Source organism: Phlebotomus papatasi, chromosome 3, assembly GCF_024763615.1.
Source record: "Phlebotomus papatasi isolate M1 chromosome 3, Ppap_2.1, whole genome shotgun sequence".
Taxonomy (NCBI): Eukaryota; Metazoa; Arthropoda; class Insecta; order Diptera; family Psychodidae; genus Phlebotomus; species Phlebotomus papatasi.
The window spans coordinates 68,517,256-68,661,434 of NC_077224.1; the positions used below are offsets into that span (position 1 = coordinate 68,517,256).

General features: G+C 33.8%; 3 protein-coding genes across 5 annotated transcripts; 1 reads left to right on the forward strand and 2 right to left on the reverse strand.

Moving 5' to 3' along the window:
• Positions 1-1,346: 1,346 nt before the first annotated feature.
• On the reverse strand, positions 1,347-83,917 carry LOC129805251 (uncharacterized). Of its 3 annotated transcripts, none has more exons than XM_055853031.1 (5): positions 83,814-83,917; positions 83,499-83,725; positions 1,827-2,230; positions 1,631-1,749; positions 1,347-1,563 (listed from the first exon to the last, which is right to left on the reverse strand). In XM_055853031.1, the coding sequence occupies exons 3-5, from the start codon at positions 2,178-2,180 to the stop codon at positions 1,434-1,436; spliced, it is 603 nt and encodes a 200-aa protein (XP_055709006.1). In that variant the 5' UTR covers positions 2,181-2,230; positions 83,499-83,725; positions 83,814-83,917; the 3' UTR covers positions 1,347-1,433. The 3 variants fall into 3 exon arrangements, with proteins under 3 accessions (XP_055709006.1, XP_055709007.1, XP_055709008.1); XM_055853032.1 differs by adding an exon at positions 82,782-82,817 and having other exon boundaries at positions 83,499-83,917; XM_055853033.1 differs by lacking the exon at positions 83,499-83,725.
• LOC129805250 (uncharacterized) lies at positions 68,399-75,241 on the forward strand. The gene is made up of 5 exons (XM_055853030.1): positions 68,399-68,422; positions 70,363-73,273; positions 73,623-73,823; positions 73,882-74,761; positions 74,828-75,241. Exon 2 carries the CDS (start codon positions 70,368-70,370, stop codon positions 72,918-72,920), a length of 2,553 nt encoding a protein of 850 aa, XP_055709005.1. The 5' UTR covers positions 68,399-68,422; positions 70,363-70,367; the 3' UTR covers positions 72,921-73,273; positions 73,623-73,823; positions 73,882-74,761; positions 74,828-75,241.
• A 3,596-nt stretch (positions 83,918-87,513) lies between the features above and the next one.
• LOC129806752 (uncharacterized) lies at positions 87,514-93,965 on the reverse strand. Its single transcript, XM_055855524.1, has 3 exons — positions 93,528-93,965; positions 89,160-92,651; positions 87,514-87,621 (listed from the first exon to the last, which is right to left on the reverse strand). Exons 1-3 carry the CDS (start codon positions 93,963-93,965, stop codon positions 87,514-87,516), a joined length of 4,038 nt encoding a protein of 1,345 aa, XP_055711499.1.
• Positions 93,966-144,179: the final 50,214 nt, after the last annotated feature.

Below are 144,179 nucleotides of genomic sequence, written 5' to 3' on the forward strand. Positions count from 1 at the left end.
GTCCGTGATCCCAATAGGGATATGCGGTTGAAAATGATGATGATGAGACTTTAGCTTATCGGAATTTTTTCCCTTACGGGATATAAGCTTTTCGAGATTTTGACTTTTGGGATTTTGGCGTTCCTGGATTTTGGATCCTTAGGGATTTTCGCTTTTCGAGATTTTGGCATTCGAAATTTAAATCTGTTCGAAACTTCGATTTTCGGTATTTTGACTTTTCGGGATTTCGGTTTTCGGGATATTGGGTTTTTTGGCTTTTCTAGATTTTGGCTGGCACAAGTTTTGAAAGTTTTGAACATGAAGTTTTGTAAAGCATAAAGATCGTTTAATAATAATATCCTAAAACTGTAATGAACACTATGCTACAAATTTTTCGTTTCTGACGAAATTGATTCACTAACTAAAAAATGGATTAATTTAATCCATTTTTGAAAAGTAATATTTCGGATTTTGCTTCAAACTATTTGAGCAAATGTGATTTTGGCTTTATAAAATAATTTTGTATATTCATGTTTTACAGGCAATTTCATAAATACTATATAAATTTAGTTGGTAAAAACTTTATTAAATAATAATAATTTAATAAATAATTAAAATTACTTACCTTGAATCATCTTAGCATAGACTCCAAAAGCTTCCTGAATTGGCAGAAGATCCAGGCATGGGCTGGTATCTTGAGCATCCTAAGCACGTGTCCTCGATAGGAATAAGGATATGGAACACCTATTGACCCTATTGACACTTAAAAAGAATCATTAGGGGAAAGTGGCCTGCCTTTGAATGCGGCAGCCTTTCTATGCTTCCATTTTTCTCTTATTTCATAAAGCTAAAATTCCATTTTATTAATCGAAGTTATTAGAAAATAGTTAATAGTATTACCTATAGTTCGCAAAATAGAATTTTTGCTTTGAGAAATAAGAGAAAAATTGAAACATTCAAAGACTGCCGCATTCAAAGGCAGACCACTTTCTCCTATGCCATAGGGGGAGGTGGCGCTAATTTGAGCTATGGGGCTAGACTGTTATATGACTTTTTCGCATATTTCGAAATGAGGTTGGTCTTAATAATTATTTTATTTTGATTCTCAATTGTTTTGTCTATCCAAATTATCCTGTTAAAACCCAGTTTCCTTTAGAAATACGCGAAAAAAATCGTATAACAATGTAGCCCCACAGCTAAAAGTACCCCACCTCCCCATACCTATTGATGGTCCCAGTACGATTTTAGGATATAAAATTTAAACACCTCTCTTCAAGGAAAAGAATTACAAAATTAACAGTATAAATTACAAAATTTTTGACAAGAGTGTCGAAGTGGTGTTCCTTAGACCCTAATTAAAATTATTCTTTTATCAATAAATTAACCATTTATTCAATTCGGAATGAGATTGTGCTAAATTGTGTTGATTATGCGATGAAAATTAAAAAAAACAACTACTGTAATTTTTCGGCCAACTTTTTCATCTTTTTCTCCAGTTTCTTTTGCTTCTTCTCCTGCTTCTTCTGTCGTATCTTCTCAATCTCTGTGTGCTTCATGTAAGCCATAAAGCTGCTCCAAATCATACTGAGGAAGAGAAAATGTTTAAGGGTGAGAATTTGGGGGTACTTTGGTGGAAAATATATATGTATACCTGAATATACTGACGAAAACAACTTGGTTTCTTTGTGGGATGAGGGTAAAGTTGACAGTTTGCACACATGGCCAGAAAACAGCACCAACTTTGTAAGTATCGAAGAACTTATCCTTCACCTGCAATTTTATTCCAAAGAAAAACGGACTTTACTGCTCTCTATGTTCACTCCAAATCTTAGGACATTGGAATTCACCTCGCGACGTGCTTCACGGGCAGATTTTCCCTCGAGGAGGCTCATCCCGAAGAGGAATATTGTTATTAGGAGGGGATCATAAGAGACCTGTTCGGTGAGAGCTTTGCTCAGCGATGATTTGAGATCACGTCTTGGCCACATGGTGTTGGCAAAACGCATCCAGATGTACAATGATGGACCAATGATAAATGTGCCAAAGATGCCCATCCGGATACATTTTACCCAGTCATAGTTACTGAAATTCTTGCCCTCAATGGTTTGCTGGATGAGACTCCCTGCTGGCCAGAGGAAGGAATACGATACCATACCACGGACAATTTTGTACTTGGAAATCACGCGATACATTGTGGACATGATGTCTGTAGTCTAGATTCTGTACCAATTGCACACTCAGTCTTTGAAACCTAAAAAGAAAAACACAAAACACTAAAGTTTCACAGGCAAGCTTTTCTAAAACTTTTGCAATACAAATGTTTAAAAGTTTCTGAATTGTTTGACATGTAGTTTTAGATTATACTCTTTGAATTCAGCTACACATGAGTAATTTAGAAGAATTTATAGTCTAAATTAATTTTAGTACTCAAAATAATACGTTTTTGAACTTAAAGCCCATTCGTTTTGTAGTCCTGAGAGAATAGTGTTCATGCACAAGTAGTTTAACATTCGAAAAATTCAACATCCGAGGCGGTAATATATTTATATCGACGGTTCCATATCCATACTCATTCTATCTTCGAATGATAACTGTTTAGGAGAACCATTTTAATGGAAATATCTATTTCAAACCCTCAAAAATTATGTTTTGTGCGGACAAATAAAAGCTAAGCCGCGCTTTTAGTGTACCAGGAACTGACTTTACTATGTACGAGCTTAGTCGTATCTGGACTTTAATTTCAAAATCTCTAAAGGCCAAAACCCTAAATGGACCGAAATGCCGCCAAAATCCTGAAAAGAAAAATCTAGAATGGTCAGAATCCTGAATGGGTCAAAATTCTGAAACCAAAAATCCCGAACGCTAAAATCCTGAACGCCAATATCCCGAATCCAAGATGCCGAGCCCTAAAATCCAGAAAGGAAAGATCTCGAATAGGCGAAATTCCGAAACCAAAATCCAAAATGGTCAAAATCCTGAATGGGTCAAAACTCCGAAAAGCTAATATGTCAAACGATAAAATCCCGAACACCGCCAATATCCTGAAAACCAAAATACCGAACACTAAACTCCCAAGAGCCAAAATTTCGATCATTTAAATGCCGAATGGGTCAAAATCTTGAATGAGTCGAACTTCCGAATAGTCAAAATCACGAATGGGTCAAAATCCTGAATGGGTCAAAATTCTGAAAGCTAAAATCCCGAACGCTAAAGACGCGCTTTCTCAAAGCGAGGGGAAATATTCTGTCTTTTGGAAAATTATTCACCCATTATCTTCTGTATATCGTCTCTTTCAGGATTTTGACTTTCCGGATATTGGCTTTGGTGACCCATTCGGAATTTCAACGCATTTGGAATTTGGGCTTTTGTGATTGCCACGCATTCGAGATTTTTCTCTTTAAGATATTGGTTTTTCGGCATTTTGGCGTTCAGGATTTTAGTCAGCACCAAAATTATACATTGTACGAAAATTAATCGGTTTTGGATAATTTATTTCTACACAATTGATATCCTAATCGCTGCTGGGAAAAGCTTTTCAGTTACTTTAGTGTAAGTTTTTCAGAGATATTACGAGATTCGAGTAGATTAATTGCCTTTTCCCTTTTAAAATGTTTCTTCTGAGTTGGTTTCCGTAATTCTAAATAATTGCCAAATTCTTCTAAAATAAGAATGATAAGGCATCAAATTATTTGACTCAGTCTCCTGTCTAAGCTTCAGAGACTTAGCCATATGGCTTAACTACTCTAATCCCTTATCAATCACGATTTTTTGGAAAAATTTAGCTTAGGAGTGGATTATTAAAGATAAGAGCCCTATAAATTTTCAAAAAACAATAAAATTTGCTTGCTATTTAGGATTTTGAGACCTTTGGGAATTGGACAAAACTTCTAGTCTTAAGACCGCTTTAACTGTGTTATCACACTTGTACATTAAAATTTTAATATGATTCACATTATAATTGTCGCTAATGAGAGTCCAAATGTGTAATTTGTGTGCTTGAATCATTTTATATTCAAAATTTTATCTATTTGTTGAGAAAAAGGTAGACTTGACCCGCAAAATTTGATATAAATTGATTTATAGCATTAATGCGAAAAATTAATGCGATTTTCTCTTTAATTTTTTAATGTGAAAAATATAATATTTATGATATAGGTAAATTTAAACTTATTTTTGCAGGTCAAGTCCACTTCTTTATCAATAAATAGAAAAACCCCAAATATTAAGTGACTCAAAGACACAAATAACATATTTGGACGCTCACAAGTGACAATTAATGTGAATCACATTAAAATTTTAATGTGTAAGTGTGATAACGCCGTAAGACTACCAATTGATTTATATTGCTTATAGATATAATAGAACGTATTCATTAAGAGAATATGGGAAAATGTGAAATGTTCGAAGACATAGTGTGTGCGAAGTCTGAAAACCTACCCCTAAATTTAACATTTTTGTCATTACCGGTTAAATTTTCTAGATGGGAAAATAAATCAACATTTTTTCTTGTTAATTTGACAAATTTTTTAAATGGTGTTCTATACGTAAGGGTAACTGTAATTCCCAGTACACCTAGAAAGATAATTTTTAGACAGATTTCCCATCCTTCCCATCATTGCGATAGGGATGAAATTAATATTATCGGAATGTTATTTTAAGATTTTCGTATTTCCTTATGTGTAAGTATTCTACAAGAAAATTCTCAGTTATTGTATAGCGTGTTCTTTGTATGATACTTCCATAATTCACTACTTGTACTTTTCTCACATCAATGAATTGGATTAAATGTGAATGAACGTGAAGATGTCCTCGAAGCTCCGTCAAGAGGCGCCAGAGGGTTCGATGGAATCAGCTCGTTGAGCCAAGTTATGGTATTTCAATGAAGATGACGATAGAATTCCATTTCTCTGAATTTCATTGTTTGCTCCATCTACTTTCATTTCTTTAAGTATTACACATAGAGTCAATTCTAACATTCGAATTGAATTCTATTCAGTGAAAAATTAGACATTTCTTTCGTTTCAGTCTCTCTTCACATTCATATTGAGTGTTATCAGTGAAATTTCAGCTACTTCTCTTCGTTCCCAAATGCATTCAATGTCTTTATGATTTCTTGCATATATCGATGATATACAAAATTCTCTCTCAAATGGCATTTCAGATGAAAAGAATATATTTCACTGTAAATTTATGGATTTCTCGCTCTTCCAATAGTTCAATGTGGCATCATAAAAACACCCATCCAAATGGAATTGCAATTCAATGTGATATTGATAGCAATCTCCGATATGTGACAAATGTTGGTCGTTCCCACATGAAATTTCATTTGCAGAACGACATACCCGCCAGGGAATTAACTGCAGAAGACATTTAGAAAGTAAATCGTGATATTTATGAAATGATATTGGCCAAAATCCTCAAAGGCACTTTCCGACAATAGTTCGTTGCTATCAAATTTCAAATGGAAAAACAATAGGACACTCGACAGTGAGACAATTGAATAAAGTTATTAATCATACAAGTTGCAAATGAAAGCAAGGTTTTTTAAATTCTATAAAAGGCACCATGCTTGGAAATAAGCATCTAGCAAAATTTGATAGCTCGATTAAATTTTATACAACACAATCTTTTTAACAATCTCACCTACTATTTTGTTATCAGAAGATTGTAGATATTTTAATGAACGTTTGATGCACCCAATCTATAATATTTATATAATTTTATATAACTTTAAATATAATTCTAATAATTAATCTTTTGAAATTTTCACGAAAATATAACATTAAAAAAATTTCAGATCTTTTATCTGTCGTATAAAAAAAAGTAGATAAAAATTAAGCCATATTTTTCAAAAGACTTTAGCGAAATGGTCAACATTTTGCTATAATTGTCAGTAATACATCCGTTACACCTTTTAGATCATTAAAATCATCATGAAATCAAAATTTAGCGTCCTTTCCTCTTTAAAAAGATTTGCATTATTTTATCACACTCATTCGGACTCAAACTTGTACTTAATTAAATTTAATTTAGTGTAATGTTCAAAAGAAGAAGAGTGCGACAGAGTCGGATAGTCATATACAACCCTTTTAAGAAACAAAAGGATGTAAATGTTGATATTATGAAATTTTCCTTACTTAAAAAGTGTCCTGGAGCCAAAAAAAATTATTTCAAATTCTATCGACAAGAAAATCAAATTGAGTAAGTAATGGCTCGAGCTCACCTTTTACCCTTTAAGGACGAGTGGGACACTGGTGTCCCAAAAACGAAAACAATTTTTTGACTAGGGGGAACTGGGGTAGTAGTAAACAGAGGTAGTTGTGAACACTGTGATTTTTTTTTATTAATTTTAAGACTGCAGAGGATAAAAACCATAAGCATTCATAGATACCATGGGGATGTATGTCCACAGATGAATTGGTCAATAAAATCCTAATACTTTAAAAATAAAAATAATTTTTCCCGAAAATGTTGATATTTCGATTATTTTTGTCATTTGGATTTCCACCTGGAAATTAAAAATTATGTAGAATAATCGAAATGTAGCAATATCAGTTCTTTCCTACATCTTTTAGGATTATATTAATGCATTTACTAGAGAAATTGAGATTCTCATTATTTCAAAAGAATTAGTAATTGGTCAGAAAACAGCACTTGGGGTAGATGTAAACAGGCAATTTCAATTTCTCAAAATGAGTAGGTAAAAGAGCGGGAAATTGACCTTCATGCGAAATGTCTAATTCATTGACTACGAAAAAATTGGTGGCGCTGTGTTCAATAAGAAGTCACATGATGTCAAAATATGGGGAAATCCATTGAAAAATGTCTTTGATTTGCACGCTTTTAGTTTTCTTGCTATTTTAATTATTCTTTGTAAAAAGTGTCGTGATTTTTTTGAAAAATATACAGTCTTTATATATCTCTTAAGTAATTAAAATAATCGAAAGTGGTGCAAAGTTAATTTCAAGTGTGGAAAAAAGGGTGTTTACATCCTCCCCAGAAAGTGTTTACTTCTACCCCAGGTATTTTGTGAAAAGAGAAAAAATGCACGGTCACACTTATTTTATTTTTATGGAAAACTCAATTGTTTTCCAGCATCCGCATTCCCCTGGATGTATTGCCTATATCTAAGAGTACAACATGAGCTAAGAGAGATTTTCCAAAAAATCACGGTGTCCTTGGAAAATCACCTCAAATTCGCAACTATCGAAAATGTTTACATGTGCCCCAGTCTCCCCTATAGAAATTTATTTTGTCTTCTAAATAGTCCGAAAAATTAGTTTTTGATTTTGGAACACCGATATCCCATTCGTCCTTAAAGGGTTAGATTAGAAAAAATTATGAAGTCGAAATTCAGATCCCATTCCTTTACAAATATTTTCCATAAATTCTTTTGCACTCTTTCGCACTTTTCTTCATTTTTTGAACATCACACCACATTAAATATAGTTCAATTCAATTTGAGTGCGAACTAACAATTACTAATTAGTTAATCTCACAAAGTTTTCCTGATCTAAAAGTACAGCTGGAGTCATAAAAAAATAAATTTAATCATTAAAATTGAAAGTACAGACAATTTTGTTATAAAATAGAATTTGTCATTAATTTTAAAAACAAGGAAAACAAAATAAAATAAATTTTATTTTCTGTAGTACCACATCAAATGCTAATTGTTCAAATATCACTCATACTTTTTATACTTTTTTGTTTTTGACCAAATTGATCCTTTTTCTGATCAAAATCGATTTTTTCTGCCTAAAATTTGATTTTCCCATTTATCAAAAATTGTCATTATTATTACTTGTCAAAATTAATTTTTGTTTCCGGCCAAAACTGTTCTTTTACTGATCGAAAATCAATTTTCCTACTGATCGAAATGTCCTTGCTATATTTGTTGCAAATTTTTAGTAAAATCGTCAATTATATTTGTTAATTCCTTCGGTCCCGATAAAATTATACGTTCGTGAAAACTTTAAGAAGTAATAGCTCCTGCACACCTTTTAGATCAGGAAAATTTCGTGAACTCAAGTTTTACACCTTTTTTCCTGGAATGTCTTGAATATACTTATCCCATTCTTGCGCACTAAAAATTCGATTGAATGTGGGGCACTTACAGAACAATAAATGTTAAATGTTCAATGTTTAAATAAATCATAATTCTTAATGACTTTACACAAAAAAAAATTTTTTTTTCCCAAAGCTTAGGACTTTTTCGGAACGTGGAGGCAATATTATTATTGTATTAATTAACTACCGACCAAAATCTATTTTTTGAATGCCCAAATTATTTTTTTTTTCTTTTATTGTTATATAACAAGTAATTGTATAAGTATACTTCACCGAGGTGTTTTTTAGAATTTTTTCTGAGTACAAGAAAATCACTGTGGCAAAATTACCTCATAAGTCTATTCTTTAACAACTTTCGCCCCTCTTTAACGACCGACAGGGATTTTGCTTTTCCTCTTGGTGGAAAGGGCAAAAAATCTAGAAGAAGATGACACAATCCATTGGAAATTTTAATATAAATTTGTAGGGTTCACCAATGGTGGCACATACTTCTAATCTGTTACTGTCAAGTGGCACAATGGAAGAGCTTAAAGCTCATTAATTTAATTATCCCATTGCGTGATGTGTCATTAATAACTCGGTATATACGCCTCAATGTCTTATGTATAGCCCAACGGCGCCATTGTCAAGCCATCGCGGTGTCTCTTCTGGCATCCGCGGATTTTTCTCACTTGCCACGGGCAGTAATTGATGGCTGAGGGGGTGTGAGAACATATGCGAGAGGGCTTGAAAACAATATAATAAATAACATGGCGAAATTGATTAATGCCACATTATGCTAATGCTTAACATTTAATTAAATGAAAAATGACAATGAAAGGATTAGTATTTTCCGCACTCATGCACACCACAAATTTCCATCTCCTCTTTTCCTTGAATTCATTATCAGTGTGTAATCGAGAGGTTGTTTTTAATGTTTTACAGAATTTACCCTTTACTCTTTTCTCCTGTTATTTCTCAAGCTGACGTCCAAACCAGCTACAATTCATTACCGTGTTTTACTGTCCCTGATTTTTAATCTACTGATCAAAAGTTACCTAGGAGGTCAAAAAGAATTGCGAAAATTTTCAATATTTTGTAAATTTAGGGTAAGTGTGCCAAATTTTGGAATATTTGCATGCAAGCGTCAAAGTCTCAAGTTTGAAATGTAATGTTTTAAATACAAATTGGTTTTTTTATTCTTTCTTCTGAAAGAGTTTTGCTTGTAACCTTTACCGTCTTTATTTACTCTAAAATCATTCTTACATTTTAAAATGAATAAAAATATAGACATAGCTTTAGTGCCCTATTTCGGCCACCTTCATTCTCATAGTTCCTTGCCCTTCCGGAATTCTTTTAATATCTTTTTCACGTTATCTCGTTTGTCGAAGCTACATTTTTTTTGTTATTTTTTTCTTTGTATAATCTCTAGAGTATGTAAAAACTGAAAATTCATGGAAATTCGAGGAACATAAAAGGTGGCCGAAATTGCAAGCTGGTCGGAATTTGGCACACTTATCCTATATAATATTTAAACCAAAAATTTACAGTGAAATCTGATAATCGATATAATTATTAATCGTATTAATTTTATTATTTTATTTTCTAATTTTTCAAATTTTGAATAAGTTTTCAAAGCAACCCAAACACATTAATAGGGGAATGTAGGCATGGTTCGCACAGAGTGAATCTCCAAACGATGCGAATTTTCTCTCTGTTTGCAAAGAGTTGACCTACCATTGCTCATCTCGTTTCATGAGCTTAATAATTATCTATCTTTTGGCTAAGAAATGACGAACTAGCTCTTTGCAAATAAAGAGAAAATTTGCGTTGTTTGAAGGTTCACTCTGTGCGAATTATGCCAACATTCCCATATTGTTTTATATCAGGATGTACATGTACAACTAGCGTTTACTTCTGACTTCCAATGACTAAATGTTATGAAATAAAATTAGTGTAATAATCGGTATTTATTTTACAAAATTTATTCTTTACAGTCTCAAGCTTTTTTTTAATTTTTAATATGACTTCAACTGCAATAAAATTAGTTCTAAACATTTAAGGATGATGTAACACATACTATGACATCCATAAATTTTGAACATGCGAAATTTTATAACAATAAATTTAATGTAACAGAATATGTGCTGTGTATTATTAAAATAGCCCCCAGCATGTACAAGAGAAACTCATGGTAGAGGAAGACTTTCAGGTTTTGCACATACTATGGTTTCAAATGCTTCCGAATTTTTCCTCTAATCCTTTTATGAATCTGACTTATTTATGCCAATATATTTTAATAGCTAGTCTGAAGTCAAAAACTCCATGAAAAAAATAGGTATGATTCATTAAAAGAAATTGTGAAAAATGTGAAGTGTTCGAAGCTAGAGTGTGTGAGAAGCCTGAAAGCCTTCCCCTACTAAGGGTCTTTCCTTTTAGAGGAAATACGCTACCTTCGGACGACTGAAGCTTCGGACAACTCATTTTTTTTCTATGTTCTAAACTGATTTGACCCGTGAGTCTTTCAAGAAATTTGAGGCATTGAACTAACTATTAAATTATAATATTATAATAGATGAAATTAACAAAAAAAAAATTGTAAAAAAAAAAACAATTTGTTCAAAGGTTAAGTCGTCCGAAGGTAGAGCACTTTCCCTTACGCTTTGACAAAAAGTTGTCTAAAACGGCACCATCTCCTCTCACATATTGGACACATTGGCTACGCTTGAAGAAAATAATGAAACTGATAAATAAAATTATGAGAAATATTCATAAAATATTTATATCTTACAAAAATAATATTGGGAACGACGCTTATGTTTTGTAATTAAGCATATATAAAAATTGTCTTTATATTATATTAATTTAAAATAAGTGCAGAGACTTTCCTTAATAATGTGTCAGATTTGTCCTTAGGAAATATTATCGAATTAGATAAAACAATTCATTAAATTAATAAGTGTTATTTTTTTTATTAGGGGTCCACCCGGAAGATGATAGCTCCAATAAATGTTATTGTAAAAGATTTTACCTCGATCAATCTGACAGACGTTTATTACGTAAAATATGTATGTACTCAATATTTTATTAGTTTAATTATTACTTTAAATATCAAAAATAATGTTTAAAAGCTTGGTATCTTTATATTGTTTTTTGATTTGTTTTATCATATTCCAGGCTTGATTTTATCACATTATAGAGTTATTTTTGTCACATGTTGTGTAATTTGAGTGATTGGATTTTATCTGATTTTGGTTTTGATTCTACTTTATTTTCTGTTTGCTTTTGCCATTTTTTTTTTGATTTATTTTACCACACTGAGATTAATTGTACCCCATTTTGCTATTAAATCTATCACAATAAAGGTGTTGATTCTGTGACATTCTATAGGTAGGGGAAACTGGGGCACTACCAAACATGGGGTACCACCAAACAGTAATTTTTATTCCTAAACTACTTGGACTATCTCGACCATTTCTTCAGTGGACAAGCATCCCTATAGCGCCTATAAATTCCTATCGGTCTTATCCTCTGATATCAAATATCCGATTAAAAAATCGCAGTGTTTGGTGGTACCCCGTGTTTGGTGGTGCCCCAGTTTCCCCTATTTGAAACTAAAATTTTACATTTTTGGAAACGAAATTTCGCAACTTAGATTTATTTTCCTAAAAAAAAGTTGCAAAACAAAACGAAACCAAAAGAACTCAAGAAAGTAGAGTAGAAAAATTATCTATTTAAATGACTGAAACAGAAAAATGTAATAGTACAACATAGTACAATATAAAAAAAATAATCACAAATAATGGTGCTATTCCAATGAAAAACGAATGTGTTTAGCACTTTACTGTTCTCAAGTCCTTCTACGTATTTGATTTTTCTTTGTGTTGGTTCGTATCACGACTGTGGATGGTTTTTAGAACACGGTGAGTGCTGGGAAAAATAGTCGAAATAGAATCAACACAAAGAAAAGTCGATAAATGCAGATGTACTTGAGAACAGTAAAGTGCTTAAAAAAAGTTCAAAAGAAATATCTTCCCTTTTCATTATTCATTGGAATAGCACCACAAGGCTGATAACAATCACGTATCATGATAATATCAATCGCAATATAATTAAAGAAATTTTGGGAAAGGTTTGGGTAAGGGAAAGTACTCTGCCTTCGAACGTTCATGCCTTCGTATAACGTAAAGAGACTTACACAATTCTATTAGCTTATCATCAATTATTGATAACTACGAGATACTTTATGTGTAAGTCTCTTAGGAAAAATATAAGAAAACTCACATTATTTGAGGCATGAATGTTCGAAAGGAGAGTACTCTCCCCTATAAAATTCTGACATTAACTTAATCGAATTCCTAAAAATATTTCTATTGTGTGCAAAAAAAAAAAATAAAGAAAGAAAATTGGTAGGGGAAAGTACTCTCCCTTCGAACGTTCATGCCTTCGAATAATGTGAATTTCTTTTGTTTTTCGTAAGAAATTTACACTAAACTATTACTGAATTATCAACAATAATTATCAATTATTGATGATAAGCCAAATAATATTTAATAGAATTGTGTAAGTCTCTTAGGAAAACCTAAAGAAAATTCATATTATTCGAAGGCATGAACGTTCGAAGGGAGAGTACTTTCCCCTATGACGTTTTGTTAAATTGTTTCAATCACCCTATCACCCTTTTCACTCATCTTTGTGTTTTATAGATAACGAAGTGAGAAGAATCATGCAGTAGACCAAATAGAAAAACAGTTTCTAATGACTTTTATACATATTATTATTCCATTTCTACTTTTCAAATGTATAACAAATTAGTATTTTCTACATGGAGCCTTGAGGAGTATGTTTTAGATTTTGATAAATTTTTTTCTGAAATACTCAAGCATAAAAGTTAAACAATATTCTATCTGTTTGTAATTAAAATTGCAGAGAACGCTCCAGAACGGTTGGAATTTGCGAATTTCTCGCTAAAATTATTCCCTGTTACTTCATAATCATATTTATGCTGTGAAAAATTCCACCCAGCCGCGGGACTCTTCATCACTGTCTGTTATCACTAGTCACCACAATGGAGCATAAAATTGCACCCAGGACCATCCCCTGTAGCTCATTTTATGCTACAATCCATGGAATGGACTGCGTGTTGGGGGATGAGATTGTGATAAAAAAAGAGACTTTCCCGCATCCACCGTATTTGTACAGCTTTCCATGAAACTAGCTCCAAGAGTACATCACTTTTCCGGTGCCAGAAAATTTTATGGCTACACACATCCACAGCCCATGCGACACGAAGGGGATTTAATCATGAATGGAATATTAAATCTGGCATATAATTCTCTCTCCTGCTTTTTTTTTCTGACGGGCTGAACCCTCGCCATATCGCCATCATCATCAGCAACAGCACTTTGTCGTCATTAAATTCGTCGACGGTATCATTGTGTATTTTGTACATCACATCCTAATGTGCTTCACTGAAGATAAAAGAAATATCTCATATTATTATTGCCAGCAGTTTTTTTTTCAAGCATTCCCTCGTTGCGCTGAATCACTGCCTATTCATTCGTTGCCCTTTTGAATTTTAACCCAGAAATTTTTGATTATTCTTTTTAATGGAAAATGGAAGATAAACTATTTGGGGACTGTCCTATATATACATTATTTCATGACAAGGTGAATAATGCATTGGACTTTTAAGAGACTATAATAAAGAATATTAATTTTTATATATCTTTCAGTTCTCAAACTTACAATTTAAGAACTTTTAGTTTTGTATATGTTGTAAACGGGTGTGTATGTATACAGGCGGACATTTCACCCATATTCAAGAATACAATTGAATTATTCGTAATAGCGGTTTTTCAATATCAAAAATTGAAAAGGCTCTAGAGGGCGAATTTCTCTACCGATCTGAATAAATTTGCAATCGTTGGAAAGGTCTTGGAAACCTCCGCCAACCCTGAATTAATTTCAAGGGAATACTTCAGATAATTAATATTATACTCAAGGGCATGATATTATTGGAAAATGTGTACATCGCTTTCTAAAAATTTTCAACTATAATCTGTCCATGTCAGTCTTAGTTGTACTTAAAAACTCTAAAAAAAAACATTTTAAATCTACCACACAATTTTTTTTCCGATCAATGATTTAATTTATTAAAAATTTTTAGGTATTAAAGGAGTTTTAGACTTTCTAAAATACTAGACTATTAGTTCGACTGATTCTGAGTCAATTATTTGGATGTAGAACAAAGTACAAAATTATTTAAAAAAAAATGAAAAGAATAAGTGAAGTGCAGTAGGATATTTCCCCACCTTTACGTGATATTTCCTCCAACAAAACCTGATGGAGAGCATATCCTGATCGTATAGAATGAAGAAAAATTAATAAAAGAGGTTTACTTTTCTGTCCACTACCTGCATTAACTTTAATGTTTTCAATTCTAAGAGCAGAATCACATTGACAATAAAATGCTGGTGGTAGCCTCACCGTATTTCGTTAATTTACGCATTTTCATTGCAATTCTTACGCAAATTTTCCATTACCGTATTACCTTATCTCATTACTCGGTGGCACTAGGTGAAAATAATATAAGAAAATTGAAGAAATATAACGAAAATGAGATAAACTTGATAAAACTGTAAGAGAAATTAATCCTACAGGTTTTTTGCTCATCGTTTATCGCATTTTCGTTTTATTTTTTCAATTTCTTATATTATTTTTACCTAGTGCCACCGAGTATGAGATGATGTAATACAGTAATCGAGAATTTGCGTAAGAATTGCAATGAAAATGCGTAAATTAACGAAATACGGTGAGCATTTTACTGTCAATGTGATTCTGCCCTAAATTTCTCAAACCTTCCTGGAATATCATTCAGAGAGTAATATTGTCATTTGCTATACCTCTATGAAGCTTGCGTAAAACATGCTTGATTGATACATCAATATTATCTAAAAAAAACAATAAATAGTTCTTTTAATAAAAATAGTCATTTAGCCCATAAGCAATCATTTCGTGTTGAATAAAAAAGCTCAAATGGGCACTGCAAATATTGCAATTATTTTCAACTTTAATCGTGAAATTATCGTTTCTAATTTCACGTAATTGGAGAGAATGGTGTGAGATAAGCAAAAATATTTCATGATGGCCTGCGGCAAATACTGAAGAGGATGAGCTAAAGATGGGTTCCAGACTTTGCAGAAAAGAGGGTTCATTGCGAGAAAAAGAGACTCACTGGAAATTGAATGAACCCCATCTTAATTATAGAATGAAAGTATGGTGGAGTGTTGCGGGGCGAAGACTGAAAGGAATTCATTGAAGATGGAGAAGGTAAGTAGAGAAATTCTGATGAGAGTTGAAAGAGGCTCCCAAGAAGATTTCCCATCCACAAAAACCATTCGCTTCATTTGTGCGAGGGTGGAAGTTGTTGTGGATGCCTGGTTCTTCTATTATTTATGAATGAGCATTAAAACTCTGCACCATCTCACGAGATTCCACCACAATCATAATCCTGGGCATATCCGGTTCGAGGAAAATGCGGCAAAATTTCCACGGAACTCACGTATACTGCCTAAATGGGATAAATGGTGAGATTTTTCTTGGTCGACAAGAGAAATAATTCTTCTCATTGCTATCCAACCTTCAAAATAGAACAGAATTATTATTCAAGGATGACGGGAGATATTTTTTTGGACCATTTAATTATTTAGCATTTTGTACTTTCTCATCCGTTTCATCCCCCAAAATGGTAATTCAATGCTCAGGGAAGATTCACAGAAACGTCTTTCCTGTTATTCCCCGAAAAAGTGTCTCAACGGGATGTTATTAAGAGGTCCTTTTAAATGTCCTCCAACCTACTCGTTAATTATTTTCTATTTCCTCGTACCAAGGGGATGGAATATTCCAACAGCATTTTCTAAAGTGCCTCTGAGATGCCCCCTTCTTGATAAGGTTTTTAAAAAGTCGCTTAAATTTTGACCGACTTGTTTTTTTAGATAAAATCTTAACTGAGTATTTAAATGATTTCCAGTGAAATATTCTAGAGGAAACCCAAAAATTCTTATGCAAATTATAAGAGTGATTCTCTTGGGATATAATAATTTGTAACATTTATAAAATATCGAAAAAGTTTCACTCATTCAACTCTCGAAATTGAGTGAAGCGTATTCATAACTACACTTTCTTTAGCGTATGCTGTGTATGCATATCTATTCAAATTTTAAAGAAGTCCGTTCCAATAAGTTTCAGAAATTGAAATTTGTAGCGTAGGCCTATACCTTTAATATGAAAATTGGCGTTAGGTGACGGTCGAAATCCTGAAAGCCAAAATCCCGAAAGCCAGATTCCCAGAATCTAAAATCCCTAAAGGACCACAATCCCAAAGTCAAAATCCAGAACGATCAGGATTATTAAGTGGTCGAAATCACACGGGGTATAAGTTGTAGAATAACTAGGGTAAGTGTCCCTAATTCAAAACCAGTTCCAGACGCTTTAACTTTGACACAAGATTCAAGACATTAAATTATTTTTTTTCTGAAGAAAATTACATAAATTTGCTCTTTGACTCTTCTAGAATATTACTATTTAGTACAAATTCTTTAAATTGAGTTTGAAAACTACTTTAATACAAGAAAAATACACATGTGCAAAATGCTACTATTGTAAACAATTTAATCCAAATGGAGACAAGGGAAATTTTTCAATTGGAGACAAACACTAAGTGATTAAGAAAATAGTTTATTTAATCATATTTTTTTTAGATGACATTTTTAGTATCCTCATTCTCGCCTTTTCACGGGTTTTCTCAAACCAGTCAGTGATGTTCTCAGAGGTAACACCAGCTCTTTGGGTGGTATATGATTCTGGTTTACGTCGGCTTAATTCAGGATGTCTCTTCAAAAACTTCGTGAACCAAGCATATCCTGGCCTTCCATCTACAAACTCATTGGTGATCTCGAACTTCTTACACATGAGTTGCACGGTGTCGAGGACTTGGTCCTTAGTTATAGGATGCCATTTGTCAGCGCATTCCAAAATCCATTCAACAAGCTCGTCTTCCATGACCTTTGGTAAAGTGGGGCGCCTTCCCACACTGCATTCCTCCGGATATCTTCTAGTAAGCTTATTATAAAGTGTTGATTTCGGAACGTGAAACAAAACTGACGCCTCTGTTAGTGATTTTCCACGACGAAAAGCTTCCAAAGCTTTGTTGAGTTGCTCTTGAGTGTAGGTTTTGTTCTTCTTCCTGGTCTTATTTTCCTTTCCCATCTGAAACAATAAGGAGATCGCTCCAATAAACCCATATTTTCGGTGTTTCCCATTGAAGCACTTGCGCACATTTCACAAATGCACTTTTTCTTCAGAAAATATGTAATTATTTTAATTGAGCACTTCACTTACGGTTAACAATAAAATTTAAGACTTAATTTCACTAAAATTTGCCAGATATAGTGCATAAACGTCAAAAAATTAATAAACAATCAGCTTACTTGCCTTTTTTATTAGAAAAAATGGTCGATCGATGTATTTTTTCGACTGTGAAAAGTTACACTGTCAATTGAGATGAGACTTTTAAATGTTAAAACTTATTAATATGAATGGATTTTCGCTTTATTTGAACCATAAGGAACTAAATATTAAAAATGTACCACAGAAAATGTATGAATAAAACTATAAGTTGAGTATTTATTGTGGAAAAAATATGTTTCCATTTGGAGTAGCGAAAAATTTCCAATTGGAGCAGGTTTTGAATTAGCTTAATTTACCCTAATGATGATGAACTGGCGCAATGTACTTTGAGAGGGACTTTCCGGTGTTCGCCAGTGAAAAAGGGTCACCCTAAGATGAAAACACTTTTTTCGTCTTGCCCAGAGCAGACTGAAGAAGGTCCACATCGGGACCGAAAGCTCTGAGCAAGACGAAAAAAGTGTTTTCATCTTAGGGTGACCCTTTTTCACTGGCGAACACCGGAAAGTCCCTCTCAAAGTTGTAGAATAATTTCCCAAAGGAAAGAAAAAAATATGTTTGCTCCTATAGCAAGCACGGGTGCAGTCGCAGACGTAGCTATGATAGTCTTTCCAATTCGGGATTTTGGCTTTCGGGATTTTGGTTTTTGGAATTTTAACCGAAAACCGAAAAGTATGGGTGTGTATTCTGAATAGTATCCATATCATAGCATTGTAGTAATCATGGAGTTGAAAACTAGAAAATTGTCACCTCCCAAAATCGATCTCATCAGAGATAAACCGGAGAAACCCTAGATCGGTAGGCCTTTTATGCAAATCGATTCAATTATGTTTGAAAAATAAAAGACCTTACCCTAATAAATATATATTATAATAATAATAATATTTTTATTACACTTAAGCATACACAATTGATACAAAATCCACAAAGCAATAAGGCATTAATCTTATTGCGTCCGTCGTCGTCTTAGCGTTGATGACCAGCCTCCAAAGCCAAACGGCGGAAATGCTTCTTCACAGGCTGTATAGTCTTTTGCCGCGAGAACGATCTTTTAATTTTTTGCTAATCAATAAGTAGATGCAAAAAAGCCCTCTACCAGAAACAATCAGGGTATAATTATTATTATTATTAATATTATTATTATTATATATGTTATATAATGTTATATTATATATATTATATATGTGTTAATATATATTATTATTATTTTATTATAATCGTATCGGGATATATTTTGTACAATGTAATCATCCTGCAAAGTCGTTTATCCTGTTTTAGAGTTTTTGGGCAGATGCGATACTCTTTGTTACGTTTTATCACAGCGAATTATGTCTTTTCCTGACATTAAGTTGTTTGCATTAAGCGGGACTCTCACTCACGAAAGTCAAGTCAGAGATCTCATCCGCCCAAGACCCAACGGTCTTGCCTATTGCGCCGCTGAGATCCCCGTTAATACGATACTATATATAACTTTTTAAAATATTGATCTCTTTTACCGTATTGTTATCGTATTATATAAACGATCCTATCAGAATGGTCGTATGTACAATGAAGTATCTATAATAAGTCATTAGCAGCGTACAAAAGTATCCACATGAATAATGAATGGTCCCATTAACGATCCTTGGCGTTAATTAAGACGGACGGGGTTCCCTGTAGACTTGAAGTCACTGTCTCTAATCGTTTGAGCTCTAACTAAACGTACTGCCAGCTGGACGGAGCGGATGGGCGAATTAGAAAAAAAAATTTTCTTGACAGATTCATAAGTCATAAAAGAGTTAAGTTATATAATGCTATCTTAGTAGAGTTCGATCGGAAATAATACAGGTTCACCTCTCGTAAATTTGAACATAAATTTTATTTCTTTTATACCCAAACAAAATAAGGTTGGGATATTTAAAATCATTTAAAATTCGGAATTTTCTTTCTGTTCATCAGAAATAGTAAAGGAATTTCAAAAAATCCGAATGAAAATTGTTTCAGAAAAATTTAATTTTTTATTTGTAAAACCAATCATAATGTTTTGTAATTAGTTTTCGTAATTTTCTAAAATTTTTATTTAATATTTTAACATTGTGAAACAGTATAATTCCCCACAATCGTATAAAAAGTTGTAATGAAAATTCTCACTAATTTTCCGTATAGGTCTGTCTGCGATGTTCAGTGAAAAGTATGACTAATTGCAGCTAAATGGAAATTATCCCGTGTGCAATTTTGTGTAACATTTGTGGAATGTTTGAGAAAATAATGGAGAGTGAGGGGAAAGTGGAAAATATTTACAATCAAATCCATTTTGGAGCATATGTGCGTATTTGATTATTGCACATCAAAGCCATTTGATACGAAGTGCCAATAAATTGTTCAATAAACAGTCGGCAATGGTACAGAATAATCATTCCGAACGTCAGAGGATGTGACAAAAAAAAGCTATTTTCGAACTCTGAAAGTGCATTAAACCATTTGAAACATGAAGAATCGACCTATAAATTGGGTGGAAAGCACGAGAAAAAAAATTGAGGAGAATTGAAAGGAAATTGAATGTATATCTACGCTATTCCCTCAAATTCACAATGACAATAATCCACAACGAATCAATAAATCATTCATTGAAGCGGGAAAAGATTTCTGGTGATTTTCTTCTTAACGAATTTTCAAGTACCATGTTTTATGTTTCTTCTGGGGCGATGATGAAGAATGGTTTTGGTGATCCCCTCAAAAACACTTTTAAATCCTCTCATGCAGAGGCATCAAACTCGAAATTGTGCATGCTCTATCGACCATGTAAACCCTCAGCTGTTGGTCCTACTGTTCGAGACGGTTTCTTTTAGTCTAACAATTCTATATTCTGATTTCCATGCAGGAACTCTGTAGGAGTTCTTCCTTCACCTTAGCAATGCAATTATGCTTTCGCTGAACATGTCATCAGGAAAGATCGAAAGCGCGATTGAACATGAGGATTTCAAGCCATTATTCATTGTTTCTTTCCGTTCACGCTGTCCTTTATCTCTTTTTTTTTTACTCCACCAAGCTCTTACGTGTCACTGAACATTCAGCTTCAGCATAAATGAATGCACATATGAAATTGTATGGCGTGATAAGAATGCTTAAATAAATGATATTATGATTGAGATTGCAAATCTTCCGTAGCTCATGAAATTTTCAAAAACCCTGTGTTTCCATTTAAACCCATTTAAATAAATCTTTTTTCTACAAAAAATTTAAATAATCCCTGCCATTCAATCTTATGTTTTATTGAAAGTTGAGAATTCTGTGTGTTCACATCCGGAGTTTGAAAAATTCGATAATTGATTTCACGAGCCTTAGAAAAGACATGTTTAACTTCTTGATAATTTCGATAAGTCTCTTGTGCAAGGTAAGTGTGTCAAATTCCGGCCAGCTTGCAATTTCGGCCACCTTTTTTGTTCCTCGAATTTTCATGATTTTTTTTTAGTTTTTACATACTCTAGAGATTATACAATGCAAAAGAATAACAAAAAATGTAGCTTTGACAAACGAGATGATGTGAAAAAGACATTGGAAGAATTCCCGAAGGGCAAGGAACTATGAGAATGAAAGTGGCCGAAATAGGGAACCAAAGCTATGTCTACATTTTTATTCATTTTAAAATGTATTAAGAACGATTTTAAAGTAAATAAAGACGATAAACTGTTTACAAGGTTCTAAGCAACACTCCTAAAGTAGAAGGAATAAAAAAATCAATTTCTATTAAGGATATTACATTTCAAACTTGAGACTTTGGCGCTTGCATGCAACAATGCCGAAATTTGGCACACTTACCCTAATTTCATGTTCGAATTCGAATTTCGAAATGTCACAAGCATCAACATGTGTCAATCTTGCACTCACTCTGGTGACTCTTGTTTTTATCACATTTCAACCCAAAATTCCATAAGTATTAGGGCCAATCCATCTCAAGACGACCATAGGGGTACCCTTCATGGTCTTAGATGTTTCTGAATTTTACATATGTTAAAGTACACGATAAAATAATATACCCCTATTTTTTTTTCGTCTGAAAAAAATTCCTGGCCGGAGATACATGGCGTCAAAGATGGCGCCTCGCGCTTCATTCCTCAATTGCGATTTTTAGCAAATATTTTAAAATGCTCTATTTCGGGAACGGGTTGAGATTTCTCCTTACTCTTTTTTTTATTTGAAAGATAATTTTATACTCTTTAAAACGATATACTTGATTTTGCATTATCTGCTTAAGTTTTTTTGTAACGGTATTTTAAAAAATTTTTGAAAAAAATTAAAAATTAATTTTTCTCAAAAACCCCATTCTCAAAAATTTTGATTTTTTTTACTGTTGATCAGTAACATTGAGTACTACATTCCCTGAAAAGGCGAGCTTCCACTTTTGCACTTACTTTTTTTTAAAAATATTTGAAAAATTACCATATTTTCAAAATTAAAAATAACCAGTTAAACTCAAAATTTTGAGTTCAACTTTTCAGGGAATATAGTACTCCACAATCCTTATAAACAGCCAAAAAATCAAAATTTTTCGAAATCAAGTTTTTGAAAAAAATTTTTTTTTTGAGTTTTAAATAAAAATGTCTTTTATTGACAAAAATAAGCCTTTAAATCATATTAAACACATGTACTAATTATGTTTTTTTGTTTTCTTTTAGTTTTTCAAAAAAACAAATTTGGAAATTTTTTTTTGGATTATTTTTGAAAAAATTAAAAAAATTTTTTTTGAAATTCCGTTTAAAAAAAATCTACATATTGACACATGTGTCAAATGTATCTTAAAGTTTGATTTTTGTCAATAAAAGACATTTTTATTTAAAACTAAAAAAAAAATTTTTTTCAAAAACTTGATTTCGAAAAATTTTGATTTTTTGGCTGTTTATAAGTATTGTGGAGTACTATATTCCCTGAAAAGTTGAACTCAAAATTTTGAGTTTAGCTGGTTATTTTTTATATTGAAAATATGGTAATTTTTCAAATATTTTTAAAAAAAAGTAAGTGCAAAAGTGGAAGCTCGCCTTTTCAGGGAATATAGTACTCAATGTTACTGATCAACAGTAAAAAAAATCAAATTTTTTAGAATGGGGTTTTTGAGAAAAATTAATTTTTAAATTTTTTTAATTTTTTTTTAAAAGACCGTTACAAAAAAACTTAAGCAGATAATGCAAAATCAAGTATATCGTTTTAAAGAGTATAAAATTATCTTTCAAATAAAAAAAAGAGTAAGGAGAAATCTCAACCCGTTCCCGAAATAGAGCGTTTTAAAATATTTGCTAAAAATCGCAATTGAGGAATGAAGCGCGAGGCGCCATCTTTGACGCCATGTATCTCCGGCCAGGAATTTTTTTCAGACGAAAAAAAAAATAGGGGTATATTATTTTATCGTGTACTTTAACATATGTAAAATTCAAAAACATCTAAGACCATGACCCCTCGATTTGCGACTTTTTCGGTCGTTTTGAGATGGATTGGCCCATTAACTATTTTTCTGATAATTCGAAATTCAAATTAATGTTTTCGAAATCAATGAAGCTTCGTGATAATCCTAATACTTTGACTTTCCTACAATCAAACTCCGGCTGGGAGAACATGGTCTAACTTCATTCATAGCTGGAGTTTAAAAATACTAAGGTCGGTTTCGAAAGCCAAAAAATACATTTTACTTCTAGTTTCATCCGCCTTGTGGCTGAAATACTTCCTGTTCGAATTTCATAGTATTTCGAGAAAAATCAAAGCAAAGACGCTCATAATATTCATATGCCATTATAATTCCTGTAAATCACCGAGTAATTCATTTAACAGCTTCTTACTGTGATATTTTATAAAATTATACCTAATCTTTTGTGCGAGAATTTAATTTGAAAATTCGAAATTGAGTTTGAATTCTTAGAGCATTTACAATATTTATCATTTATCCACAGAATCATACCATTACGAGTTTTATTGACCTTTTATCCAAGACACTAATAAGGGATTAAAACTCCAGGTGTAAATGAGCAGATAGATTCTAATTTAGAAATAAACAGAATATTAATAAAATAAAAAAAAATATTTTGATATTATGCCCAGCGCACAATAACTTTTGCTTGTAAACATGTTTTTGAAATTGCCTATGAGAGTGAATGAGAAGACTAGATGTAGATTTCACTCCCTCTCACAGGAAGCTCCGAAAACATGTTTACAAACAAAAGTTATTGTGCGCTGGGCATAGAGACCAATACTCTAAATTAATGCTTGAGATCTTAAGTTGTAATCTTTAAGCAAAAGTAATTTTTCGACTTTAAAAATTTATGTTGTCCTTTAAATTGGTCAGATTTTTTTGAGATATTGGATTAAAAAAACTCAGAGTAGCCCTACTGAGCTTCAGAATGCGAAATTGGAAAACAATTCTACTTAATATGATCCAATTCCATACCTATTCAATTAGGATTCCTAAAGCCCTAATTTGATACCTGCATCAATTAATGAATTGTCATTATGGATAAGTCATTCAAGACAAACCTATTGAGTCCGCTCATCACTCAGCTTATATTTACCTCTATTGAGCCATAAGGTATGTTATTGCTAGCAGTGTTATGCTCAGCGCACAATAATTTCTGTTTTGTAAACATGTTTTTGACATTTCAATGAGAGTAAATGAAACCCAGATCTAGTCATCTCGTTCACTCTCATAGGGAATTTTGAAAACATATTTACAAACAAAAGTTATTGTGCGTTGGGCATTACTTGCATGAATTGTAATGACTAGCGCACAATGACTTTTGTTTGTAAACATGTTTTCAAAATTTCCCATGAGAATGAGCGAGATGACTAGATTTAGATCTCATTCACTCTCATTGAAATGTTAAAAACATGTTTACTAAACAAAAGTTATTGTGCGTTAGGCATAATCCCGAGTGAAATAAAAAATTATTTGGAGCATGTATTTTAATAATTATATTCTTTGTGTCACGGAAACATTTTTAGAAGTTGTATGCACAGACATTTCCTCCATATACGACAATAGCCTTGAATTGTAGCTAAATTGTTATTCAAGTTTAAGTGCGTTGGAAAGGCCTTGGAATCCCCCAACAAATCAAAACTCCATTATTATAAACCGATAAGTATATTTGTTTTATATGAAATACAGTCGGATTCCTACTAAGCTATTTTGAGAAACTTTTCAAGTAAAATCTAAATCAATTTTAATCGGTTATGAACTGCATTAGGACTTTATTATTTTAGACGAATTACGCAAAATTATTTCTGCTAGCAATTAAGACACAAGTTCGAGCATTTTGCAAAGTTAATACGCATAGTATTTTTATTTTGACCTATATTTTGCATATTTTGATATGATTTATAACTAAAAACACATTTTTCTAAATTTTCGTTCAGATATTTTGTGAAGAGGTTTTTTGTGTGGAATTCTTGTAAAGCGAAAACCTTTGCCCTGATGTGCTATTCTGCAACAATCACCCTTTTGGGTTATCAATAATGCGTGAAAGATGCTCTCAACGGTGTTGTTGAAATGAATATTCTGTGAATGCCAGGGGACAATTTCTGAAAGAACCTCATCGAAGAGATTCTCAATGGATAATCTCAAGTAGAGCAGATATTTATAACATTCGAATGGAAATTGGAGAGACATCACGACGTTGCCATTCATCTATTTGCATGTCGTCGTCAATGTTCAAAGGTACATTTCAACTGTCGGTGTTCAAAAGGATAAAAGAAGACTCCTTCTCCCGTATTGTACACCTTAAAATGCTGATATCGACTCATGAGATATGTCTTCCAGCAATATTAATAACACCTGCCTCTACAGAATCAACTTTTTTATCACCGTGATAAATAATTTCAATGTAATCAACCAACCGTGCATTCAGACGAGGGAATCAGGGACAAACCAAAATTGCCATTTGAAAAGGAATGCTTGTCACCAAGTGTTTAAAAACATTTTACCAATTGTGAATTGATTCACTTTCATCTGCAATTCTCAGTTGAGAGCAAAAGTGAATGGCCGTATTCATCATTTTTCTCAATGATTTGCTCCCATGAGATCTCTTTCGTCTCAGAATTTGTGACACTGATGGTTCTCGATGGGGGCAAAAGAAAAAGAAATAGTTTTTGTCGCTCTGAAAAAGTGTCCCCATTTAAATTACAACACCCAAGAACACTCTCACGCGGAGCCTCTCAATTTCAATGAAGTCATTTCGTTTCATTGAGTGACATTATTATGCATGAAATCTACTCATATGGGTCCGTTGATAAATAAATTAACCAATTTTCGTCTCACAAAGTAAAATTGATGACTGTATTTACGCACTTGCTGGGAATTTAGTTCCCATTTCATTCTCTTCACTTTTTTTCCTACTCAATTTAATTTACGTTTTGCCTTTTTTAACCAATCAGTAACAAAAAAAAAGTATTTCAATGCTAGGGGAAAGTGGGGTACCTTTGAAAGTGGGGCACCTTTGAAATTCGGAGTTTTCTCCTATGTTTAAGTGGAAATCAGCCATATCAAAATGTAATATAGCTTCTCAATCTGTTTGTACAGCTAAGTTATACCACCATAAGGCTCAATTTTATTTAAAAATAGGTGAAAAATACCAATTTCAAAGGTTCCTTCTATGTCCTTTAAGGATAGATTTCTGAAGACGGACACCGACAAAAGATGGATCAACCACTTCATAATGGCGGACAACTCCCTTAAAATTCTATAAAATATCAATGAAATATTTTAATTTTCCATTAGTCGTAATTTTAAGATTTCAGGAAGTTATAAAGAAAAGTTACTATTCTGTAATAAAAGATTTGTTGTAGAATCATGACAAAAAGAAGTAAATGATCCTTTATTATCGAAAAGACCCGTTGCATCAGCAGTAGTAACTGTTAGGAAGGGGATACCCCAGAGAAAGACTTCCAAATCGTTTTAGATTTCTAAAACCACTTTGTTTAACAGTGTGATTGGTAAAATGTCATTAATTGGTTTTCTACGTATTTCATATATACACGTTCCCATTATTCATTATGTCCGACTCCCTAACTGATTTTATTCAACTTTTGTATAATTTTTTTTTAATCAGTTAAAAACTCTTTAAAAAAACTGTTAAAATATTTCTTCAGTTAATCAGGCTACAGAAAAAAAACAAAATAAAATCTAATTTAAATTAAAAATAAATTTGAAGTTGAACTTTTACTTCAATGTCCGACTTTCCATATTTTACCGTATTTCTCACATGATCATTCTAAAACATTATTGCATAAACGAATATGGGTTTTTCGACTTTTTCCTCTCACCAGACATATTTACCAGACATATATCTCATCAAAAATAATAAAGATCGTTCATGTTTCTTCGATCTTACATAAGTTTGAATTTTAAATTAAATTTTATTTTCATCTCTGATTTCTCCTGCGACAATCGCCGTCTTAGTGTCGATTCCAACCTCCGCCATGAAAACGACGAATAATCCCGTCATTGGTTGCATTGCTGTCAATAGGATTTTTTATGACCTTCAGAGAGGGAGAAGGAGACTAGAGAATAGGTCAGTACGGTCAGTACTATTTTTAAAGTTTCAAACTTTGCCATTTATTAACTCAAATTTTTAATAGGGGCTCGTGCAGGGGATGGGAGTCCTTATCTGCAAAATACCAGATGTTGCAACATCCATAAAGGTCATGATGAAGGAGTTATGTCCAACGCAAAAGAAGGGCGCTTTTAGTGCCAACAGGGCTTCAGAACTAGGATAGGACGTCTAATAGCCGTCTTCGTTGAGTAAGGCCGGCTTCAGACTAGAGGTTTAGCCCAGTTCCAAAAAGTCTCAAAATCCTAAGATAAGATAAGATTTTGCCAGGGGTCAGTTCTCCATTTCGGATATTTCGATGCATCCAGGCCACCAATTGGGCAACTTATGCTGCCCCATTCCTATTCTATCTCATCCCCGATACGGGTAGCCGCTCCATATCACAGCTCTGTGGACAATCAGTGCCGTTACTATATCACAGCATCCCTTCTCGGTGTGTGTTTGGGATCAGTGACAGCGAATATTTGTATCGACTGAAGTACCACCTTCAAGCCGAAACTCGTTCTCGTACCAGCCTCTATTGTTTAGGCGGTTCACTTTTTTGTCAATATGCATCATTGACATTACTATTCATTCATTCACTGGACGAATTCAAAGCCGATATGGCATGAGAAATATTTTTCTGCTGCTGCTCAGCTTTGAATCCAAGACCTCGCAGTCATAGAGCTACTACTCTATCCACTGACCCACTCGAAGCTCCACTTTCTCAAAATCCAAAATAGCGAACAATTTTAATGCTTTTTGATAACCCTATAGGTCACTTATCTGTAATAATCCACTCCTAAGTTAAATTTTTCCGAAAAATCGTGATTGATAAGAAATTAGAGCAGTTAAGCCATATGGCTAAGTCTTAGGTCTGAAACCCGTATAAGTCCGCTGACCGTTCTCGACTAACAACTCGGAGAACCTCCTGTAGAGCATTGGCAAGAGAAGAGGACCCAACGAAGAGTGGATCAAAACGAGTAAAAGATATAGCGTACACAAGAGGCTTGTTAAAACGTTACTTGTTCATATCGGAATGGACCTTGCTTCTAAATTCTGATAATGGTTCTAAATTGTAGGATAATAGGGATAATAGGATCAGACTTATAAATATTTCAGGGAATATAGGGATGTGCAATGTGTACCCACTTTCATTAAAAATACTATGGTTAATGCGAATTTTAATTAAAGGAAACAAAAAAATCCACCACTGACTAATTCTATCCCTGGCTAATTGTATCCCGGTCTCTCCTACTGGTATTTTCTTGCCATTTTGCTTGCTTTCCACCATACCATTAGGTGGCGTCTTTTTGGGAATGTTGTGCAATATTTTCGGGTCACAACTGTATATTTTCGGGACCGTACGTAGATACGCACGTAGATCACTTACATAGGAAGATGGGCATGAGTAGCTCACAGACAGAAAGAAATAAGCTAAAAAACGCATTTGAAATCATAGTTTTTCTCGTTTTTTTTAAGTGTCTGCTATTCCAAAATTCCCTTATTTACCCTAACATATTTTTGATTTTTGATGATTTTTTTAATGAAAAAAATTAAGTAATTAATCTTATAAATTTCTTCTAAAAAAATTGTGAACTGTGTCATAAGATAAAACAAAACAAAAAATAGAAAAATGTGTAATTATCTTAATTCCTCGAAATGACTATTTTTTTTACTTCTACACTATTGTGGGAACGTTTTGAAGTAATTCACAAAATGAATATATGTAAATTGTTCATAAATTAATTTACAATATGCAATAATTTCTAACCTGCTGACTAGTTCTACAAAAATTTATTTTGCCAAATAAGCTCCCATTGTTTATCGTCCCCTAATTTTCAATATCAAAAATCATCTATGCACATATTTAGACTCTCTTGCCTCGACACAAAAGAACCCTTATCTTTTACAATTTCAACCCTTTCACTGGTGAATAAAGCAGTTACTTGGTAGGGTATGTTGATGGCAAAAAATGATAATTTAAAATCATTGAGAATCATAGTGGAATAACTATGAAATTATTGCTTGGGAATAGCTGCAGTTGTGTAGTAAATTAATTAAAAAACAACAAGTTTTCCAGTGCACAGCATTAACAATTTCTGGCTGCTGCTTCAGTTGGTGCATTCGACGGGATGAATGGGATGGAGGTTGTGCAATAGGAAATGAATAGTTGCCCAAAATTCCATTTTCAGCGTGAAACGTGTACATGACTAGCCGTCTGAAACAGATTTATAGCCCTGGGGGCCAAAGTGGTCAAGATGAACGTGGCGGCGGAAGCTCGAGGGAAGTCAGGGTCGTTTCTATTGTGCCAGCAAATGAGTTGATTTGAGAGTCATCAAGGGACCAAGAGGGAAGAGCGTTCTTTCTGCAAAATGAATTTATATATCTTCGTTTGGGAACAAAAAGACCCAGAAGTTGGTGAATCTGCCGAGAAGATAATTTAAGAGGCGGCTGCTTTTTCTTACCATCCACTTGTCGTGCTCAAGAAGAAGCCCAAGAGATGCTCCAACATCACGATGTCGCTTCCCAATGTCTACAAAATTGTATTGCAAAAGTTGGTAGGGGGAAATGAGGGTAAATTATCTGATATTTCATGGATGATTGAAAGATAGAAGTGCTTTCTAGAGATTTAGGGAATTCTGTATTTGGAAACTGGAACGTGCTATTTGAAAAATCATTTAGAAAATGTTGATTGTCCACCAGATTAGTTTATTAATTTAGGAAACTCAGTCAACGACATTTTTACAAGTTTAGATTCTATATTTGTACACGTTTTTTAAGAAGTCTATCACTCTACATCTACAAGAAGTGGGAAATTGTAGTTAGATTAAAATTGTTTAACTTTGTACAATTGAATTTAAATTAATGTGGTATAATATGCAACAAGCAAACAAAAAAAGAACAGAAAAAAGAAATGAGCAGTAAGATTTGATCAGTAAGTAAACTCCTCTTCCCAAAAAAGGCATGATTTTGATAATACCTCTTTTCAAAACTTAAATAATAATTTCACTCATTTGAAAGTTGAAATACTGCTCAAATTTGAGCTTTTGTTGCCAAAATAAATTTTCTATATACCATTTGTAAAAGGGGCCTATAATATATATAAACAGAGGGAATTAGGGCCCATTTAATTAGGGAAGCTTTGAAATTGGGCTTTTTTTCTCCTATTTGTAAATGGTATTGGGCCTTATCATAAAGTAATTTAGCTTCGCAATTGGTTTGTGAAACTAAATTACATCATAACAAGGGGCCCATCAAGCCTAATAAAAAGTGAAGATATTTTTCACTTTTCCTTGTAAAAATTTTGCAGATATTGTACCGCCACTTAAACAAATTTGCTCATAGTTCTTGTATTATTTCGGCAAACATTATGAAATGTATTTCTAGATAGCTTTTAATGCACAATTTCGAAATATATCAGACTGATAAGTCAATTTTCTCTAGGAAAAGACTTGCCATTAGTTTTCAGTGCCTCTATCCAAAAACGTATGGAAAAATGAAATGTCGAGAGGCCCCTGATCATAATAAGATCCAGGTTCATTTACAAGTAGGAGAAAAAAGAAATAGGACAAAAAAGCGCTATTTCCACTAGTAAGAAACTCATGAACAATGAAATAAAATAATTGCCACAATAAATAGGTATGTATGATTAATTACACTCAAATTCTGAGTAGGGTGAAAGGAACACCTATTGATACTTTAATAACTCGTGTCAGGATTTATTGATACCCTAACTCTGTACCATTTGGATTATTGAATTCGAATATTTATCTTTATCGAAAAACGCAGATTAATGAAAAAGTTATATTACTAGATTTTACTGGATGCATTAAATAAGTTTCAACATTTTGGCAAAAGTGTCAATAGTGGTTACCTGTCGAAGAAGTGTTCCTTCGATCCTACTGAATTTTCAAACAGTAAGATTAAAATGCGGAAGGCAAGAAGTAAAAAAAATAATAGTTAAATTACCAGAATCCTTAAATTTTGATTTGAAACTAATTCGAAAATAAATAAGGTATAGTACCCTCGCCCGACCGGGTTCCTCGATTCGACCGGTGATCGTCAATTTTTATAAATTTGTGACTGGTTCGTGTTATTTATGGAATGATAGACCTATTAATGTTAGATCATACGCAAAATATTATAGCAAATGTAAATAAATTGAATAAATAAATCTACCGGTCGAGACGAGGAACCGATCGAGTGAGGGCACTTTACCTTAAGATAGTGGGATTGAGTTGGCCCTTGTTATTTTCTTTCATTTTGGAATGATTCTGATGGTTCTGACTTTTTTTAATAACCTAATAATATACCTCAATTCTGAGGCAGTGAAAGTTTAACCCTTTAAGGACGAGAAGGTCCAAAATTTGGGGTCAGAAAATATAATTTTTTTTTCTAACTTTTAGAGCAAAATTCAGCTTTAGAAAGCCGTAGGAAAAATTTCATTTTAGAGTCACTGGTGACCCAATCGTCCTTAAAGGGTTAAAATACATGTTTAATAATTTATTGTTAAAATACTTAATGTATAAATGAAAGATTTTCTTTTATTTATTGAAGTGTACGAACATTTTGCATATTACGAGATCACGTAATAATTGTTCTTTATTTAAATGTTCGAATTCTAAATGTTCTGAGAACATTTCGACTTCCCTCAGTTAGTTTCCAATCTTTTGAGTCCTATGTGAATAAAGATATAGGATTCAAAATTCAGATTTTAATAGTAGATTTTAAAATTTCAAATAATCTTGAAAATTTTAGATTAAAATCTTTAAACTTTATCAAACAGTTAAATTAAAATATTAATATTGTTAAAGACTTTATAGGAAAAGCAAAATCAATTTTAATTCTGCTAGAAAAAGCGAGCTGATTTTTTTCAGATATTTCAGTTAGTATGTATGGATGGAAGTACTTAAAAGCCCACAATTCACTTCATGGTAATTTTGTGAATAGCAGAGATTTGAGAAAAATGCCCAAGTATCATCAACGAGTAGCAGTAAAAGTGAATGTTAATTGACATTTGGCTATTGCTTTGCCTGCTATTTCAACTGTTAGGTCGTCTCACCAATTTTAATGAGCAATTTCCAGACTTCCGCACCCTTATTGCATTACCATAAATTCTGTTTTCTTTCTCTCCTGGGCTAAAAGTGTGCGGGGGTGGATTCTCCCGTCAGAGTCGTTACTTTTTTTTTGCCCAATAAAGACTTAGCACACCTCCCCATCCGTTCCCGCATCAATCGGAGCCAATACGGAGAATTTTACGAGTACCAGTGGTACCCAGCGTAGAATGTTGGTATGCAATGTAAGACGGAATGGGAGTCAGTAGGTTGCTGTATGATAGCATGTTGAACGAAGGAGGAAGTTTTTATGGACATTTTATTGCATCTGTGTTATCTCATACCCATGTATATTATGTTCCCATTCTACCTCATACTTTTCCATACAACAGTGTGTTATGTAAAAGATGCCCCGAATGGTGAAAAAGTAGGGGAGAGACTCTCGTTCTTGGATTCTCTCAAGTGCTTCACTCTGTTCGCCTCTCCAGAGCACCCTGCCCCATACCCTATCAATCTACAATTCCAAAACCCAAAAGAACTCCAAGAGAGATGCTGTACCATGTGATAACGTGTATATCGAATCATGTACACGAAATACAATTTTCTTCCATGCTCAAGTTTCTTTTTCCTCATCCTTCCTCAAGGATGGATGTGAACTGGAGAGTTGTGTTTCAATTTCTTGCTATTTTATGTTTTTAATATTTCTTTTTATCCTCTTTTGCCCTTTTTGCCATCTCGCTATTCGATACACACACATTCTTCGCATTACATCGCTCCACTTTATGTAAGAATTTTATCGATTTACCCCATCCAACATCCGGAAAATCCAACACCCGAAGGCGGTCCATGACATCAAATGCAGCATTATCCTAGGCAATCAAAATGTCAGTTCTTTGATTTTCCATCTAAATTATTGATTGCAGCCATGGTTAACGCCTTAGGTTGTGGGTAGAGTACTTAAATTTATGAGTTTTATGTAATTTTATTATTTACTATTTACTGCAAGTATACAAAAGCGATTCCCTGGAGCTCAATATGTAATATGTACTACATGTCATCTACACAATAAAGGCAATTTTTATAAAAAAAATGTTTTTTTAAACAAAAATTTTCTGTATCATTGCATGTGGAAAAGTCAAAATTTAAAAAAAAGACAATTTTTGACTAGAATTACTTCCAATGTGTAGAGGCCAAAAAGCTAAATACTATTTCTGTACTGTCTTTGGCTTTAAGGGGATGTTGAGCAGGCCTGATACATTAACGCTTTCTATTTACAGTGCTCGCTCTCTAATCCGGATCGGCGTAATTTGCACGAGTTCTCGTTGGTTACATTTAAAATAATTTTGAGGTTATGTGTGCATGTGTGTTCAACAATGAAAATGAATTATCCTGTGATGTTTTTGTTTAATAAATGAAGTATAATAGCATAGAATTCTCTAATTATGTCTTTTGAAGCTTCTTTAAAACTTTTATTCTAATTCTGCAAAAAAAACTTGTATTATTATTTTCAAGACGTTGAACAAATGCAAAAAAATCCATCCGGATTACAAAGCGGACATCTGTCATATTGTCTTCTAATCATCCGGATAACGAAGCGAGCACTGTATAACTGATTCGATGTATTGATATTTATACGTGATGGTCAATATCGATAGGAAACTGTTTTAGAAAAATGAAGAACAAAACCAGATATACTTTCCTCTCAACTGTCTGATGGATCAGAGGACCAGAATAAGCATCCTCATCTTTACGGTTAGTGGGTCGAAAGCAGCCTACAACAATGTAGTATGTAGTCAGGATAAATGAATTCGGCATTCCAAATTAATTGATCAGACAATCGTGATCGTGAATGATAACGATGAGTATAGTCAAGGTTAAGACGCATTCTTATCACGTAAATCCTAAGTTTAAAACAGGACAAAAGAGAGGGGTGTGAATCTTTATTATGTCATGTCTAACCTGGGCCTGGTGGAAGCATTCTTTGAATCTAGCATATGCTTGATAGAGATCGTTTTTATTCTGAAAAAGGGACAGATAATCCTAACCGGCTTATGTAGGTGAGATTCTTAACGTGAGCTAACTCGGAGTGCATGCAAATTCGATTTAGAGCTGAAGTTGGGAGACGCCATTCAGTTATCTTGAATCAAATTCGTAAAATTATACGAATTTTGTTTTTAAACCAAAATATCAAGGATTTGGATGAACTGACAGAAAAGTGTTATATGGGTGAAATGTAGACCAGAATGTTCTCTATAATTTTCCCATAGAACATGATCTCATCGATTACTCAGAAGCCAAGATAAGCGAGGTTTTTTGTTTCTTAACTCGTTTTTTCATCCAGAGTGCCCCAAGTAGTCATTTGTTGAGCTTCAACTATTTCAAAGAATTGTTGTATTTTGTGGGACTTTCCATTTAAAACCCTATTTTAAGTGTCTTGGTGGAGTAGAGGCAGTCAAATTGGCATCTGAGTGATTTCAAAGCGTTTTTATGGGAAAAATCATTTTTTTCACACTTAAACGGCAAAATCGGAGTGATAGCGTAGTCTGAGCGGAAAATGATGTATGGACGAAATGTAGAGACAAATGTGTTCTACAATTGTGTCGAAGTAATCATCAAAATCGGTTTAGCGACAGTCGAGATAATTGAGGTTATGTGATATTGAAATTGGTTTTTCGACTGTGGCGCCCCTGGTGTTGGTCCCACGAAGTTCAAATATTCTAGAAAGTTGTAGCATTTGGTGAGATCTTTCGTTTAAGCCCTCACTCATCAAAATCGGTCACATAGAACCGGAGATATGATTTTTTGAATTTCGTGAACTTTGACCCCTCATATCTCCGGTTCTGTTTTAACCACAGCGCGCATACGCACCATTTTGGAAACGTCCTAGACTGGACTACAACATACTAAAATTTCATTAACTTGCACAATGCCGTTTTTGAGAAAAGTTACTTTGAATTTCGATGAATTTTGACGCTATCACAGCGCCACCTGTGGTGACTTTTTGAACTTCCATCTGAAAGTGCTCATCGAGACGAAACCAAAAAGGTAAAATTTAGGTCGCTATGTTAATTAGAACCGGAGATAGAGGCCGGTCAATGTTCGAACTTTGACCCCTTATAGCTCGGGTCAGGGGTTATGGATCGACTTAAGGTTTTTTTTGTTTGATAGGTATAATCAACGGCTACAACATACTAAATTTTCAGCCCGATGCACAATGGAATTTTTGAGTTATTTAACTTTTAAGATTTAAAAATTTTCTTTTTAAAAAAAGCGCCCCTAGCGGTGGTTTTATGAACTTGCGATGTTAGAAGGGGAAGTGGCATTTCACGAGAGCTTTCCAAAAAGCCCTTACTTTTTAAATTCTGACAATTAGAACCGGAGTAATGGCCATTTTAAGAAATTTTTTTTGGACCCTTATAGCTCGGGTCAGGGGGGTCGGGGGACCTTAAGTTTGGTATTGATGGAAAGCTCTAAGGCCCAGCTATAACATACTAAAATTTGAGTCCGCTGAATACCATAGGGGCGGAGCTATTGAGAAAACAAAAAAAGGGGGGTCTTCAAAATGGCGGAAGGAGGGGTGGGGGGTGGGGGGTCTATGCACCAAGTTGCAATTTTCACCCGATATATAACCTTTGCCGAAAACCGCAAGTCGATATCTTTTTTAGTTTAGGAGCTATTAAGCTCCAAAGAGCGGCCGGCCGGCCGGCCGCTCTTTGGAGCTTAATAGCTCCTAAACTAAAAAAGATATCGACTTGCGGTTTTCGGCAAAGGTTATATATCGGGTGAAAATTGCAACTTGGTGCATAGACCCCCCACCCCCCACCCCTCCTTCCGCCATTTTGAAGACCCCCCTTTTTTTGTTTTCTCAATAGCTCCGCCCCTATGGCATTCAGCGGACTCAAATTTTAGTATGTTATAGCTGGGCCTTAGAGCTTTCCATCAATACCAAACTTAAGGTCCCCCGACCCCCCTGACCCGAGCTATAAGGGTCCAAAAAAAATTTCTTAAAATGGCCATAACTCCGGTTCTAATTGTCAGAATTTAAAAAGTGAGGGCTTTTTGGAAAGCTCTCGTCAAATGCCACTTCCCCTTCTAACATCGCAAGTTCATAAAACCACCGCTAGGGGCGCTTTTTTTAAAAAGAAAATTTTTAAATCTTAAAAGTTAAATAACTCAAAAATTCCATTGTGCATCGGGCTGAAAATTTAGTATGTTGTAGCCGTTGATTATACCTATCAAACAAAAAAAACCTTAAGTCGATCCATAACCCCTGACCCGAGCTATAAGGGGTCAAAGTTCGAACATTGACCGGCCTCTATCTCCGGTTCTAATTAACATAGCGACCTAAATTTTACCTTTTTGGTTTCGTCTCGATGAGCACTTTCAGATGGAAGTTCAAAAAGTCACCATAGGTGGCGCTGTGATAGCGTCAAAATTCATCGAAATTCAAAGTCACTTTTCTCAAAAACGGCATTGTGCAAGTTAATGAAATTTTAGTATGTTGTAGTCCAGTCTAGGACGTTTCCAAAATGGTGCGTATGCGCGCTGTGGTTTCAATAGAACCGGAGATATGAGGGGTCAAAGTTCACGAAATTCAAAAAATCATATCTCCGGTTCTATGTGACCGATTTTGATGAGTGAGGGCTTAAACGAAAGCTCTCACCAAATGCTAGAACTTTCTAGAATATTTGAACTTCGTGGGACCAACACCAGGGGCGCCACAGTCGAAAAACCAATTTCAATATCACATAACCTCAATTATCTCGACTGTCGCTGAACCGATTTTGATGATTACTTCGACATAATTGTAGAGCACATTTGTCTCTACATTTCGTCCATACATCATTTTCCACTCAGACTACGCTATCACTCCGATTTTGCCATTTAAGTGTGAAAAAATTGATTTTTCCCATAATAACGCTTTGAAATCCCTCAGATGCCAATTTGACTGCCTCTACTCCACCAAGACACTTAAAATAGGGGTTTAAATGGAAAGTCCCGCAAAATACAACAATTCTTTGATATAGTTGAAGTTCAACAAATGACTACTTGGGGAACTCTGGATGAAAAAACGAGTTAAGAAACAAAAAACCTCGCTTATCTTGGCTTCTGAGTAATCGATGAGATCATGTTCTATGGGAAAATTATAGAGAACATTCTGGTCTACATTTCACCCATATAACACTTTTCTGTCAGTTCATCCAAATCCTTGATATTTTGGTTTAAATACAAAATTTGTATAATTTTACGAATTTGATTCAAGATAACTGAATGGCGTCTCCCAACTTCAGCTCCAAATCGAATTTGCATGCACTCCGAGTTAGCTCACGTTAAGAATCTCACCTACATAAGCCGGTTAGGATTATCTGTCCCTTTTTGTATCCTGTTCGTCAAAAGGAGATTCGAAACCGAGACACTAGCAAGAGCAAGTACTCTATCACTTGACTGAAAGATACTCGGTGCACATTATTAACTAATTCTAGAAATTTTTGAAATATTAAAAAATTTGAAAAATATTAAGTGTTTATTTTGAGCCAATTCTAAAAGGGAGTACAACATAGTGAATGCAAGAGAGAGTTGGTAGAACAAATAGAATCATATTTGTGTAATCGTGAAATTCTGTGTGAAAACAAACCATTTATTGCATTAACAATGCTGCCACAGACATTTCAGTTGGTAATAAAATTTACAGATTGCACTAAATTGTGTTAGTCTTCTATGAGGTAATATCTGCATTTTGACTCTCAAAATTGCCCCTAATTTTCACACCATCTCTCTTTAGTTTTTTTTTTAATGTGAAAAATTTATTCTGCAAAAATGTTCACTATTGAAAAATTTGATATTCATTGTAAATTGATAAAACGTGCCAAATGTTATGAATGAATAGGATCTGTGGTGGACAATGATGGAAAGAGTGAGTAATTTTTGCATTATTAAAGCCAGGGTATTATATATAATGCGCTTGTAGACGCAAAAACAAATATTCCCGCAAGATTGAGCCTCGTGTTTGTGATTTCCATAATGAATTTATGGAAATTCAGCATCAATCAATAATTTATGTATTGCTATCACGCCGAGGATTGTGAATATATAATGTAGTTTTAATCACAATGCTGTGTGTTACAGGCGCACCTTATGCATAACTGGGGAGGATGTGTAGATATAGATAGATAAAGATTCTTCTGGTAGATTTTAATAATGGCAATAGTTTGTACCATAGTGTGAATTTATCGGAAAACACGTTCTCCAGCCACAATATCGTCATCAGGAGAAAATATAATATACTGACAACAAGCGGTCCTTCGATTATTCTTCCCCTTATCATTTCCACAACACATGATTCTTATATATCACGTCCTCGGTAGTTTGAGCTACCAATGGTACAACCCAAAAGACGCCAAAGGGTGGCGAGATGGAGGCAAAAGTTTGCCTTCGAAAACGCTAAATCATTAAAAGAAAAAGTGCTCAAAACATAAATTGTGGTATAAACAAAAATGCAACCATGAGTATAAATAATGCATTATACAAAATGCTTTATCTCTCGCCCGGCTCGTTGTCATCGTTGTCGAAAATAAATCACCCCTATACCCATATCCGTAAAACAATTTCCTTTCGGTGCTTGGATTTTTTTCTTGTTTGCGTAGTTTTAGTTTTTTTTCATCTTTAGAATTCCTGAACAAACAATATTTAGCTATAATATCAATTTATATATTTTTTTGTCATTTGTTTACTGCATTTGTTTATGCTGTGGTATAATCATGTACCCAAGTAGCAAAAACTAGTATTTTAATGTAAATTTTAGTCAATTTAGTTTGGATTTAGTCAAATCTGTGCACTTAGTAAAAAAGGGTCAAATTGGATCATATTTGATCCTATGAAAGGTTTAGTTGAAATTTTGTGTGAACATTATGATTATGTTTATTGTAAATTTATTACTCTCATATGATAATTTCTCCCATCTGAGTGAACACCAAAGCACAACGACACTTTTAAAGAATTCCTGATGACCCTTTCATTTTTACCAATGAGGGCCTTGAAAGTTACTTGATCTAAAATCGGTAATAGTCAAGATGAAATACGATAACGACAGAAGCAAGCAGTCAATGCAGTAATTCTTATTAACCCTTTAAGAACGATTGGAACACCGGTGTCCCATAAAGAAAATAATTTTTCCTGACTACCTAAAGTTATTTTTTTTCTTATGTCTGTACATAATTCTAAAGTAGAAGGTTTAAGGAATCTAGAATATTTTTTGCAAGTCTTTAGCTATTTGCTATATAGTAAATATTTAAGCTCAAAAATGGCGAATTTTTAAATTCTCAAATTCATAAATGATTTTATTTTTTTTTTTTTACTTCTAATATTTTTTAAGCAAAACCCTTTTGGAAATAAAAACTACTATACTCATACATAATATTTTTCATTTAAGCGAAAAGTATTATTCATTGGTATTGTCAGGAAAATTACATAAATTTTTGGGCTATTTTTGTCCCTATCGTTCATAGAAACACAAAATATTCCGAATCAAACTCTGTTGGATTTTCCAAGGTTAGATGAAAGACTTATCATTTATTATGTTTCTCAGTTTAATTTTTATTGTTGATTTTCAGTCCGTAAAAAGTGTCTCGTCGTTAAAGGGTTATGCCCAGCGCACAATAATTTTTGTTTGTAAACATGTTTTCAAAATAACATGAGAGTGAGCGAGATGATTAGATTGAGATCTCAGTCACTCTTACTAATTTGTCAAAACCATGTTTACAAAACAAATGTTATTGTGCGTTGAGCATTACTTTATGTTCTTCAATCTTTCGATTTACATCTGGAATTTGACTTTCCAATAGTGTCTTGGATAAGGGTATAAATGGAACGTATTTGCACAAAAAGTCGTAGGGCAAAGCGCGGTACCCTCAGACGATTTATGCTTCTCACAAAGAATTTTTTCAATGTGTTATAAATGAATTTGGTCCATTATAATATTATATTTTAATAGCTAGTACAATGCCTCAAATTTTCAGAAGAGAGCTATGGGCGAAATCCATAAGTAATATAAAGAAAAAAATGAATTGTCCGAAGCTTGAGTCGTCCGAAGATAGCGCGCTTTCCCCTAGTTACGAATTTTCAAAACAAAATTTTCGCAGAAAAGCTTAGGTTTATTTATTAAATATCACACTAAGAAATTGTTAAAAGTATTACTCTGCGATTTTACGCAGAATTGTAGTATAAAGTGTTAAAAAAAACATGTTCATTCTCCGCTAGAGTAGCAGGGTACGCAATGGTCAAGTGGCAGAATACTCGCTTTTTGATGCAAGTGTCCCGGATTCGAATTTACTTTAGATTATCAAGAATTTTTCATGCATTACAGATTTTCGAATTGCATCCAGTGAGCTTGACTGAACTTGATTACACGGGGTAAGGAACTGACTACCCCATCTCTGTATAAGACAAGATAGTAATAAATGTTTCGAACTCCCCTTGTGGAAAAGCCTGAGTACCTCCATGGAACGCTGTGTCACCATTTCTTGTTACTTTATCATTATGCTGGTCACCGTAACGTTAACTTAGTAAATTTTCAGCCATTCTACTAAAGTAAAATTAAAAACGTTCAAATTATGACTTCATAAAGTTAATTTGACATGTAGAGTCTCTAGACATGCGGCGACATTTGGGCTTTGTATGACTTAATAAACCAATAATAATTATATTTGATACAAAAAAAATTAAAGTAAACTTAGTTTATTCTTATCAACTAAACTTCTACTCTCGTGTTAGTTCCCACCTGAAAGAAGTTTCTTAAAATCATGCTAGAATCCAAGGTTAGAAAAAATGTTTAGAATTTAAAAACAGCCTGACTATAGTCGTTCAAAGTTTGTATAATTTGCTGAAGAGCTGTACAATGGGCTCTTGAGAAATGGAAATTTGGCAGTAGAACACACGCTCAGTTGGTTCGTTGAGTATCATCATCTTGAGAACAAAGGCAAATGGAGAATAGCTTTGAGAAATACTTCTTATTTATTTATTCAGACACACGAAGAGTTGTCTGGAAACTCTTGCTTTTCACCATTTTAATGGGTTAAAGAGTTCTGAAGGGAAGGGTCGGGAGGAAACTCTTCAAAGTCTCTGATGTATTATGACTGACATGGGCGCACGAGGTAATGGATTTCCACTCGTCCCATCGACAACTTCCATGTGCTAATTGTGACGAAACAATGTCAGAAGAGAAGTTAGAGTCTGTCGCCCAGGAACTATTTCTTGTGTACGAGAGTGCGTCTTCTCTGGCCCAGAACGGGGCACAAGGCGTTTTGAGGAGAGTCATTAAAAAGCCATTTGAAGCATGTTCAATTCCCAAGCTCTCATCGGTTTGTCTAGTGGCTCTGCTCGGTGAATCACTTAACAATATAGCACATCAAATACCACAGAAATGCCTGTCGATTGAAGAAAATTCCCATCGACATGAGGAATCAAAGGCACAGAGACGAGGGAAAAATGAGAAGAATGGGCAAATCCCAAGAGCAACAAAGGCAAAATTTTGAAATTGAGAACATCTCACACCCCAGATCAATTTGTAATTTAAATAACGCAGAAATCACGTAAAAGATTGATGGGAGTTTTATTTTTACAAAATAGTTCTCTGCATTCTCCTGTGGTTTGGGTAAATTGTAAATGTACACTGAAGAAATTGAAATTGCTGCAAAACCCTGTTTCATTTTCCCAGGAGACAACTTCCTCAGCAATTCAATGTTTGTCTTTTAATTCAGCTTGTCTCCAGTTTGAAACAATGTATGATTGGTGCTTTAGTGAGAAAAGCGAGAGATTTGAGATGCCAGATTTGTTTTATCTTACACAGTAATGTAAGATTTTTTGAGGTGCCGGATGGAGTCCTGAAAGCTAAAATTTCAAACGACAAAATCTCGAAAAGACGAAATTCCGAAAAGTCAAGATCTTGAATGAGTCGAAATCCCGAATGGGTCGTAGTTTTGAGTGGAACAAAATCCCGAAAAGCCAAAATTCTAATTGGGCTAGAATCACAAAAAATCCAATATCCTGAAAATCCAAAATCTCGAATGAACCAAGATCACAAAAGGCTGAAATCCCGAAAATCCAAAATATTGAATGGGTCGAATGGGTCCGAATCGTCCGAATGGGTCGCAATCCTAAGTAGATCAAAATCCCGAAAACCCGAAATCCCGAATGTGCCAAAATCAGAGAAATCCCAAATTCCGAAATTAGATTAGAAACGAATGGTGAATTAAAAATTTCGTAATATGTAAAGCCACGGGGCTTTACAGTGGGGATTCTGAGGACTCAGGGGTTAAGTGGCGTGAAATAACGGCCCACCGCACGAGCCGTGACACTCCACTCGACCCTGAGCCATACTGAATGTCTCTCTCTGCCGATCGATAGATCGGCAGAGGGCTCTACTGACTGTGAGTTTGAATTGAGCGCCAAGCTCTAACCGTTGCCCACTGAGCCTGTGAGGAATAGACAAAGAATTGTCTAAAAGGATGGGTTGCCCACGGGACGGATTTGGATCCCCGTTTAGGCATGACTTAACAAATAACTTTATGCCACCGAAGTCTTGAGTTTGAGCTTTCTGCAAATCTGAAACGCTTTGTTACTCCTTTTCGAAATAAAGTAACTCATTACATTCTAATCAATGATGAAATGATAACTTCTTTGCACTTAAGTTTAGGATAAGTTATCATAATCCTTCTCCCAGGACTCGCTTCCATTTAACATTTGAAAAACAAATGGAAGACCGACGCTATGATTAAAAGAATTTTTTTAACAGACTATTTAGAGAACAAGATAATTTTCTATAGTCATAAAAATTATTTTTATATCCAGTCACCCACTTATCCTTAAGGGCACTCAATGCGTCAAGTGGTAGAGCACTCGCTCTATGATGCAAGTGTCCCTGGTTCGAATCCCCTTTAAGTCACCAGCAATTTATTGCATCCAGTGAGCTTCGCTGCATAAGATTCCACGGGGCATGGAACTACCAACCTCATCCCGTACAAGAAAAAATAATAATGGATGTCCCGAAGTCCCCTTGTGGAAAGGCCTAGTTATTATTATTATTATTATCACTTGTCCTTAAAGGGAAATCAATCACGCTGTATAAAATTCACTGTTTCACTTTTTATCGCGCAAAGATAAAAAAAAGACTGCAATGGTAAGCAAGAAAAGCTTATTTCAATGATTGTTTTCAAGAGCATTTAAAAAAAAATGCCAATACATAAAATATTGCTCTAGATGGGGTAAAAGTATAAATTTCTTGCACGAAAGGACTGAGAAAGCTGCGGGCTTTTTTATAAAGTATCTTCAGCAATGGCAACCTTCTGGACGAACCATGCCGCAATCTCAAAGAATATTTACCAGTATAAATTTATTTTATTTGTTTTCTCAGATAAGATGCATTTTATTTATTGCATGAAAAAAAAGTTTTAAATACCATCTGGTTTCCACTTACATTCACAGTCTTTTTCTTCGTGACTTGACTTTTATCTCATTTGAGTCTTTTGTTTCTACGTCTGTCATGTCGGTGGATGGAGGTGAAGAGTGAAAAAAGGTACTTCATTAAGGCTCAAATATAGAGCGCCGGAGAAGTGAACGTCAAAGTGCAGCTTTGCAAACAAGCCACCGTAATATTTTAGGAATATTAATAGTGTTTCGATGTTTTTGCTGGCGCTGAGTATTTTTTTTTCTACTTCTTCCCTATTGCCTCAACTCCCAGTGATGCAAATTACTTCTCGTATTTTAATGATATTATTCCATACGTTCAACGTTAATTGGTGCCCATCATCGTATATGTTCTTGTGTTCCAGTCGACCGAGTCAATAATGAGGTGTTTCGTCTCTGCAATTACTTCAATAACTTCCAAAGAGCGACGACAATTTTATCCATCATCTTGTTTGTGGCCCTTTTTTTTGTATCCCAAAAATTGTGTCACGTCTGTGTCCCCTCCTTGACTATGTTCTGCACTGGCTCATGATGGACATCTCGTCATTCATTCTGTCCACCTTCCCTCAATTACGCCCCGACCTGCGATATGTGGCCCATGGTATTAAAGTGGCATTCATTTAATAATTGATTACGGCCTTTCGTGACACACTCTGAGGTCTCCAGACTCTTAGTATGATTTTGCGGATGGTGGACAACAACACACGGGGACACAAATTATGTTTGTCCAACCTCACAATTCACAGGCCCCCCTCCGCTTGAGCCCATTTGTTCAGCCCCCAGGCCAAAAAGTGTATCAACCTTTAATGCGACTGAGCGCAATTTGTATACCAAGAAGAATGGATATGGATGACCTGTATGGAAGCGAGATACCAAAAACGTAGGGTGCACTGAAGAATTGGCTCCATAAAATTTGCCAACATAACCCCCACAATCCCTATTTGCTAGTCATTGGGGAGCAAGTAATTATATCCTATGTTCCCGGTTAATGGTAAATAGTACACCACGATATTTGACTACAAACGAGCCTTTAAATGAATGTAAGTAATAAGAATATAAAGCACTGTTAGCCCTTTAAATTCGGGTTAGGGTTGCAAGATTACTTATGGCCTGTCCATACCTATAATCTCCTTTTAGAAATCTTCCACTTTTGTTACAAAATGAATTACAAGAACCACAAAATTATAAATATTTTATATGCTATTTTTAAACATCAAAATTCTATAAAACATTCTCTGTAAGTCATTCCTAACAAATTTTAAACTTAGACTTAAGGGGTTACGTGGGCCAAAAAAGATTGGAAAACACCATATTTTCTCTAGTTACTCTTTTCGACATAATAAATTTTTGTGTCTAAATTTTAAGTATTTAAACATGTGAAACTTAATATTTAATTGTTCTTCTTCTGAAATTTTCTTTCAATAATTGTAAAAACTCAGCAGTTGTGACCTGAATTCCCGTAGACCTTTTTTTTTGTTCTAAAAACATACTTTCCGGTGGTTAAGATATCTCAGAGTGGCGTTATCACACTTGCACATTAAAATTTTAATATGATTCACATTAATTGTTGCTTGTGAGCGTAGAAATATGTTATTTGTGTCTTTGAGTCACTTAATATTTGGGGTTTTTCTATTTATTGATAAAGAAGTGGACTTGGCCTGCAAAAGTAAGTTTAAATTTACCTAAAGCATAAATATTATTCACATTAAAAAATTAATGAGAAAATCGCATTAATTTTTCGCATGAATGCTATAAATCAATTTATATCAAATTTTGCGGGCCAAGTCTACCTTTTTATCAACAAATAGATCAAATTTTGAATATAAAATGATTCAAACACACAAATTACACATTTGCACTCTCACAAGCGACAATTAATGTCAATCAAATTAAAATTTTAATGTGCAAGTGTGATAACACAGTAAGTCTGACATGAAAAACATAAATATTTTTGTTGACTGATGAGTTATGACCAACGCACAACAACTTTTGTTTAGTAAACATGTTTTTGACATTTCAATGAGAACGAATGAAAGCAAGATCTAGTCATCTCGTTTTCTCTCATATGAAATTTTGAAAACATGTTTACAAAACTAAAGTTATTGTGCGTTGGGCATTAAACTTGTGCTTAAACGGCACATTTGTTTTTGTTATAGAATTAGATTTTTCAGTGTATTCTACACCACGTTTTGTACTGTAAAATAAGTTGTAATCAAAGCAAAAAAAATCCATTGTTGAAGTACGAGTTTAACTCATCACCTAATGGAAAATATTTGGTTTTATGACGTGTGATGGATATACTCCGAGAAATCTTGTCCATCGAAATGTATGTTTTTTTTCGAAAATTGTCTCCAAAAAATCGGGTCCAAGCGAATGAATTTTGAAAATTTTTAAATGAAAATTTCAAAAAATAGATAGATAGGTTGATATTTATTCATCAGCAATGTTTATAAGGAACAACACAAGTACATTGTAATTATTAGCGGACACCGCCGTCTTAGCGTTGATAACCAACTTCAATAAATAATACTATATTTAAATGATTCATCTTTAGGGTAACAGTCCTAATTCAAAACCATTTCCAGACGCTTTAACTTTGACAGAAGACTGAGCACATAAAGTTCATTTTTTTCAGAAGAGAATTACATAAATTTGCTCCTTAACTTTTCTAGAATGTTTCTGTTTAATGAAGATTCTTTAAATGGAATATGAAAACTTCTTAAATACAAAAAAAATACACGAGTGCAAAATGTTTCTATTAAAAATAAATTAATCCAAATGGAGACAAGGAAAATTTTCTAATTGGAGACAAACAGTGTAAGTGAAACCGCGACGAAAGGCTTCCAAAACCTTGTTGATTTGCTCTTAAGTGTAGGATTTGTTCTTATTCCTAGTCTTCTCTCCTTTCCCATCTGATACAATAAGAAAATCTCTTAAAAAATCATATTTCCAGTGTTTCCAATTGAAGCATTTGCAGATACTTCAGAAAAACCCTTTTTGTTCACGAAATAGGTAATTATTTTATTTGAAAACTTCATGTACTGTTAACAATAAAGATTAACACTTAATTTCACATAATTTTGGCAGAAAAAAAAACGAATAAGGAACAATCACTTTTTTGTTTTTCATTAGAAAACATGGTTGATTGATGAAAAAATTCGATGGTGAAATGACGGACGTTTAATTTTTCTGAAAAATTTATGAATTAAAATTTGTATATATGAATGAATTTTCGCTTTAGTTGGAGCAAAATTAACTAAATGATACTGAGTTATAGAAAATATATATAAATAAAAATTTAATATTGTATTTATCGTGGAAAAAATAATGTTTCCATTTGGAGTAGCGAAAAGTCTCCATTTGGATCGGTTTTGAATTAGCTTAATTTACCATATATGCCTAAGAGCTCTAATTAATTTTGTTTTAATTTGATGAAAATAAATGGAATGACGATATGCTCATTTTTATTCTGCGTTACCCATATAACCTCTTAAAAGTTGCTTAAAATGCAATGGCATAGAGTTTGATGAGTTAACTAAACTCTTGCAATTTAATTAGTACTTTGCACAAATTTTATTAAATAGAATTTAACATGTATACATATGAGACCCTGAAGAATAAATATTTATATCGATTTGTCAGAATATAAGTCGATTCAGTTGATTTTTTGCAAAATTCGTTTTTTCGCTTTTTGGATGATCTTTAACACCTTTGACGCCCTCTACGTTCCCTGTTAATATTGTACCGGAAAGTTAATTATTCTTAAAGTTACAAGGGTTTCAAATCCTAAAAATCCTGTACTCAGCATATAAAATTTCAGCTTGAAATCGCTCTCCTACAATGTTGGCCATTCTTGACTTCTGAGCCGTCGATTTAAATTAAAATGCAAAAGTGTAAAATAACTAAAAAGAAATCGAAAAACAAATCTGAACTTGAAAATTGGCTAAGACGTGTGCATTTTAGAACAGTCTATTAGTAACATGATTACACAAAAATAAAACGGTATATGTATTCAAGAAAAATAAATCAATTACTATTACTTTACCAATTCATTACCTATTGGGGCTGATATAGCCGAATAAAAACTGTCAAGATTTTTCCAAAATATCCAAATTTAACGAAATCGGTTAAAAATTGAATTTTCCAAATTGATTGACATTTGACATTCAATAATACAAGTTAGAGAATTTTCAGGTCATAGCCATGTATGGACGAAACGTTCACCAGGATTACCTCTAAAACATTTTTGAAAAAAACATTTTTAACAATTTTGAAAAAATAAAATAAAATGTGATATTTTGCTTTGTGCTCAAATTTCTTTTGCCCTTCATCCCAAAATAGCTTATTCTTCCGTTTCCGTGTGAAAAAAAATTGCAGAACTTTTTCAATTTTTGCAATAATTGATTTTGGGATTTTAGCGAAAGAGAATTGATTAGTCGCATTTTACGAATTGTGCGGATCCCATGATTATTATCTCTCTATAGAGTGTTCTTAGAACCTTCAAGACTAGCAAATATCTTCACCAAAAGAGGATTTGTTCTAATTAATTGTCAGACAAATTGAATGATTAAATGAAACTGTTATTCGAGTAATTTCATTGAATATACGGGGAAAGTGGTCTGCCTTTTAATGCGGTGGGATTTTTGAACATTTATTTTTTTCTATTATTTCCCAAAGTAAAAATTCTATTTTGTTAATTCAAGTTAATAGAAAATAGTAGCTTTGAAAAATAAGAGAAAAATTTAAATATTCAACCCTCAAAAGTATTGATAGGTGAAATATTTGTTTTAAATTCTGGAAATTCACTAGCAAAATTGGAAAAAAGAATCTCTCATCGAGCATCAATTTGGGACTTCCACTATTTTCTGTTGAGGAAAAAATGCTTGCTACATGCTTTGAATTTTAAATTAACGCAAAAAAAGCGACTCTTTTGTACTACAATATATTTTGTGAAAATAAATTTATTGCCACCAAATGGACCATTTTAGTAATATGTGCATAGTCACACCTCACCCATTTCACACCCATCGTGGCTGCGAAGGTGTTGTATAAATAAATATAAATTTTTCTATATAACAATACCATCATATTACATGGGAGAAAATGTATGGGAAGTATGGCTTGAATCCGTAAATCACCAGCGTTGAGCCATCGCTTTTTGGCTTTATTTATAGCCTTTAGGAAAGCTTCTAAAGTGGTCAATGTTGGTTTTATCAAGCAGCTAATTGAATTGTTTTCCAGCCTAAAATAAACACTGAGCTTGTCAGTTGAGAAAGACACGCATATCATACAAAGTCAATACTCAAAAAAAAATCTGTCAATTTTCACCCCAGTTAAAAGCTTTTGAGAAACATAAAATTGTGCAGTCAGAAATATTAGCACAAGCACAACTAGAAAAAAAGAGAATTTATGTGAGAAAAAGCAAAAGTGAAAATCCCAGGTTAAATTAAGGCTGAAAAATGTGTGATATGCTAAGTATCATGGTGCAATTTTAATAACTTAATATTCCTTGAATTAATCGGTAAAAGCCTTTTCGCAAAGCCTCATAATTCTTTGTTTTTTATTCCTTTTCTTTTTCACAAAATTCTAATTAGCCACAATTATCTACATTCTAACAATAATTCAGTGTATCACGAAATACGCAAAGGAGACTCGTGTGTCATTAATTAATAGCGTCACTTCAGCTGAATAAATTATTCACAGAACCAACAGCAGCAGTTTTGAAGGAGCTTCCTCCGCAGAGAGCAGAAATGGCATGAAAACATTAAAACTTTTATGCAGGTCATTAAATACAGAGTGTGAGAGGCCGTTTGATGCTTCTTCTTGTCGTTCTGATGAGCCACGCCGGTGTTTCAACTTGGGACTCCCTGACAGATGGTTTATTTTCTCACACAAAATTAATCCACGGCAACCACTTTGGCTCAATAACACTTTACTCTAAATAACTCCCTCAGCACATTTCTCTAACACATTTTTGTATTTCTGCGTGCACTTCATTCAAATCAGCCATCTCTTACACCCGCAGGAAAATTCACGTGTCGATGCACACAGAGAAGATCGCAATTAGACATCATTTACAATTTCTAGTGGTTAGTTTAAGCCTCGTTTAGCATTCAAAATGGAAATCCGAAAAACTAACATTTTTATTTTAAAGAAATGCCCAAAATATATTCTACAAATATTAAATTGACTTTTGAAAATGGTTCTAACATTGAGTAAAAAATTGAGTACTATGAGAAATATTCAGGAAGTGTTGCGAACACTGAGAAAAAAGATGGTGCGATTAACTTTTTTCCCTCATAACTTTAACACTTTTTAGGTGTAAAAATATATCAACATTTTTTAATGTTAATTTTACACCTTTTTGATGGTAAAATTAACATGAAAAGGGTAACTTTAACCCCCAATACACCTAAAAAGGTTAATATTTACACCGATTTCGGATCAATACTGCAGGGTAAAATTAACATTTCTGGAATGTTATGTTAACTTTTTCGGATTTCTCTTTTAGTGTAAAGTGTTTAGTGGTTTTAATTGCGTTTAAACCGTGTTTTTAATTGCGACGAAAGTGCCACACACACTGACATTTCACTGCAGGACAATATTGTCATTGAATATGTTGACAATGGACGACCCATCATCATCACCGAAGACGCTGGTCCTTATTTCCCGGAAATTGTTTTCCAACATTCGAAAAAGGAGTCCATTATCAATAACCAGCACCACCAGCACGATAAGGCCAACGACAATGAACCTTCAAATGATTCAGTCACCTCTGGAAATCAACTCTCTGCAACTTCTAAGACTCTCGATCCTCCTGAAACTCAACCGATTTTCGCCCCACTAAAACAGTGTTATTTCTGGCCAGGAGAAATTGCAAAACGCCGCCAGAAGAAGAGGGTCAAAGTCAGCAATGTGAATTGATGAAATAAAACTGTTTTTGAACTAATATCTTCTCATTTTTATGCATTAAACTTTTCCTTAAAATGAGCATCCGAATTTGATCCAATTCAACGGAGTTAGAAAAAAGCATAGCAGTAAGGTTCTTGCACATATATTAATATTATCGAAATTTTAATAAATTTCTTTAATATTATTGCTAAAATTCTTTTTCTATTATAATTCTAAATGAAACAAAGAATAATTCTATTGATTTGGAATGGGGAAAAATATTTCATCAGTCCAAAAACAAGCGTTAAAGTCGCACTCTATGAAAAGCATAGGAATTACCTCTCTTTACTATATTTACTAAAATTTCTTGAGAAAGAGACTCTTCAGTGCTTTTTAAACTGTTGATCTTCCAAAACCGTTATTTTTAAAGATTAAGGCATATTATCTTATATGGAAAAAACGCATTCCTAGGCAAATATGCTTTTTGACGCAAAGAGGATAGGTGTCATAAATTGAAGATCATATTCGCGATGATCTCTCAAAGACTTGAATTCGCTATCACTAATCGTTTGGCTTGTAGCTTTAGTAGTGGACTGACGAATAGAAAACAAAAGTTGTGACAATATTTCTCAAAAAACGGCTAATTAGGGGGTATGTAAATATTAGGTTAGAAATGATGTATAGATTTGAAAGATTTTTCATAGATTGTGGGTGGAAGTGCTAAGGAAAATTTAGAAGTTAAAGTGTTGGAAGTGGGGTGTACATATTTTTCTTCATAATATATCTTCCTTGCGTCTGATTTACCTTAAGAAAAGATGGGCTTGAAAAGTAAAAATGAAATATAAGTCAATGAAAAATTCATATTGATAAACTAAGAAAAAAGTTGAAGCTAAATTTAAGAAAGTAAAAGTTAATAAAACTCATACAAGTCTGCGGATCATTTGAAGTAATCGGATGGATATCGATGTATCTATTACTCTTGTGCGATATAAGGTTTCATCTTAAATGTTAACATGATGTTAAATGTTTCCAATTTAGGAATACGACACTTTAGTCAAGATAATTTTTGTTTGGCAATATTTAGATTAAGATTTGTCTATGGGTCGGCTTAAACCTTTATCGGTTCCGCTGTATCCAGGCCATTTATTTGGGTCCATTCTATCTTAACCTCCAAGGCGATCCTCCAGCTCCATATCTCGGCTTCTGTATGTCTGAGGTACACACACAGTGCCGTTTCTATATTGCGGCAGACCAGCCTTGATTGGATCAGTTGCAGTGAATGTGTATTTGTATCGGCAGATCTCTTTATGCCGAACTCATTTCTTGTACAAGCCTCTCTTATTTTAGGCGGTTCATCGTCAATGCATTAGGCATTCCTTTTCATCCATTCACTGGACTAATTCGATACGGCTGCCGAAAAATCTGCAGCTGCCGAGTTTCGAACCCGAGACCTCACAGTCATAGAGGCTATTTACACCGCCGCATTAGATTGGAATTGAACTGTTCTAAAATCGGAATTCGAATAATTAAGTCTTAATCTAAAGTCGCAATCTAAACGATTTCATTTAGGTCATATAGACTATCGTATTAGATTTTGACTGAATTGTCTCAAAAACCGATTTTGTGACAATTCAATCTCAATCCAATGCGGCGGTGTAAATGACCTCATAGAGACACCACTCTACCAACTAATCCACTGAGGCTCTAAAAAAATAAACACAAAATTGTAAAATTTATCCACATTTCGATTTGTTCGAAAAACATAAGGATAAAAGAGTTAAGAGTTACTTTAAAAATAATGGGTCGGTAAAAATAATCTTGTGCAGTAGAAAAACAAACTTAATAGTTGGTTTCAAATTTTTGAAACATTGAAGAAATCAGAATTTGACTGTTAGAAAAGCGAAAATAAAGAGTATTTCATTTTACCTGCAACCACCAGGTTTTCACTTACCAAAATTTAATACATTTCAGCTTACTTTTAATTTTTACATTGCTAATTTAATTCTAACCTTTTTTTAATGTTTAAAATTGATTTTTGAAACGCTAGATTTTTTTTTATATAGAACAAAATAGTTTTTTTTAAGTTTACAAAAGCCGATATTTCTGAAACTTAGAAAACGTTTTGTCCGTTTCTATCGCCATCTTTTCTACTATTCAACTTCCTTTGAAAATCACAACAAATTCAATTTAGCTCATTTTAATTTGAGTGCAAAAGAGTGAAACACATTTAAAGCAATTTGATAAAGAAAGGATGTGAATTTTGATTTCATAAAATTATCCTTATGTAAAATTTGTGTCAGAATGATAAAAAAAATAATTTTGAGTTAGTTATCTGTATGAGCAAGGCAAAATTCAATAACATTTTCAAAAATTGAACAAATAGTATCAATATTTTCATTCATTCACGATTTTCTGTGTATAAAATGTGGAGAAAGAAGGTGCAGCAACGATTATTCCAAACCCGCATATAAAATAGCTATCAATGCTCCATTGTCCATAAATATAAAATTTCCATAAATTGATCAGTGTAAAGGAAAAAAATTGCAAGAAACCGGAGAAAAAGAAATAAAAAGACGCATCTTGAACAGTTCTCTCAGCATTTTGCAAGACTTTACCATTTGTATTCCAGCTTTCCATTTACATTGCCTGCCCATAATACCAAATGGTGGTACCTGCAGTTGATTGAGGCAATTGCTCATCAAATATTTATCGAAATGCCACTGGTAACGACTCTTTAATTGAGTTTCATTGCCTTTATTGGCGATTTATATGTGCTCCCAGAACGGAATTTAATGGGAGAAATGGATCTCTTGAGATTCATTAATGAGAAATTCTCCAACCAGGAAGGCCAACTGCCACAAAAAAATATTCTCACTAAACCTACTATTATGATTATTTTTCTGCTCTGTCACATTCCTAATTGGCAAGGTGTATAATATTCCCAAGATTTTATTTTATTTCATGACTTAATATCAGACCAAATTGTCTGAGCCTGTGGCAATGAAGAATCTCATAAGCCATTGAGTGAAATTGCAAATTATATGTATATGGCTTAAAATGGAATAAAAATAAAATTAATAAAATACAGCAATTGCCATTAATATGCAGATAAAAAATACCGTGGACTTTTACGTGCAGCAAATGGACTATATGCTCTACGGAAATTTACTTTTTGCGTGGTTCAAGCTCAAACGATGGGAGAGAGACGGACAAAAAACTAACTATTTCCTGAGAAATGGGAAAAGGCCGCTAAACTGAAATATACTCTGGCAAAAGCAGATTATGGCTCAAACACTGTAGGATTAGGGGTCTTATTAAGCACAGCGATTATCTTTATTGTCTGGAGGAGTGTAAGACGAGTAGAGAAAAAAAAAACAAAAAGAATATAGATATAGGTACATAATTTCATATAGAGTTCGCCTACGAAGCCAAAGAACTTTTCTGGCTGAAATACTTGTAATAGATCGACGCTTCCATTCCATATTATTCTGGCTTAGAATGACAACTTTTCAGGAGAGCCGAAGGCAATTGCCTATACTGTCCATGATTTTTTTTTTTCGGAAAAAATCAATATCTCGTTACCCGTAAGTCAAACGACTATCAAATTTTCATCAGTTGTGGATCTAGGTTCCAGGAATAACATATGCGTTCGGTGTAATAAAATGCCCTAGACGCACTTACGACTTCCCATCAGTTTCCCACTAAGTAAGCAATTTTTGGCTTAACTGTTTTTATTACTTATATTGTTTAATTACTTATACTGTTTGTTTCCAATTAGGATATTCCCTTGTCTCCATTTGGATTAATTTGTTTCCAATAGCAGAATTTTGCACTTGTGTATTTTTCTTGTATTGGAGAAGCTTTCCAATTACATTTAAAGAATTTTCACTAAACAATAACATTCTAGAAGACTCAAGGAGCAAATTTATGTAATTCTCTTCAGAAAAATTATGAACTTAATGTGTTGAATCTTCTGTCAAAGTTAAAGCGTCTGGAAATGGTTTTGAATTAAGACATTTACCCTAATTGTATTTCAATATCAATCTATCGAATTTTCATAAATCATGGCGAGGGCTTGTTATTCGAAAATATTTAACCATACAACTCAACCTATTTATTTTCTTATCAGACATGAATTTTGAAAATTTTTGGCTAAGACTTGAAAATCATTAGAAAATTATCAATTAAATTTTGAAAATCACTCAAATTGTTTTTCATTCAGATTTCAAGACTTTTTAGGAACTGGACTAAACCTTCAGTCTGAAATATGTATTATGGCGTTATCACACTTGCACATTAAAATTTTAATATGATTCACATTAATTGTCGTTTGTGAGCGTAGAAATATGTTATTTGTGTCTTTGAGTCACTTAATATTTGGGGTTTTTCTATTTATTGATAAAGAAGTGGACTTGGCCTGCAAAAATAAATTTAAATTTATCTAAAGCATAAATATTATTCACATTAAAAAATTAATGAGAAAATCGCATTAATTTTTCGCATGAATGCTATAAATCAATTTATATCAAATTTTGTGGGCCAAGTCTACCTTTTTATCAACAAATAGATCAAATTTTGAATATAAAATGATTCAAACACACAAATTACATATTTGGACTCTCACCAGCTACAATTAATGTGAATCATATTAAAATTTTAATGTGCAAGTGTGATAACACAGTTACACTACAACATTGTCTCAGCTTATCCCAAGGTCTGAGCGATTTATAACACGATTGACCATTAATTTTTGTGCTTCACTTTGGATTTTTCTTCATTCTCAATGATCAATGAGATAAATAAAAGAATTTAGTCACACATGCCCTACGGAGTGCTTAATAGTTTCATTGTGTCGAATGGAAAGGCGATTTTCTTCTATCACCTCTATTCTTGTCGTTTGAACGTGGTCAAGGTACAAAAATCAGTCAATTTCCCAGGTTGTTTATTAAAATTTAGACGTCACACTGTGTGTCCGATCGATCAAGAAATAAATATGCAAATGAATAGAACATGACAAGCTAAATTCCATATTCTATGTTTCTTGGCATGAATTTCTCAAAACCAGTAAAAAGTCAAGCATCTTCTTGGGAGAAAATGTTAAAATATGTAATTTGAGGATGTTGGTGTTCATTAAGTAATTTTTGCACAAATTCCTCAACATTATGTTCCCGCTCGTTTTTTTCCTCACTATTCATGTCTTGAATTTTTATACGTGCAGATGATTCAGGGAATAATTTTGCATTATTTGGTGTGACATCGGCAATTTCGTTGCATTTTGTCCCATCTCACTAATTGCTAATTGCCTACCATATCTCAGAAATTTCTCAAAACGCACAAATTATCTGAAATACCATTCATTAATAAAAATAGAATCATAATTGATATCCACACATACCGTCAACTGCAAACATTCGAACCATGCAGAGTGTTGTTGCGGTAATTTATGACTTTGATTCATCGAAAAACACGACACGCCCAAGACGTTTGCTATTTCAGAAAATAAAATTATTAATACACAAACATGCTGTCTCCATCCCACACGGCATCCAGGCACCTCTTTTCTCTCCAATTCATCGAGGAAACCCTGTGAAAACCTCCGACCCCCTTGGATTTTTCATCTTCCCAAGAGGGGATTTTAATTTTGAATGACGGTCATAAATATATTTTTTTATTAATAATGCTAATCGCATCTTCACTTCGAGAAACTATTGAGTGGCGGAGGGAATGGTCTGAGCCGAAGAAGAAATTACCACGGCAGAATTGATTGATTAATTCATTCGTAAGTGCCTGAAGCTCAGAATGGACACGAAGAAATTCCACACATGTCGCAATGTATTGACACGACGAACCAATGAAGACAGCATGAAGAAAGACGATAGATTACTTCTCTTTACTTCTCGATAACACCGCAGACATTTCACCCGGTCCCCGACTCCTCTGTGACTTCCCGAAATATACCTAAAGCCAACTTCTTGCTCAATCACACGTGAATGTCATTATAACTGCTATATATATTTAATCCAACATTAGTGTGCGAAACTTTTCCTATCGACCTTCCGTTGAACGGGCTAGTGGGGCTAGTAAGTACTTCAAGCTATGTTACTATGACCTATGTTCCATCTGTACCAAATTCGAAACAAATATCAAAAGAAAACCACATCCAATTTAGATAGTACTAATATAACTTCCAGAATTCTGCGACGAAGTTTCATACGAACTTTAGACCAAGGTTTAGCCATATGGCTTGTTTTTCAAATTTCTCATAAAGCCTTATTTTTAGAAAAGTTTTGATCTAAAACTGAGTATTTAGTACAAATGCTGCATTAGGTTATGAACGATTAATAAAGTTTCTTAATATTTAGAATTTGAATATTTGGATGGTTACGGTTACTGGGCTAAACCTTCACTTTGAAACCTGTATGAGGCCCTAACACAAGTCTACGGGTTAAGCCGAGAGACCCTTATGGCCTTTACACACTAGAGAAATTTATGTCCATATTGAAGAGTTTTTCCTACACCAGAGTTGGGAATTTGTTTCAAGATGGACATAAATTTCTCTAGTGTGTAGAGGTCATTAGTAGAAAATCGACGAAAAAGCAGTTTAACCACCATTTCCATTATAACTAAGCTAAGCCGTATCTCGACTAATTCTCAAGTTTGTATATAGGACTTTAGTTACATTGTAATATGGGTTTCAGACCTAAAGCTTGGAAAAATGGCTTAACCGCAATAATTTCTTATTAATCACGGTTTTTTGGAGAAATTTAACTTAAATTATTGGAACTTGGATTATTAAAGACAAGGGACCTATTAGACCCTCAAAAAGCAGTGAAATTACTCGACATTTAGGGTTTGGAGACCTTCGGGAACTAGGCTAAACCCCTAGTCTGAAGACCGCTTAACACTATAATCTTACAAAGATGGCTTTATGGGTCTTGTAACTGTGAATGTCGTTGAGGCCTGTGTGTGTCAAACTTTTGAAGACAGCCCTAGATATAGCCTGACTAATCATTAAATCTCAAACTAACTCAGAATCTTTGTTAATACAATCGAAATTTAACCTTAAAAAGAAATTTTTTTGCCTAGATTGACCAGACAACACAGTGTCTGGAGAAAAGAAAAAAAGTTACAGTTATTTAACAGTATATATATAACTAATGATAAATCATTCAACAAAGTTTCCCAGTGGATAACAAATCTAAAGTTTAAAAAATCTTTATTAACTCTGAAAGACCAAGACGACTTAAAGCAATATCTTTCCAGCGTTAAAAAGAATCTTCCGTTTCAAAAATACTATCTAGATTACAGTTCTAAATATAGAATACTATAATGATTCAAGATTCCATTTTAGTTGTAATAGGGGATTTCAGAAGTCAGATTGATTTCCAAATCTTCATAGTGATCAACTTTTGTAAATTTTTCTTTGCAATTTTAAAAGTTTTTGGGAATAAAAATTTATAAGATTTCACCACTACTGATGTAGGCTTGGAAACCGAACCGAAAGCTTTGTAGATCAACTCTATAGGTTGTTTACTTTATATGGAGTTACTAGGTCTTTAACTAACCTTTAGATATTTTTCGAGCATATTTGCAAAAAATAAAAAGATGAAAAATCTCTAGAAAAATGCAAAAAAGTTTATTTTATGTATCGGTTCTTGATAGCTACGTATTTTTGACATCTCTTGGTCCACACATGGATTTAGTCCAGATTTGCATGATCGAAATTGAATGAGAGTCATTGATAAGCTGATATAAGATTTTGCCAGGGGTTAGTTGTCCATTTGAGATTACCGATGCATCCAGGCCACAATTGGGCCCCTTATGCTTCCCCCTATTCTATCTTATCCCCGATACGGGTAGCCGCTCCATAACACAGCTCTGTATTCAGCTATTGCTGCTACTTAGCAGCCCATCTCGGTGTGTGTTTGGATCAGTGGCAGTGAATATTTTATCGACTGAAGTATCACTTTCATGCCGAAACTTGTTCTCGTACCAGCCTCTACTGTCTAGGCGGTTCACTTTCTTGCTAATATGCACCATTTGAATTAGGGTAAGTGTGCCAAATTTCGGCATAGTTGCATGCAAGCGCCAAAATCTCAAGTTTGCAATGTAATATTTCTAAAACAAATTGATTTTTTTATTCCTTCCTCTTAATGAGTATTGCTTGGAACCTTGTAGACAGTTTATCGTCTTAATTTACTCTAAAACAATTCTTAATTCATTTTAAAATAAATAAAAATGTAGACATAGCTTTGGTGCCCTATTTCGGCCACCTTCATTCTCATAGTTTCTTGCCCTTCGGAAATTCTTCCAATGTCTTTTTTACGTCATCTCGTTTGTTGAAGCCACAATTTTGTTATTACTTTGCATTGTATAATCTCTAGAGTATGTGATAACTAAAAATTCATGGAAATTTGAGGAACAAAAAAGGTGGTCGGAATTACAAGCTGGCCGAAATTTGGCACACTTATCCTATTATTCATTCATTCACTGGACGAATTCAAAGCCGATATGGCATGAGAAATATTTTTCTGCTGCTGCTCAGCTTTGAACCCGAGACCTCATAGTCATAGAGCCACTACTGTATCCACTGATCCACTTGAGGCTAATCATTGATAGTATCGCTTGGTTTAAAATGTGATTCTATGTGATAAGGTATGTGATAACGTGTAATTCTTTCTCACTTATTACCCCAATTTTTATAGATCATTGAAAATAACCAAATTATCAACCCCTTTCATATAAATTCTTGCAAAATTTCATCATACGCTAATCCTCATTTGTTTTCATAACGACATTCTCGAATTGGGTAAACAGGCAATAGCGAATACGGAGAAATGGCTACTTGAATGCCTCAGTAGTGCCCATGAGAAGAACACCGACAGACGAAGATGTGGAAGCAGAAGAAGCGGCAGAAATCTCAGCTACTGCGAGAAGCACGGAACATGTGGAAAGGGCACGAAAGAAGGTGGAAAAGAATCTAATTAAATGCCGCCACGAGCTTTTGCCGCCACTGTGCACCAGCCACTGGGAAACAGTTTTTGGGAAGACTGCATACTAACTTTCTACAGTCACGCATTGCTGAACATCGACCCATTTCACAAGAGAGCAAACGAAAGTAAATTAGTATAACCCCGAAACATTGGATATGGAGCGAAGAAGCGTTCCAAAGTTCCAAATAGAGCTGAGAATACTGGTGTCAGGCATGGTATCACCGCGTAATTTGCTCTTAATTGACTTAATTAAGGCATCCTGATTTTGGGATATCCTTTCAATCACCAAAATCCTCCATAATGATAGGATCGTGAACTTTAGTATCCCACTAGAACTTTCCTGGATAAATCAGCTAGATTTTGTAGAAATCTATGTACATTGTCATGGTCACGAAACCACACGAAAAAAAACTAGCAATAGAAGTTGAATGAGTAGGTGAGAGGTGACTAAGTGCTGAGGTATTTTTCTCATTAATTATTACTTGTGAATCCTCTAATTGGACCCCCAATACAATACCCTCCAACTCAATTCATGCTGGAGTTATAATGAAATGTGCCAGTAATATCTTCGCACACCTTTTTGTGGCTCGATATGAAATGGAAAGATGTTACGTGGGTAAAAAAATTCTACTTTTAAATATAAATTACCACCGAATAAATCACATACCTCTTCTCTTTCTTTTTTTTTAAACTTCAATTACCCAGTGGAAACACTCACGTGAATCTGCTGGGGTAGGAGTGTAAAAGAATTGGTTTGGTGGAATATTAAATAATGACTTGGCTCTTTTCTTGAAAATTCAAAAATGTTACTCAGGATGTAATTTGTGTTTCCAATAAATAATTTATAATTGAATTTTCAAGGTACAGTGATCATTGTAGAGTCTCGCATTTTATTTATTTAAATGAAAAAGCAGCATTCACACACGAATTGTCAGACATACAATGTTAATTTTCTTTTTGTATCTCGACAGTTCACTGGACAGATTAAATGTCATCGAGAGAAATTGCCGCATTATTCCATCAAGTCCCACGATGACCAAGAAGAAATGTTCAAACTTGTTTGTATAATTCCTTAATAATAGTTAATGTATTTCACACAAAATGTGGCTCGCAAACCTGAAGTTAATATGAGTTATACATCGGTGAGTATATAATATATACTCAGAAAAGTTTGTGGTAAAATTTGATATGGGGTATGTATGGGGCACTTCTTTCAAAATATGTTCAAAATATGCACATAGATTTTATAAAATTTGGCATAGGGTCGGAGGAACGTCTGTTCGACAGGGAACCCCTACTGACACTTTTGTCAAAATGTTGAAAATTATTTAATGTATCTACACTGAGAAAAAAAGAGGGTGCAATTAGCTTTTTTTCCTCATAACTTTAACACTTTTTAGGTGTAAAAATATATCAACATTTTTTAATGTTAATTTTACACTTCTTTAAGGGTAAAATTAACATGAAAAAGGTTAACTTTAACCCCAATACACCTAAAAATGGTAATATTTACACCGATTTCGGATCGATACTGCAGGGTAAAATAAACATTTCCGGAATGTTATTTTAACTTTTTCGGATTTCTCTCAGTGTAGTAAAATATATAAGTAAATTAACGTTTTTTCTGTAATATACCTTTTACTATAAACAAAGATGTTCAAATTTCGTATCCCAAATGGTACAAAGTAGGGTGTCAGTCAATAGGTGCTGACACGAGTTCTTAAAGTATCAATAGACGTTCCTTTCACCCTACTTATGATCAAGAATGGTACATTTTGCTTCTATTTGAAGCCTGTATTTCAGATTAACATGACGTACTACTATCAAATTTTCATTTGCAATTGTAGTGCAAATGAAAAATCATAACGACTGAGCCACGTTAGTTGAAAGCTAAGGAAACACGCATGGTTTCAAGCATGGTACATCCAGTTTCATTACTACGATCTATAGACTCTTATTTGGTTAAGGCACATATAACTCTTATCCGTGGTGAACGACAAAATGAGCCTCCATATGTCGGACATCCTACGCCATTAGAAGAAGTGCTACTGTCGCCGTTTACTAAATTCACTGACAGGCTTCGATTAGGGATTCCGATTTCACGCAGAACATTAAAATTAGGCTCAAGGAAAACGGATATACATTATCCAAAATGTGAACCGCCTAAAAACAATAGATAACCAACTGGTAAAACTAATAAAAAGAAAAAAACATTACGAAAAATCATTCGCAAATGTTTGTGAATTCCTACTGAGGACTTGCGAAAAACTCGTAAATCGTATAGGGTAAATGTCCTAATTCAAAACCATTTCCAGACGCTTTAACTTTGACAGAAAATTCAATACATTAAGTTCATATTTTTCCTGAAGAAAATTACATAAATTTGCTCCTTGACTCTTCTAGAATGTTACTGTTTAGTGAAAATTCTTTTGATATAATTTGAAAACTTCTTAAATACAAGAAAAATACGCGAGTGTAACATGCTACTATTGGAAACATATTAATCCAAATGGAGACAAGGGAAAGTTTCTAATTGGAGACAAACAGTGTAAGTGAAACCGCGACGAAAGGCTCCCATAACCTTGCTGAGTTGCTCTTGAGTGCAGGATTTGTTCTTATTCCTGGTCTTTTCTCCTTTCCCATCTAAAACAATAAGAAAATCTCTCCAAAAAAATCATATTTCCGGGGTTTCCTATTGAAGTATTTGCAGACACTTCAGAAAAACCCTTTTTGTTCACGAAATAGGTTATTTTATTTGAAAACTTCACATACCGTTAACAATAAAAATTAGAACTTAATTTAACTAAAATTTGCCAGAAATATGACATAAATGTTAAACAAAATGAATAAACAACAGTCACCTCATTGTGTTTTTCATTGGAAAACATGGTCGATCGATGAAAAATTCGATGATGAAAAGGTATACTTTTAATTTTTCTTAGAAATTAACAAATCAAAACTTGTGAATATGAATGGATTTTCACTCTATTTGGAGCAAAATTAACTAAATAATGAAACTGTGGTATAGAAAATAAATATTATAGTAATTTAGTACTGTATTTATCATGAAAACAATGACGTTTCCATTTGAAATAGCGAAAAATTTCCATTTGGAGCAGGTTTTGAATTAGCTTAATTTAAACCCACAAAAACAGTTTCTACTCTTTTCAGAAACATTGTTTGTAATATGATCACTTGATGAGCATTTCTTGTGCCTTTACAAACATGTTTTTATACAGTTTAATCTGTCTAGCAAAATTTTACGAGCAAATGACAAAATTTTACGAACATTTATGAACAAATATACAAAATATTTCTTTGTGTGTGATAAATATTTTATTTTATGCATTCTACTATTTAAGACGTATCCTGGATTATTAGAGTGTTAGAGGGTAGTTATTAGGGGAAACTGGGGCACCACCAAACACGGGGTAGCACCAAACACTAATCTTTATTTCTAAACTACTTGGACTATCTCGACCATTTCTTCAATGGACAAGCATATAGGGCCTATAAATTCCTATAGGCCTTGTCCTCAAAAGTTGAATATCTGATTAAAAAATCGAAGTGATTTCGAAAATGCACATGGGCCTGAATCAATTAGTACTCTCTGTAACTTCTGTAACTTGATCAGTCCTTCTTCCGGAATCCTTCAGTGACAATTTGCCCTTGTTAGTAACTCATCCAGTGAAAAGTTCTCTTTGGAAACTTCTTGCACCGTACAGAGAAATAAATGGTAGTTTTTTGCTGATATTCTTCTACCACGAACGTATACTCTAAATTATTTTCGCCCCTAAGGGAAACGCGGATTACTTCTCACAGTTGGAAGTGGCTGGAAATTACCTGCTCGCCGTTGAGATTTTTTCGATTATACACAATTCATGGGGTTCGTTAATTATATAGTTCCGTCAAAGTTTTTTTTTCTCGTCTTACCTCCAACCTCACTATAGTACCCCCGTCAGTCACCTTTACCCTCTCATCCATTTCCATGGTTCAATACCATGGCATAACTTTTTCTTTTCGTCTCTTTGCCTCATCCATTGAAACAGATAAAATTGTTTGGTGGAGCAAAAACACAATCTTTTGCTGGGAGAAAATAATTCATTGGGATATTCTTCCAGGGAGATAATGAATCACGAAAGATTCATTTTCGATTCAGGGGGTTCCTTTATTATCCCAAACCATGTGGTTTGCACAACTCCGGTGGAAATTCTGTTCAATCTTGGCCAAATTACTTTCTGGGATGGATGAGACAAAAGCCATGGTTTCTTCACACCATGAATTGCGAGGAGAGAACCTGAGGAATTTTGTACCATTTCTGTGGAATCATCATTTCACTATTAACACACACACCTTCAATTTCAGATGTGAGAATGAATTTTCCATTCTATTGGATCTCTCTTGTCGCCACTATTTTTACAGCTTTCCAAAGACTCACCATCATGTTGGAATTTCTTTCACATGACTCTTGGGTAATCTGAGATAATGAAATTATCGAGGAATAAACTTCCCATAAATACAACAATCACGACCTCTTCAGCTTTGATTGGTGATGGGTCATTTTTCAAGTCGCAGATATTGTAATTGGACCCCACGTCTGGCATCAGTGTTGAAAATATCACTTTTGTTCAATATCTTCTACATCAAGGTTTTGGAAATCCAACAAACTTACATGAAAGTTATCTGTATCAATATCATTTTACCGTGTTTCTTCTGAAGTGCATATGCAGAACTTTAAGCTTCTGGTCATATCAAGAGGGTGTTAGTAGCACCATGTGTGTAAATTGCAAATACAGAAATCTTAAAGGCAAATGCATATTGCAGAGTACAATGAAGATGCTATGTTCACATGTCCTCCAACTGCCCTGGCCCCTAGCCAAGATGATATTCATATTTGTCGAAAGCCATAGGATATCTCTTCCTGTGCTATCTTCCGTTTGTGGTTTCATTTGTTGTGGCTTGATACCAGGGCATTGCAGGAGAAAACAATTTGGGGGCACAGCCACACCACATATGTACAGTATTCATCAGGATCCACAATTAGATATAACCCCACGTTTCATTTCACCCCTTAAGAGCCATCATGTACAAAATTGAACAAAATACATAGGTAGGTTTGATTTTACCACATATACGCAATTTACATGGACCTGGTAGACATTATTTAAAGACCAACTTTAAACTCTCTGAATTGATTGATCAATCATTGATCGACGCAAAGGGCTAGATATGGTATTACTTTTTAGAAGAGACACATTTAGTTTTCTTCAATCTAAAAGGATTTTCATTAAATCCTTGGAATAATATAGACAGTATATGAAAAATTGGGACAGGTACTGCAACTTTTTACTTAGACATTAAGACTTCAGAGGGCATCCATCATTTGTGTTCGCATTCGCACTCCATTATTTGAACAATTGCTGTGTGCTCACACTACAGAATATTTCGCTTTAATTAATTGATTATCCCAAAATTTTACATTTTTGAAAGTTATGAACCCTTGAAATTGCCCCAACATCTCCTATGAATTTTGAAATCTAAAATAATTATTTTTTATCTATTTTATAATTTAATAATAGAGGATTTATTTTATTCAAGCTCGCAACTACAAAAATAACAACTTTTAAAGAATATTCTCAGAAATATTTATTCAAAAACTCATTCAAAAACTTATTCAAAAATATTAGAAAAAAATTTCTTTGTCACAATTTTTTTTAAGAAGAAGTACGCACCTAGAGAAGATATTTCTTTGTTCCAATATTTTTTCTTTACGGTTTTGTAACGAAATATAGTGACAATTGTATTAAAGTTTTCTTTTAGAACCGTTTTGATACGGTGGAATATCTACAAATTTGAGGCAATTTCGTTTTATACGAATTTGTTTCTAAAAGTTGGAACCAAACATATACCTTTTTTTCATTGTTGGGAACAAATTTAGGTAATTTAAATGATTTCGTCCGTTTCGTCTAACAGGCCTATACTTCAGTCGATATGGATTTCGGTGGCGAATGTTCATAAGGAACATCTAATAAAAATCAACTTAACAGTGTTTTATAAAGACGCATGCATTACTAAATCATACGCGGGTACTGACTGGCAGCAGCAGGGGAAGGGTATTCCGGGAATCTCAAATTAAAAAAGGGAAATAATAAAAACATTGTAACTTGAAAAATGCCACAAATTTGGCGTCCTCTTCGCTTTGATCGATTGTGGCTTTCGGAACAAATTCGTTACTTATTGAGTATCTTTTTGTTTCTCCTAGAAAGTACAAATTTGTTCCAAAAATTTTTGGTGTCCATAGACGAGCTACGTTTTGGAATAACTTCTTTCGGATATTAGGTATCTTTTTGAGTCTCGTGAAAGGCAAAATTTGTTCCAAAAATTTTGGTGTTCGTGGACGAGCTAAGTTTTGGAACAAATATGTGCCGAAATGTTTCTACCCTGTAGGAGGTGGGGCTACTTTGAGCTGTGGGCTACATTGATATACGATATTTTCACATATTTCTAAATGAAAGTGGTCGTTTCAAATATTTGATTAAGATCCACAATTGTTTTCTCTATGCAAATTAGATTAATTTAAACCCCAGTTTCCATAAGAAATATGCGAAAAAATTGTATAACAATGTAACCCCACAGCTCAAAGTAGCCCCACCTGCCCCTAATGTAATTTAGATAGACAAAATAATTGAGGATCTAAATTAAATTATGGATAGGTCCAACTTTCTTTAGAAATATGCGAAAAAATAGCGTTTTCAATGTAGCCCCAGCTCAATGTAGTCCACCTCACCCTATTAAAAAATTAAAGTTAACACCAAATAGCAGATAGAAGACTTTTGTGTAAGTTATCAGCCCCTGAAATCTTGTTGATTGGATCTCTTGGTCACAAACAATGTGTTCATCAACTATGCCAGTGGAAAGAAACTTGACCACAACTTGTGGTTAGAGTATATTCCTGTTTGTTACCAAAATATTTGTGATCTTTCTTCCCTCGAAAAAAGAAACATAACATTGTAATTATATCATCGAACTGGTGGACAACAAAAAAGTGCTCAAGAGAGGGGTGTACGGGTCATGAATATTCTAAATTAATATCTTTCACGTGCCGCATATATTTGCTCCCAAAAAAATAAACACGAATCTACTTTCATACAATTTTCAGAAAAGTTCTATGGCGAGAATTGAGGTAAAAGATGACAGTTGATTTCATGCAATTAAGTATATTTTCCAATTACTGTAATTATGCTGACTTTTGTACAAATAGTTTCAATGTCCTCTGCACGTTACATTGGATGGATCGCTAGATTAAGCGGCCAAGAGACAATAGAGTGAATAAAACTTTGTCCATCAACATGATAAATGGTAATGCGACATGAAAGAGAAATATTTCTTTTTCTTTTCAAAAGACCAAAATAGGATATATAAAAAAGAAAGACTCAAAACAGGAGAGATGAAGGGAGAAATAATTCAACCAGTTAAGTGGAGTCTCTATCCTTGGAGTGCCAAAGGAGGAAAACCTAAAGAGGGTATCCTCTTCGATGTGCGTAAATGCCTGGGAAAATAGAGCCCAGTATAAGAGATGGTGTATTGGCAAAATGAAGAGGGAATAATTTAAAATTCCATTCACATTTTCCAATTATGCTTTATCCGTTCATAACTCACAGCAGCTGCCCATATGCCGAATAAATGCCAAAGTTAACGAATCGATTGCTTTTAGCATTACAAGAACTCCCCAGTGAACTCTCTCCTCTCTCCCTTTCTGCTATTTTTCCCTGGTGTGCATATAAATTTCCTTGGTAAATTTTAATCCCTGGAACCTCTCCCTTATAGATCCCATAAAACATGGAATTTCAAGGTATAATTGGAGCCTCTAGCTCTATATACAAATAAATATAGTGTAATTGTGATACTGGCTCCCGACTTGATGAACATTATTGTCTCGTAGTCGAGGTATCTGAGGTCTTTTTAGACAAGTTATACTAAATTGTAGTTACGAATAAATTATCTAAACCCAATTGTTTCACTGCTAATGACTTATATAATTGTAATTTACCATAATTATTACTGTAGTCATAAATCCATGAATATTTTAGACCGGTAATATACTTAGCACTCTAGAAAAGGTTTTCGAAAATTTAAATTATTAGGATACAAACAATTTACTGAAATTAAAATGTAACAATAATAGCACAGACACCAAAGTGTAATGAACACGTAACACTATAAAATATATAACTATATTGAAATACAAGTGATAAGAATTTAATAAACAATAAATGCTAGGAATTTAGTCTTGCTTTTTGTTGCTTGAGTTCTACTACAAAAGTATAAATTCATTTTTTTTCTTAATTTACGCATTTTCGACGTTCTATAGTTAAAGAACTAATTATTTGACACATTATGAATCAAAGAATTGAAAAAGAGATACATGCTTGGTGTTTTATGAGATCCCTCTCATAGAACGTCTCAAGAATATGACTTTCAATTTCCGCCACTTCTCTTTTTTTTCTGTAAATCTTTATTTTTAATGATATCTTGAAAATGCATCATACGATCTTGTTAATTTTTGGTTACGTTTGCAGATTATCTTCGCCCATATCTCGGGTGACATAAAGTAAAGAATTACTCGGGATTGTCCCATTTTCATGCTTTTGAGTTGGTAGTTAATTGTTCTACAAAACTACACAGTAAAAAATCGTGTAAAAAAAAATAACGTGTAATTTCCAAATTACCACTAAAAAAATTGTAAATTTTGATTTTTACCACTATTAAAATGGTAAATTTTGTGTAAAAAAAAATTCGTGTAAAACTTTTCCGCGTGTAATTTAAAAATGTAATTTTTACCATTATTTAAGTATAATAGTGTCACTAAAAAAGTGGAAAATATTACACAGCGTGTAATAATTTGAAACATGTAATGAAAATGTGTAAAAATGGCAGCCATTTTCTTTTTTGGATGCAGAGAGCAGGGAGCGTACAGAAATAGGTGAGTACAATTTTTGATTTTTCTTCCCTTTTTCGATGATAATGTTATCAATATTTGGCAAATATCTCTAGATACCATTAATATGTCTTCAAGAAATGCTGAATTTCAAGAAACATATGATGTGGAAACCGATAAAAACCAAAAATAAGAATTGCCATAACCTAATTTTGCTTCTTGTTTCTTTTGGCAATTTTCTTCAGTTCCTTTGTCTTTAGGGCATTTCCTGTACTCTGAGGGCCTCTATGCCAATCCCTGTAGCCATCTCTAAAAGATTTTATAAGATTCCAAAATAATTTTGACAAAAAAATCCCGTTCAAAAAGTCAGTCTGCTAACTCGCGTCTATTTGATTCTCATGATCATATTACTTGATTTACTTGTACATGGGGCGCTCCTCGGTCTTCAGAGGCCCTAATATGCAACCCTCAACGTGATCCTCTGAAAATTCAGGAAGATTTCGAAGTAACCTTGTGTAAAATTTTCATATTTGTTTCGCAAGTGCAAATCTTTAGACGCGTGGATGTTTCACTCCCGGAATGTGCGAATACTCTTCAGTGTCTGGCCCATGGGGCGCTCCTCGGTCTTCAGAGGCCCTAATATTCAACCCTCAACGTGATCCTCTGAAAATTCAGGAAGATTTCGAAGTAACCTTGTGTAAAATTTTCATATTTGTTTCGCAAGTGCAAATCTTTAGACGCGTGGATGTTTCACTCCCGGAATGTGCGAATACTCTTCAGTGTCTGGCCCATGGGGCGCTTCTCGGTCTTCAGAGGCCCTAATATTCAACCCTCAACGTGATCCTCTAAAGATTCAGGAAGATTTCAAAGTAACCTTGTGTAAAATTTTCATATTTGTTTCGCAAGTGCAAATCTTTAGACGCGTGGATGTTTCACTCCCGGAATGTGCGAATACTCTTCAGTGTCTGGCCCATGGGGCGCTCCTCGGTCTTCAGAGGCCCTAATATTCAACCCTCAACGTGATCCTCTGAAAATTCAGGAAGATTTCGAAGTAACCTTGTGTAAAATTTTCAGATTTGTTTCGCAAGTGCAAATCTTTAGACGCGTGGATGTTTCACTCCCGGAATGTGCGAATACTCTTCAGTGTCTGGCCCATGGGGCGCTCCTTGGTGTTCAGTGGTTCTAATAAGCAACCCTCAACGTGATCCTCAGAAGAATTCTCTTTAGTGTCTGGCCCATGGGGCGTTTCTCGGTATTCAGAGTCTCTAATAAACAACCCTCAACGTGATCCTCTAAAGATTCAGGAAGATTTCGAAGTAACCTTGTGTAAAATTTTCATATTTGTTTCGCAAGTGCAAATCTTTAGACGTGTGAATGTTTCACTCCCGGAATGTGCGAATACTCTTCAGTGTCTGGCCCATGGGGCGCTCCTTGGTGTTCAGTGGTTCTAATAAGCAACCCTCAACGTGATCCTCAGAAGAATTCTCTTTAGTGTCTGGCCCATGGGGCGTTTCTCGGTATTCAGAGTCTCTAATAAACAACCCTCAACGTGATCCTCTGAAGATTCAGGAAGATTTCGAAGTAACCTTGTGTAAAATTTTCATATTTGTTTCGCAAGTGCAAATCTTTAGACGCGCGGGTTTTTCACTCAAGGAATGTGTGAACTTCCTGTAGTGTCTTGCCCATGAGGCGCTCCTCGGCCTTTAACAGCGTTCCACCCCGTGATTGTCAAGAGATCAAGTAAAACTTTGAAGAGATTCTTTTTTCAAAATTTCCTTTTTTTTGCGAAGTGTATCAGAATACACGAATATTTTATTCCCGGAATAGGTGAATTTTCTGAATTATCTTCCATGGAGCACTTCTACATCTTCATCGATTGCTATTTTTGAATATGATACCAATATATTTTCTATAAAATCTATCTTTCTATAACATCTAATTCTTAAAAATTCTATTTAAGTTTTTTTAAAATTTCTATTTAACAGGTGAAATGTCTGATGAATATGTATGTAATATTCAATCTTGCTTAAAAGTCTTCACAACACGGCGTAGGCTCGCAAACCACCAATACAGAATTCACCCAAACAAAGACTTATTTGTCAGAAATTTACATGAATCATTTCAATGTGAAATTTGTAACAAGAAATTTTCAAGACGTAAAATAATATTACACGTGACATTCCATTTAAAAAGAAAACAAGGACTAAAATGTCCTTTTTATAATGAGTGTGGCAGATATACTTGTTTTAAAAGTATTAATGTTTTCAGAGTCCATATTGTAAGAAATCATAAAACGTTGACAAAAACTCAAACCGAAAATCTCACAACATCTTGTCTGTTATCAGAGTCTTATGAAGTCGTTCCCAATTCCGACTTTACAGAAAATACCGCAACTACATCTCAGGAGGATGATAACTCAAACATAAGAGAGTTTTTTGATTCTTTCGTTTCGCTACAAATGCAGTTACACATACCATCAACTTCATTCAATGCAATAATTAATTCCTTCTCCACAGTATATGAGTTAGACGAACATCAAAAAATTGAGAAACTTGAGAAGACATTGATAGAACACGGTTTGAATACACACCAAATTGAACAGATATGTAAAAGCTTCAAATCTGAAAAGACTTTGTTTAAAAAATTATTCCATTCGGATTCAGGGTTATTACGAAGTGCATATTCTCGAAACAAGGAACTTTCAAAGAGTGACTTTCTCGTACAACCACAAGAAGTGTTTTTAGGCGCACGTGAGGATGGAAGTACTGCTACCTATATTTACATACCAATTCTAGAATTATTGTCCACTTTGTTTAAAAACACTTCCTTTCGAAGTGAATATTTTTCATCTAAAAACACGAAAGATTCCTATTATCTTGACTTAAACGATGGTGAAATATGCAGATCAAACGCTTTTTGGGATCCTGCTTTAAAAAATATTCAACTTTTAGTGTATCAGGATGCTTTCGAAGTATGTGCTCCTTTGAAAAGTGCAAAAACAAAACACAAGTTGGTAGGCGTCTATATGTCTGTGGGAAATGTCCACAGATCGCACCGGGCAAAAATTAATAATTTACACTTGGTAGCTCTTTGCAAAGAGTCTGATTTTAAATATTTTAAATCGAACAAAATTTTTGAAAAACTCGTACACGATATCAGAGTTTTAGAAATCGATGGAATAAATGTTGAACATGAGGAGCAAAGCTATAATATGAAGGGTTCTATATTCGCAATCTTAGGAGACAACTTGGGTAGCCATCAAGTTGGTGGATATGTAGAAAATTTTTCTACATCAATCTATTTTTGCAGATACTGCTATGTGACAAGATCTCAATTCACCTCAAATCCGCATGTAATAGCTCCATTAAGAACAAAGAACTCACATATAAAAGACTTAAATGAATTAACAACGAATAAATTAAATAATGTTAGAGGAGTTAAATTTGAAACAATTTTTAATGAACTAAAGTATTATAATATTAATTCACCTGGCATGCCCCCGTGTATTGCCCACGATTTATTCGAAGGAATTATTGGTTACGACATCTTGCTCATTTTTAAATATGCCGTTGCAGAAAACTGGGTAACATTCAAAAACATTTCTTACAGCATCAAATATTATTTTAAAATCTTAAACATGAATGCTTCAATTTCCATAACGCCTAACTTTTCAAAGATTTCCGGTCGAGCATATGATATTTGGTCCTTAATCCAAATATTGCCGTTCATATTCTCACCACTTCATTCTAAAGTAGATTTTTCCTCTGACCCATACATTAAAATGATAATGACTTTGAAATATTTGGTTGATATTCTTGTTGCTCCACAAATATCTGAAGCTCAAAGAGGAGAATTAAAATTCTATGTTGCGGAGTACATAGAGTACAGGCATAATTTGTTTTCGGAGCCTCTTAAACCAAAACACCACTATTTGAATCATTATACATATCTGATCAGACAGTTTGGTCCTTTAACTTCATTTTGGACTCTGAGGTTTGAGAGCAAACACAAATATTTTAAGGATTGTGTAACTTCGGCTCGCAATTATATAAACGTTGCCAAATTGTGCGCTGAGAAACACCAAAGGCATCAGTCTATATGGCTTAGTGATAACATGTGGAATAATACAGTGCAAGTTCTTACAAGGAAAAACGTTATTAACCTCTTAGATTGTGAAGAAATTTTATTGCGAAATGCGAAAATTAACTCTGACAACGTATTTTTTACAAAATCGCTCACATTTCAAGGTATCACATTAAAAACCGAACAATATATTTTTCATAGCAGAGATTCATTTGGAGAAGCATATGTTATGAGAATTGATTTATTAGTTGTTTTGAAAACATTTGATGATTTCTTACTTATTGGAACGAAATTCAAAATATTTGAAAACCACGAAAATGGGTTAATATATTTAGAAGACGATCTTGGAAAAGTAATAAGAAAAATGACAGAGATTATTGATTTATCTCCCTTAAAACCTATCACAATTCATGGAATTAAATCACAAATTCTTTTTTCTAAGCATCGTTTGCCAAAATAATAAAGTCAAATAAGTTTTTGTTAAAGATTTTAAGCTTGGTGGATATTTTTTGAGAGGAGCCAGAGAATCGTAGAATGTAAGTGTAAACCAATATGAAGTGGTTCAAAGTTTTCAATTACAACCATACCATTAAGAAAATAGTGAAGTCAAAACCGACTATAACAGATCTTCTCAATGCTGCAAGCAACAAGTTTGGAAAAAGCTTCATTTCCCTTGTGCTTGGAGCCTGTGGAACACTGATCGAAGATGATGATTTCCTGGAACAAGTACAAACAAACGAGATTTTGATTGCATTACAAGAAGGAGAAAACTGGATCTCGCCCGAAATCTTTGAGCCTTCATCTTCATCTCAAGTAATATTCTTTTAAATATATATATTCGCATTTTATTTTTGCCGGTCAAGAAACACAATTTGTTACAGAGCAATTTTCAGAGTACGCAAATAAACTTTTGTTTCTCCATTATAAATTATTTTACACTAAAATATATCAAAATCTTTAGAAAACGAATAATTCATGTTTGGTCACATTAAAATTTCCTTCCATAGTTGTTAACTCTGAACTTCGCCTTTAAGATAAATTGTTATTACTGTATTTTTATTTTCAACTTAAATGAATTCCTTTTATTAAAAAAAAATTGCGAAGGAAAGGTTTCTTGATGAGAAAGCATTTTTTATTTTTTGTCATTGATTTAAATTTACAGACTCAAGTTACACCTAGTATCACAAATGTAAACGGAAATGAAGGGAATAATTCAGTCGTTATTCCAACGCTTGAGAATTTTCTGGAACTGTCAGGAATTCATCCATTTGCCGACGCGCAACCACCTGGAACTGTCCCTACTTTGAGGAATCCAGAAGTACCACCAAATGATACAGAAAGTGCAGAGGAACTACTGGTAAATGTAAGTTTAATTTCAAATTAGTTTCACTTATTACATTACGGATTTTTCTTAATTATAGACTCCATCATCTCTAACTTCTGCACAGACAAAGAAAGCCATTCGTGAATCATTCAAGAATTTTGAAAATATCAAAATTCCGTATGATCAGATGGAAAAAAATATAAGAGATGCACTTAAAGGGAAACAAAAGCTGCCTCCAAATCAGATGGCGACAGTTGTGAAGAAAGTGGTTCTGGAGATACGGAAATCCGGAGTTTATATACCAATAAAAGTATTTGATTTTGCCGCCGCCCAAATGTGCAGGGAATACCCTGACACATTTGAGGAGCGTGATGACGATGGAGCTTTGATTGGTGGAGGATTCTTCGGACTCTCTGAAAAAATGAGGAACCACAACAACTATCTTAACCGTCCTCATGTTAATAAATTCCAAGACCAAAATCTACACAAAGAAGTCAAGAAATTAAGAAAAAATGTGAATCTATGCTCAGGAAATATCAACAATGCCCCTGAACTAAACGAAGAATTCGGCCTGGAGCGTGATGACATCAACAAGGGAGAATTATCAATTCCAGAGATTGTGAAAAAATGGCCTAATTTACAAACCTTCGATGGAATTTGTCGTCACTTTGCGGCAACAACAGGCTGCGATATATCACAATTGGGAAACATAATGCAGGAAAAACGAAACATTATTGCTAAAGCGTGCCTTCCAAATCGGTCAGCAAATATTCTAAGGGAGCACAACAGCACAAATCAGGAAAATCCTGACCAGGAAAATTCTCTACCTGCACCAGAACCACCAGAACCATCCCGTGAACTTCAAAATGACGCAAAAATAATTTTGAAGATTATTGCTGATTACTTCAAAGAAAAGATTGAAGCAATATTCGGAAATCAAACAACCAATACCGATGATTTCCTTATTCGAGAAAATGGTAAAATAGATTGAAAGCTAAAATAATATTTAAGTGTAATTAATTTTGTTTTGTTTTTATTTTCAGATGCACCACCGAAGTTCTCTATAATATACAGAAACATTGTTCTACATGAAACAAATTCGTGGTGGGAGGCTTTCACAATGTATTTTGCAGATATTTACATATTCTGCAAACTTTATCCCGTGGAAGCTTCCCAGACACTGGAATTTGTACAGCGGTACATTTTAAAAATAAATCCAGAAGGCACAAAATCAAAAAAAAGATGTATTAAAACGTGCAATTTAAAAGTATTAAGTCTTATCAGAAAAATTAAGAATATTTCATCTTAGTTGATTTCACATCAGTGAATGCCACATTCCCAAGGTTTATTCAAAATATATTTTTTGAATTCCTGATTTTTTTGGTTGAACCAAGAAACTATGCCTCTATCATTGCATGTAAATTAAATGAAGTAAATAAAAAATTACTATATTGAAATTACATGTTTTTTAAAATTACAATCCCAATTTTACATTCCTGAAAAATTACACGTTTCTGATTACATTTCCAAAAATACACATTTGAAAAATTACACGTTCATAATTACACATTTGAAAAATTACATGCACAAAATTACGTGATAGAAAATATTACACGTCGAAGATTACACGTTTTAAAAATTACACTTTTCCCAGAATTACCACTATAATAGAGATGTCAAAAATTACCTACTATTATAGTGGTACTTATTTTTTACTGTGTACTTCAAACTAATGCATTGCATTGCATTTATGTACTTAAGGGGTGCGTAGTAAAAACTTAATGTTTGAGGATACGAAAATGATCTTGAATTTTTCTATCCAGTGGGCTTTCAAAATCAAAAGTTAAACAAATCTAAAGAGGTTTTTGCAACCGATGATAACCTACTTAAAACTAATACTATACTAACTTAGACATATAATGCGATACTTCTTTTCGAGTATTCAGAAAAACACTTATCCGTCAGGGAACACTTATGGATAATTGCAACCCCCTGGCACGTTGCCTGAAATTTGAAGTCACTTTCTCATACTTCGATTTAAATTTATATGGGATTTTTTTTGCACTCGCTACCGTTATGCTAAATATTTAAAAAGTGACAAGCTTTTCCGTATTATAAGATACCTTTCCGTATGGAGGGATAAGTATACTAAATTTTTGTTTAAATAAATTTTTTCCTCGGAGCACTGTGAGCTGAGTCCGAGATCAATTTAGGAATTGGCTTCAAATAGCTCCATATAAAAAGGCCAACTTGCCAGGAAGTTGGATAATTGCGACAAAATATTGAATTTATATAAAGTTTATCTAGTGAAATTCAAATAATACGGCTTTTTTCACTAATCAGTGAAAACAGTGATTGCCTTTATCGTACGCTTTTTGTGAAAGGCATCGCTATTTTTAATTCTCTTCCGTGTAGTAGTTGGAATTTCGCGAATGGTATTCGTGAATTCTTTCTGGCTGAACCTTAGAAGCTTCTAATGCACTTTATTTTTCTACTCAGCTTCTTTTTTCCTTTTCGTTTTTTCATATTAAGATTCTTTTTCTATTCTGAATTTTATTTTGCATTATTTTTATAAGTTCTTCGATCACAATTGTAAGAGGGCTGACCATTTTTTTCTGATTTAAATATATGCATTATTATTATTATTATTCTTATTATTATTATTATCAAATTTCATATCACATATTGTACAAAATAGGATCATATTACAATTCCTTGAAACGCCAGTTTCTTCTAATTTACAATATCTAATTCAAATATTCAAATTGAAATTAGGCAAGAAATTTTCACAGCATTTAAATAAAAAACTAAAAAAAACAGGAATGACTATTATCTGCATATTGAATCACTCTGTGATGTGGTCGTAATTAGGGCATGTCTCTCCTTTGTCTCTCTAAGTCCTTGCCCCTTTTTGTTGCTATTGATAGTGAATGGGCATTTATGGTATTCCGGTTTTCTTTGTGATTATGATGGGAGAATAAAAAGTCGAGGGAAGCACTAAGAAATTAACGATCCATTAGATTTTTAACAATTTCCTTTCACTCTCCTCCCGACTCACAATTATTAAGGGCAATCCGAAAAGGGAAATCGCTCATAATTTATTTTGAAAAAAAAAAAAGAGAATAACAAAGGGGAATTGCTTTCTTCGACTCTTTACAATAAAAATACAAATCAAAATTCCGGATTTGATGGAAGACTGTAGCCTCAAACCAGAGGGGTTGATGTCATTTTAATATTCAGTAAATTCAAATGTAAATTCATGTTGTACGAAATACTATAATTTTCTGTTCTTTTATTTCGAAAACATGTCCAATTTCATGTTCATTTATTATTTAGGAGAGTTGATTAATCAATGCTATCGTTAAAATGTTTTCTTTTTTAATTAATTCACCATGACAACGAAATTATTGTTTTTATAATTATGTTGAGAGAGAGAGAAGATTACCTTTAATTGGAACGTCTTGCAGATGTGGCTTAGAGCTAAAGCACATGAAATCTGCATAAGACATGTCGAAAGAATATTTTCTCATTAAATAACCATTAATCGTATGCGATCAGTGAGCATTATCACAAAACGATGAATGGATTAATTACACAATATCCCATTCCGTAAACCAATTTATCATTTTTCCGCGCAGAAATTGATTAAAATAAAAAAAAAATAGCGAAAAAAAGATAAAAATATCAAATTATGACACTATTCAGAGATTTTTCTTATACTAACACAGAAGAGATTCACTGAGGGTTTTATTCCACTTTTGAACACTCCTTTTATGCTCCTATTCTCTTCTTTATCTTCCTCATAAATTATTGCTCGTCTTAAGGATTTCCTTTTTGTGTCATTCTGGCACAGAAAAACCATTTAACTCGTGCCAAATCTGCGATTTTTGCCCCAAATATACACCTTCCAGCAAACCGGACACAGAAAGCTTTTTGAAGAAAATCAAGAGCTCTATTTCAACCAATTAACTTTTCCGGGAAATTCAATTAGTCCTACGAAGGTTCATTTAGAAATCTCATTTAATGTAACCAATTTTCAATTACGTCTTCTATACACTCAATTTCTATTGGGAATTGCTCAATTTTATATTTTTGAAATTAAACTTAAAGTACTATTGGAACTTATTTAAAAGCTTTTGAAATAAAGATAATTGATTAATCATTCTTAAATATCCGGTAGTTCTCAAACATATTAAAGTCAGGATGAGAGAAAAGAAATTTTACTGTCTGCAATATATTCTACAACCTTTTTGTAGAAAACTAAGAATGATACAGTTGAACTTATTCAAAATGTAAGGGTTGAAAAAGGAGTGAAACAATCTTGCCAGTGAACATTATAAATAATATAATATTACAGTCAGAAGTAATTGATAAAAACAAATTCAGACGAGTTATGTATAATATAGAAAATAATAGAGGAGACCGGGGAAGAAGTGCCACATAGTATTTTGTAGTGAGATGTTTTCCTTAGTAGGAATATTGAGAAAATCTTTATTTACAAGAAGTAAACACCTCTCGTCCTATTCATGGAAATATTTAACAGCTTGACACAAATATTTTATTTTGACAAATTATAAGCAGTGAAAAGTTTCATTTGCTGTGTAATTCTTCCCCAGTGCCCCCTATTTATAATTTTGTTACGAAATTAGAAATTACTCCTAACTCAGGTAACTCTATTAAGGTAAATCGTAAATTATAGCCACATAAGGTAATTTATCCCAAAAATTGAATTGGATTCCAAATGTGACTTATCGCAAAACAATTTTATTTTCAAAGGATATAATAAATGATTTATAACAGAGAAATAAGACTTTAAAACTTTTCCTTAGAGTCTGGTGTAATCTTTCGTCAGTGTTTTTGCGTTACGATATCATAAGTTTTCTGTTAATATTTTACCTTCTTACACTTTCTTCCTATGTATTTCATTCATTTTTCCCTGTTCATCCCTATCGAAGTCGATGGTTAATAGCCTACGCCTCTCGATTCTTCGCTTCTTTAAGAAAGTGTTCGGGATTGATTTTAAGACGATCCTGGACATTATTATGAATTAGATGAAATCTTGAAGTGGCTTCCCCTCTACAATGACTTATACTACAATGACTGATTAAAGGAATATTTCACTTAGTTTTGTATCAATGATCTTATATCTTGTAAAATCACTGCAATTGTTTGTGTTTAGAAATCTTCAGAAACTGAGTTAAACTTCTAGCCTGAATACCACTTTACTTAGCTTTGTTGAGGAATCTTGTATCATTACATATTATTTCACCAATTTCTTTCATATTTCTCTTCAGTTTACCTTTTTTGTTTTTTACTCACTGCTTAAATGACTTTGTGTGTTCCTTACGAAAGCAAAACGGTTAAAGTCAATGGGCTCGGAGTCTTTGAAAGAACCCTCTTAAATGAACTCAAGTAGCATAAATACAACTTTCGTTTGTCCTTCAACTTATTTCATCCAGCCTAATACCATTTCTTTTTAATTATTGATTTATTTTTATTGTTTTTCCATACTTGGATAAAACAAACAGTCGGAGAATAGTTAAGCCAAAAAAAATCAAAAAGGGTCTTGTGCCCCAGACCCCCTATACACTTACGACTTATACCAGGAGACAGCTTAACGGGAAACTGATGAGAGTATAGTCTAATCATTAATTTCATTATAATTACATTAGGCCGTCTCTCGGATTAAGCCTCAGATTGTTTCCTACACATAGACAAATTCTGACTTTAAATTTAAGATAATATAAGATCCTGGGAACTTAAATTGGACGTGAATCTCCGAGGCGTTTAAGTTTAGAAGCTCTGAGCGAAAGAAATGGGCTAGAATCCCTAGCTCTTTCAAGTTAAGAGATCGGGAACTTAAGTTCTGCATTAGCTGGAAAATGAAAAATGTCTACAGATTTGCAAATTGCAACTAAAACTAAATGATCAAGGATTTAGAATTACGACATTGGCATTCATTGGATGGGATTTGAAATTAAATTCCTGGGTGTTTCTATTTAAGAATTTCCCGTTTTTTTGTGTGTTTGAATAAAAAACAAATAAATATGAAAAAAGTGAAAAAATAAAAAAAATAATTCCCAAAAAAAAGAAAGAGAGAATTTTTCAAGATAGGATAAGTGTGCCAAATTCCGGTCAGCTTGCAATTTCGACCACCTTTTTTGTTCCTCGAATTTCCATGAACTTTTAGATTTTACGTACTCTAGAGATTATACAATGCAAAAGAATAACAAAAAATGTAGCTTCGACAAACCAGATGACGTGAAAAAGATATTGGAAGAATTCTCGAAGGGAAAGGAACCATGAGAATGAAGGTGGCAGAAATAGGGCACCAAAGCTATGTCTTTATTTTAATTCATTTTAAAATGTATTAAGAATGATTTTAGAGTAAATAAAGACGGTAAACTCTTTACAAGATTCCAAGCAAAAATCTTTTGGAAGAAAGAATTTAAAAAAAAAAATTGAATTTAAAATATTACATTTCAAACTTGAGACTTTGACGCTTGCATGCAACTATGCCGAAATTTGGCTCACTTACCCTATTAAGGTAAATTTGGCACCTTTTGAAAAGTTTCGGAGGCCATGATAATAAATAGATTTCAATGTTTTGTTAACCGATAATACTATAGGGTAAAGTGATACAAGTTGGACATAGTGTTACAAGTTGGACAATTCGCCGGTACAAGTTGGACAGGGACTTTTTCTTGATAAATACAGTACTAATTTTTTTTAAGCACAAGTAACCAAATTATAAAACTAAAGCATTAAAAATATACAAATAAAAATGAAGTACTAAATTTATCAAGAAAAAAAGCCTTATCCAACTTGTATCACTTTGCCCTACCCTTTGTAAAACAATATTTGATTTTTAACTGAAATGCAAGTGCATATATTATATTTCGAACCTCTTATATTAGTCTAGGTGTCTCTGTCTTATTCATTGATTTTCAAGTCAGATTATTTTGTACATGCAGCCCACAAAATTGACCAATGAATTGGTGTGTCAAAAAAACGTATTAAGTCGATATCTTCAAACGTTCTACATCTATAATTTTGCTTTTATAATTTTGAGTTCAGCTGTTCCGAGTTCCGATTGATTGAAGTTAAAACTTCTTTTATAAATTTTCAATATTTGTTATCAATCTGCAATTTGTCTCTGAAATACTGGATGTTTATACTCGTACTCTGATAGAATCAGTTTAGTTTTGAGGGGTGAATATACTTAATGAAATCCGTGATTGAATGTTGTATACTTTAGCACGGGCGGAATTGTAGATATTTTCACAAAGAACGCCTTTAGTGCAAAGAGGGGAGGAATGATCGAACACTATCGGTGGTTTGTTTAATGTTTTATTGCACATAAAAATTTCATCTCTTCGTCAAACATAACACCATAAGGAAGGTACATGGAGGAAAAAAAAGACCATTGTGTAAATATTGTAAAAGTTGGTAACATTTTCCACGTTATTGCGATCCCTCTGTCATCATGCGTTTGTGCTATTTGCTCACTGATCGTCCAGATTATGATGGTATATTTATAAACAAGGGGTGTGGTTCATCCAGTGGAACATTATACGTGAACATTTTATGTATCGATGCGATTCAACTTGACGCGAATTGAGGATTGTGCTTTATCTTCGCTCCACCAGGCTTGAGCTTAATATGGCAATGATCGATTGACGCTCTTTCTATACCCATCTCTTATGGCGAAAATGTTACAACCAAATTCCATGGCTATGTACACCTCACCTTCCATGCAGATATATTTAAGCATTATGCTGGTTGTACGGTTGTACCAACTATAAACTGAATTTCCGCAATATTTTGCGGGACGAATAGCAAATGAAGCATATTTCGGTATTCTCATAGCTTGTGTCAATGCTACCAGTGAATATTCAATTGATATGAATAAAATTTTAATGTGGAAATTCAAAGAGTGGAGGCTATAATTTATTTAATACCCTCGGAACTGTCCTCAATATTAATTTCCACACTGTTGGACACAGTGTTATACTAAATAGAGTAGCACATTTTATTAAACACTTATACACGTATAGCCTTACAAAATGAATTATTTTGCAATACCTATATAACACATTTAAATTATCATGATTAATTTCACCCTGATCAACCTCAACTATTGGGGTTATGTCAAATTTATGAGGCAATTAGTCAAGTAAGCATTTCTTGATTATATTGAAGTAATGTTGAGAAAAATTTTATAGATAGTTTTTGTGTTCTTTTTTTTGTAAAACCAAAAATTTCTGCTACTACAAATTTCCAATAGCAGAAAATATTTCATTCGAAAATATTTTTTATTTAAATATTATTTACTTTAGAGTTACTGCACATATTGCTATACTTTTTTAAGTCTGTGATTGTTGTAGTTAGTAATTTACTTGTTTAAATGTGTTTCTGAATTTTAGTTATGGAAAGTAGTTTAAAAAATTTGTCGTTTACACTTGCACGTCACTTTAATTTCAATTAAAATTGTCTTTTCAAACCTATTTGAATAAAAATTAGTTTTACCATTAATTTATTTACCTACTTATAAGTATAAGAACATTACTAAAACATATTCAAAATAATTTATTTTAAAAGCCTTTTCAATTAAAATAAATACTCTTAGTATTGAATGAGTCGAAAACTAAATATTTTTGTTTTGTTCCTGATTTGAATGTATTTTGCATTTGATTTGAAGTAAACAAATTCAACAATAGCAAAAACGGATATTTGAAGCATAAAATAATTAAATAATTTTTTTTTTAATTTTTTCTAGTTTTTAAAAAAAAATCAATTGACAAATTCATAGTGTTTTTTTGTATGAAAATAGAGATAATCATTTTAAATATTTTAATATTATAAATTCAAATTAATGTTAATTGTTTTTGTAAAGTATTAAAAATAATTTTAAAATATTATACAAATGATATCTATATCTATAGTCAAAGTAATCCTAATACTTTTATTAAAACTATTTTTTAAAAATAATATCACCTTTTCTTGAAGTAGATGAACAAAGTCACGGTTTTTCTAATCAGAAAAGAAACGATAATGAAATAATAAAAATATACTAATTAAGCTTTAATTAATTAATTAATTAATTAAGTAATTTACGATCTTTAAAAATATTAGAAATAATGATTAAAGGTTTTGAAACTTAAGGGTGAAGATAATTTGAAAAAAAGCTGAGAAATAAAACTTTCTATCGGTTCTCATTTTTTTCGAAATACCTCATATTAAGAAAAGATTTTTAATGATTTTAACCAACCCCTGCCAAGTTGACTAAGTATTTAGCATAAAAACTTGGTTTTTACTGAGTATTTCGACGGGTTGTATTAGCAGATTCAAAATTACAATTTAATTTCTGTATTTAATTTTAAAGAAAATAATTACAGCTGCCATAAGTTCAAACAATCTTGTACTCATTGGCCTGGCATTTGCTAAATAACCAGTCTGTTCCACTTATTACCAAATAATTGGAATTATTGAAAATAATGTTTTACAGCTAAAAATAGTAATGAAAAAAATCACGAAGCAACAAAAATGTTCCATTCACATAAAATTGCTAATTAAAATCCCGTGTACGAGCTCGAGGGAGACATAACGTACAAGACATGTCTCACTTCCTCCAACATTACAACAATCGCGTGCAAGAGATAAAAATAAATTTTCTATTTATACGGCATATGAGGTAAAAGATAATTAACTCACCGATTTGACGAGTCACTCAGCTGATTTTCTCACCAAAGGTCCCTCCTTTCTTTTCGAATTTTCAGCACTTTTGGAGAATTAATAGAATTTTACACTTGAGCCAAGGAATACTCTCCTCTTGCTTCGAAGATTGGAAAACTGCCGCTTTTTGCACCAAATTGACGTCACAATTGAATTACCCAAGAGACTTTCCCAAAACTTATTCGACTTTTTAAGACTTTCGCGGACTTTTGAACAGAAACTCTTGTTACTAACCCTCTTGCTATTTACCCAATGGAGTGTTCTAAATTATCACTTTTTTCAACTCACACCTACTTTTTTTCTCACCCATTCAGCACTGAACGAAAAAGGGAGCAATACTCGGAAAATTTAAGGAAAATAGGGAGAAAATTAAAATAATAAACCAATTCGAATGAGTGAAGCTCATTAACTGGCTTGTGGACTTATTTTCAGAACAAATCGTCATAGGGAAACATGCCACCATGAAGGTCTGTCACCATCAATTGCAGTCATTTCAATATGTAATATTTGGCAAGTAAACCAAAAGAACAGTCAGAAAGACTAGAAAAGCTGCCAGAATATTTCGCGATGCCCTTCTAACTAATCACAAGAAGAATGCAAGATTACTTTTAACATTGTTAGTTGAATTATTTTTTTTTTGTTGTATTACTCTTAAAACAGGGTGGCAAACTGTCCCATACTTTGCAATATGTTCGCACTTGTGACTTTATATACATGCTAAACCTCAAAAGTACTTTCGTAATGCAATTTATTTTCAGAAGAAAGACTTATGGATTTGTAACCGATTCATTAGAAATTCATAACCGATTGCAACCGATTTAGATTTACCAGAAATTCTGACACCTTTCAACAAGTCCACACATGGTCTCATTCAATTGAAAAATATGCTCCTCTAGAGCCTTTTAAACATTTGACCTTGAAAAACCGATTAGAAGAATGATTCAACGGTGTTTTCATGTATAGGCGTAATGTCCGCATGAACAATTTTCAAAACATATTTAAAAATGAAAAAAATCGCAAGACGCATAAAAGCATAATTATATATTGAGGAAATGAAGACGTAGGGCAACGAGGGGAATGTTAATGCTCTTAGGGAAATTTTAAGAGGTTTCTAGTTTCTATCTGTAACCGTTTGGTCTCTAAGGACTTTACACGTTTGGTACAATTTTCGTCAAAAGATGTTCTTTTTTTTAATATAGCTGTTGGTGCAAAAGTCTTCTTTGAACAATGTAATTTTTAATGAAAATTGTTTCGTAGAACGATAATTGACATCATTTCTCACAAATCGTCTGAAACTCGAAAGTAATATTGTATATATTGAGAAAAGTGGTCTCCGGAGGATTGAAAGTAGAAAATTCTGGGTAGTTCAAAATCGAGAAATTATAGTACTACTTATCTCTATAGAGTTCGAGCAGTAAAAATTGTAATTTTGAGTTTATAACGTCATGACAGTGTTGATTGAAAATCACAACGTTAAATATTAGATGAACTTTAAAAAAACAAAAAAAGTATTTAAATGTTTTAGTAGAGGTCGTTGATACTTTTAAAAGTTTCATAACCTATAAAATTCGTGTTCGAAGATATTCGCTTAAAGAATGAATCACAAAGCCAAAATATTTTGTGATCCCTTATATAAACGTGTCAGTTCCAGCGGTATGGCCAATCTTTTTTTTAAGTTTTACGGTTAAGATATTTTTAGTCATAAAAATCTATGGCGGCTGCTTTTTAAAAGACAAATTCCGTTATGTTTGAAAATTCAAACTGGAATTTCTCATAATTGTAAAACTTACTTAGGTGGCTCAAGTGTCCTTTTGAGGGACCGGGCCTCTGCCACTAACCTCCTCGAGTCCTGGCGACTCGATGGACAACGTGCGAAAATCTTTAGTTCTTACCAAGGGGGAGATATTTGGGTGAAAATGTGTACACCACTTCCAGGCACTTCCACGATTTGTATGGAGGAGGCCTTCGCACTTCCAAAACTTCGCAACACTCTCAAAAATGTTGCAATACTTCCAGTACTTCCTGCATTTCATACACTTCACATACTTAGAAAACAATAATTTACTTAATCTGGTGAAAAATCTAATTAGAATAATTCTTTAAAAATCAAGAAATTTATTTTTATACACATTTTTAACATTTTGCTTATATTTTGAATTTCTACCGCCAGATATTCTTGCATACTTTCAATATTTTAATATTATCTGCGTTTTACGAAGGGGTAGGGGAGCCCGGGGAGATTTGGGACAGGGGTAGTGTGGGACAAGGCGATTTTTCATTATTTTTTTTTAAATAAATGGGATTTAACCACTACTCAATCGTAGGCAATATTAAGTTGTATCTTGACTAAAAGAATGAATATCCTCAGTTTTTTTCTTGTTTTAATTCTATGAACACTTTCTTAAAAATTGATAAAAAATGTATATTTTGACATCTCAGTTTTGCTCTTCGTATTTCATATCAGCGATATATAATCAAAACTTTTTTATCTCACTAGCTAGCAGTGTAATCTGGGAACATATTTTTATAAAAGTTTTAGAGATTATAGATGGAAAATAAGAAGAAAATACTTTAAATCATCGATTGACAATAAATTACTATATTGTACAAATAGGATCGATATTAATTTCTAAGTATGAAATTAAAGATGAAACATTTTTATTTCTATCAAAAATATTTTTAATCTAGTATTTAAAATTAATTAACGTGCTCCAATAATGCAAATTATGCGAGAAAAAAAGCGTCCCAAACATCCCCTTTTGCGTCCCATACTGCCCCATATCGGGGAGGTTTGGGACAAAGCGTCAAGTTAAATGTTTTATCTTCTCCAAGAAAACTAATTTGTTTTCCAAGTTCTATCGGGTATTTTTTATAAAGTCAATACCCATAAGTATCCCATAGACCGCATAAAATTGTAATACGCTATCGAGATTTTTTGGAATAGTGTCTCAAAGTCAAAACATGAAAAGGTGTCCCAAACCTCCCCGGTCTCCCCTACCAACATATTTTGAATTTTCCTAAGAGACCAGTGAAGCTACTTTTGGAAAATTGAATATCTGAAAAAATTTATTGTCATTTGTAAATTGAAACTGGGCTGGAAAATCTGTTAGAGCCCGAAAGTACGAGTGCTACAACTAATTCAGCACAAAAAATCCCACGAATATACTATAAATTAGAAAAAAAATTTTTTATAAAATTGATTGAAAGTCAACTGCAATATCTATGTCATCATTTGCTAGCCACTACATAAATTTGAAATTTCTGTTAAAATTAATTAAAATTATTATTCAACTGAATACTGAATATTTTCCTCGGAAAAATTACGACACAAATTAAGCTATAATAAATTTGAGCGTATTTGCTCCATTTATTGTCATAATCGAACTTCAAAATTTCAACAAACTTTTTCAGTTTACCGCCCGAATTAAAAATCTCAACTAAAAGTAACGTAGTCTGAAAAATACGGAATTAGACAGAAAAGACTTTATATACGAGTACTCCCACTTCCAAAGACTTCCAAGCACTTCACTTTCATCTGTACACCACTTCCGACCCTAATATCTCCCCCTTGGTTCTTACCCAAAACAAATTTCGAAAATTATAAAATTACTCTAATGGATTTCGACCGTTTTTTGTATCAATATAGTCAAAGGCAGGGTTTCGGTCTCATTTATGCTCTGCAATTTTACTTTATTATTGCCTACGTTTCGATCCTGGATTGGATCTTCATTAGGGCAGGGGCATGACGTTTCCTATGTTTCCCAGCGTGCCGAAAAAATTTTTAAGTTTATTCAGTGTTTTCTGTCATTGTGGAATGAATTAGCAAAAAATACAAATACAAAATAAAAGCCACTTAATATGGAATGGGCAACCCAAAACCCCAAATTGGCAACCTACGTAGTTTCGGAAATATCTTTTGAAATGTGTACGAAAACAGGAAAAAAATTGCACTAAAACTGGTCGCATTGTTCAGAGCTAATGTCACCCCCCTGCTTTAGGCCATCATAGTATCAAGGAGAACAATTGTCAATTTCACATAAAACACTACTTCCCGATCTTGTACTCTTGAAGCTCTCTCATCCATCACCAGTTGAAGAGTGTACTGTGTTTTATGTGAAATTGACAATTGTTCTCCTTGATACTTTGATGCCCTGAATAGATCCCATCCATAATCGAAACGTCGGCAATAATAAAGTAAAATTGTAGAGCATAAATTAGACCGAAACCCCGTGAGCACGAGGTGTGCTAACTAACCTTTTGGAAAAAAATACGTTGAGAAGAAACGGTTAGTTCATCAAACACCGTATGGGGAAATGTGATCTGTTACCTTTGGAATAAATTCCGGAAAGAAATGAAATTAATTCCCTGATAATTGAATGGATGACAAATGGTATCTTCTACCTATGAAAAATAACGGAAAGATATTAAATTGAGCCCTCCTTGAGCCTATCTGGGGAGAAGGAACAAAATCTTTCCCTGTTGCAAAGCTCTTGGGTGTTCTGTGGAGCCCCTGGGGAATATCACCCTAGTCACGTGAGTTTCTATGCACGTTGTTAGAAGGCCAAGTGGTGGGAATTTTCACGCAAACTTTTGGCTGTTGCCTTTTCCCAAATTTCCTTCCTTGGTTTTACTCACAAACTCCTTGGGATGCGTTGAAAATCCGGTGGAATTCCCAGAGATGATCCAAATAGATGATGGTGCATGCGGAAATCTTCGGCGATGAAAGAAACCACTATTTTCTTCACTTCAATTCACAATTTTATTCTAAAAAGTTCACTCCCTATCTTCACAATTCAACCTTTATTCTAAAACAGAGTTTAATATAATTTTTGCCACAGATTAAATTAATTTTTTGGGATATTAATTCGCGCAATGAAAAAAGTCACGTCTCTTCAAGCTAACGGTATGGGTAAAAAGTCACCGGAAACAGAGAAAGAATGCCTTTTTTTTTTGACATAATGACATCGACAGAAATTGGGTGCATTTTTTTTTTTTATAGGGAGATGTCCCAAACACATTAGGCTTTAAAATTTCGAATATTTCATGAGCACCCCAGACATGCTCCCCGGTTGGTTCCAATCCATTTTACGATTGATTGGAAGCAAGGACCTTATCATCAATAAATAGTCTTGCTATTTTTGTTATGGGACGAGTATAAAGGCCCTTAGACGTTTTAACTGAAATTACTCTGACGCGCCCATCTCTCCCCGGGTGAATTTCTGAGACCTGACCTAAAACCCATTTAGTGCCTAGTTGAGCTTCATCTAAAACAAGAACTACTTCTCCTAGCTTTAAATTTGGTTGATCCACCCTCCACTTAGATCTCTGCTGAAGCGTGTTTAAATAAACAAGGTGGAACTTCTTAGAGAAATGTTGAACTCTTTGCTGGCAACGTTGCCAAAGGTTTAAACGATTTTCTGGGATTTCCGTAAGGTCAGGATCGGGAGGAAAATTCCCTGGGACACCTGTCAAGAAATGACCAGGTGTCAAAAATTCCCTTTCATTGGGGTCATCGGACATTAGAGAGATGGGCCTACTATTTAAAATTGACTCTATTTGACATAGGATTGTCGAAAGCTCCTCAAATGTGAGGTTTGCATTTTGAGTGACTCGCGAAAGATAATATTTTACTGCTTTTACACAAGCTTCCCACAAGCCACCGTGGTGAGGAGCTCTAGCTGGTATGAAATGCCAAGTTGTGCCACAATCCACAGTTCCTTCCTTAATCTCCTTCTGCATCTGTTCCTGTCTAAGGAGTTTGGATAATTCCCGCGATGCTCCCTCGAACGTGGTGCCGCAGTCTGAATACATGTGACTCGGTGTATTTCTCCTCGCCGCAAAGCGTCGAAAAGCTGCTAGAAATGCTTCTGTAGTCAAGCTTGATACAAATTCCAGATGTGCAGCTTTCGTAGCCATGCAAACGAAAACTGCTATATAGCCTTTCATTTGCCCCAATTTCCTTGCAGTAGATCCTCTTTGAACTGAGGGGCGGTAGAGAATGGGTCCTGCGTAATCCACGCCTGTGGATTGGAATGGGCGATACAGAGTGACACGCTGGGATGGCAAGTTGCCCATGAGCTGCTGAAGTGGACGAGGTTTGGTACGAGTGCATCGCAAACAGTTGTGGACAACGCTTCGTATAATGTTTCGAGCAGAAAGTGGCCAGTACCTTTGCCTCAATGTAGCGAGTAGTACTGTTGGAGACGCATGGAGGTTGTGATGATGCTCGTGAGCAATTATTCGTTTAGTAAGCACAGATTTTGGTAGTAAAACAGGATGTTTCGACTGGTAAGAGATAGGAGCTTCTTCTAGGCGACCACCTACTCTTATGAGACCGTCTGAATTTACGAATGGGGCAAGAGCTAGCAAATGTTTCCATTTTGGAAGCGTGATGGTTCCTCGCTTTCGCAAGTTATCTGCAAGACCAGGAAAATTCTCCTGCTGATCCATGTAGATTAGTTTGTTCAATGCCTCTTCCATCTCAATTGGTGTAATGGTAAGACCCTCCTTCAAAGCACGTGGAAGATAGAATCGACGACCGTAGGCAATAATTCTCTGAATTTTTGTCAACGAAGAGTAGCGAGAGAGAAGTTTGGAGAGAATTGACTGTTCCATTTCGGCCTCTTCATCAATTGTCTCGAGCATAATGGTGGAAGATGGTTCGGAAGATGGTCCTGGTGGTGGAAACTCTGGTGGCCAAGCAGACCTAGACTTTGTCAACCAAGATGGTCCATGCCACCATAGATCCAAATCTTGAAGCTGCTGCGGTGTTACACCTCTAGAGATGATGTCTGCTGGATTGCAATGCGTAGGGACATATCTCCATTGAGTACGATCGGAAAGCATTTGGATCCTCCGAACTCGATTGCTGACGAAGATTTTGTAATGGTCAGGAGATCCTTGAAGCCAGTACAAGACAATGGTAGAATCGCACCAATAATAAATCGCATCGGGTTTGTAATGCTCTTTGACTTTGGACGCCAATTCGGCTGCCAAATGCGCTCCCCGGAGTTCCAATTTTGGAATAGTGGATTCTTTGAGCGGTGCAATCCTAGATTTCGATGTCAAAAGATGTGAACAGACATCTCCCTCAACTGTTCTCGTGACGAGATAAATGCAGACTCCGTACGCTCGCTGACTAGCGTCGGAAAAAACATGAAGTTCCGTCGAAGATGGGGAAAGCGAATCAGAGACCCAACGTGGGATCAGAATCTCACCCAAGTGCTGGAGATTGATAACATAATTTGTCCATCTCCGAATTAAATCGTCAGGTAAAACACTGTCCCATTCACATTTTGTTTTATGGGCATCTTGAAGAATGAGCTTTGCCTCAATAATGACGGGACCCACCAATCCCAAAGGGTCAAATAATTTTGCAATGGCTGACATCACCTTTCGTTTTGAATTGCATGCCTCATCAACAGAAATAGGTGGACGAAAGAAAAAATGATCTGACTTAGCATTCCAAGTAATGCCCAATGCACTTGTCGTCTCATCACTAATCTGAATGATATTGGATTCATTGGCTGAAGCTGGTTGCAAATCATGATGATTGGTAACCCACTTTGTGAGGGGAAATCCTGCACTATCCAACACCTTGATAAGCTGAGATTGAATGATGCGCCCTTCTTCAAGAGACTTTACGGAGATGAGACAATCGTCAACGTAAAATGTAGTTTTGAGTGCTTCTGAAGCGAGTGGATATGAATCCTTTGTTTCATTGGCTACTTGAACAAGTGTTCTTGTTGCCAAGAATGGTGACGAAGCCACCCCAAAACAAACTCGTTTAATGCGAAAATCTTGAATAGGTGTTGATTTATTTTCTCGCCAAACAAACCTCTGAAAGTCTGAATGTGAGGGATGAAGTAAGATTTGTAAATACATTTTATTTATGTCAGCGGTCATTGCGTACGCATGCTTTCGGAAATTCAGTAAAATAGTGGCCAGATCAAGCTGTACGACTGGTCCAATGCGCAAGATATCATTTAGACTGAACCCCGAGGAAGATTTTGCACTGGCATTGTACACAATCCTTAGTTTGGTCGAGACAGAAGACTCTTTTACAACACCATGGTGAGGCATATAGAAAACAGGACCCTTTGGGTCACCATGGACAGGTTCAATCCATTGTTTATACAATTGATCACGAATGATCTCGGAATATGCTTCCCTTAATTTAGGGTTTTTCTCAAATTTGCGCTCCAAAGCAAGAAATTGGCGAATAGCGAGAGGCCTGGACTCTCCCAGTATGCGTGGGTCTTCTCGAAAGGGAAGTTGAACAATAAACCTTCCATCAACATCGCGCTTATATGTGGAGGCAAAATGACGTTCGGCAGCAATTTCGTCTTCTGTATAGTTCACATTCTCAGATAGGTCTTCCGCTTCCCAAAACTTATGCAAGGACTCATCCAAAGAAGTAGCAGAAAATGCAAGGCCATCAGGAGGTGGAATGGGCTCTTGTTCCCCAACAACAACGTAGCCAAATACTGTGTCTTTCAAGTGTGGCAACCCTGGGCCTAACTCGATGCTATCATTCAACCAACTAGCCCAGTAATGGTTTCCACAAAGAAGCATGTCAACAGGTCTAGATACAGCCCATTGGGGGTCCGCAAGAGCGACATCTTGAGGAATGTGAATATTAGAATCGTCGACCGGCCAACTAGGTATGCTTCCGGTGACTTGAGGCAAGATGAAGCATTTCGAATTAAATCGAATTGAAGATGTTCTGGACAGAATTGTCACGTATGTGAATGCATTGGAGCGTGATCGAGAAGCATTCACGCCACAAATTGATAATCGATAAGGGAACGTTGGTAGACCTAAGCGTGCAGCCATATTGGAACTAACGACATTCACCGTAGCTCCACCATCAAGCAATATTCTGCAGGGAATCATCTGTCCGGAGTCCGTGAGAACATTAACCACAGCGGTCGCAAGAAAGACACGGGGAGGCATATCATTGTGGTCAGTTACGGAAGAGCAAGTATTGACAATCGACCCTGAATTGGTGGGAGCTGGTGGAGGAGTAGGGTTACCGTGAGAAGTAGGAGGTTTCCCATTCGATGTATCTGAAGCTGGATTTGGAGGACGTCCTGATGCGTACTTCTCATGAAGAAGCACATTATGACGTCCCTGACATTTGTTACATTTGTGGTAGGTGCATGTATTAGTCAAATGTCGAGCGAAGCAGTTACGACAAAGGCTTAATGCTTTGACTGTTTCAAAGCGCTCATCAGGTGTCTGAAGCAAGAATTTAGGACACTTATATAAAGCATGAGCGGACTCTGAGCAGCATCGGCAGAGAGCAGGTGTTTGAACCGCATTTGTAAGTGCTGTAGCTTGTCTTTTATTTTGAAAAGACTTGTTTAAGTTTGCGCGAGATTGCGTTTGATTATTGTGGCTTTGAGGCTTGGAGGCTTGTGAACCAGAGGCTTGTGAAGAGTTCTTAACATCTCTGCAGCGTGAGTTTAAAAAATTAAGAAAATCCGGAAGGGAGGGAATCACTTCAGGATTTTTGCACTCTCGACCCCACAAGACGCGTGATTCAGAATCGAGACGATCTAGTATAAACTCAATTAACCAGGGATCGCGTTGAGTGATCTTGATGCTATCAAGAGCCATTGTGCACTCAGTAACAATATTGGTTATTTCTTGTATAACTTGGAGATTATTATTGACACGTGGCATAGCGTAAAACGTTTTTACATGATCTGTCACTATATCATTCCTTTTTTCGAACTTATCGATTAGGATCTGCCAAGCTACTGAAAAGTTATTTTCTGTTACATTGAGATTTTTAATGCAAGAGGCCGCGGTCCCTGATACTGCTGAAGATAAATATTCAAGCTTTTCGACTTCAGAAATGTTCGGGTAATTAATTACATTGGCAGTAAATCGGTCTTTAAAAGAAAACCAAGAGGAGAGTTTGCCGTCAAAGGTAGGCAATTGTATTTGTGGCAGCTTTTTATGAGTAGGGCGATTATGGGTAATAGATTGGATTTGACTTGCCGAGTTGTTGAAGGTCCCCATAAGCATCTCCATTTGCTGCTGGTGCCGTTCCTCTGATCGTCTCATGAAGGTGAGAAAGTAGCGGGTGAAGTCACCTTGAGTTGAAGATCCTGCCTTGGTGTCCTCACTATCGCTAGATGAGGAGTTAGGAGCATCATGAATGAAGGCTTCGATGCGTTCGATCAGATCATCACAGCGTTGCAAAAATTGCTCCTTGCTGACTATCTCTGCTTGCTTCTTCGCGTCGCTGACCTGCTGCTCGATGATGGTGTCCTGTACACCGATGTATTTCTCTCTCATGGACGTCACTAGGCTAAGCTGAGTCCTCAAGTTGGTCACATAGCTTGGCAAACTCCTCTCTTCCTCAGAATACCCGTCAATGTAGTTCTCTGCACGAGTGACCGCAGAGATGATACCTCCTCTAATCTTTGCATGCATGGTTGAAGTTTGAGATCGATGCTTGAAGTCGTAAAAGCCTCACAAATGGACTGTATGTTGCTGTGTTCTACGAAGAGGCCTCGAAGGGCCAAAATGAGCACGAGGTGTGCTAACTAACCTTTTGGAAAAAAATACGTTGAGAAGAAACGGTTAGTTCATCAAACACCGTATGGGGAAATGTGATCTGTTACCTTTGGAATAAATTCCGGAAAGAAATGAAATTAATTCCCTGATAATTGAATGGATGACAAATGGTATCTTCTACCTATGAAAAATAACGGAAAGATATTAAATTGAGCCCTCCTTGAGCCTATCTGGGGAGAAGGAACAAAATGAGCACGAGGTGTGCTAACTAACCTTTTGGAAAAAAATACGTTGAGAAGAAACGGTTAGTTCATCAAACACCGTATGGGGAAATGTGATCTGTTACCTTTGGAATAAATTCCGGAAAGAAATGAAATTAATTCCCTGATAATTGAATGGATGACAAATGGTATCTTCTACCTATGAAAAATAACGGAAAGATATTAAATTGAGCCCTCCTTGAGCCTATCTGGGGAGAAGGAACAAAATCTTTCCCTGTTGCAAAGCTCTTGGGTGTTCTGTGGAGCCCCTGGGGAATATCACCCTAGTCACGTGAGTTTCTATGCACGTTGTTAGAAGGCCAAGTGGTGGGAATTTTCACGCAAACTTTTGGCTGTTGCCTTTTCCCAAATTTCCTTCCTTGGTTTTACTCACAAACTCCTTGGGATGCGTTGAAAATCCGGTGGAATTCCCAGAGATGATCCAAATAGATGATGGTGCATGCGGAAATCTTCGGCGATGAAAGAAACCACTATTTTCTTCACTTCAATTCACAATTTTATTCTAAAAAGTTCACTCCCTATCTTCACAATTCAACCTTTATTCTAAAACAGAGTTTAATATAATTTTTGCCACAGATTAAATTAATTTTTTGGGATATTAATTCGCGCAATGAAAAAAGTCACGTCTCTTCAAGCTAACGGTATGGGTAAAAAGTCACCGGAAACAGAGAAAGAATGCCTTTTTTTTTTGACATAATGACATCGACAGAAATTGGGTGCATTTTTTTTTTTTATAGGGAGATGTCCCAAACACATTAGGCTTTAAAATTTCGAATATTTCATGAGCACCCCAGACACCCCGCCTTTGACTATAATTATTTTAAAATAATCTGTTTATGATGTGATTAACAATTTCATGATTTTTTAAAATCTATTTTAGGTGAGACCTTAAGATTTTTGCAAGCTGTCTATAAGTGATGACTACAACCTATATTGGTATTTCGATTATACTATCCTAAAAGCAACTTGGCTTTTGTCTGTGAAAGGACGTTTCCATCGTTTAGTCCTGGAGACTGGAATCAGCGCTAAGACGGCGGTGGGTAAAAAGATAAAATGAGATGAAAATAAATTGATTGAATTGAACAATTATATTGTCCATTTCTATGACATCTACAAAAATACATGTGTAGGAGTCGTCCTGTAGAGTATTATGCTGACCAGAACCATTGCCCTTATTAGAATAGCCCCTGTATGACGCTACCCTAATTTCCCATAATTCGTAAAATGCAAAAATGAAGAGGAGAGCGTTTTTGCCAGTTTTTCCATTTGTCACTCTACAGAGCATTCCTTCTGCTGCAACTTTCATCTCTTTCATGGAATAACAATTCAATTATTTCAATTCCCTGAAGCAAATTACGGAAGAGCGGCACATGAAAATTGGAAAATCTTACTCCTGGAAAAACTTTTTGTACACCCCAAAAGTTTTGCTTAAACCAAATTTTGGGGGATGGTTTAACGTGCATCCAAGAGAATTTTCGAGCTTCTCCCCAATTCCTCAGGCTTCGTGCCATTGAATATTTATACACAAAGTTTATGGGGGAGAATTTTAACAATTAAATAAGGTATGTAAATACTTTATACACATGAAATCTCGTCTGTTTGAGAAATATTTTCATGGTTGAATATATTGGAGGAGATATAGCTGCTCTACCAAAGCAGAAAGAGGAAAGTCGGTGAGATGGAAATTTTTGAAAACTCCTTCTCTTTTGGAAGAAATATTATTATTGCTTCTGTATACGTTCCTTTTGTCAATATTGGACAAAACATATGAGATATATGGGAGGTAGATGTTGGAAAAATAAATTTCTGAGAAGGTTATTCAACATCTCACACAAATATGTCTTGTATCTTACCCAGAGTTATTAGACAATCACATGAATAAATAAGAAAGGATGTGTATAAATGCTATATGTTTATGCCTTTGCATTTGCAGAAATGACTCAAAATGGATATGTGAACTGGAATATGAAGTATTTTCCATAAATTGTGGAAGCTCTTTCTCTTGGCTGCATCACAAATTTCTGTGCATTCACAATCAAGTTAAATTGAGAGATGCATTTGGTGATGCTTTACAAAAGTGAATTAGATTAAATTGAATTTTATCCGTTTCGCTCTCTGACTTAAACTAAATAATTGCCTTTAATTTGACGATGAGACGATGTGAATAATCGCGGTGGATGCACTCAACGCGATATTTATCCAAATGGGAGAGTGAATGACATTCACGGCAATTGTAAACTAGGAAGTTTGAGGCTGTATGCAGAAATGGGTACCTTTCCCCCATCACCCCCTCAGTACATCGCTCCCACTTTTTACCCAGTGTCCAATTAAGAGGAGGCATATTTTTCATACAAACTACATCACATTGTTCATGTTGCCATTGCATCACATTAATTGGACCATAAATGTTCATTAGAATGAAAGCAATTCAGTCACAAAATGTTCAGATATGAATGAAGTAACAAATAAATTGGCTCCATTCTATGCCTTTAATCTGGCATGTATTTATGCTATGATAACTCATTCCACATTGGCTTTCGGGTATTCAGATATTTTTGGCCACATTGCAGCATCACGAAGAATAGTTTTCAATGGAAATTGGCTCGAAAATATGCCGTTTATGGATGAAGAGGCGGTATAAAACGCGAAAAAGGTCACATTTGTGTGAGAATAGTGGCTTTTATGCTGAAATATCACACCCGCATTAAGTCACGAAGATTGGAGAAATGTTTAGTCAGATTTACAAAAAGTATAGAAATATCTTTATTATAAAAGATTCCTTTTGGATAATGTTTTTACACAAACATTCTAAATAACATGGTAGTTGGTATTCTTTTTTATCTCTCTCATTTATTAGTAAGTTGCACTATACTACTATATGCCAAGAAAAAATGGGATGATATTTTTAGAATTTAGAAGACAGCGCAGTTTACACGGCTACCATAATAATATTATTACTTTGATAGTGCTTTACTACTTTACTACTTTATAATATTTATTAATTTCATGAAAAAAATCTAATTTAACTCGGACAGATATTTTCTAATTAGGCTTTAAACAAATCTAATTTAGGGTAAGTGTGCCAAATTTCGGCATTGTTGCATGCAAGCGACAAAGTCTCAAGTTTGAAATGTAATATTTTTAATAAAAATTGAATATTTTTGTTACTCTTTTATAAGAAGTGTTGCTTGGAACCTTGCAGACAGTTTATCAATGTTATTTTCTCTAAAATTATTCTTAATACATTTTAAAATGAATAAAAATGTAGACATAGCGGTGGCCTATTTCGGCCACCTTCATTCTCATAGTTCCTTGCCCTTCCAGAATTCTTTCAATGTCTTTTTCTGATCATCATTTGTTATTTTTTTGTATTGTACAATCGCAAGAGAATGCAAAAACTAAAAATTCATGGAAATTCGAGGAACAAAAAATATGGCCTAAATTGCAAACTGGCCGGAATTTGGCACATTTACCCTATTACCATCATTTTAAACTGTAATATTACAGTTCAGATTAACATGTTAAAATTGCACGAAAATATATTAAAATTTGTGTTTAATTTCAATTTGTTTTTAAAGTAATTTTCATTTTTTCTGTGCTAGAAACTGAATTGATACATACGAATATCATTGCCCTAAGTTGAATTAGTACTATTCTAAATCGACTTAGAATTATATTACTCCGAGAAATATGTTATTCCTGGGTAAGAGATCTGCAACATGTAAAGATTTGGTGGTCATCCGACGTCCGAGTGATGAGGTATTTAACTCAATCGAAAAAAAATTACATGGGCAACATAGAAAATTGCCAACTTCAAAGGGCCCTTCTGTAAAATTCTCATTTTGATATGGTTATAGGATTTGGATAATGACCGGAAGTATAAGATAGCGAGTACAAGCTGCCGGGATGAGTTACCTCTGGACGGTTAAAGGGATGGGCAGGCGTAGGTTGTTAACCTGAATGTCTTTGGTCTGCAACCCAAGGGATAAGAAGTTGAAAATGATGATGAACTTACCATATTCCGTGTGTGAATTATCTGCAGACAAATTCGGAGATAACTTTTAGTGAATGCTATTAATCTAATTCGGAGCATCATGATGAACTAAGTCAAAATTTTGTACATTTGTAGTATATATAAATACTGTCTTTTTTTTTAGTAATCTACATGTTCTTCGCAAAATAAACATTCTTTATATTGATTGAGCTTTTCAAAGAACTTCTGATTTCCAATATCACGAAGACAAACTATCTATTCTTGTATAAATTAAATTTAGCACGCGTCCAAGTAATAAGCAATTCTCATTTCCTCCTACAGCTCCCCTTCTTCTCTAAAACCATGTTTTTTTTGGGATAGCTGGAAAACGCGTGGTGCGATTTTTTTTCATTTCTGGATATGTTTTATGGCCTCTACACATTGGGAGCAATTTTTGTCAAAAATTGCTTTTTTGAAGGAATTTCCCTGCAGCCTTGTAGGGGGAAACGTCAAATTTCTGTCAAAAACGCAATTTTTGACGAAAATTGCTCTCAATGTGTAGACGCCTTTAGAGATCACCCAGGCAGACAATTAACCATGTGTGAAAATACCGTAGAATAATTTCTAATAACGCTTTTTCAAAAGTTGAAAAGGTCAAAGGTTAAGAAAAAGCTCTAGAGAGTACATTTCCCAGGAGAATGGGGTCATGTTAGGCTTGTTGGAAAAGTCTTGGAATTTTCGACAAAACTGATGTAGTTCCAATCAGTTTTTAATAGGTAATGAATCGGTTCATACCCGCTAAGTTTTATTCCAAATTTAATTATATTAGGCCTAAGTTATTTTGGGCAATATTTTGAGTGATTTATAAATCCGTTCAAATCGATTGTGAACCGATAAGTAATTTTTGTCCGAAAATCAATTCTATTACTCTTAAGACTATTTTTGTGAGACCTCTCGATTGATTTACTAATCGGTTGAGAATCTATAAACGGTAAATAATGCGAAAGTACTTTTGAGGGATAATATCTAAGTCACGAATTCGAGCACTTCTCAAAGCCTGGGATGCTCTGAGACCTCTTTTTGAACGGAAAATAATTTTTTTTTAGCACTATACTGTTCTCAATTTATTCTGCATTATCGATTTTTATTTGTGTTTGTTCCTGTCTCGACTGTTTATCTCCAGTCCTCGTCATGTCCTAAAACCATTAAACTAGGGGGAAGTGGGGGACCTTTGACATTGGGATTTTTCACTTCTTTTAAATAAAATTGAGCCTTATCGTGATATAATAGAGCTGCACAAAGAGATTGAGAAGCTAAATTACATTATGATACGGCTCAGTTCCACTTAAATATAGGTGAAAAATCCCAATTTCAAAGGTGCCCCACTTTCAAAGGTGCCCCACTTCCCCCTATCGTGATAGAAATCAATGGAAAGAAATGTCGATTATGTAGATGCACTTCAGAACGGTAAAGTGCTAAAAAACATGTTAATTTTTCATTGAAATAGCACCATTATTCTATTGTGAAATTTAATACACCTCACAAACGTTGTGAATTTAATATTTTGTCATCCTTTTGTTTTGAACAGTCAATTGAATTGAATTATGACATAAAATTCGGAATGTCGGCCAAATCAATTTGAAAGTATGTCATTTAATAACTTAATAAATATTAAATAATGGAATATGGTGGAAGATGTTTAATTAATTTTTTTTGAATTACATTTTATGGAGATTGTCTAAGCACTGAATTGATTTATCTTGAATTCTAAACCGAAGTTATGGTCAGATATACACCAGTGAGTGTCAATAGTTTGTTGCCTAATGGATGTTTGAGAAATCAAGTGAAAAAAATGATAGAAAAAAATACTTTTCCAAATTTTTCTTTTTGCAGATGAGTTCCTTGTAATCCGTAGATATTATTTATAATTTTCAAAAAAAATAATTAATTTTATTTCATATCAAAAATAATTGTTTTCCAAAAGTTGGTCATTTTTGAAAAATCAAAAGTTTGTTGCCTCATTAAAAAAACTAATTCAAAATGGTGAAAACGTGCAACCAACTTTATGTAAACCGGTTACGTTTTGAGCTTATGTCATTTGATAGGCAAATGGTGGATTTGTACATTTTTAAGGCTGTCAATGGTAAATATATAGGTGTAAAAGTGATGATAAATAACAAGAAATAATCAGTTTTTTGATAATTCATAATTTACGTTAAAATGGCAAATTACAAAAAGTTGAAAGGTGGGATATTGTCCAGAGATACTGCTGGAAGGAATCGGTTTCGCTTAATTGCCAAATTTTATGGAAATTCATGAAAAGTTATACATAAAATGGTCAAATATTATAGTTATGAGGCACGAGTACATCTGAAAAACGCTACTGGTAGACCCAGGGTTTCGACTCAGAAAGTCGATAACCGCATTCTAGGTATCTCTGATAGTAACCCCATGATGTTTGCTTCAAAAATTCAAAGTCGGCTGGTTACAGAAGGCATACAGGCTTCAAATGTTTCGAAAATCAAACTCAAAATGAAAGAAAATATAAGAATAGGTACTTGGCTCACAAGATTCCATTGGTAAGCAAAACCAAACTGCGTAAGAGGTTGTATTTTTACGTTTTTAGCATGCTCCAAGTGAATTTACAACCTTTTAACCAGATTGGTTTTGTTTACCAATGGAAACCTGCAAATCAAGTAATTATTCTTACCACTTTCATTAAATTGCGGTTGGTTTTGAAGCCTGTATGCCTTCTGTAACCAGCCGACTTTGAATTTTTGAAGCAAACATCATGGGGTTACTATCAGAGATACCTAGAATGCGGTTATCGACTTTCTGAGTCGAAACCCTGGGTCTACCAGTAGCGTTTTTCAGATGTACTCGTGCCTCATAACTATAATATTTGACCATTTTATGTATAACTTTTTATGAATTTCCATAAAATTTGGCAATTAAGCGACGTCGATTCCTTCCAGCAGTATCTCTGGACAATATCCCACCTTTCAACTTTTTGTAATTTGCCATTATAACCTAAATTATGAATTATCAAAAAACTGATTATTTCTTGTTATTTATCACCATTCTTACACCTATATATTTAACATTGACAGCCTTAAAAATGTACAAATTCACCATTTGCCTATCAAATGATATAAGCTCAAAATGTAACCGGTTTACATAAAGTTGGATGCACGTTTTCACCATTTTGAATTAGTTTTTTTAATGAGGCAACAAACTTTTGATTTTTCAAAAATGACCAACTTTTGGAAAACAATTATTTTTGATATGAAATAAAATTAATTATTTTTTTTGAAAATTATAAATAATATCTACGGATTACAAGGAACTCATCTGCAAAAAGAAAAATTTGGAAAAGTATTTTTTTCTATCATTTTTTTCACTTGATTTCTCAAACATCCATTAGGCAACAAACTATTGACACTCACTGTACATCCGATTTTTTTAATTGAAATTTTTGTTTAGAAAATTAACAGAAAACTACGCATAAAGCTTGCCTCTAAACGTCAAAACCAACTCTTTTGAGAGTTTCTGCACTGCAGGTATCATTAGAACCAGCTCAATCTGCACATTTTCTTCCCACTCTTAAAGTTTTCGCAGGTGTTGTGTAATTAAAAGTGAATTGTATAGTTTTCAAAGGTAAAATGAATTTCTTTCACTGCTTTCTGGGAGTGTGAGAGGAGTGCCTAAAAATACAGAAAATTCTTTTGTCTATTTATAAAACAATTTAGGCCCAAACACGAAATTCTCCGTTTGCCCAGAGAGTGTAGAATTGTAAATATGGATTCTCACAGTTGGTGATGCCGTGCAAAAGCGAGATTTTGGCCAATTTTCGAAACTACCCCTCCATTTGTAAAAAGAAAACTGAAAGATAATGACTCATATAAAGTTTTTTGGAACTTTCAAATGGATGTGAGTCTAAGCATTTGGTTTGCCTGAATGCCAGGAAACTTCAATCGCTAAGAAATCCGCAAGTTTTGCTTGCGAAAGGAATCCAATCTCTTGGGCTGAAGAGTTAAAACAGTTTAACGATTGCGTGTCACACGGCTAAATTCGTGCTGAGCGCCATTCCAGACCTTTTTATGTGTTATAATTCCTTCAATCTTTAATCTCTCTCAGCTACTTAAGACCCCATACCCTGGGCCGCAATCTCACCAGAGTCTTCAGCTGGAATCCACATAAAAGGTCTCTCGGTTTTTTTTTCTTCACTTGGGCAAATCAGCAATCATCTCGCACTCGGAATTGCTGCCAAAAAATTAAGTATGGCATTTATAAGTCAGCCTTTTCCGCCACTGTTTTACCAAATCGCATTTTCTCATCGAAGAACATGGTCGGAAGATTAAAAATGTTCTCAGAAGTTTTCGCTGAGGCTTGCACTCAGTAAAATCATAGTCCAATAATACAATTTTAGAGAAAATTTTGCCACTGCCATTGACCTGAGTGTAAAATCTGTGCAAATGCTATTTTGCGAATAATGTTGTTTCATGCAAATTAACTGTCCGCGTCGAAGAAGTTTTGCACTTAGTATTCTTTCATGCTACACTCCCTCAAAATTTTTTTTCTTATGTACATTATACCTCTGAAAACTCCCTCATGCAATTGCTAATGAATAAATGAGGGAATCACGAGAGACTTTCGAGGCATCTTTCAATTTACACAACATTTTACACTGTTTGCCACTAATTAAAGTTTCCCAAGTTACCGCTCGGAGCCGTGCTAAAATGAAATTTTCGTCTGAGAGCAAATATTTTACCATCCATTTGTTTCCATGCTGGGTCTTCATGCTGTTCCCCCCTCTCGGTGTCGCATGTTCTACGGAGATTACAGGTGCGAGAGAGGTACTGGGACTCTGGCAAACGACCATCAGATATCAATAATCATAAATAACGCACATGATCTTCTTATGACGCGAACAAAATAAAACACTCTAACTCCCCAGAATCGCAGCTATCGATCTAACCTTTCTTTAAGGATTTATTGATTCAAATAGAAAGTATATCAAAAATATGAATTTGAGATGCTTCAAGCCGATGTTTGACCACCTAAAGTCTCTGGGGTAAAAAGAAGTTCGAAAAATTCAAGCTGAAATACTAATTGAATATTGGAAAAATATAAAGTATTCGAAGCCAGAGTGTGTACAAAGCCTGAAGGCCTTCAGATAATATTACAAATCTTCTAGTTTTAATTTTTACTATTGAATTAAGGCTATCACATTAAATATATAACTTCAAAATTCGCAAAGAAAATCATATTATGAATGTTCAAGAATGTTCTCAAGTTCTTCTACATAATCGACATTTCTTTGTGTTGGTTCATGTCACGACTGTTGATGATTTTCGAATACGACAAGGATTGGAGAAAACAGTTGAGATAAAAGCCAAAAAAAAGAAAAGTCGGTAATGTAGAAGATGAAAACAGAAAAGTCCTAAAAAATTGTTCAAGAGAGAGATTCCCATTTTCATTTTTCATTGGAAAAGCACCATTATAAATTTTATAAATCAATCAATTCTATTTTACTTTGCTTTTAAAATAAATTTTTAACATTTTCTTTGTCTTAGAAAAACTCTGGTAATGTACAGACAATAGTTGAAGTGTATCGATAGTTGAAATTAAGAAATGTTTAGCTGAGATACATTCTGAATAAAAGTAAATATTTAAGATCGTTCTGCATACAATCTGAGATTAAAAACAATCGAGGAACGTGTATAAAAGCCAAAAAAAAGATTAATTGTTTTTTGGTGTGGCACATTCATAAATTTCTACAAGTTTGCACGAAGGTTCAGTTAGTTTTCGAACATATTTACCACATTTCGTCTAAATGGTGCATCATTATAACTTCAGCTAAGACACTTTTAGATGAACAAACACAAACTACAATTGTGAACTACTGACATGATGTTCCATAGACTTTATTTTACTTTCACTGATTAAAAACAAATTTTCACGGAAAACAAAGAAATAGGGTAAGTGTGCCAAATTCCGGTCAGCTTGCAATTTCGGCCATATTTTTTGTTCTTCGAATATCCATGAATTTTTTGGTTTTGCATACTCTAAAGACTATACAATGCAAAAAATAACCAAAAAATGTCGCTTCAACGAGCACGATGATCTGAAAAAGACATTAAAAGAATTCCGGGAGGTCACGGAACTATGAGAATGAAGGTGGCCGAAATAGGGCACCAATGTTATGTCTACATTTTTATTCATTTTAAAAATGATTAAGAATGAATTTAGAGAAAACAAAGACGATAAACTGTCTACAAGGTTCCAAGAAACACTCCTTATTAAAAAATAACAAAAAAAATCAATTTCTATTAAAAATATTACGTTTCAAACTTGAGACTTTGGCGGTTGCATGCAACTATGCCGAAATTTGGCACACTTATCCTATCCGTTTTTTCATTGCTATTCTTTATGTTATATTTATTTAGTTATTTATTTAAATAGTTTTCAGTTTAGATTTATTTAAATTGATCTATTTTAAAACAATGAGACATAGGGGAATGTAGGCATGGTTCGCACAGAGTGAACCTTCATACGATGCGAATTTTCTCTTTGTTTCCAAAGAGCTGACTTACCATTTCTTATCTCGCCTCATGAGCTTAATAAATTATCTATCTTATGGCTAAGAAATGACGAACTAGTTCTTTGTAAATAAAGAGAAAATTTGCGTTGTTTGAAGGCTCACTCTGTTCGAACCATGCCAACATTCCCCTATATAGCTCTCTTTTGAGCTCAAGCAATAAAAAAGAAAGATTTTGAAACACAATTGAGGTTTAGTATTTTATTTATTTTTTTTTTTCATTTTCAAGATAACCTTAAAACCTTTCAGTCTATTAACCGAACTAGGAAAAGAATTTAAAGCAGGATAATCGGTTCAATTCGAGCGGTAAAATCCAATACTGGGGAGATCGATTATTGGCCCTAGAATTCCACTTCAGGGACCGAAATTATCCAGAAGATTTCTTTATTCCGGAGATTCATTTGCACGATACAGTGGCCCCAAAAGCAGTGAGAAAGAAGCAAAGAAGCGTGGTAAAAAAAGTGCACGCCACGTGCCAATTGTGAGAACTTGTGCATGTGATGATTATTGTTGTTATTAATATTATTTACGAGTAGGGAAACGTGTCGATAATAATCTGCGTAAAATTAGTGCCCGTCTCTCGTGGTGCAGAAACCGATAGAGTAGTTGACAAAGGAGATAGACATTCTTTGTAATTATAAACCTTCATGTGGCTCTAGTTCCCCTCCTTCGATGGTGTTTGACAGATGGGGGTTGGTTCACTCTATCAAATTGCACGCATAGCACATGAATGATCCTTTACCCTCGAATCCCATCGACCCAAATCCCAGTCATTCTGGCAAAACACTTACCATTCATGTGCAAGATTATAGGATAGAGCAGAATAAATGGATCACTCACGGTTGCCAATGCCAGTCGCGAAGGGGTTTCTCATTTATTGGAATAACACTCGTAGTCTCGTGTGTCGGAGCCCATGCAGAGATTGCTAAAACATATGGAACTCAACTTTGAATAACCGAAAGGCCATGAGACTCATTATACTCTGTGAGTTAATACATCAACTCCATTTCAGAAGTACTTCCAATAACTTGGCGTTCTCAAAACAAATTTCAAGATCACTGTCATTGAGAAATGAGAAGAGACTCATATTGAATCAACATCAACAAATTCGATGTATGAAATGTCCATGAATGGTTCAGAAAATGTTATTGAGGCTTAAGAGCTTATTTTATTTAATAGCATGTCTCAAATATCAACGATTTCATTCTGCTATATAATTATTCCAAAATGACAAACCGATTTTCTCCAATTTTTGCCACTCTGGTTCTAATAAACCAGTTTTGTTCATCAAAGTCTCAATTGATAGGTATTGGTCTTATCTCTTAACTCTTTTAAACAAATTAAAATTTCGAAACCAGATATCTTCCTTTGAACATCCTAGAGGATTAAAAATAAATTTAATAAAAAAAGATACGTAGGGGAAAGTACTCTCCCTTCGAACATTCATGCCTTCGAATAATGTGAATTTGTCTTACTTTTCCTAAGAGATTTCCACATGATTGTCACATAATTATCAATAATTGATAATAAACTAGCTAATATTTAATAGAAATGTTTAAATCTCTTAAGAAAACTTCAAGAAAATTCATATTATTCGAAGGCATGAACGTTCGAAGGTAGAGTACTTTCCCCTATGTTTATGAAATAGTAAAGATAGACACAGTATAAATCGAAGAGAGAATTTTGAAATTTGTTCTTTTTTTCAAATATCTTACATTTTTTAGAATTATAATTTAAAAATTTAATAACTTAAAAATGTTCTACTTGTCTCTTCCGTAGTAGTTCTTCCAACCCTTTAATATACATATTCCTGTTAAACTATTTATAGCTTAACTAAAACTCGATTAGTTATTTAAATTATTCTTCAGAATTAATTAAGTTTCTTTTCAAGTCATCTTTTGCATCGGACTCTTGTCGGTTTCAAATTAATAACTTTACTAGAAATTGACTTTTTATACACAGCTGAATAGAACTCATTCAGTAAATTCGAAAACAATTGAAAGCTGTTAATTTGAAAAATGTAATTACGCGACAACGATGAAAATAATGAATTTTTTCGCTCAAACTCAAAGGGAACCGGTAACGGAATTTAGTTCCAAAACACAATTCTATGTATATATTTTACATAGGGGAAAGACTCATAATTTTGTCCAGTTTCTTATTTTGGACACTTTGAGGATAAAATTGGACGCTCAAAATAAATTGATTAAAATGATGGATTTTTATTCCAATATTTGATGAATAATGAATTCTATCTAAATATTTGTTCTTTTTGGAAGATTTTAACACTAAATACGTTGAAAATTCAGTGTGAGCAATTGCTTATGAGAAATATGACAGAATTTCGTGTTTACTTCAGTCTTATTTAGCTGTGATGAAGTACTAACAATGTTTCTTCGCTTCTTTTGAGTGATATTATAAAATATTCATTGAAAATTGTGCTGATTCACGTTAGTGGTGATTTGTACATTTGACCTGAAGTGAGATTTGCCTTGTGAATTAGATTTTTCGTGAGAAAAATGGGAAAATTTTTAAGAAATTTACCAGTGAGGTGATACTCCTTATTTTAGACAGGTGTTTTTCTCACGAAATTTCGTGAAGTTTTAGCTTTTGTGATGACTAGGTTAGACAAATGCTTAGAGAAACAAAGAAGCATCATCTCTACGAAAGAGATGTAGCGAGAAATGCCTTGAAAGGCTCCCGGAAAGGCCAGGGAATGAGCGAATTCGCACGTACTTGGAGTACCGAAGTCAACTCACTTTAATGAATGATGTGGAAAGTTTCCGGGCTTCTTGTGACATTCTACGTTTCCCTTACATGAACAGGAAGAGGACTAGTAATATTGGTTCATGAAATAAAGAACACTGGGCATCCTGTTGAGGCTGATTAACTGTCTAAATTTACAGCCAAGTTGTCCAAATTAATAACCCATTTTTCCAAAATAAGAGCCAAATTCACCTCAACATATCAATTCATTTTTAAACGTATTAAAACTAATTTAGTAAAAAAAACAGACAACAAATAGCTGGCCAAGTTTTTAAACAACCCTTCTGAAAAGAGAGTTACAAAAAAAGACAATTAGTATTGAAAATATCGCACTTCAAACTTGGAACAACGATGCTTATAAGCAGACTGGACTAAATTATGAGCTTTTACTCTATGTATTTTTTTCATCTTGAGACAAAACACTAACCCCCCATTCGTCCATCGCCTTCTTAACGTCGGTTACCAATCTCTAGAGCAAAACGATGGCAAAACTCTTTCACAAGTTCTAAAAGCCATATTAACAATTTTAGGGTACACTGTTGATTTTTTTGTGGGAGATGTCAACAAGAGACGAAGGCCAGGCTAGTTCAGCCGTTTGGCATGTATAAGTTGAAAGAGTTAAAAAATATAACAGCGAACAAATAAAAATTCAAATATAATTAAATTATTCAAACTTGAGGTGTGGATTATACCTAATACTTTTATTATGCCACCAAAAACAATGATGAAAGAAAAGGGACAGATAATCCTAACCGGCTTATGTAGGTGAGATTCTTAACGTGAGCTAACTCGGAGTGCATGCAAATTCGATTTGGAGCTGAAGTTGGGAGACGCCATTCAGTTATCTTGAATCAAATTCGTGAAATTATACAAATTTTGTATTTAAACCAAAATATCAAGGATTTGGATGAACTGACAGAAAAGTGTTATATGGGTGAAATGTAGACCAGAATGTTCTCTATAATTTTGCCGTAGAACTTGAACTCATCGATTACTCAGAAGCCAAGATAAGCGAGGTTTTTTGTTTCTTAACTCGTTTTTTCATCCAGAGTGCCCCAAGTAGTCATTTGTTGAACTTCAACTATATCAAAGAATTGTTGTATTTTGCGGGACTTTCCATTTAAACCCCTATTTTAAGTGTCTTGGTGGAGTAGAGGCAGTCAAATTGGCATCTGAGTGATTTCAAAGCGTTATTATGGGAAAAATCAATTTTTTCACACTTAAACGGCAAAATCGGAGTGATAGCGTAGTCTGAGTGGAAAATGATGTATGGACGAAATGTAGAGACAAATGTGCTCTACAATTATGTTGAAGTAATCATCAAAATCGGTTCAGCGACAGTCGAGATAATTGAGGTTATGTGATATTGAAATTAGTTTCTTGACTGTGGCGCCCCTGGTGTTGGTCCCACGAAGTTCAAATATTCTAGAAAGTTGTAGCATTTGGTGAGATCTTTCGTTTAAGCCCTCATTCATCAAAATCGGTCACATAGAACCGGAGATATGATTTTTTGAATTTCGTGAACTTTGACCCCTCATATCTCCGGTTCTATTAAAACCACAGCGCGCATACGCACCATTTTGGAAACGTCCTAGACTGGACTACAACATACTAAAATTTCATTAACTTGCACAATGCCGTTTTTGAGAAAAGTGACTTTGAATTTCGATGAATTTTGACGCTATCGCAGCGCCACCTGTGGTAACTTTTTGAACTTCCATCTGAAAGTGCTCATCGAGACGAAACCAAAAAGGTAAAATTTAGGTCGCTATGTTAATTAGAACCGGAGATAGAGGCCGGTCAATGTTCGAACTTTGACCCCTTATAGCTCGGGTCAGGGGTTATGGATCGACTTAAGGTTTTTTTTGTTTGATAGGTATAATCAACGGCTACAACATACTAAATTTTCAGCCCGATGCACAATGGAATTTTTGAGTTATTTAACTTTTAAGATTTAAAAATTTTCTTTTTAAAAAAAGCGCCCCTAGCGGTGGTTTTATGAACTTGCGATGTTAGAAGGGGAAGTGGCATTTCACGAGAGCTTTCCAAAAAGCCCTCACTTTTTAAATTCTGACAATTAGAACCGGAGTTATGGCCATTTTAAGAAATTTTTTTTGGACCCTTATAGCTCGGGTCAGGGGGGTCGGGGGACCTTAAGTTTGGTATTGATGGAAAGCTCTAAGGCCCAGCTATAACATACTAAAATTTGAGTCCGCTGAATGCCATAGGGGCGGAGCTATTGAGAAAACAAAAAAAGGGGGGTCTTCAAAATGGCGGAAGGAGGGGTGGGGGGTGGGGGGTCAATCCACCAAGTTGCAATTTTCACCCGATATATAACCTTTGCCGAAAACCGCAAGTCGATATCTTTTTTAGTTTAGGAGCTATTAAGCTCCAAAGAGCGGCCGGCCGGCCGGCCGGCCGGCCGGCCGGCCGGCCAGCCGGCCGGCCGGGAACGTAACTTAGCCACATATATATTCGGAATCAGGAAGTGCTGAAACACATTTTGGCCAAATTTGAGGTCGATCGGACGACATGAAATTTTGTTAGGATTATAGTAGGTGAGATTGTTAAGAATCTCACCTAATTCAGTGGGTACTTGAAACTTTTTATTCTAATACCCAATAAACGGAAAGATATTCTTCCCGAACTGTTAGAAATTTTGGGCAAGATTGAAGCTTGTGTGTTTAGTTATAAAGAACTCTCGCAATTACTGTCATTAATGATATGTGATTCAGGGTTTTCTATACTGTCACAAAGTCTCTACGCATTGAGAGCATTTTTTTTTGGAAAAAAATGTTTTTTTTAAAGGAAAAGTTTTTAAAGAAATAATTTTTCACGAAAATTGAATGTAATATGTAAAGCTTATTATCCGGTTATGAAGTCTGAAACCCGTGACTCAACTGTCAAGGTTAGATTCCAACCATTGTAATCTTAAAACACTTTTAAGGGCCAACATGACCAATCGCACCAAAATAAATAAAATTCTTATTTATTTTTTAATATTTTTTTAAAACATGTGAGTCTGATTTTCACTTCTTTAAAACTTATCTTAATGGTAAAAAAACATTTATCAAGTTAAATAGTAAATTTAATGCTAAAAATTATATTTTAGTTAATACGTGACTATATTTAATGTAATTTATAAAATCAGTAATTAAGATACTTTTATAACAAAGAAAAATCCTTTAGTGGAACTAGGCCTTTCCGCAAGGGCAGTTCGGAACATGCATTATTATTTTTTCTGATGCAGGGATAGCGTTGTCAATTCCATGATCCATGGAAACAATTACAATGAAGCTCACTGTATGCAAATTCGAACACGTTTAACGCGAGAAGAAATCCTGGCGACCTAAAGGGGATTCGAATCCGGGATACTTGCATCAAAGAACAAGTACTCTACCACAGATCCATTGTATGCCATCTACAAATATTTTAATGGTTCTAAATTTCTGAATTAGCCAGTGACTAAACCTCTTTTTTAACTTTTCAATAGTTTAATATCTGTTCGCATTTATTTGGTCATAGTATAGGATTCGGTGAGTTCAAAGTTGAAAGTGTACTTAAAATCAAATATTTAAAATTTAGTATTAAAAAGCAGTTATTCAAAGAGTATTTTAAAAATGTCAATAAGTAACATTTGAGATATTCGAAATCTCTGTATTTTATTATTCTATCCTTGTCACCGACATAACAGGACACTTTAATCAACGACTCGATGAAGGTAGAATAGCGATTACATGGTAAATCTTGAGCATCAGGGATTTATTTGTTATTTCCTTTTTGACATGCTTTAGAAGTTTCTTCGATACCCGCACAAATCCATATCATTCTACTCGACGAGACCAATCTTCGTCCTGGAAGTATAAAATATTTCTTCTATCGTCATGCTATGTACCAGGAACTTGTATAACTTTTGCCATCTCATCCCACCTAAAACTCTGGCATTGGTAGAAGCTGTAGAAATCCATCTGATGGCTGGGATCATGGTGAAATCAGCCTCGCATAGCTCGAGGGGATGAAGATGGAAGTGAATTTCCGAATTACCGAGACACTCCCACTCTCAGTCATCCTTCAGATACACACAACCCATTAAATCTGTGGCTTCCCATTCCCTAGCTGGGATATACCTCCACAAATGGCTGGGAGACTTACCACTCGAGTGACATACATAAATGCAGCTGGGTTCCTCCCGGGAAGACTTGGTCCCCACACCACACTAGTAGATACCCCGAGAAGACATTCAACTCTTGGACGACTTAATGAAGGATTAACGTCCATATGACTTAATCTTTCTCGGGTATGCCATTCACCCAAAAAGCATAATATTTCCCATTAGAGTGGATGGAATTAAAAGTTTTACGATGGGCAATTTATGAAATATTTATTTTAATATCAACTCCATTCCAATTTACTGCCGCACAATTTTATTTCGCTGAGCAAAAAATCAACCAAGAATAAATTACATCGTAATATTTCTGATTCATATTTATATTTTTTTCTTTATTGTCCTCATTCCCCTTAGACATACATTTTCGGCTTTTGTTGTTATTTTTTGGGGGACAAAAAGAAGAGAGACTTCTATAAATCTTATGAGTGAATTATTTTTCTTGACAACTAGACACTCTCTTCTGTGTAATGTTCTAGCAGAAAAGCATTGGTGAAGCCCTAGATAAGACATTTTTTTGGATATGGGAAATTCTCAACCATAATTTCTAATTTAGATCAGATGGGACTGTAAGATTAAGAGTAATGAAATTCAAAATTTGTTATTTAAATTTTACTTTGTTGAACTGATATTTAAATATTAACCTTAAGTGATCTTTGAACCAAAATTTAAGCTAAGTTCATGAAGGTCATGGATTTCTAAATTCATAAATCATTGCAGTGAATTTTACGAAACTGATAGAATAATTGGCATAAAACAAGACTTTATCATTTTAGCAAGACTTTTGTCACTTTGGGACAGTTTCTGCTCCTTGTAAAATAAGTACAGTAGACTCTCGCTAATTCGGCTCTTTTAAGATCGGGCTACTTTTTAATTCGGGCAACAGTTACATTTGAAAAAAGTTTGTTGTCATTTTTCAAGTTTTATTATGATTATCAAATGAATAAAATATGCTCAAACTTAGCATGGTTTGTCTTAGTTTTGATGTAATTTTGCATTATTAAGGGATTTTCATGCAATTAACGATATAAATGAGTGTGTAAACTCAATATGTGTATGCAGATAAATAAAAAATCGTTGCATTTCAAAAAGTTTGTCACCCGAATTTCTCTCTAATTCGGGTGACATTTCTGTCCTAAATGCCCGAATTTGAGAGAGTCTACTGTATATCCAGGCTCTTCAATAAATGATAATTTTTCAATTTTCATTATAAAAGAGGGTTAATACTTCTCAAGTCATGGTAAGTAATTCGGTCTAATCTAATCCTTTGTTCTTCAATTTGACTTTATTTTGTCAACGTTTCCTCCCCAATCTTGTTTTCATTCATTCATTTTCAACCGCTTATCCCTATTGGGATCGCGGGCCCATGACATCCAAATTAGCGGCCCACGCTTGTCGATCCTCCGCCACTTCAGGAAGATGTTCGGGTTCGATTACAAGGCGTTCTAAGGCAAGATCCTGAATTTGATTCAGCCACCTTGTCCTAGGTCTGCCCTGAGGTCGAGGTCTCCTCAAAATGGCTTGGATAGCTTATCTTAATCTTGTTTTTGAATTCTTCATTTACTTAGAGGGTAGTGGGGCACTATTGTATTGGGGTACTTTCGAAAATCGACTTTTTCTACTCTTCTTAAAAAAGAATTAGGGTAAGTGTGCCAAATTTCGACATAGTTGCATGCAAGCGTCAATGTCTCAAGTTTGAAATGTAATATTTTAAATACAAATTTATTTTTTTATCCTTTCTTCTGAAAGAGTGTTGCATGGAACCTTGTAAAGAGTTTACCGTCTTTATTTACTCTAAAATCATTCTTAATACATTTTAAAATGAATAAAAATATAGACATAGCTTTGGTGTCCTATTTCGGCCACCTTCATTCTCATAGTTCCTTGCCCTTCGGGAATTCTTGCAATAACTTTTTCACGTCATCTCGTTTGTCGAAGCTACATTTTTTGTTATTCTTTTGCATTGTATAATCTTTAGAGTACGTAAAATCTGAAAGTTCATGTGAATTCGAGGAACAAAAAAGGTGGCCGAAATTGCAAGCTGACCGGAATTAGGCACACTTACCCTAATTCTTATCATAATGTAATTTAGCTTCACAATGCTTTTGTAAAACTAAATAATATTGCGGTTAAGTTCAGTTCCGTTTAAAAAAAGGAAAGGAAAACCATTTTTAAAGATGCCCGAATTCAAACGTACCCCACTTCCCCTTGTCAATTTTGAATTATTCTTCGTGCTATGAATTTTGACTCTAAGAATTTAATCTGGGAGCTATACTGATGGTGATTTGAAGGGTATAAGAAGATTGAAACTTTTACAAAATTGACTGAAGTCGGTTTATGAGCCAAATGTCTAATTTAAACAACTTTAGTGATATTAAATTCTAACATTTTCTTTAAAAAAATTGTGTGAAATACTCTCTTTTTTTCTTTTATTTTAAAACGAATCATCCAATAGGGCTCGAAGAAAAGGAGATTAAATTTAATTTCGTCAATATAGATTTGAATAGTTACGTGCTTTTCAATCCTTTCTCGAGAATGTTCGAGTGCAAAACCTTAATCAAAATCATCTCGGAGTTCAGCAACCCGATTGCATAAGTAGCAAATGCACTATTGAGAATGTTATACATTATCCATGTCTTTTCTGAAGAACCTCTCTCTCAGGGCCACCCATTCCCAAGGGTGTCCTCCTTGAGGGAGGAATGTCAGCAGAAATGCATACGCCTGAATACCCTAATGGTGCATCGAAAGCGATGGAATGATGTATGGATTCTGTGGCGAAGTAGATTGAGAAAATATAAGAAGGATGGAAACGAGGACATTTGTTCACTCATAGCTTCAGAAATTGCAATTTCCCCATTGAGCTGTGCCAAGGGTGCAAGTGGAGAGGATACTCCATGTAAAGATGCGGAGGAATGGATATGAAAGACAGCGGAAGTTACTTTTGTTGCTTGCCAGCAAGGATATCCATTTGAGTAGTGTAATCGTATATCTCACTTGTACATAAGCTCTCAACTTCCCATGGTTAGGTGGATACTGTAGTCCGTGGCATATGGATTGTATACACCAGATTGCTCTAATATCTGGATATAAAATAATACACATATGTATTGCAAGCCTTGGTGACGTCCATTGGTAGTTTCCTCAATCCCTCCAGCGTCAGGCTATGTATACCGTGGCTTGTCTCGGGAGCATAACTCTGGCACTGTGTGGCATAAATAATAGAGAATGAGATGAGGATGTGGGGAACAACTCCGTATGTTATATTTATTCTATCATCTCGAAAATTGTATTTTTATGTCATTCGGGAATATTGGCATAGGGGTGGCAAGAGAAAGGAGAATAAATTGCAGGCTCTAATGAAAAATATAATTGGTAATTTCTACAAGCGTCTCTCCGTCATTTAATTCCACGCTGTGACGCCCTTCCGAGGGGCGGAAATGAGGGCGTTTTCGCGCAATCGGAAGATGCCCTGGCAGAGAAAGAATGAGTTGGTGGCATTCATCCGAAGGCAATTTTAGTAGATACTGTTGTCGACTACAACCAGGGAATTAAGATACTGCAAGGATCAAAATGTCTTTGGCTTATAAATTTGACACTTGTTCTAGTGGAATGGCACAACTGGATTTTAAGTTTATTTTCAATACTTCTTAAAATTCTGTAATATTTTTAGTTTGAAAAAGCAATGCTGTTAGTATTGAAAGAAAATAAAAATTGCTCCAAACCTTCATACAGCCTTCGGAAGTTAACTCCAATAAAAGGCCGGAATTTCTTTTTTGGCTACTATTATGTCCTAGTCCCCGGCGAGTGAACTTCAAAGTTGAAGCCAATTTCTTACTTTCACATACAAATGCGTATGGGAATTTTTCTGCACTCGTGATCGTTATGCTAAATATTTAAAAAGTGAGAAGTTTTTCCGTATTGTAAGATACCTTTCCGTATGGAGTATACTAAATTTTTGTTTAAATAAATTTTTCCTTGGAGCACTGTGAGCTGAGTCCGAGATCAATTTAGGAATTGGCTTCAAATAGCTCCATTTAAAAAGGCCAACTTGCCAGGCGCTTGATTATGTCATGTAGTAAGAAAACTAAGTATTGAAAATTCCGGAAAATCAAGGATTAACTTATCGCAAGACATTTGAAGCCCTTTGGTTGGGAAGTAATTAAAGCCTATATGCATGGGAATCTAAGAAAAAAGTTTGAAAAATGCTTAAGCTTAAAGGAAATCTTCGTCGAATGAATAGGAATTCATATTATAGGCAAGACAACATCTGCTGACATCTGCAGACACATCAAAAATACTTGAGAGCCAGTATCGATCCCAAAATACTTTTGAGAATCTGAGCTACCAAGGAGGTATTTTTAAGAATCTATTTGAACCCATGAACTAAGTCCGAAAAATTCGGACGTGTTCTACAATAGGCTAATGGGGAAATATAGGTAACCCAGAGAAAGCTCGGGAATACAGCAAATAATTAAAAAGTCCCCAGGCCACTTAAGAGCAAATTTAAACGCAAAGGAACTACAAGGAACTCTTGAAAACTTGAGATGGTAATCCTTTGGATCCTATGTAAAACCTGGAAAAGACTTGTACGGGTTTCAGATCTAATGCTTCTCTATTTGGCGTTAACTTCTCTAATTTGTTATTGGCAAAGGTTTTTTCTTTTAATTTGAACTATAAATAAGCCTTAGATAAAGACAAAGATCAATTACATTGTGAGGGACCAAACAAATTGGATTGTATTTAGGATTTTGAATAAGAAACACTTTTGAATAAGAAACACACAATTTTGTATAAGAAACATTTACATTACAGCACTGTAGAACTCTTGGGAATATGATAAATCCTGCAAAGAGTACTCTTAGGAATATAGAAAATCCGAGAGACTTATGCAGAATGCTCATGAAAACTGAGTAAAGACCTGATGTACACTTATGGCCACTACATTAGAGAAATTTATGTCCATATTTGACTGATTTTCCTACAAAAACATAGACACTTTCTTTCGACATGGATATAAATTTCTCTAGTGTGTAGAGGCCATTCGGTACTTAATATGTTGTAGATTGTATTCTCGTCTTCCCTTGATCTTACTCATGGAGTCACTCAGGTACCTCTTTGTGACATATCCTTCTTTCTATTTTTATAAATGATCTTCTGCATGTTTTTAGAAATTACGGGTATCATTTGTAAACATACAATCTTTAGAATTATTGCTTTGGTGATCCGATGAATTCATATAAGGGAAAGTGAAGCACCTTTAAATTGGGACAGCTTTGAAATTGAGCTTTTTTTATCCTATTTTTAAATGGAATGAGCCTTATCATGTTGTATTTTAACTTTACAAATTATTTATGGAGCTCTATCATTGTTTCATTTAAAAATAGGAGAAAAAGTCCAATTTAAAGGTGACCCACTTTCCCTTAACATATTCGATGCGGTGAATGATGATTTGGAATGGATCTCACAATGGATCGACAATAATGGTCTTGTACTGAATGCCTGGAAGTATCAGATATAGTACTGGTACATTCGAGAGGATGTAACTCAATCCCCTTTTCACTTTGCTTTCCAGATGTAGTAATGCCGCTATCTTCCAATGTGAAAAATCTAGTTATTGTTTTTAATGATACCCTTACTTGGTCAGATCATGTAGCTGAGATCTACCAGAAGGTTTTTCTTATGTTCCACACATTATGACGATATTAAACTATTATACCCATGGAAACCAGATTGCTTCTGGTTAGAGTACTAATTGTGCCATTTTCACCTGTGGGTGTGAGAAGTTCTTTAAAAATGCTAAGGCCAAAAGTCGTCTCAGATTTGCATTTATTGCATGTTTGTGCTACGTCTTCGGACTATGCAAATATGATCACATCTCCGCATAGGTTAGTTTTATAGATAGACGACTCTCCGAAAGCTCTGGGCAAGATTGAAGAAGTATTCTTTTTGTGAGGTTACTTGAAAGCCACTGGCCAGCACCGGAGAGTCCCCTATCTGTACCTAACACACCAATCCTTCATCAAATTAGTTGATTCCATATTTGGTCTCCCATTGCCCGGTTATCTCGATACCCGTGTAATGGATTTCATCTGCAAGATTATTGCGACTGGTAGTCCGCGCAGAGCTTGTGGTTATTGGATAATTTTCCAGGTCTTTGTGTTTCCGTATGCCCGGTTCAGGAAGTCATAACTTTTGCAAGCGAGCGAAAGTGGGGTCTTATCTTGAATCATGTAGCCTCCATTGACGCCTCGCTCTAGCTTAATGTATAAGGTCATATTCTTCATAATAAATGACCACAATATTTTAAAATACATTATTTTTAATAAATTGAATTGAATAGATTTTTCAGTCTTCAAGCGTTACCTAGTGGGAGAAAGAGGAGAAAGATTACTTTACCATGTGGCACACGGTACAAATTTTAAAGAATACTACTCAAATGGGGAAAGCTCCTGTAATTGTGAGCCCTGTAAAATTTATTTTACAAAAAATTGCAGATTTTTTTTAATAACTATGAAAAGCTCTTAAAAAGCCAAATACTGTTAATCAAAAATATCTTTTTTCTCAAATATGTCTTGACGAAACACATACATTAAGTTAGACCAAGTTTTATAGTTAGTAAATTCATGCAAAAACAATACTTTCAGGATTTTTTTTAAAAATAATAATACAAAAATAATTCCAACTACTGTAAAAAGAAAATTAGTAAGAAAATATGTAATTCTTTTTTTTTTCAGATGTGCTATTACACTTTGTCAAGTGCGATTTGTGCAGTTAAGCAAATGGGAGTGAGGCGTGTTTGTTTGAATTTCAACTCCCGCAAGGCATAATTTCAGGCTTTTCTGCACAGGACCGTAGTATTTGGTCTATTCATATGTCGATACCCATATTAGATACGAGAAAATATAAATTTTTATCCATGCGATCATACACCATTGAATGCCTTTTTATGAAACAATAAACTTGATTCTTTGATGGCCTATTAAGCGCACATGGTTGACATTAAACAGTGACTCCTCTGCTGTGTTTCACATCATTTATTGCCACAGTCACTCGACCCAATTGCTGTATAATGTACTTTTTATTGCCAAAAACATTCAATTTTGCACATACTGCTGAATCCCCCATGAAAGGTTTCTCTTAACGATATGACACCGTCTTCCAAGGAAGAACTATGTACTACTTTGCTAAAGACGTAATTTCGTTATAACAATATCTACTTTGTACTTTGAGGAACTCACCGACAAAATAATGGTACTTCTTTATTTTCCTACAGGGCTTTTCAAAATCATTTAGGGGAAACGCAATATACAGACATATAGGTCTTTCTGGACGATAGGGAATCAGTCGACCTGATCACAAAAATATTAGACAAAAATCAAATCAAATTTTTTCAGCACTTGCGACTTGCAAATTTCTTTAAATAACCAAATTATTAAAATAGTTCAGTTAAGAGAAAATTTTGATAAAAACAACTTTAGGTAAATAATTTGAAAAATACCTTTTCGTCTAATATAGTGGAAAATGGTCTGTGAAAGAAAAGGCATAAATTGTGAAGAGCTCTCTTTGTAGAATCAGTGTTCCTCAGTGCAACTGGGGGAAGGCAGGAATTTTTCTTATGTCTATTATTCCGGAGAAGACTGGATCTTCTTAGTGTCACTTGCTCTGATGTTGGCGATTCTCTGTATACATAAATGACATAAAATACAATCAATACTGAACAAGAAGTTTGCAAATTTTTACATATTAACAATAAATTTCTCGCAAAAATACATCAAATTAACAATTTTTGCTTTTATGAGATTCCTAAACAAAGCTAAGTAAATCGCGAATTAACTTACCCAAGTGACAAAACCTAATTATTACGACGCGAATACCACTAAGTTTGACGTGTTGACACGTCAAACCTTGTAAGTTTGGGAGCTTTGGGAGTACCCGAAAAATGAAAAAAATAAACGATTTTTGCAAAAAATCGACAGTTTCGACTTATTCTATTATCCTTATTATTATTATGTTATTATTTTCTAACCCAGAATCTCTGTGATGACTAAAGGCGTCTACACACTGTGAGCAATTCGCAAAAATTTGCTTTTTTTCTGCAATGATGTAGGTAGACACGTCATAATTCTATCAAAAATGTAATTTTTTGACAACATTTGATTAACACGCTAAACACGTCATGTTTATTAATCTTCTCAAAAGAATATGTCAAATACAGTAGACTCTCTCAAATTCGGGCATTTGGGACCGAAATGTCAGCCGAATTAGAGAGAAATTCGTGCGACAAACTTTTTGAAATGCAACGATTTTTTATTCATGTACATATAGATATTGAGTTTACACACTCATATATAACGTAAATTGCATGAAAATCCCTCAATAATGCAAAATCACATCAAAACTAAGACAAACCATGCCAAATTTGAGCATATTTGATTCATTTGACAATCATAATCAAACTTGAAAAATGACAACAAAGTTTTTTCAAATGTAACCGCTGCCCGAATTAAAAAGTAGCCCGATCTTAAAAGAGCCGAATTTGCGAGAGTCTACTGTAGTCTGTGATAATAATGGTGATTATATTCAAGGTATTTTTTTTATGTTAGTGGTGTATTTTTAAATCCATTTGAAATAAATCAATGGTTCTCGTAAGTAAATAATGTGAGCAATGTAATGTGTCTCAAATTAGTAGTCGCCGTGACGTCGGCACTCGGCACTTCTATACTAAACTGACTTAAGGCGTCTACACATTGGGAGCAATTTTCGTCAAAAATTGCGTTTTTGACAGAAATTTGACGTTTCCCCCTACAACGCTGCAGGGAATTTCCTTCAAAAAAGCAATTTTTGACAAAAATTGCTCCCAATATGTAGAGGCCATTACTGAAGCAATCATTCTGATGTAGTTTTAAATACGTGACAACGATGTTTTCATGACTTTAAGATGTGCCTGTAGTCACGATTTACAAAATGGGTACTCGATGTCCTTTGCCATAATATTTTTGAAAACTTGAAACATCAATGTTTCAAAGGAATTGATTTGTTAAGCACATTTTCCATCGATTAAATAGTCTTCTTCAGAGTTCTAAAACATTAAATATCCAATGAAAATATCTTTATTAGGGGGAAGCGGGGCACTTTTGAATTAGAAAAGCTTTGAAATAGGGCTTTTTCTCCCATTTTTAAATAAAACAGGATCTCATCATGATATAGTTTAACTCAACAAACCAATTGTGAAGCTAAATTAAATTATGATAAGGCCCAAATCTAATTAAAAATAAAAGAAAAAAGCTCAATTTCAATGCTGCCACGGGTCCCGGTCAAAATCCCGAAAACCAAAATCCCGAAAGCCAAAATCGCGAACGCCAAAATCCCGAAAGCTAAAATCCTGAATGCACCAAAATCATCCCGAAAGCCAAAATCCCTAATTCTTAAAAGTGCCATAGCTACTCCCGCGATTGCACCCTCGCTTGCTGGAGGCAAAGGGAAATCTTCTGTGTCTTGGGAAATTATTCTAAACATTTTCCTCCATATAATTTAATGCTTTTCAGGATTTTGAACATTCGGGATTTTGGCTTTCGGGATTTTGGCTGCCATCGTTTTGAAACATTTAATATCAGGTTTATCTGCTCTTGTTGTCCTAAACAGCTTGATTTTTATTATAATGTTGCTACTTTAAAATAATTCATTTATTTCTCAATGTTAATATTGAATTTGGATATTTTCTCTCAGTGAATGATGCTCAAATAGCTCAAAATATTTCTTCAAACATTCTTTTGGTGAGAATCCTTGATCTCAAATGAAATCTGTGCTGCCTTTCCCAAATCAACACGGCAAATGGTTAGAGATGCCATCCTCCGTCAAAGAAGAGAGCCATTGAGATTGATTTATTAAAAAGTTGTCAATCCACATCTTCCCTTCTTTGGGTGTTATTTACGTGCTCCTTGTGAGCTAAATGGCGATTAAGGTGGAATATTGGGATGATAAACGACACTGATGTCCATGTGGAGTGAACCATTTGGTATTCACTGTGAATGAGATGGGGATTCTTAAAACTCTCCATGGGCAAAGGAGAAGAAAAAAAGGTATTTCAAAGAGACTGAGGAACAGCATGGAGTGAAGAGAGAGAAAACACATCCAAATAAGATAAATAAACGTAAGAAGATAATTATGTATTTTAGCAGGCAACAGCAATTCAGTTGGGTCTTGGATGATGCGGAGAAAGACGCATTTAAGAATAAAAGGGAAGAGACGCTGTTAAGTAAGAAGAAGAAAAAATCTTTCCAAATAGCGATAAAGAAACAATTGTTATTTGACTATTGTACATTTTGAACTGTACGTATCTGTAAAAGGCCAGATAGTATGGGCCTAAAAGCATGACGAGTGTTAAAAGAAGACAAAAAAAATATTCACTCTTCGGCGACGACAACGGGGTCTTGTACAAAAGATCAAATACAAGACATTGTTCAAACAATGAATTCGAAAAGTGCTTTTTTTTTCTTTCAAAAAACGCAATCAAACACAAAAGACGCTATTCATGAAGATGGCACAGCCAAGAAGAAAAAGTACCATAAGACAACATCATGAATCTGCATGCAAAAATTTATGTACTTCTCTTCTTACAGACATAATTTTGCCATTTCAGCTGATTTCACCTTCAAAAACGAACTCAAAGTAAATATTTCGGGATCGACTTACAATGATTGAAATCTTCACAAATCAGATCGCATTGAAAACCTTAGGAAAATAAATCACATTGTTGCATTTAAATGTCTGACTACAAAATTATTAAATACACAAAAATGCGGAAATAGCGGAAATTTATTTAAATTGCAGATTTTAGTAGTTTTATAAATTTCGTGCAATTCCAGCCAATGTTCATTACCTACAATTACTCAAGTTGTTAAGACTTGCTGCCCCATTAAATTTACAAAAAAAAACATCTCAAGTCGGTATAATTTATAACATTTCGAGATCAAAGAAAAGAGCCTCTTTGGTTTCAAGAGGGATGGATGTTTTTTCCATCAAACTGAACCCTCAAATGTGAAAATTCACGTGTACTGGTAATTTGTTACCAAGGTAAGGAAGACCTATTTGGGATTGAGGGCGGAGGAATAAATTGTGACAAGTGGAGGGCTTAGTAAGGAAGGGGAACGGTAATTGGTTTGAAATTAAAAGGTGAAGTATTTGCAAGGATACTACAAGCAATACTATTCATTATGGGTCTATTATATTAGTAAATAATATATAAAGGATATAGTGAAAATTATGTCACAATATTAGTAATTTAAACATATCCTTGAATAAATTCTTCCATTATACGAAATTATTAAATTCAATATTGATTGTTGTATTTTAGGTTCATTTTATCAATACGATGAAATGTAAGAGTAATTCAATTTGACTTTGGATGAAAATTCCTTTCGGTTCCTTACCGGTTCTTTAGCGGTTCATAACTTCTTGAAACAGGTTTAGACTTTTCATGAATTGCAAACCAAAACCTTTAGAAAGAATAAAAACTTAACTAAATAAGTCTGTTGAAAAGCTCGTAGACTAGAGAGCCTCATAAAATGTACCTATTTAAAAAATTTAAATTTTCAATAGCCATTATGGGAAATTGGGGCACATTTGAATTGGGACAATTTTGAAATTGGGATATTTTCTCAATTCTTATATGGAATTGAGCCTTATCATGATGTATTTTAGCTTCGAAAAGCATTTTGTGAAGCTAAATTCTATCATAGGAATGTCCAGTTTCATTTGCCCACTTCCCTCTACTATTGTTTTTTTTTATTAAAAAAAACTTTTTATAACGAATTTCCTTTTCACAAAAAAAAAAAAACAGAAAAATTCTACAGATTTTTTTTTAATAAATAAAATTAATTGAAAGAATAAAATAAATCATTATCTAGGTTTTATGTTATATATTGCATTTCTTATGCAATTGAAACCTAATTCCACTGATTTAATTCCTCTCATTTAAAATCTTCCAAAAGATTATATTCCTTAACTAGAGCAATTGCAGCAGCGCCAATATTTTTTTTTCTCTTTGAAATCATCCCATAAAATGAGGAAATAATTTTACCCTCGTAAAAATCTCACTGGAACTCAAGACCTTCAAACATTTTATAACATAGCGCTGCAGTGTGAGGATGGTAATTAAAGTTTCTCTCGCCCGAGAAACGAAATTAATTGGTACGATTGAAAAGACTCGTAAATTCTTTCGCGGGTTGGCTGAAAGAGAGCAAAATTGCACTGGCGATTGAGAACCAGTTTAGAAAGACCTCAAGGGTGTAAATGGAACTCCAATGCCGAGGATGATAAGGGGCAAAAAATGAGTAACCCAACAATAAAATTGGCCAATCAAAAAAATAATTACTCAACTCAAGTGCTCGGTAATTTTGTTATTGTGATGAAAATGAGTATTTGAGTGATAAAGATGCTTGCGAAATTTCGAAAATTATGTCACACGGGGAAAATTTTAACACTTTTTCCGGAGCTTTTATTGGCAATTTCAGCGGATACATTGAATCGTTAAAAACATATTAACGAAACCATTAGAACATTAGACAGCACAGCAAAGAATGTTTCTAGAACAATTCAAGACTGACGACTAAGAAAGAACAGGGTTCACAGGGTTAGTCAAAATTTTATCAAGAACATCGTTGACGTAGTATAACGGCAATAGTCGTAATAGTATCTATTCTATTAAAATAAATAGCATAATGCAGTTTATGTTTCATTCAATGGTACCAAGTAGTCTGTCAGTTCGGACATGTTTTTAAAGAATTGTTAACTCATTCAGTCAATGTACCAGAAATACTTGAGATAGAATGTTCATATTTTGAGATTAGTTTCATACAAATTAATAGATGAATTTTTTGAAAAGAAATAAATTTTATCTATTATAGGAGCGCGGGGATTCGCCCTCAACACACGTCTCAACGGTCACTGAATTTAAATTCTGTCATTAATTCATTACAAACTCTATTGCTTTAGATAGAGAAAAATGTTCCAAGGGCAGAAATACACACATTTTTGAAATACAAAATCGTTTAAAGTTATTATCTAAGCTTTTTTTATTATTAATTTTCTGTGAATTATATCCGAATCTCTGTGGGCATTTGACAAAGTTAATCAATCGAATCGTTTATTCGTTCTTAAATGGTTTAGAAAGTTCTGTGTACTTCGTCTGATTTTTTGATGAAAGCAATGAAAATGTCGAAGTTCGGCCTGATGACTTCTACAAAGTAAAACCTCTGTTATATTTAGTCGGAAAAATACATTTTGACGTATCTTTTTTACCGACCTGAAACAAACGACTGGCGAACTAAAACTATAACGTAGACGAGCAATTTATTTTGAGTAGAGTCCGAGCCGAAATAATAATAATAATAATAATAATGCTGGAACAACATTCCATGAAGGAACAAGGCCTTCCCGCAAGGGGATTTCTAGACATGCATTATTATTTTTTCTTGTACGGGATGAGGTTGTCAGTCCCATGCCCATCATGGAATCAAGTGCAATGAAGCTCACTGGATGCAATCCGAACACCTTTAACGCCAGAAAAATTCCTGGTGACCTAAAGGAGATTCAAACCCGGGACATTTGCATCATAGAGCGAGTTCTCTACCACTTAACCTATTGAGCCTATTGACCTATTTTGGCATCCGAGCCGAAAGCTTTGGGAAAAATCGTTTTTTCTAAACTACCCCATCCACCGACGCTCATCGGTTTTCTATTATACGAGCAATTGATGTTCATTTCCTTCTTTTAACTCCACATCAATTGGGGACCTATAACAACAGGTGTATGTGCTGCCCTCCCGAAGTATAGTCTTAAGTGGAAAGCTTGATATCTGAGCCAATACATTTGATAAATTATATCCTGATGGATCAAATGGTTGTTGTCATGAGTACTTTACAACCTCTAGATTCTCTCATGAGGCACATTTGTGGCTATAAGTATCATGTTCTATTAATGCGAATAATAAAAGGTAATCTGGCTCTTCCGTTTCTTTTGACACGATCACCAAGAATTTTTATTTGTTTCAGGGGTTGGCTGGTCATTCTAAGCATGGAATATTCATCACTTTGTTCGATATATAATGCGCTCATTAGAAGTAATAACTTAAGTAATAAATTAGTACTTCCTATATACGCGACATATTAAAACCAACAAGAATCAAACTTTTTTCATGACTTTCTTTTTATTTTGTTGCATAACTGAAATAATCGAAGGAATATGTAGCCCAGCGTTGCCCTATATAAAGGAAAATGTATTGAATATCCGCTTGGGCTAAACATACGGAAAGTCAAGTGATTGAAGAGGTCATAAATTAGAAACATTGGGTAAGAGGGAAAGAGAAGCAAAAAGACATAACTGAGCATCGTATATCATGCAATATAATACAGATATGTATGGTTCTTCAGGGTATTGTGTGTGGAGTACTTGAAATTGTACAACACGCTGTACAACATATGGCCTATAAATAATTAATTTCATGCTATCATCTTTCTCGTCTTCACCTTCTCCGTGTCAAGGGGGCCCCTTTTCGGCGTCCCAAGAATGTCGCGACCATGACGCCTCTTCTGATTGCTCAAGACATTCAATAGGGAGACACATGGAAGCCTTCCCAAACACGCGCTAGCATTGGCATGTTACATCGAAGAGAGGATTTAATGCATGTTCTTAATGGTGATGGCAACATGGTAGAAAATTGCGTGTATTCTCTGGACCCGTGCTCCGCGATTCCTTCCAGTTATAACACTGGTCTCTTCCATCCTAGGCATTTATCACCATCTCGTTGCCAGTGTTTGGAGCACGCGAAAGGTCCCAACTCCCAACCGTAAGAAGAAATCCCTCATTCGTGGAAGTTGCATTTTTCATCATTGATTCAACTTATTATTCAAATAGAAATTCCCAATAAGAGGAGGTTGGGATTTTTTACCCAGTTGAAAATTAATTACGATGGCATTACGGAAGCACTATTGATGCTAAATGTCCCTTGAATAGCAATTTCTCTCTTGAGATTGGTATTAATAGTATTTTGCCAAGATGGGTAATTAAAATCCAAATGGACTCTATAAATTGACCTTATTGGCTGTGACATATACATAGCTACATTTCTTAATGCTACTATTGATAAAGTAGAAGCTTAAGGCAATTAATAGCATAAATAAGGTATATATAGAATGACAATTCATATTGACAATTACATTTTATAGCGTTCGATCTACAAATGACAATATGTCAGAAGAAGTTTTCAAGTAATAAAAATTTTATTTAAAATATAGTTTTTTCTTTAAATAATCTAACTTATCATATAAAATTCAGATCAATATATAAGTTCTTTGAAGCACTAAAACACATTTCAAAATGAAAAGATATAAAAGATTAAATATATCGCTTCACAACTTTTTGTAGTATAACAGTTTTATTAGTTTAATAAATAATTCCAAAAATTCATTTCTCAAATTTTCTAAGCGTTACTCGAATATTGCACAATTTATTCTACAAATCAAGCTCAGAATTGGATATGTATTTAAAACTTCTTAAAGAACTGTACGTGAAAAATCTTTAAAGAAAAAAAATCAATTTGCAAAGTCCTATAATCAATCAAAATTGAATTTCGTGTATGAGCAGTGAGCACAGAATTTAGCTGTTGGAGATAGAATTGAGAACGTGGTCCATAAAACACTATAATTCACATAGTGATTCACCCCTTCAATTACATCTTTTCTTCACCATCATACTGATCTTTTCTTGGAGTGAGTTTAAAATTGTAAGCAGCACAATGCGAAATCGTCAAATTTCGCCGAAGCCTCATTCTTTATTTGCCTTTCGCATGATTTTGGCCAAATGTTCTTTTGGGGGTCCCTCTTCATGTTTAATTGCACACACGAAAAGTGGAGGGAATTGGATATAAATGAGATACTATTTGTACATCAATTTGCTTTAGTCGCGTCTTTCTAACAGAAATTCACCAAGTCTGAAAAGTCTTCACGATTCACGAATCACCAAACACATCCATTCACACAATTTTCAGAGGATTTTGGCAGCAAAGTGAGAGGTTTTTCGGAAAAGAACAAGCAAATGATGGGATAGGGAGGGGGTAAACGTGAAATAACTGTGTGATGTACTCATTATCATTAAAGCGGTGAGAAGAAATTGTAAATATCACGATGGAGTTTGTGGGAGGCTGATGGTATTGATTAATTTCATTGGATGAACAAATAACAAAAAGTCAATTCGAGAGTCATGCACAACACTTCTTTATGTTTCCTCTTTTTTATTGTTGTTGTTTTTTTTTATTGGGAGCTTCAGTCCAAGGGAAACGAAAGGATTCAATTTCACTCCATAATTTATTTTAATTTCTTTTTTTCCCTCGGGTGTATTCTCTCTTTTTTCCCTTTGTCCAGAAGGGGAGTGTCATATCACGGAAAGACTGACTTATTTGAGATTGAAACCTATTTTACCAACATAATGATTTTTTTTTCTAAACGGAAATACTTTAAATTACTTTGTGTTTACTCAAGTCCTCAAGCGAAATTAAATATAGAGTTCGTAAGAGCATCAATCAACATTAAAACCAATTAACCAAGGAGTTATGGTGCTATTCCAATAAAGAATAAACATTTTTTTTAGCACTTTACTGTTCCAAAGTACTATTACATAATTGATTTTTCTTTGTGTTGGTTTGTGTCACGACTGTTTTGTGGTTTTAGAACATACGGCGAGGATAAGGCGAAACAGTTTATACAAGAACCAACATAAAGCAAAGTCGATAATGCAGAAGCACTTGAGAACAGTAAAGTGCTAAAAAATTGTTTATTTTTATTTAAATAGCATCATCTAACTCTAACTGTCTTTTTCTGTTTGAAAGAATCAGAGGTATAATTTCAAACGATTGAATTTCAAAATTTCTGTATTTAATTTTAGAACACAAAACGAGAAAAAAAACATTCCTAAGAGTTCCTAAGATTAATTCTATTTAGATTTAACCAAGATCTTCAAATGAAATATAAAATTGATTGTGAAATAAGAATAAATTGTCATACAAGACTCTCAAAATAATGTCTAGCTTTTCAGGTTTATCAAGCGCAGGACCTTTCCAGTTGTTAAAATTTCTTTCTGTTATTTTCAGTAGTTATGCAGTATGTGTATGTACGTCATCTGACAAACCCCTTGTCTTATAATTTCTGTTCCTCCCCGTTTAATCGAATTCCCGGGAAAAGCGCAATACGAGAATGAATTGAAAATGTGTCGACAGCGTGGAAACCATTGAAATGGAAACTTGTTCGTGTACTCTTCGCCCCTTCTAGCACATTCATGGCACTTTGGAAAATACAGTCCAAGGCGAGGCGGGATTTTCTTGGCATTCTGACGTATTATTTGTATGTCTAAGGAGTTTACACTGGCGATGGGGATCCATTATGGCCAGCAGGCATCATCCCCTTATACCAACCTCCTTCCGCCCATCTGAATTGCCATAAAGTATTGTATGGATCGTGAATTGTGTGAATTGGTTGCAAAGAGACGATGGAGAATAAGTAAATGGAAGATATTCAATTGCTCAGCATGATGGAATGAGAGTGAACGTAATTTAAATGTTACATAATGATATAATAGTAGCAAAGAATATGTCCAAGAATTTTTCTTATTTCTCATTTTCTCACTGGATCTTTCAAGAATTTCTTTCTCTTGAAAGAAATTTGACCAAATTGACAATATAATAAATTAATTTAAGTGCAATTATGTAAGATAATTAGAAATTTATAGTTACGTTCAGTAAAATTAAATTAAAGGGCGGCAAATAGATACATTATTTAGTCTATTTACTATATGACAGTAAATATTTATAATAATATATTATTTTTATGGAGAAGTTTGCAAAAAAGGCAAAAAAATCATGATTTTGAACCATGTATTTTTTACTTTAAAACATTTTTTAGTTATCTAATTGAATAATGGTGCTATTCCAATAAAAAATGTACATGTTTTAGCTAGTGTTTAACTGTTCTCAAGTGCTTCTGCATTATCGACTTTTGTGTTGGTTCGTGTCTCTCGATCATTTTACGAACAATGGTTGTGAAAAAGTACAAAATTTTACGAACTTGTTTGTAAGTTATACGATTCACGAGCATTTCGTAAGTCAGCCATAGGATTTCAGAAACATTTACGAACAATTTTACAAAATTTTTTTTTCTATGTAGGGTGGAATAACCGGCTATCGCCATGTTTAGGAAAAAATTAAATTCATTTAATCATAGCTTTTGAATCCTTGTTACAAGATAAGTCAAATTTGACACAAAGTTACTTAGATGTATTGGCTCTAGATATGTGAAAACAATAATCTTAGAACATAACGTTGGACTACTTAAAAAACTGATTTTTATTAATAATGCAAAAATAACCATTTCGTCGCCACTTTTTACCACTTTTCGCCAGTTTTGTAAAATTTGTAACCACTTCTCGCCACCCACTTGAAAAGAACCACACTCTGTTATTTTAGGCAATGCTATGAAAAGAATACATTCACCATTTCTCTTTCCTTGTGATCACTTTATTATTACTCTCTTTAAATGATTTTTCTTCACTTTTATTTGAGAAATCAAATTATGGGGCTTTTGCAGAAAATAAACAATACAGATTTGACAACTGAGAATGTACGAAGTGAAGTTAGCGTCGCCTATTGAAAAGATATGGCGACAGGTGGTAAAATCAATTCCAGAATATTACCACTTCTCGCCATGCCTCATTTTTATACAAAAATAATATAAAATGAAATATTAATTGACTAAATACAAATTTTATGTATTCCACAAGTGCAATTAAATATTCAATAAACAAATTATTAACCCAAATAGGTGTTTTTGGCCTGATGAAAATTTGACGACACTTAGTACATTTGGTAAGAGATGTTGGATTCGATGCACTTGCTTAAAATATTGCTCTAAAAAGTGATCAAAATCGTGAATCCAAAACGAATAATTATTATTTTTCGATTCTATACGTAGCAGCAGAAACAATACAAAAAAATTGCGACTCATTTATTTCATGAATTGCGAACTTCAATGTAAGTGGCGAAAAGTGGGGCACTGGCGAGAACTGGTGATTCCACCCTAGAGAAATATTCTCCTTAAAATAGAAGCTAGGATTGCTGAAGTTCATAGGGGTGTACAGGTACCATTACTAAAGAATTTTAACAAAATATTCTGAGTATAATTAACTAAAACATTTTTTTTCAGAATTCATTACTCAAAGTATTTAAATAACGATATCTTTTAGGACCCTGCGATTTTTAGATATTTTAACCCTTTTTTCAAGCAGAATATCACTCCATAAGAGACATTTCTCTAAATACAATCTTTTTTTTATGAATTTGAAGGATGGTAAAAGATTTATAAAAAAAGATCTGGAGAATTGCAGGAGAAAATGAAAAGATAAAGATATGGTTTGTTCCAGGAAAATTTTCTTTAAGTCCCTATTTACAAATAAATCTTAAAAAGAATTAATTTACGATTAATCGTTATTGTATAAAAGGAGCTTTGCAAAAAAATCTTTACAATTCTTATAATATGGTTTATGCTTTAGTGCTTTTTCTACATACTTTTGGGGTTGGTCCCGGATCAAAAGTTGTTACCTTTGCCATTACCTATTCGATGGTATAGGTCTCATTCGTGGCGAAAGGTTGGACCGTTTTGCCCATTGTCCTTTAACAAGATCAATTTGTCCTCTTAACAAAACTGTTTCTTTTTGTCATTTACCAAATCCATTAAAAAGCATAATAAAAACGAATTGTATAAAACTTCCACCTTATAGCTTCAAACTCCCCTCTATAAAAGAGATGGTTTAAATTTTCTAATCTGTAAATTATCCTAAATATGCATTGCATAACATTTGGCATTCACAATGTACTATCTGGAAAGTTGTAAGCTGCAAACTATAATGGAATTCTCGATGAAAGAATTGGAAATTCTTACTTAAGAGTAAGTACTCGTGAGTCATATTTCTCTTCATCTCATTATATTCATCTTTTGAAGAAAATTTTCCTTTTATTTCCATCCTCCGCACGTCACATTTTCCAGTCAAGCGGAATGCTGGGGAACAATATATATCTCGAAATTTTTCATTTTCCTCATTTCTTTTAGAGTAGAAATTCAAAACCTCTTGTCAAATCAACTTGATGGTAGTGTCAAATGGCCTTAGAGTGTTTTTGTTGGCGGTTTTGTGGCTGGAAAAAAGAATTTGAATAATTGTATTAATTTATGAAAATTGTATTGAGTCGTTGTATAACATTTTTTGAGGCGGAATTATGCTGTTGTAAAGAGTGAGATGTCGAGCGAAATAAATAAATTAATGAATAATTTGATAAAATAGCATGAAATAATTGCATTAATTAGCGATAAAAATCAGCAACATGATGGGGAGAATTTTGAGGTCATGTACCCTCCAGAAGTGTCGTTCTAGAATTTTCGCTGAATGCCATATTGATTAATATTCCAAAATATTCATTAAATATTGGTGAAAATTGTACAGTATGACAACATGAAGTGCCCATATTATTGTTTTACCAATAAATTATTCATTTTATATCAATTTTGATGGTGGTTTTATGTATAACACACAAAAAGTGCGGATATATTTAACATTTTGTAGCCATATATTTGTTGAAAATTTATCTCACATGGAAGAATTTCCTCGTGATTATTTATCACCATGGCATTTTACAAATATATACCAATAAATTTAGTGTGAATTTTCAGGTAGAGAATTTGGTTGAATTTTTCAAAGCTAATTAATACTGAATGCACATTCAAATAACAATATCAAACATTTTTAAACTGTAATCTCAATAATTTATATTATAGCTTGTGGAAATATTGTGCTTTTTTTTTGCTGAGAACACACCAATTTAGCATGCAAACCAGAGGCAAATTTCCACTAGAATTGATGATACATAAAAACGTGCCTCTATCGCTAAATAATTCATCATTAATTTAAACCACTGAAATATTTATTGGGGACAAATGTGTGGATAACATTTATGAATTTCCAGTTATGCTTTCTCATGCAACCTAAGAGAATAAACACACATGGACGGTATTTTGTGCCAACGGGAGCTCAAAAGTCACATTCAATCCAACTTCAATGTTCTCATATGTCTTATTTCAGACAAGAATCAAAAGCACTTTCAGAAGAATAAAAAAAAAAGGGAATGAGACCCCGAACTGCAAACATTGTGGTGTTCCAAGGAAAAAACAGCAAGTCTACATTTTAGTAAATATTGTGATGTATAAAAAGGAAAATCGAGGTGTGTTAAACGAAAATCGTGTATTTCTACTTCTCGCGTGTACTAAAGTGTAAATATAGCTGATTTAACTGGAACACGCTGTGTTTGCATATAAGATATAATAATATGACCAAGATACAAAGCACATAGTGTTCTTTTTTTCCCATTATTGCCACACTGAATGCCACCTTCACAGAACTCGTTAAATGTGAGTAATTAATAAGTCAGGGATCACAACCTTTTACTCTGCCTTCCTGAGTCCAATGGCACTGGTTCGGGGAAGAAATTACTGAGGAAATTTAAAAATTTAATGCACTAAGAAAGTACCAAACAATTGACGCTATTATAACTTAAAAGATATGTTTCTTTTTTCAAAACGTACAATAGGGGACACCAGGCAGAATTAGTCAGGGGTATAATTATAGTCAGTCGGATATTGTAGTTTTCCTTTCAAAGAATGTTGATCAAATTACTATATATTCAGAGTAATTAATGCCTTTCCTTTAAATTCATTGACAATTTTATAACTCTGATCTAGACCTACACTGAGAAAAAAAGGGGGTGCGATTAACTTTTTTTCCTCATAACTTTAACACTTTTTAGGTTTAAAAATATATCAACATTTTTTTTAATGTTAATTTTACACATTTTTAAGGGTAAAATTAACATGAAAAAGGGTAACTAACACCTAAAAAGCATAATATTTACACAGATTTCGGATCAATACTGCAGGATAAAATAAACATTTCCGGAATGTTATTTTAACTTTTTCGGATTTCTCTCAGTGTAGGTAAACAGGAATTTCATTTGCTAGCTTTCTGCACCGATCTCCCTTACATGCTGAACACTTTAATATTTAGTACAAATGTAGCTCTATATCCCAGAACAAACAGCTATACTATACACTCATCAAAAGTTTGAAAAAAAAACCTAATTCCAAGCTATCACTTCCCCTCGACGAATATATTCCGACTATTCTCTCTGTTCCCAATAAGTGAAAAAATGACAGCTGATTTTCAAATCCTGACCGTTGCGATTCAAATGTAAAACCGACTTCTACACAAAGAGTTTTGAAGAATTCAATTGAAGGGTTAAGTGAGTACGTTTTGTAGTGAATAGTCGTAGTAACACTGAGAAAAAAGGGGATGCGATTAACTTTTTTTCCTCGTAATTGTAACACTTTTTAGATGTAGAAATATATCAACAATCAACATTTTTTAATGTTAATTTTACACCTTTTTAAGTGTAAAATTAACATGAAAAATGATAACTTTAACCCCTAATACACCAAAAAGGCATAATATTTACACCGATTTCGGATCAATAATGCACAAAACAAATTGTTTTGTGAACAAAACTTAAATTAACATTTCCGGAATGTTATTTTAACTTTTTCAGATTTCTCTCAGTGAAAGGCAAAATAACCCATCAACGACTGATTGATTTAATATTAGAAATAGGTCATCACAAAAATCTGTAATTAAATTATTATTTTTCTAGTTACGGTAGAGTCTCTCAAATTTAAATCTCTCAAATCCGAACGACAATAATAATAATAATAATAATTTATTTATTTTATTTATTTATTAATAAATAATTTATTAAATTATTATAATAATAATAATAATAATAATAATAATAATAATAATAATAATAATAATAATAATAATAATAATAATAATAATAATAATAATAATAATAATAATAATAATAATAATAATAATAATAATAATAATAATAATTATAATAATAATAATAATAATAATCATAATAATAATAATAATAATAATGGTGGCACAATGTTCCATACACCGAGAAAAATTTGGATGGTATTTCCTACAAATCGTGTCTTTAAATTCTATTGCCTCAAAGATAGTAAGGCATTTCTCGCTACATATCTTTCGTAGAGATGATGGTCCTTTGTTCCTCCAGGCATTTTTCCAACATAGTCATCACAAAAGCTAAAACTTCACGAAATTTCGTGAGAAAAACACCTGTCCAAAATAAGGAGTATCATCTCACTGGTGAATCTCTTAGAAAATTTCCCATTTTTCACACGAATTCACAATGCAAATCTCACTTCAGGTCAAATGTACAAATCACTACTAACATGAATCAATACAATTTTCAATGAATATTCAATAATATCACTCAAAAAAAGCGAAGAAATATTGTTAGTACTTCATCACAGCTAAATAAGACTGAAGTAAACACGAAGTTCTGTCACATTTCTTGTAAGCAATTGCTCACACTGAATTTTCAACGTATTTAGTGTTAAAATCTTCCAAAAGGAACAAATATTTAGATAGAATTTATTATTCATCAAATATTGAAATAAAAATCCATCATTTTAATCAATTTATTTTTAGTGTTTAATTTTATCCTCAAAGTGTCCAAAATAAGAAACTGGACAAAATTATGAGCCTTTCCCCTAAAGCCAACCCTGTATTTATGAAATTTGATTTTTACTAACGAAACTTACTATAATTGATCAAGATATTGCAATAAGCAGTTTAGAATGGATTGTGCGGCTTTTTTTACATTTGTAAAACAGAAAATGAAATCGTGACATAAAAAGTGCGTGTATATTTCTAAATAGCTGTACGTGTATCGTAAACTTTATTGTTTTATATACATTTTTATTGAGATGTTTCTTTATTTTAACTACCCCAAAAGTCCTTCGTGAAAGTTTCTCCCTCATTGTTTGGATACTCCATCTCCTCCATAAACCTTCACAGAGAGTGTATAGCGAGAACGAAAAGGTGTACTATACTTCAATTTTCCAACCTCCAACCCCAATTTCCATTCATTTAACACTTTCGCACATAGCTCATTTTATTTGTATATGAGTATAAAGTGTAAAAGATGGTGCAATAAATAACTTTTTTACCGTGCTGATGTCTGGTGCTCCTCCGCATGTTGGTTGCCGAGGGGTTTAGCAAGAGAGAAAAGGTATGCAGGCCATCTTCTCTATAATGCATTCAATAAACACTCGCTGCAGACGACGAAAAGTGCATGAATAATAAATTAGCACCTCACGGCCAGGGAAGAATCTGTCGATGGTGCAGCTTGAGGAATATTGAGAATGACCACTTTTGGATACGCTTTAACAACTCTGTTCGATGTTAATTCACATTCGTTATCGTAATGCCTGAGAATCACTAATTTCTTTTCACCTCTTACCTATCCAAGGCACGGTGGAGATGAAAAACGACTAAATTAAAATTTAATCAAGAACTTTACAAGACAACATACCAGTAAAATATATATAGCAGTAATCGATTGAGGTGAATTGAGGCAGAGCTGCTGGGACAAATGATGAAAAGTATCCATCCCCCTTAACCTCAAAACTCAATATGAAGAGGCAAGTTTCTTGTCCATCTTATATCACTCTCGAGAGACCCATCCAATTCTGTCTCCTTGTTTGAATTTCAGTTAAATTGCAATCAAGCGTAAATTGAAATCATCTCTACGGCTTCTGGTATTTCCAGGCCAACACAGGAAGCACGAGACTAGAGGGTCGTGCTTGGAAATTCATTTCCAACTATGAGAGTGAGATAGAAGAAATTGTGAAACAACATTTAGTATTTCCTCTTTTTTGGGGAGAAAAGTTGAGAACCAAGGTGGGTTTACGTGATGCTCGATTGATTGGAACGGAAACTCTGAGGAAATTTGAAACGAGAATTACCATCAAACTGATTATCTGATGGAACATCCTCCTGGCATTTAGAGGCACTCGAAAGGTGGTGTCCTAATACTTGGGTTCCTTCAGGGTAAAAATTTAATTAGCAACTGCTGTTCCTTCTGGTTTAATCTCTTACGTAAACATCGTACCGAGGAGATTGGCACAGAATTTTATCTTGCACGTCCTCCAACTTACTAAGTGTTGGATCATAAGAATGTGGGGAATGGGTCATAAGAAGTAGGGTAAGTTGGATATTTTTTGGTCACATTTTTGTATAAAATAAATTGAACTACTGCTTAATAGCAAAAATATTATTTTATTGTTCAATCTCAATACAATTGAGAAAGTTAAGATAATTACAAGAATGTTAGTATAGTTATGTCGTGAACCTTATGCTCTATGCTGTACAAAATTCTTCTCTGACTGAAACAATCGAATAAAATAAGATAAAGAAGACCCATTCAGTAGGGGAAGGCTTCGCATACACTTTTTCTCATAATCTTTTAACAAATCTGATCTCTCTATGACAATATATTTTAATAACTAGTCTTAAGTCATTTTTTTTTGGAAAAATAAGTCAGATTCATTAAAAGAATATAGGAAAATTGTAAAGTGCTGAAGGTTAGAATGTGAGCGAAACCTAAAAGCCTTCCCCTATAAAGATAGACTAATATATTTAATAAATAAGACCATTGATGTATTAACTCTTTCGCGTCTTTAGGGTCATATATGACCCGGGGAAAAAAGTTTCTTTTTGGCTATTTACATTAATTGAAATCTAACTGGAGTCTTGAGAAAATGAGCCAAGAATCTTACATCCTTCTATTATGATGTCGTGCACGAACAGATAGATTTCAATTAATGTAAATACCCAAAAAAAACTTTTTTCCCCGAGTCATGACATTACCCTAAAGACGCGAAAGAGTTAAACCAGTGCATCATGCAAAATAATCAGGAAAAAATAATTATTTTGGTGAGTAAAGAACAATTTTTGATTGCACATAATGAAAATATTTATACAATGGTTCGTGAATGTTTGTGAATTCCTAATGGGGACATACGAAATGCTCGTAAATCGTATAACCCACTGAAAAGTTCATAAAAATTTTTATTTTTAACAAATATTCTTCGTAACATTACAAACATTTGTTCGCAAATAGTGTTTCCAACAACGGTTAACCGGTTTCAAGAAACCGTTTAACCGACCTTTTTGGAGACGGTTTTAAAACCAGTTTTTAGAGATGAAACCAGTTTAAAACTGTCTCTTCACAAAAATTTTAAAATTTCTCTTAAGTTTAAGTTTATTTCTTGAAAATCAAGATACACTGCAAAATATTTCCTTGACTTTAGAAGGGAATCTGAAGCGCAATATGATTCTAAATGTAAACAGTAGTAGTATGTTAATAATATATGAAGGATAGTCATGGGTTTCCTGTACGTTCCCTTACACTTTTGAAAAGAATTATTTGCTTAAAGGTTATCGGAAGTGATTTCAGGAGTGACATGATAACTTTTCGATACTATCGAATCGATAGGATCGATAAATCTGTATCTGGTAGATTGACTGAATAATAGACATTTTCACATTGTTGGACCGCACTTACTGTACCATTCTTAAAAGACTGTTGATAAAGACTTGTAACAACCATAAAAAGTGTAAATATCATTTAAAATTTTCAGAATCGACAGTCGATAATGTCCAAAAGAAGTTATCATGTCACCCCAGAACTTCTTTACGTGAAAATATTTTATCTTTTCCTCTTTATTTAAATAATTACAAGACTAAATACTAAGAAAAAAATCGTAAACGAGTTAGTACAATCTTGTAAAATATTAGTTTATGTGGAAAAGTAGCAAGATGTTTACCTCTCAGTGTCTTAAATCTTATTTTAAATTGTCTGTCTTTAAATATTCTTTTTTTTTTAAGTTTGCGAATATTATTTTTCTTCCACAATTCAAATTTTCTAAACTTAAGTTTAACAAGATTTAACAAGTTAAAGAATTTTAAAAAATAAAAAGGAAAACTCTTTCGGTTTGTTTGTTAAAACACATAAAATATTTTTTTTTCATTTTCCAAAATCTAGAATAATTTTTTTAAGTATTTCCTCATTAATGATTTTCAAAAATGTCAACGTTTATAACCAATTTATTCTTTTAGATTCAGTTATTTTTAAAGAAATCTTCACTACATTAGCTATTCCACGGTACAATATTTTATTGAAAAAACTCCCAGTATTTTTTCTGCACTTTGAAATTTTCTGATTTACTTTAAATACAAAATAAAGCAATAAAATAAATAAGTTCTAAACTAACTGAGAAAAAGAATATATTTATGTGTTAAATATTACATCAAAGTTGAAGTTCTGAAAAATTACTCAAAATTTCATAATCTAAGCCTAAATTTGTAAACCGGTTTCAGAGCCATCCAAAACATGTTAAACGTCTATCCTAAAAACCCGGTTATTTGGAATCATTATTCGCAAATGTTTGTAAATATACAAAAAAAATGTTCGTAAAATTTTGTCATTTGTTCGTAAAGTTTTGCCAGACAAATAAAACTGTACGAAAAATAGGTTCAAGTTCAAAACACTCAAATTATATGAAAAATGTTTGTAAAGGAAGAAAAAATGGTCGTCAGGTGATCATATTACGAGCAATCTTTGTGAAAAAAATATAAACTTTTACGAAATTTTTTGTGGGTTATATCAGTTGTAAGATTGACGAACATTAAAACTAGATTTACCAAGTTAAATTCTTTAATTGATCTAATTTTCTATAATTTTTTTATTAGGGTCCATCTGGAATATGATTGTCCCGCGATTTTTTTTTATTGATCAAACTTTTTTTTCTTAACAAATTTTAATTTTTTACCAATCATTTTTACCAAAATAATACTGCGTATTGTGCTTCAGCTGCACTTAATTAGGATTGATTTGTGTTAATTATCGTAAGAAATTGAAATGAGTTTAAATTCTAATAACCATTTTTATTATTTTATTTAAATTTTCAATATTTAGAGTAGAGGTACTAGAAGATCTCCGTAGCACACAATCCAATTAAATTTGGGAAGGAAGACAGGTGGTCTCTCCCAAATGGGTAAAAAATTACTTTGACTGCTTTCTGGAGTGGAAGAAATTGTTAAAAAAAATTACTCTTAATTAGCATTTTAACATTTTGGTCGCTTTTGCATTGAATTGTAGTCAGAACATTACTCAAAATTGAATTAGTAATAATATTCGTTTTATTACGGTTATAAAAATTATCCTGCCATTGAGTAGTAAAGGCGACTCCAAATGACGTTCCTTTTCTCTGTGTAAAATTATTGGCCAAAAATGAAACATGGAACAGTGCAAAAATAATTATGGTGGTAACTTTATATTACTAATTCTGTATTTTGGGATAATTGAGGTCTTATAAGGGGTTTAAATTTCATTTGAAGATTTATAACGAAACTTTTTTTTTGTATTTCTATACATGATAATTCTTACTAATTAAATTACCAACTGGAATAAAGAAGTTCTAGAAATATTACGTTCCTTTTTATATTGATGTCGTAACTGCTAAAATAAACAAATGTAGTTTGAACATAACATCACTGCAGAAGAAGTTTCCTAAAACAGCCCCCTTAAGATCTCACTCAGTCTATTAATTCCAGATTAATTTTCTAAGGTCTATGTTGATGGGCACCCTTATAACGTAAACCTTCCGCTTTATTTCTTAGCTAGCAAAAGTAACCCTCCGACTCATCAAAATTGTGTGAAGTGTGTGCAAATTTGTTCCAATTTTGCTGAATTCATTTTCACCCAAAAGATGATGTACAAATAGTGAAACGCAGAAGGAGATGGGTGTTTGATTGAGGGGTCCCCATGTTGAGAATTTCATGCTTAGAAATATTTATTTATTTTTGATCCCTCCATGAGACGCTCTTCTTGAGTCTCTCGGTTCAGTTCAATTCAATAGCAGTCTCATTCACGTAATACAGAAACCATATGGTAGCGAAACATGACATTAAGCACCGTTTCCTCCACACGTTTCCCATCCACTTTCCATCGCATTTTCCGCCTTTGTCTCCTGGTGTAGCAGCCCTTGTCACAAGGGCCAGGAAAAAAGGATCAAAATGTGCACATAGCAGTGAGAAATTGTCACATTTCACCAACGAACATGGGCAACATTTGTCGTACAGAAAACATTGCGAGCTATACGACAAAGTTTTTTCCCACACACGACCCATCCTAATTCTTGTGGATTTAATTAAGAGCTCCATTGTAAAAATAAATACCAGCCCAGAACTGGCGAGAGGAAGAGCGACAGATAGCATTATAAGATATCCACTGAGAATCTCTGGGGAATTTGCTTTTGCTTTCACAGAAAATTATTTTGTATCTGCTTCTTTGGCTTTTATTGCTCATAGATCTCGTTTGTTATGCTCCATGGTCTATACCGTTGGGGTATATAACTGAGAAGAAAAAACACACGATTTCCCGGATATCCGTTTGTACATTTAATTTCTCATACAGTCTCTCCCGAATTCTTAGAAAATATTATTTAAAAGAATATAATTGAACTTCAACTTATTGAACTTCAAAGTGGTCTCATAAAACTTATTAAACTTCCATCGACTTCGTGACGTTTGAAGACAAGGTATAAAGCACTCCATTTTGGCGTTTTATAACTATTTAAAACCTTCAATTTTTTAATAAATAGGGAACGAAGCGGTATTTCGGGCAGTTTCCATAAGACGACATTGAAAAACGGAGTAGTAAAACATTAAATTTGACCACCACTTTAGCTTGAACTTCAAAAGCAGTGAAAAAATCGTATAAAGCATATAAAATTTTGCAAAAGGAAAAATAGGAGAAGGCGGGGCTACATTGAAAATGTTTTTTTTTTCGCATAGCTAATTTTTAATACATGACGTAATTTAAATATACAAAACAAATGTAGATAGAAGTAAATGATGGCCCAATTCAGTTTCATTTATAAAAATGTGAAAGCATTGTCAATGTAGTTGTTCAACCCGTAATAGTTTTTTATTTAATGCGATTTTTTAAGTATTTAGGTATTTTTCTAACGACATTTCATTTTTTAATAAATCTAATTTGAGTTTTCTCTAACCAATTTTATTTTTTTGCTAAACAAATTCAACAAAACGTCAATATCCTAAATCTGAAGTGTAATATTTTTAATACAAATTTGATTTTTTACGCCTTTTTCACATCTTTTTCGGAACTTTTGGTTTCAACTCTTTAAATGTAGCTTTATATAATATATTTGATTTATCTAAAATAACTTTTCATAAATTTAAATATTATTCAAAATATAGATTTTTCATTCTGGGTATCGGATTATAGAAAAAATGTAATATCGTCCACCCTGCATGAAATATCGTACAGCGCTATATCTCTTTCCGAAGCACTTTCAAGGCTTTTTTACGAAATATTGATCATGAACAATAAGGAAATAGAAAGACTTAAAAGTTCGTAGAATTTACGATGAATCACTAATGAAATATCTATGTTCAATAATACAATCAATCTAGTAAGTTTTACTATAGGTCTTTTTAAAGGCTGTAAATATAAATTGACTCAGTCTTCAATGAATTTCCCCCAGTAATATCAAAGAAAACGTATTAGCAAAGTTTTGACAAAAAAAATTATCATTCAAATTTTGTTTAAAATTAATGAATTATTTGTTAATAATGGATATTCTAAAATGAAAGATGGAAAACAAAAGTCAATAAAAAAATATAATATTTAAAGATAATTCCATAATTTTAACGCCTTTTCAATTACATTGTCCGATGTTACACTCAAAGCGTCAGATGTTCAAAATTTTCCGAAGTCTTGCCACGTTACTTTATTTATTATCTATTGATAAAAATTTAATATTTTGCTAGTCAATATCCATTGAAGCCATTATCTCAATTTACAAAATAAGAAAATGATTTAAAAGTTTATGTACTTTCCAGAAATTTTATTACAGTAGAGTCTTCCAAATTCGAACACTCGGGAAGTATTTTTTACATTTCTGACCTCCCAAGTTCGGACGATATTTTCAAAACTAACGGAATTTATTTCCAATTAAATTCTACTTTTAATTAAATGCCCGTACTTTCTCACAAATCTTTGTATAGTGGCGATTTTCCTCTTCATTTTATTCGCTCATAATGTATGAGAATATTCAGGAAGCAGCGCGTGAAAATGATTTTCTATCATCCACAACACGATTTTTTTTAAAGGGGTTCGAATTCGAATTGTATTCATTGAGCTTCACTGAACTTGATTCCACGGGGCATGGGACTGACAACCCCATCCCTGTATAAGAAAAAAAAATAGTGGATGTCCCTAACTCTCCTTGTGGAAAGGCCTAGTTCCTCTACACCGAGAAAAATGTGGATAGTAAAATTTACCATCCTTCATATAAAATTCTAATGCCCGGATAGTAAAAATGTCACCCAGCAAACGCGATATTAAATCGGACTGTCAAAAATTGTAGAATCCATTGTATGGATAGTAAATTCTAATAACCGGATGGTAAATTCTAATATCCCCGGATATTAGATTTTACTAGCCGGATGGTAAATTTTACTGGCAGGATAGTAAATTTTACTAGCCGGATATTAGAATGAAAAATATCGGAAAAATTTATTTTTCCCTATTTTCATTATTTTTTGGCTATTTTTTGAGGGCTTGGGGCCCTTCTTGGATGACATTCTCTGTATTTCAAGCCATTTTGATGCGTGAAAATCATTTTCCAACATTGATGACTGCGCCGAGATTTGAACACGTGACCTTTGTGATGACAGTCGAGAATCTTCCAGCTGCACCACGAATTCCTATAATGTATTCAAAGTATATCGGGAACCGTTACATCGGCATCCACGATATTCCAAAATGACATTCTAACAGCAGGATGGCAAATTTTACTGGCTTGGATATTAATTTCAATCCAAATTACTATCCTCCGTTAAAATTTACTGTCTTAGGATAGTAAATTTTAAAATGTCAAGATGGTAGATTCTAAAGGAAAGTTTCTATGAAGGATGGTATTTTCTACACACAGAAAAATTACCCTCTAAATTCAAGAAAAAAATACTCTAACTAAGGGTTCGATTTTGCTCCAAGCAATTTTTTTCTTAAATTTCGCTTAAATTAAGAAAAAATTTCTATAAGAGCATTTTCTTAAATTTTAGAGTACGATGGTTTTGAAATTCAGTAGCTTTGAATTTAGACTTTTTTACTCTTAAATTTAGAGAAAAATAGTTTTGAATTTGTAGCAAAAATGGTTTTGATTTTAGAGTATTGTGGTTTTGATTTTAGAGCATTGTGGTTTTGATTTTAGAGCATTGTGGTTTTGATTTTAGAAAC

What these genes read in the sequence shown, in the direction of transcription:
- LOC129805251 (XM_055853033.1), bottom strand. Translation starts at nt 2,180, where the DNA reads ATGTCCACAATGTATCGCGTGATTTCCAAGTACAAAATTGTCCGTGGT. An exon ending in CCCGTGAAGCACGTCGCGAG is followed by an intron (nt 1,750 to 1,826) that starts GTGAATTCCAAT and finishes ATAAAATTGCAG; the next exon opens with GTGAAGGATAAGTTCTTCGA. An exon ending in GTTTTCGTCAGTATATTCAG is followed by an intron (nt 1,564 to 1,630) that starts GTATACATATAT and finishes TCTCTTCCTCAG; the next exon opens with TATGATTTGGAGCAGCTTTA.
- LOC129805250 (XM_055853030.1), top strand. Translation starts at nt 70,368, where the DNA reads ATGTCTGATGAATATGTATGTAATATTCAATCTTGCTTAAAAGTCTTC.
- LOC129806752 (XM_055855524.1), bottom strand. Translation starts at nt 93,965, where the DNA reads ATGCATGCAAAGATTAGAGGAGGTATCATCTCTGCGGTCACTCGTGCA. An exon ending in TGGGGACCTTCAACAACTCG is followed by an intron (nt 92,652 to 93,527) that starts GCAAGTCAAATC and finishes AACAAATGTCAG; the next exon opens with GGACGTCATAATGTGCTTCT. An exon ending in GTGGCTTGTGGGAAGCTTGT is followed by an intron (nt 87,622 to 89,159) that starts GTAAAAGCAGTA and finishes CATAAAACACAG; the next exon opens with TACACTCTTCAACTGGTGAT.